The 142251-nt window shown below is 48.1% G+C and overlaps 3 protein-coding genes, 1 long non-coding RNA gene and 1 other non-coding gene across 8 annotated transcripts; 2 read left to right on the top strand and 3 right to left on the bottom strand.

Annotated features, from left to right (window-relative positions):
* Nucleotides 1–18387: 18387 nt before the first annotated feature.
* LOC128109168 (uncharacterized) lies at nucleotides 18388–24967 on the bottom strand. The gene is made up of 2 exons (XR_008217709.1): nucleotides 23673–24967; nucleotides 18388–22541 (listed from the first exon to the last, which is right to left on the bottom strand). It is a non-coding gene; the product is annotated as an uncharacterized LOC128109168 (long non-coding RNA).
* A 24023-nt stretch (nucleotides 24968–48990) lies between these two features.
* Nucleotides 48991–59439, top strand: Nefh (neurofilament heavy chain). Of its 2 annotated transcripts, XM_052736386.1 has the most exons (5): nucleotides 48991–49949; nucleotides 51724–51923; nucleotides 52934–53058; nucleotides 56995–57658; nucleotides 57731–59439. In XM_052736386.1, the coding sequence occupies exons 1-5, from the start codon at nucleotides 49067–49069 to the stop codon at nucleotides 58847–58849; spliced, it is 2991 nt and encodes a 996-aa protein (XP_052592346.1). In that variant the 5' UTR covers nucleotides 48991–49066; the 3' UTR covers nucleotides 58850–59439. The 2 variants fall into 2 exon arrangements, with proteins under 2 accessions (XP_052592346.1, XP_052592345.1); XM_052736385.1 differs by having other exon boundaries at nucleotides 48992–49949; nucleotides 56995–59439.
* An 11939-nt stretch (nucleotides 59440–71378) lies between these two features.
* Thoc5 (THO complex subunit 5) lies at nucleotides 71379–108575 on the bottom strand. Of its 3 annotated transcripts, none has more exons than XM_052736381.1 (21): nucleotides 108109–108575; nucleotides 104999–105120; nucleotides 102374–102517; nucleotides 101319–101432; nucleotides 101100–101197; nucleotides 99338–99484; nucleotides 92022–92136; nucleotides 89941–90073; nucleotides 89250–89285; nucleotides 87828–87905; nucleotides 86163–86203; nucleotides 85910–86009; nucleotides 85054–85162; nucleotides 81458–81559; nucleotides 80736–80832; nucleotides 79985–80099; nucleotides 78658–78761; nucleotides 78456–78543; nucleotides 75559–75674; nucleotides 74080–74270; nucleotides 71379–71568 (listed from the first exon to the last, which is right to left on the bottom strand). In XM_052736381.1, the coding sequence occupies exons 2-21, from the start codon at nucleotides 105095–105097 to the stop codon at nucleotides 71505–71507; spliced, it is 2091 nt and encodes a 696-aa protein (XP_052592341.1). In that variant the 5' UTR covers nucleotides 105098–105120; nucleotides 108109–108575; the 3' UTR covers nucleotides 71379–71504. The 3 variants fall into 3 exon arrangements, with proteins under 3 accessions (XP_052592341.1, XP_052592342.1, XP_052592343.1); XM_052736382.1 differs by lacking the exon at nucleotides 108109–108575 and adding an exon at nucleotides 106816–107874; XM_052736383.1 differs by lacking the exon at nucleotides 89250–89285.
* Nucleotides 108576–110279: 1704 nt separating this feature from the next.
* Nipsnap1 (nipsnap homolog 1) lies at nucleotides 110280–138504 on the bottom strand. Its single transcript, XM_052736384.1, has 10 exons — nucleotides 138371–138504; nucleotides 122246–122373; nucleotides 121952–121997; nucleotides 121242–121336; nucleotides 114562–114632; nucleotides 114278–114418; nucleotides 113952–113983; nucleotides 113548–113642; nucleotides 112201–112284; nucleotides 110280–110499 (listed from the first exon to the last, which is right to left on the bottom strand). The coding sequence occupies exons 1-10, from the start codon at nucleotides 138466–138468 to the stop codon at nucleotides 110435–110437; spliced, it is 855 nt and encodes a 284-aa protein (XP_052592344.1). The 5' UTR covers nucleotides 138469–138504; the 3' UTR covers nucleotides 110280–110434.
* Nucleotides 138505–141518: 3014 nt separating this feature from the next.
* Trnaa-agc (transfer RNA alanine (anticodon AGC)) lies at nucleotides 141519–141591 on the top strand. Its single transcript has one exon. It is a non-coding gene; the product is annotated as a tRNA-Ala (tRNA).
* The last annotated feature ends 660 nt before the right edge of the window (nucleotides 141592–142251 follow it).

Here is a 142251-nt window from a genome sequence, read left to right as displayed (position 1 = left end):
ACCGGTTTGGCAAACATCAGCCAACACTACTGAAAGTTTACCATCTCTCTGCTCCTCATAACCCTGGAGGCCCTCAGGCACTCTGATAAGTGGGAACAGCAATGGAGGCCTCAGAGTAGTCAAGTCCCTCTACCAGTCACATTTTTCCCTTTCCCACTGGCATAACATGAAGATGCACATAACATCACCTGGAACCCTAACAATGCAATGGAATATTCATTCATTTGTTCTTTCCCCAAACCCTTATTACACATTGACTGTGTGTGCCATTCACCTCATTAGATGCTGGAGACACAGTTCAGACAAGTTCTTGTAAAGACAGAGATCTCTACTAAGAAGGTAGCTAAGTAAACAGGCAATGACACTCATTGTCATCACTGCCACGGGACACTAAAAGGGCGTCTGCTCAGGCCTCTGCAAGGTGGGGTGATGAGCAAAGGACAAGCATCAAGCAGTAATCTCACAAAGGAGTTCAGGCAAGGGCAGCAGGAGTGGGGTCTAAGCAGAGAGAAGAGCACAAGGCCAAGACAAAGCACTGGGTGCAGCTTGCAGAAGTGGCAGCAGCTGAACACGCTGAGAGGAAGTGGAAGAGTAGAAGGGGAAAAAGCAGCCGGTGAACCAAGTGAAGTCAGAGACTAACGGGCCTGGATGCTATGCTAAGAAGTGAGGTCCAGCCTGAGGGAAAGGAGGACCCATTGATGGATTTTCAAGTAGGATTTTTATTTTTGGTTTTGTTTTTCAAGACAGGGTTTCTCTGTGTATTTCTGGCTGGCTTTGAACACGCTCTGTAGACTAAGCTGACTTCAAACACACAGATCTGCTGGCCTCTGTCTCCCAAGGGCTGGGATTATTAGGTCCTGTGCCACCATGGCTGACCAAGTAGTATTTTTTTTTAAGGTTCCCCAGCTGCTTGGGTTATATTTTCTCCCTAGGGTATTTTTTCCTCTCTATGTAAAGAGATAAAAATGGGGGGCGGGGGTAGGGGACACACGACTCTCTCTGGCTTGTGATAAACTCAGCAGTGTTAGGAAAAAAGACCTGTTGAGAAACAAAAATGCCTTCAATGCCCTCACCCATCTGAAACACAACAAAGTAAAACACCTAGCCCAAACCATGACTGTTAGTACTTCAGGTTCTGGTGTCAGACTGAGGGTTTTTTGGGAAGTGAGCAGTGAAGACATGCAAGTCTCGGGTAAGACTAGCAAAAGATGAACGTCCAAACCCAGTCCCAGTGGCACCCACAACTAAACTGTCCTCAAATACTTTTAGGAAGTGAAGTGAGAAGAATGGGAGTGGTCCCTAGTAATTAATGTCTCATTGGAGAGGGAAGCACTACCCTCACAGGGCAGACAGCCTTCCTCAGACATAGGCCCCAGCAGGTATCATGGCTAGGGTCAATAGCAACATGCTCTGCAAGATATCCTCATGTGCTGGGCGGCAGTGGTGCATGCCTTTAATCCCAGCACTCGGGAGGCAGAGCCAGGCGGATCTCTGTGAGTTCAAGGCCAGCCTGGTCTACAGAGAAAGATCCAGGATAGGAAAGAAAACTACACAGAGAAATCCTGTTTTGAAAAAAAAAAAAGAAAGAAAGAAAAAAAAGATATCCTCATCTAATACCTACAGACACTGAAGGCGGATCAATAGTGTCTTATGATTATTTTGAGACAAGGTCTTTTTATGTAGCCATGGCTGGAACTTACTACGTAAATCATGTGGGCCTCGTCCTGCCTCAGCCTAATGAATGCTGGCTGGGATTACAGGCATGTACCACCATATTTCCCCAAAATTCTTATTTTTCTCAGTGCTAGGAATGAAAACCAGGGCTTTGCAAATGCTGGAGAAGTGCTCTACCACTTGAATATATCTACATATTTTATTAGGATAGAAACCCAATCGAAGTGAATTATCCAGGTCACGCTACTAGGAAGCTGCCAGCCTGGGGCTGGAGCCAGGAGCTGACTGGGAGTCAGAGGGCTCTGCCCATTGGATCTCTGAGCCCTTCAAACTACCCAGTGTGAGGCTTCCGGTCAACCCACATTCACCAGATGATCTCTCCACAGACTCTGAATGTCTGATTCTCTAGGACTAGCAAAGCCCTCTGGACAGTTCCTAAGAGGCAGAGGGACTGGTGGGCTCAATTCAAGACAGAGTACCAGAGCTCCGAACTCTGTTTATGTTCTTACAACCTGTGACAAGTTGCTCTATCTCCAATTATCCCATGGAAGGATAGGGATAAGGTGACACTATTAAGTTTCTGAGTTCAATGGAACTAGAAAAACAGATCACAAATCTTATAATAAACAAACAGAAGAGCTGGGTGTGGTGGCTCAGGTCTGTAATCAGTCCCAGAACTTGGGAGGCTGAGGCAGAAGGATTGCTCTGAATTCAAGATATAATGAGATCCTGGCCAGCCTGGGGCTAGAGACAGGCAGAAAAAAAAAAAAAAGAGGCAACCAATATAACATTTTTACTTACTCCTTTTTTCAAAAGCACAAGAAAACCCTCCCATGTTCACTACAGTTCACTGCACTCAAGAGGAAGTGAGAAGGGAGTAAGTCTTTGTGTTGCTGCCAGGGAAACTAAGGCCTAAGAGGAGCAACAAAATGTCTACAAAGGAAGAGAACCTCACTCTCCAGCCACCAAATCACCGCCCCATCTCCCAGGCACCACCACAGGTCAAAGCCCCTTCCTTTGGGTGTGTCCTTCTAGAACCTAGGGCCAAAAGATCCCCTAAGGGGTCCTGCTGTTCCCCTCTCCTTACTCCAAAAGTTCAACTGCAATGAAGGGAGTGTCTGGATATTAGTTCTATGAACTACTTTGCCATTTGGTGTCTCACAGTTCTCAAAAGTCAGAAAAACCTTCGGAGTCTTGCCCTGAAAGGCAGAACACTGACAGCAACAGCCTGCGACAGAACAGCCTCCTAATGAAAGTGAATCAAATGCTCCTTATGAAGATCAGACCAGACAAGAGACAAGAAGGCTGCATCCTGACACCAATCCAAACAATATAACCGCAACTAAATATATCAAATCACTCCTAGACCCCAAACCGGCTCCAGGTTCCTTGGTCCCTACACTCTGATGGTCCCTGGAAGCCTGCAGAGGAAGCCTGGCTTTGCCTCGACTACTCGAATGACCTTCCGTGTGTGATTTAACCTCCTGTGCCTTCGTGTCCTCGTGGGTAAAATGAGGAAAGCAACGGTAGCTACCTTACAGGAGTTGCTGTGAGCTCAGGGCACAAAGTGCTTAGCACGGAGCTTCCAAGTCAAAGAGGTCTGGATAACCAGTGACAGAAGACATTCCTGTGGTGTTAGCACTAGTACAAGTGTCCCCATTCCGTCAACTTGTCCCTGAGGACCCAAGGGACGAGGGGCGGGCGGCATAAGGCCATGTCTAGATTTTTGCCCCATTTTGGGGGCGGTGACCAAGAGATAAGGCCCTGAACAGGGAGGCCTCGGGCTGGCCACGGAGTGGGGACGGGGAAGCAGAGCGGAGGAGGGGCCTAAGTCCAGGAGTCTCTCCAGCCGGCCTCTCCAGAGGGGACTGCGGACTTCGGATGACGGGACGACGCCGGGCCACCAAGCCGGAGTGAATGAATGAGCACGCAGCCCTTTCCCCTTCGCCCACACACGGCTCGAGCCCCTCCAGCGGAGCGTCCTCTCCGTGACCTCTGACCCCGCAGACCCCCTCACCTCGGACCCCCTCAGTTCTTCTATCTCGCCGGGCTGCCTTTTTCCTCACCCGCAAGTCCAAACGGCTCCGGGCACCACGGCTCGGCTCGCTTCAGCAGCAAAATGTCCGCAGCCTCCGCCTCCCTCTCCGCCGGTGCGTCGCTGCAGCCGGCCGCTCCGAGCCCCGCGGCTGTCACCTGCCGAGCGGAAGTGAGCGGCCCGTGCGCGGAACTTCCGGTGGACGTACACCCCGGGGGCGGGGTCAAGGGTGCAACCCAGGAGGGAGGGGCAGGGGGACCGGGTGGGGCGGGGCCTGGAGCGGGAGGGGCGGGGCCTGTGTGAGAAGGGCGGGGCCTGGGCAGGTCAGGCGGCTTTGGCGATCTGTGCAGTCCTTGCCTAGATGCCCTCCCTGGCCAGGTTCCCTCTCAAGAACTGTGGAGTCGGAAAGGGTCTTACAAGACTTTAAAGTCCATCTCTTTCTGAGTTACAGATGGGGAGACTGAGGCCAAGATCATTGGCCTGGTAAATGGGAAAGTCAACACGGAGCTGTAAATCTGATCAGCCATCAGACTGTGCCTATCTGCTAGGCTGAATCTAGACTTTTTCTGCAGTCCTTGGAGAATTCATTGCTCTAGGAGGAAAATATAAGCTACTCCCAAGACTTTTCACCCAAGGGGAACTTCAGAGTAAGCTAAGGCGTACAACCTGTCCCTTTGGCCAGGACCCCAATTCGTACAGCCATTTCATTCCTGACTTTGGTCCTCTTAATTTTCTCTTTCTTCTAGTTAATTTGCAATCATCCCCTTTAAAACATTATAAAACCTCTATTCCAACATTTTTATTGAACCAATAATATTTGCATTTCAGAGAAAAGAAAATATATTAGTAAGAAAAAAGAAGACCAAAAAACCATGTAGACTTCTGAGGCAATCACTTTTTAATACTTGGTTATTAAACCTAGATGGAACGTATCTTCTGAATTTTTTATTTTATTTTTGTGTGTGTGTGTGTGTTTTATTGTTTTTGAGACAGGAACTTGGTATGTAATGTAAGCTGGATCCAGTGTTGAGGTTACAGTGATGTACTACCAGGCCTTGTTTGTGTAGTGCTATGGATCTAACTCAGTGTTGAGGTTACAGTGATGTACTACCAGACCTTGTTTGTGTAGTGCTATGGATCTAACTCAGTGTTGAGGTTACAGTGATGTACTACCAGGCCTTGTTTGTGTAGTGCTATGGATCCAACTCAGTGTTTGGGGCATCCTCAGCAATCACTCTAACTGAATTACTGTCGCCTTGGCTAACCTGGAACTCTGTGAAAACCAAGCAGAGATCTATCTGCTTGCTTCTGTCTCCCAATACTGGGATTAAAAGTGTGCACACCCATATCCAGCCATTTTTACATTCTTTAAAGCTTTGTAAAAAAAAAAAACAAAAAACAAAAAACAAAAACTGTAGCATTACAGCAAATTGAAAAAAAAAAAAGACAAAATAAAATCCCATTTGCTGGGCTGGAGAGAAGGCTCATCACTTAAGAACACTGACTGCTCTTCCAGACAACCTGGGTTTGATTCCCGGAACCCATATGGCAGCTCACAGCCATCTTGTAACTCCTAGGGGACTTAAAACCCTCTTCTGACCTCCACAGGCACATGCATGCACATGGTACACATACATATGAACATAAAATAAAAATAAATAAATCTTGCTGGACAGTGGTAGTATGCCTTTAATCCCAGCACTTGGGAAACAGAGGCAGGTGGATTTCTGTGAGTTCAAAGCCAGCCTGGTCTACATAGAAAGTTCCAGGCCAGTCAACAGTTACAGAGTGATACCCTGTCTCAAATGCAACAACAAAAAGCATATCATGTACCCTTCACCCAGCTTCCCTCAATGGTGACATTTTTTTTATATGTAGGATAACACTAATACCAGGAAATTGTCATTGGTAAAATATCTTTAATAGAGTGCCTTGGTTTGAAAAACAGGATTTGTATGAGATAACAGCTGACCTTGCTCAGCCCAGAGAAGAATGCTTGAAGAGACAGTCTGTCTCCCAAGATTATCTGTCTTGCTTGATGTAGACAATTCCAGGAAAGAGAGACCACAGGCTTGCACACAGCCTGCACAACTGCATCAACTTCCTCAGTTCAAAGCCTCTTCCCTGCTCTAAAGGGTCTCAGCCAGTTCACCCTCCATCCCCTCCGGAGAGAGGCTGCCCTCACTGTGTGGGTGCTAATACAGTCTCATCTGCTAAGGTCAGACTCTTGTCTCTTTCTGTCCTTTGCCTCCAAACTCTAACAATCTTTATCTCAGTCACAGACTTTATTCCATTTTTAAAGCCTTTTTTAAAAACACAAAGTGGGGGACCTTTTTGGTATAGCAACAGAAATTTATTTTCTCACAGTTCTGCTGGCTGGAAATCTAAAGTCAAGACCAGGCTGGTTTCTTCTTCTACTCATCTAGAATAATTGTACATGAACATGTGCTGCCTGGTGATGTGTCGATATCAGGTGTCTGGAGGAAACTTCTCTGGTGAGAAATGTTGGCAGTTGTCCATCATACAGAAGACAAAATTTCACTGGGAATGTGAAATGAAAGGAGGAGAGCTACTCAACAACAATAAAATAAAACAATTTTTAAAAACGCCCTAGCAGCACCCTGCTGGAGAGAGTTCATGTTTAACAAAGAGGCAGAACCTAAACAATCCAAGGAATGCCGGTGTGGTGGGCACACCCATAACCCCAGCACTTGGGAGGCAGAGGCAGGAGGACCATCCCCTACCATGTGAGCCTGGACTACACAAGAAGACTTTGTCTCCAAACAAAAATTTCCAAGGAGACAGAGGTCACTGACCTGGCTCCCAAGGAAGGCCTCCAGGGGCAGGTGGCTTTTTTGTTACATCTTCTGACTGAGAATGTGGTTTCTTCATAGGCTGAGATGGTGGGAAAGGGAATTCCAAGGAGATAAAATATTTCAGAGGTAGGGAGGCTTGCAAGGGAAGTCCTGCAAACAGGAGCTGGCTAGACATCTGAGGAGTCTTCGGGATTCATCTGGGTGAGTGAGCGCTACATAGACTGAGCTGTCTCCAGCCCCCAATATAACAGCTATTATATAGTATCTATGCTATGTGACATATTATATAAGCCATTGAGCAATGTCTTAGTATACAAGAGGATATATGTAGGTACTATGCAAATATCATATTTCAATATCAGGGCCTTGGGTCTCTAGAGATTTTTGGTTCTGGTATCAATTCCTGGTAGACAGCAAGCTAGACTTAATTTGGACAAATTAAATAAGTGTTCTTCACGTCTATGTCCACTAGGGGGTCGACAAATGCCATTAACTGCCATCCTTTCCTCTTGGCACAGGCCTTTTCCTTTTGACACAGGCCCTGCAATATGCCCGTCTAGTCCCCAAGTTTCCAGACTCTTCTTCCTATGTGATTATGGTTCGGAGAGCCCAGTCTTCACTTACTGCTCCTTGTTGTTTTTAATCCTTTAAACCCCTAAACGTTGCTACAGATCCTTTTGGGAATGAGGCAGGAAATGACTATGTTCACAGCCTCACTGACAACACCAGCCCTTCACTGCAGAAGGTGGGCAGCGTCATATCCTTCTCACACTTACCGTGAGGGGCACAGCTGGCAGAACAGAGGGGTCTGGAGGGATCCAGGGCTTCCCCCTCCCCCACTCTCTCCCCGCTGCTAATACTGTCACTATACCATTGCTGCTATGTACAGAAGCAAAATTCTGACCAGCCCTCCAGGCTCTAATGCCACCGGCTGCCTCTCAGAGTTCTCCGCTTGCTCCAGTCCCTGGGTTGGACCAGTCTCTACTCCACAATTGAAAAGCCCTGGGCTAGAGTTGTGGATAATGAGCTCAGAGGAAGAGCACTTGCCTAGCATACCCAAAGCCCTAGTTTCAACACCTAACACAAGGAAGGGAGGGAGGGAAGGAGGGAGGGAGGGGGCAGGGAGGAAGGGGGGAGGGGGCAGGGAGGAAGGGGGAAGGGGGGAGGGGGAAAAGGGGGAGGAACCCACCAGGCTGTAAACATCATCTGGATTCAAATCCCCAGGTGTGGGAAATCTGTCCTCAACCTAGAAAATAGGACAACTGTGTCTCCTTGCAAGATTGCTAATAGAGACACAGAGATTAAGTCACAGCATTTATGGCCAAGGCCTGTCATCTTAATGCCCCTGTTAAACAGGATCTACTGTTGGCATTGATACTGGTTCAGCTCGGCCACTTGTTCACTGTATCCATGAGCACATAACTCAATCTCTTTGAGCTTCAATGTCCCATCTGGAAAATGGGACTGAGACCCTATTTTATACAGATATCAAGAAAATCTAGTACTAGGCCAGCCTGTACTGCATATTGAGTCAAGTCTAGCCTGGGTTATTTAAGATCCAATCTCGAACAATGCAAAGATCCAGTCTATCATGTGTAAGACCTCAGATTCAATCTGCAGAAAAAACAAAACCTAAAGCAGGCGCAAAGAACAGAGCACTAAGCCCCAGTCCTGCAGGAATCGTTCCTGCTCCATGGTTGAGCACTTCCACATTATCGTGCAGCCCTTACCTGTATCCATCTACCCGCAGAACCAGACTTTCTCATCTCAAACTGAAGCAATGTGCTCAGTGACCACCGGCTCCCACTGCCTTCTCGCCTCAGTCCCTGGTAGCGGTTAGTTTAGTTTCCCTTCCCTGTGCATTTGACCATTCTAGGCACCTCATGTAAAGTTAATCCAATGTTCTGGATGGCCTATGTCAACTTGACACAAGCTGGAGTCATCTGAGAGGAGGGGACCTCAGCTGAGAAAATGCCTTCCTAAGATGGGGCTGTAGGCAAGCGTGTAGGACATTTCCTTAGTTGGTGACTGGTGTGGGAGCTTCCAGCCCATTGTGAGCAGTGCCATCCCTGGGCGGGTGGTCCTGCTATAAGAAAGCAAGCTGAGAAAGCCACAGAGAGCAAGTCGGTAGCAGTGTTTCTCCATGGCCTCTGCTCCTGCCTCTAGGTTCCTGCCTTGTTTGAGTTCCTGCCTGGGCTTCCCTCAACGGACTGTGATTCAGGATCTATAAGCCAAATAGACCCTCTCCTCCCCAAGCTGCTTTTGGTCTCAGTGTTTCATCACAGCAACAGTAATCTTTACTAAGACATCCAATAATAGCTGTCCTTTCATATCTAGCTGATTTTTCTTATCACAACTAACATCTTCAAGGTTCACACCTGGTGTAGCCTCTGTCAGAATCCCTTTTGTTTTATGGTGCTGCGATGGAACCCAGGGCCTCGTGTAACCTGGTTAAACACTTACCACTAAGCTACACTCCCAGACCTCCTTTTTATTTATTTGGTGTTTTTGTAGGCAAGGTCTCTCTATTATGTAGCTCTAGCTAGCCTGGAACTCACTCAAGCTTCACCTCCGCCTCTGACTCTCAGGTGCTAAGATTAAAGGTGTGTGCCACACCACCTGAGGCCCAGACATCCTCCTAAATTTATATACGTACGTGTGTGTGTGTGTGTGTGTGTGTGTGTGTGTGTGTGTGTGTGTGTGCGTGTATGTAGATGGAGGACAAACTGCAGGAGTCAGTTCTCTCCTCTGCCATGTGCATCCCAAGGGATCAAATTCAGGTCATCAGGCTTGACAGCAAGCTACTTCTATCTGCTGAGCCCTCTCACCGGCCCAAACTTGCTTTCTACAGCTGAGCAGTACTCCTATATCTATATCTATATCTATATCTATATTTATATCTATATCTATATCTATATGTGTGTGTGTGTGTGTAGCCCATCATTATTTATTATTTCATTTGTCTCAACTGTATGGACTTCTTAGGTTGGCTCCTTCCAATAAACTCAATATTATTTATTTATCTATCTATTTATTTATTGAGACAGGGCTTCTCTGTATAGCCCTGGTTGTCCTGGAACTCACTATGTAGACCAGGCTGGCCTCGAACTCAGAGATCTGACTGCCTCTGCCTCCCAGAGATTAATAAAGATGTACACACCACCCCACAACACCCCTACCCTGGAAAACATTATTTGTTTTTAAGACTAAGTCTGGCTGTGTATCCAGACAGCCTTCATCGGGAGTCTCCTGAGTGCTGGGACTATAGGCATGCGCTGCCAGGTCCAGCAACTTTCTATTTTTATTTTTTTGTAGACTTCCTTACTTTCTGGTAACTCAAGATGTCCCAGGCTGGCCTTGTACTTCCCCTGCTCCCTGTTATCATTTTTCCAAGTGTTCTTGTGGTCTTTTATTGACAATGGTGGTAGAAATCCAGCACTGAGTGCTTGATGTGCTCAGTGCTATGCGGGGTTCCAGAACTTCTCAGCGGTCAGAGGTAAACCTGTAAAGTGTCAGATCATCTGGCCGTATCATCTATTACGACATAACCTGAGGCAAACCGTGCTCTCTCCGAACTGCTTAAAAACTGAAGCTTGTTGACTTCCGTGTCAAGTCTCTCCAAGGCAGTGACCCTAGCCTTGCAATGGCATTCCCAGGGTCTGAGACGGAAGCAACGGTTTGGACTGGGTCCTCTCACTCACTGGGGAATGAACAGGACACAGCCCACTTGGTTTGCATGACGGGTGCCCATTGTTACCTTTCAATCTTCAGAAAAAGCCTCATAGGACTGTGAGCTGAGGAGCTCAACCGGAGCACCGCGCGCCCCCCCCCCCCCAAGATCTGCTTCTGGATCTCACTCATGTTTGATCTTTTGAAGGTGGTTAAAACTTCCGGGAGCCACTTCATCAGTAAGTGTAAAGCCTAATGCCTTTCTCATGGGGTTTAAAGAGTTAGCGACCTCATAGCAAATCTATATTTGTTTTCTATTGCTGGGTAACAAATTACCACCTCTTTAGCGACTTCAGACAACAGCCATTTATTAGTTCACAGTTCTGGAGGCACACAGTCAGCATAGCTTGCCTGGGTTCTCTGCTGAAAATCTGGCTTGGGCTGAAGGCAAGGTGTTGGCTGCCCTGGGTTGCTGTCGGTTCCCAGCTCCTTTCCAGGCTCATCAGTTGTGGTACAATTCATTTCCTTATGGCCGAAAGCCTGAGGTTCCCACTTTCTCCCCAGTTGTCAGACAGAGACTAGTCTGAGGCTGTGCTCAGGGCTTGCCCCATGGCCCTGCTGCTCAGCAATGGAGAGCAATGGAGATCCTCCCTCAACATCAAATCTCAGGCTCCAATTCTCCCGCTTCTGCTATCAACTGGACAAAAATCTCTGCTTTTAAAAGGCTCCTATCAAGTGACCTTGGTCTCACCCTAACAACAATATCTCTCTCTCTCTCTCTCTCTCTGTGTGTGTGTGTGTGTGTGTGTGTGTGTGTGTGTGTGTGTGTGTGTACACATGTTCTCGTGGGTATGTGCACATGTATGTGTGGGTGTCCACATACATATGTTCTTTTGTTGCTGTTTTCTTTGAGACAGTCTTACTATATAGCATTGCTGGTTCTGTAGACCAGGCTGGCCTTGAACTCAGAGATCTACCTGCTTCTACCTCCTGAATGCTGGGATTAAAGGTATGCACCACCAAGCCTGGTGCGTGTCTGTTCTTGTGCATGTGACAATCAAAAGTCAGTATCAGTTGTCTTATTAGCTACTCTCCATCCTTCCTTCCTTCCTTTCTTTGGTTTTTTGAGACAACTTGCTTTGTACATCAGGCTGGCCTTTAACCCACAGAGATCCACCTGCCTCTGTCTCTGGAGTGCTGGGATTAAAAGCATGCCCCACCATGGCCCAGCTTCCATCTTTTTTTTTGAAAAAGGGTCTCTCACTTAACCTGGAGCTAATACATTGACTAGGCTGGCTAGCCAATAATTTCGAGAGATCTACCTGTCTCTGCCCTACAATAAAGCAGGGGATGGACTACAGAAGTAGGCTTTCAATTCTGGCTTTTTAAAAAAGATTTATTTTATGCATATGAGCCCTCTATCTGCATGTACAACTTTATGTCAGAAGAGGGCATCAGATCCCACTATAGATGGTTGTGAGCCACCATGTGGTTGCTGGGAATAGAATCATGACTTCTGGAAGAGCAGCTAGTGCTCTTACTCACTGAGCTATCTCTCCAGGTGATCCAAACTCAGGTCCTAATTCTTGGGCAGCAGGCACTCTGCCAACTGTCCCACCCCCAAAACCCTGTAATCTATCTTTTTAAAGTCCATCAAGCTGGGGGTGGTGCCTGTCTTTAATCCCCAAACTCAAAAGGCAGAGGCAGGCAGATCTCTATGATTTCAAGTAAAGCCTGGTCTACACAGAGACTTCTAGAATAGCCATGGCTATACAAAGAGACTTTGTCTCAAAACAAAACAAAACAAAAAACAAAAAAAAAACAAAAAAAACCAGATAAACAAAAAAATAATAAATAAATAATAAAGCTGGGTGATGATGGTGCATGCCTTTAACCCCAGCCCTTGGAAGATAGAGGCATGAGGATCTCAGTGAGTTCGAGGCCAGGTTGGTCTACAAAGCAAGTTCCAGGACAGCCAGGACTGTTGCACAGAGAAACTCTGTCTCAAAAAAACAAAAAATAAAAATAAAAAAACCCAGACAAACAAAAAAGTCCATTGAGCCGTATACTAGCACATTTAAGAGAATTCTATACCATCCTAGGCCAGGGCTCCAGTCACATTCAAAAGGTAGAGAATTAGATGGGGGGTGAGGGAGCTATCTTTAGGAATCTCTGTTTTATGCAAAGTGAAAAATTTGCAAAATGAGGGGCTTACAATAGACCACACTGCAGCCTCTTGGAGGTTCCAGGTGTGTGTGTGTGTGTGTGTGTGTGTGTGTGTGTGTGTGTGTGTGTGTGTGTGTGTGTGTGATAAAGGGTGAGCAGGTAGCTCAGGGGGTAAAACTGCCTTCTTGAGCCTGACTCTTGAGTTTGATCACCAGAGCCCACATAGAAAAGCAGGTGTGTTGGTGCATATCTGTGATCTCAGCACTCCTACAGCAAAACGGGAGGCAAGGGCAGGAGAAACGGCCAAAAGCTTGGGGGCCACAATGCTCAGCCCACAAACTAGAGAGACCCTTTCTCAACAGGGTGGAAAGCAAGAATGACTTGACTCTCAAAAGTTGCCCTCTGATTTCCACATGGACACTGTGGTTCTCCCCAAACGCCACACACTTACTAAATAAAAAAAAAAAAAAAGCCGGGCAGTGGTGGCGCATGCCTTTAATCCCAGCACTCGGGAGGCAGAGCCAGGTGGATCTCTGTGAGTTCAAGGCCAGCCTGGGCTACCAAGTGAGTTCCAGGAAAAGGCGCAAAGCTACACAGAGAAACCCTGTCTCGAAAAACCAAAAAAAAAAAAAAAAGGTCAGTGCTGAAGAGCATTTACTGCTGGGGGCTGGAGAATGGCTCAGTGATTAAAAGTAATAGCTGTTCTTCCAGAGGACACAGGTTCAATTTCCAGCACCCACATGGCAGTACACAACTGTATGTAACTCCAGTTCCAGGGGATCAGACACCCTCAGACAGACATGCATGCAGGCAAAACACCAATGCACATGAAATAAAAATAAATAAATCATTTTTAAAAAAAAGATCATTCACTGCTTGCTCTTCCAGAGGACCAGAGTTCAATTCCTAGCGCCCACATCAGGTGCCTCACAACCTCCTGTAACTCCAGCTGCACAGAATCCTATACTCCTGGCCTCTGCAAGCACATGCATTCATGTGTATACACACACACACACACACACACACACACACACACACACACACACACACAACTAAAAATAAAACAAACCTTTAAAAAACCTTTAAAGTACTTTAATTAAAAGAAATTAACAAAAGTTGTGGTCTTTCCATAAAAACAAACAAGCAAAAAGCACCACAATATGGAGCTGGACAGATAGCTCAGTGGTTAAGAGCACTGACTTCTCTTCCAGTGGACCTGGGTTCAATTCCCAGCACTCACATGGCAGCTCACACCTGTCTGTAACTCCGGTTCCAGGGTACCCAACACCATGGCAAACCACCAATGCACATAAAACAAACAAACAAACAAACAAAACCCCCACAACTCTGGCATTTACAGACCTCTGAAGACCAGGTCAGGAACCAGCATGGCAGGATATCTCAGTAGATCCCTCCAGAGCTTGAAGAAATGGGAACCTTCATTGACACTTTTTTTTTTCCCGAGACAGGGTTTCTGTGTGTAGCCCTGACTATCCTGGAACTCACTCTGTAGACCAGGCTGGCCTCAAACTCACTGAGATCCTCCTGCCTCTATCTCCCAAGTGCTGGGGTTAAAGGCATGCACCCAGCTTTAAAGGTGCGCACCACTAGCCCCTGGCTTCATTGACACTATTAACCAGCATATGCCTATAACCAGTTTACATCTAGCAGGCTGGGTTTCATATATATGTGTGTGTGTGTGTGTGTGTGTGTGTGTGTGTGTGTGTGTGTGTGTGATTTTCATATTTTCAAATACGTATTTATGTTACATGTATGAGTATTTTGCCTGCACATGTGTCCATGTACCACTTGCAGGCATGCATTGCCTGAGGAATCGCCAGGAACCGGAGTTACTACAGTTATTAGCCTCCAGCATGGGTCTTGGGAATCAACCCAGGTTCTCTGGAAGGGCAGCCAGTGTTCTTAATGTCTGAGCCATCTCTCCAGGTCCCATTCATGTATTATTTCTTCTACAGGAATCTACTTGTATAGTTCTACTTACATTTATTCATTTGTTTTTACAGTGCTGGGGATTAAACCAAGGACCTTGCACATACTAGTCAAGTACTAAACCACTGAGCCATACCTCCAGCTCCTGGAATAGAAATTATTATGGGATTTTACTAAGTGTAGGTTAAATTTATTATTATTATTATTTCCCCTGAGACAGGGTTTCTCTGTGTAGTCTTAGCTGTCCTAGAACTAGCTCTGTAGACCAGGCTGGCCTCAAACTCAGAGATCTACCTGACTCTACCTCTGACCCCCAAGTGCCGGGGCTAAAGGGTTGTGCCACCACCACCTGACTTAGATTAAATTTATTAATTGAACTTTTTTCAGATACTATTAATTGGGTCACCAGGTATCTTAGGTTTCTATTGCTGTGATAAAGATCATGACCAAAAGCAACTTGGAGAAGAACGGGTTTATTTCACTTTACAGCTTCCAGTCCGTCTTGAAGGAAGTCAGCAGTAGCTCGAGGCAGGAACGGAAGCCAAGCCCCGAAGAACTGCTGCTTACTGGCTTGCTCAGCCTGCTTCCTTATACACCCCAGAACCATTTACCCACAGGTAGCACTGCCCACAGTTGGCTGTGTTGTGCCCAGATCGCGTCCCCAAAGAGGCCACCGGAGACTTTAGGTACAGAATGCAAAAGCAAGGTTTGTTCTAAGTTTACAAGCCTTGGTAGGGAGGCTGGTTCCAAATCTCTCACATGCAGCAGTGAGGCTGGAAGGAGCCTCCCCTTTCTTTGTGAGGCTAGTTCTTTTTTTTTTTTTTTTTGGTTTTTCGAGACAGGGTTTCTCTGTGTAGCTTTGCGCCTTTCCTGGAACTTGCTTTGGAGACCAGGCTGGCCTCGAACTCACAGAGATCCGCCTGGCTCTGCCTCCCGAGTGCTGGGATTAAAGGCGTGCGCCACCACCGCCCAGCTGAAATATTTTTTTTTTTTAATAATCTATTTTTTTTTTTTTTTTTTTTGGTTTTTTTTTTGAGACAGGGTTTCTCTGTGTAGCTTTGCGCCTTTCCTGGAACTCACTTGGTAGCCCAGGCTGGCCTCGAACCCACAGAGATCCACCTGGCTCTGCCTCCCAAGTGCTGGGATTAAAGGCGTGCGCCACCACCGCCCGGCCGTGAGGCTAGTTCTTAAAGGCACAGACCACATAATTCATTTCCCACAACCTGTCTCTCTTCCTTTGGTTCTTATCAGTTTCCCTTTTTTCAGTCTTTCATGTAATCTTTATCTCTCGTTTGTTCAGCAACCATGTTTAGGAGTTTTACAAGCTGTCTCTGGGTTCGGGAAGTTTGGGATGTTTTTATGACCAATTAGCTCCTGCCAGATAGTCGAATGAATACCCTGATTCTTGTGGTTTTTGTTTTTTTTTTTAAGTCCCTGTAGCTGATATCACCACCTGGGAACTTGAAAGGGGTTAAGTTCTTATCTACACTTAGGAATCCTGGTTTGTTTCTCTTTGTCTGTAGGGGATGGAGTGGGGGTTTTTTGGTTTTTTACTGAGGTTTCACAGGCTGGGCCCTTGCACACCCATTGTCAGTCAAGAAAACGCCACACAGACTTGCCTACAGGCGGTCTATGGAGGCTTTTTCTCAGCTGAAGTTCCGTCTTCCCAGACGACTCCAGCTTGTGTCAAGTTTCACCATCCTGCAAACCTTCTGGACAGTCCTGGATTATACATCCATGGGCTCAGCCACCCACACATGACAAATATATATGAGGAAAAAATGTGTACAACACACACACAAGCCGGTGGTGGCACACGCCTTTAATCCTAGCATGAAGGGAACAGAGGCAGGTGGATCTCTGTGAGTTTGAGGCCAGCCTGGTCTACAAAGTGAGTTCCAGGACAGCCAGGGCTACACAGAGAAACCCTGCCTTGAAAAACAAAGAAAAAGAAAAAGAAGGGGGCTGGAGAGATGGCTCAGAGGTTAAGAACACTGGCTGTTCTTCCAGAGGTCCTGAGTTCAATTCCCAGCACCCATATGGTGGCTCACAGCCATCTGTAATGAGATCTGGCTCCCTCTTCTGGCCTGCAGGGATGCATGCAAACAGAACACTGTATACATAATAAATAAATAAATAAATAAATAAATAAATAAATAAATAAATAAAAAGAAAAATGAAAGAAAAAAAAAGAAAGAAACCCTGTTTCAAAAAAACAAAACAAAACACACAGGAACTCTTCTTCATCCCTTGCCTCCTTAACAATGTAGCCTAACCCAGTGCTTCTCAATCTTCCTAGTGCTGTGACCCTTTAAGACAGGTCCTCATGTTGTGGTGACCCCAACCATGAAATTTTTTTCATTGCTACTTCATAACTGTAATTTTGCTATTGTTATGAACCCTAATGTAAATATTTGTGGAGATAGAGGTTTGTCAAAGGGGTCATGACCCACAGATTGAGAACCACTGGTCTAACCACTATTTACATTGAGTTCCTTATCCTAAATCATGTAGAGATCAAAGTATAGAAGGGCTGGGTAAGCATAGCCCAGTGGCAGAGCACTTGCCTGGCATGTCTGAAGCTCAAAACTTTTTGTTTGTTTGTTTTTTGTTTTTTTCAACAAAGAGTTTCTCTGTGTAGCTTTGTGCCTGTCCTGGATCTCGTTCTGTAGACCAGGCTGGCCTCGAACTCACAAAGATCCGCCTGCCTCCCCTCCGCCTCCTGAGTGCTGGGACTAAAGGCGTGCGCCACCACCGCCTGGCTAAAGCAGTATGCATTCTTTTTTTGGGGGGGGGGGGCGGGGGCGGGGAGGGGCAGGGTTTATTTGACTTACACATCCACCATAGAAAGAAGTCAGGGCAGGAACTCCTGAGGCATGGAACCAAAGCAGAGGCCAATGAGGAACACTTTGATTGCCTCACTCAGCTCCTACATCAGTCACAACTTAAGAAAATGTCCTACAGACTTACTGCAGGCCAGTCTTACACAGGCAGTTTCCCAGCTGTGGGTCCCTCTTCTCATATTAGTCTAGCTTATGTCAGATTGGCAAATAACAATAACAATCAAATAAACAAACAGCTAGCACAACATTTGATTCCACAGAACTCAACCTAAGACAGGTATCTTACGAAAGCGCTGAAACTAAATCATCTGTTCTTGGTACTTTCATCGGACTCCTTGTAGCATCCTTTGAAAATTCTTGCTTGAAAAAACAATGGTTACCAAATGGTGATTTTTCTTTTTCTTTCTTTCTTTCTTCCTTTCTTTCTTTTTTTATTTTTTTATTTTTTTTTTTTTTTTTTGGTTTTTCGAGACAGGGTTTCTCTGTGTAGCTTTGCGCCTTTCCTGGAACTCGCTTTGGAGACCAGGCTGGCCTCGAACTCACAGAGATCCGCCTGCCTCTGCCTCCCGAGTGCTGGGGTTAAGGCGTGAGCCACCACCGCCTGGCTAAAGGTTGACTTAGTTTTCTTTCTTTTTCCTTTTTCTTTTCTTTTCTTTCTTTCTTTCTTTTTTTTTTTTTTTAGATTTATCTATTATGTATACAGCGTGTATGACCAGAAGAGGGCACCAGATCTCACTACAGATGGTAGAGCAGTGCTCTTAACCTCTGAGCCATCTCTCCAGCCCCTGAAGCCCAAAACTTAATCCTCAGAACTGCAAATATGAAAAACCAATAGGGCCAGCAAGATGGTTCGGTGGGTAAGGGCTTGTTGCCTGGCCTGACAGCGTGAGTTCATGCCTGGAATTCCACGTGACGGGTTACCTGCAGCTAACCAATTAGGCCACACTAGAATCCTGCTTCCTCCGAAGTACTGAGGTTACAGGCGCTTGTCACCATGGCGTTTTTTCATGTGGGTTCTGGGGATCAGACTCCAGGCCTCCCACTTGAGCAGAGGCACTTTGCGAGCTGAGCCGTCTCCACAGCCTCCCTTCTCTGCCTCCAGTGGACTTCCGTTTGTACTGCTGCCTGTGGGACCAACCTCCAGCAGCACCGGGTTCAAAGGGAAGCCACTGGGTCGGAGCTTATTATGACTTTTTGATCTGAGGGGGTTAGGGGAAAAGACACTCACACTCTCTCTTGATGATTTCCTTCTTTATTCTCTATTCTTCTGTGATCTTTCTACTGTATATTTTTTTTTCTACAGCTTATATACCCCAACAAAGTTTTTCAGGCAATATAGGAATTACAATGTGGTTACATTCTATTTTTCAAGCGAATGATTATAATGAATACAGGTAAAAACATGTTTTTCATCTCCTTTACATGATTAAACATTTTATGTATTACAGGTGAAAAACAAATTGTCCTAAAAACCCACATACATTCATACCCAGGCAACTTGTTAGAGATTAACTGTGTAGGCAAGCAAAGTATTTTTCTCAATCAGGACTTTCACCAGCAGGCTACATTTTGCAGTTAGAAAGAAAGGGTCTTATCTTGAAAGGTAGTCTTATAAGGACTCTTAAAGGAATCACAAACCTAAACTTTTATATATGAAAAAGAATCAGTCAGCTCTATTTTAAATCTTTGGGGTGCACACCCACTCATCAACAGTTTCTTGCATTAAGAGACTGAGGCAAAAGTGGGCACAAGGAATTAATCATCACCTTTGATCACCAACCAAACCTAGTAGCAACAATTGGGCTGCTTTGTATTTTTGACCCTAACCTAATGAATCTACGACTCAGTGATGTATCCTTGTGAACTTTAGATTGTTTTCTGGGGTTTTTCATCTCAAAGCTATTATCCAAACATCTGGTCTAACCTGAGGTTATTTTAAGGCTTTGTTTCAGCTAATGATGAACATCAAAACCTGTGACTGCATTGTTGTTCAGCATTGAGAAAATCAGAGCCAGCCTGGCTCTGGGGACTCAATTGTTTTCCTTAATCATTAACCTGAACTGTGTGACATTTCCTTGTATTTATTTTTATTCATCAAAACTCTGTGTAAACTAGCATGGTTATTATCAATTAAACAATACAGCTTAGGAAGGAAACATCTTCATAATAATCCACAGGTAAAAATGCCCAGTAGAATGGGATGTTTCCACGGGATAATCACACTACATTACAGGCAGTGGGGATCTCCCCACACCCATTCACACCATGCCAGACACCAGAGGAAAATGGCAGGGGCAAATACGTAAAGGCACAGCAGAAGCAAAAGACACTCTGTGGTCTGTGGTCTCAGGGCCTTGCCTATCCGAGATTCACCATCAGGGATTTTCCTCCTGGTGGGCTGACAGACACCCTGCAGTCAGTTGCCACCTGCTGCTCCTCTGACATGGTCAGGCCACCGGCATGCTTGTTTGCTTTTAGTTTTTTGAGACAAGGGTTTCACAATATAACCCTGGCTTGCCTGGAACTTGCTACCTAGACCAGATTGTTTTTGACTTCATTGAGATTAGCCTGTCTTTGCCCCACCTAGGGCTAAGGTTACAGGTGTGACCACCACACGTGGCTTTCCCGGTAGATTTTTAACATACCGTTTTGGCTGGACTGACATTCCTTACGTCCCCTTTCTTGGGTGGGACATAGGAAAGATGCATGTGCAGGATTGGAGAGCAGAGGTGAAACCAGCACTCGGTGTGTGACTCTGGCACCTCTGACTAGCTCCTTTTGTTGGTGAGAAGCTGCATGGCCTGGGCTCCACAACTCCCAGGCCATGAGCGTGCGTGTAGCTTTCTGGGAAGGAATCCTGCTCCTTTAAGACACCTCCACGTCCCACCCAGGTCTGCAAGGACCAGCCTGGGGTTCTGCCACTCACCTAGGCTCTTGCTGCTTTCTGTGGGTTCCAGCATATTCTTGCTATTTCCCATTTTGAATTCCTCTTCTCTTGTCTTTCCTGTGGACTTAAAGCTCTCACATCAGACTAAAGGGTGACAGCCTTCCAGAAAGTATGTATGCAGCTCCTCACAATCTTTGAGTTCAGACACCAGGGGGCAAGCCTTTATTCTGTGACCTCAGGATTCTGCCTCCTGATTCGGAACCCTGATCCAATCAGTGTGGCTGCACTGGGTCAGAAGAAGCAGGCACCTAGAGTTCTGGGCCCCAAGTCGTAAGCAGTAAGGCTTTTTGTTTTGTTTTGTTTTGTTTTTCAAGACAGGGTTTCTCTGTGTAGTTTTGGTGCCTGTCCTGGATCTTGCTTTGTAGACCAGTATGGCCTTGAACTCACAGAGACCCGCCTGGCTCTACAGGGACTAAAGGTGTGTGCCACCACTGCCCAGCCTCTTAAAGGGTCTGCTGAGTCCCAGGCGCCCCAGCTCCCTGTTGCTAAGTGTCTGGAGGAGGGATGCTGCCCAAGCAGATGCCAACTACAAAAAAAAAAAAAGTTATAGTTACCTGCTGAACCCTGGTCCAAACAAAATGAAATGGAGATGATATGGTAGCACACACCTATTATCCTGGCATTTAGGAGATAGGAGGGTGTGGATGTCAAGGTCATCTTTGGCTACACAGTGTGCTCAAGGCCAGCCTGGACTACAGAGGACCTTCTCTTTTAAATAAACTTTAAAAGCGTATAATCCTAGATTATAAGAAAGTTTTTATTATTATTATTATTATTTTCTCTTTTGAGACAGGGTTTCTCTGTGCAGTCCTGGCTGTCCTGGATCTTGCTCTTTAGACTAGGCTGGCCTCAGACTCACAGAAATCCACCTGCCTCTGCCTCCCGAGAGGCATGTTAAAGGCATGCGCCACCACCACCCAGTTTAAAATAAACTTTGATAAAAGTCTATTAGATAAACGTTTATTAGATTAAGAAGCTTTATTTTAATCTAATACTAGAGTAAATGAATTTTAAAAGCCTATAATCCTAGTTGGGTGTGGTACATACATATGCAGCTCCAGTTAATGGGGAGGCTGAGTCAGGAGGGAGGATGTTGAGGCCAACCTGACCTAAACAGGGAGACCCCATTTTCTCTCACTAAAATGTCAGATGTTCCCCCATTATAGAGGCTTTGATAAGTGGGGCACCTGGAATGGGTGTGTCCTGGGAACAAAAGGAGAGAGGACTTTGCGGGTGTGTGCTAGCCAGTTCACCCCACCAGTTTGGGTCCATAGCTCCTAGAGTGGGTCTGGTTCTGGGAGTCCTGCTTGAGCAGCTGCTTCCAGGGGCCCAGAGGCACATGGAGCTCCCGGCAGAGCTGAGCGGGAGCCCCAGGGTAGGCACGCTCTAGCTCTACCCCGTGCTGGCCACTAGGGGGCTCTAAAGTCATGACTGGGAAGGCAGTCTGTCCTGTAGGGCGCAAAACAAAATAAAAAAACAACCACCGTGAGGACGCTTAATCCCCCGGAAGAGTGGGGGTGGGAGCTGAATTGCCTGGGGTCTCCGAGACTGTCAGCTGTGCCGGTGAGAACTCTGGACGCTGTGGCTACCTGTGGTCCACCTTCTACAACTGGGAGAACACAGCAGGGTTGGTAACGTCAGGGCTTCTTCCCAGCTACCCTCCTGGGAAGGAATGGGTCATCAGCAGCCAGGCCAGGAGGCTGGAGATGACAGGCTTCATACCCAGGAGGATTTCGGGAGTTTCTTTTCTGATTACCAGCCATGATCTACATACCCCGTCATGCCTCAGTTTCTTCCTCTGTGCAGTAACGGGGCTGAATCATCCTTCCACCTTCCTAGTAAAGGTACAAACAGTAGTGATGACAGTGTCTACGACTCACCATGCTCTAGAGCACTGTTCTCAACCTTCCTCATGCTGCGACCCTTTAAACAGCCCCTCATGTTGTGGTGACCCCAACCATAAAATTATTTTGTTGCTACTTTATAGCTGCAATTTTGCTACTGTTATGAATCATAATGGAAATATCTAATATGTGGCCCTGTGGGGGTCGTGACCCACATGTTGAGAACCAATGTTATATAGTCTAGCCTATGCAAATACATCCCTTTGTTTACACAATACTGCTGGGAAGGGCAAAGCCATATCGTCATTTCATGAAGACATACAAGGCTGGGGTCTGTGCTGGGAGGAAGCTAGTACTTCTAGAAAGCGTCTGTCTAGCTATGACTACATGGGCCTGGGCATCTTGGACACAGGATCTGCTGTTTCAGGCTGTGTGAGCCTGAGCAAGACACTTACCCTTTCTGTGCACACAGGGAGACGTCCATCATTGTAGTATGTTCAGTGACTTGGGTTTGAACCACACTCTCCATTTCACTCCATCGCCTGCCCCCCTTCCCTGTGGGTGAGGCCTTGAGGCAACAGGAGATCTAGTCTGGAACTAGGATTTCATGACAAGCTCAGGCTTCTCCCAGAAGGCTGCTCCCCTCATACCTCCACCCCCACCCTCACCCTCACCCTCACCACCCCCCCACGGGCCTGCCCACAAAGCTCTCTGCTCCAGGCATTCTCCCCTGGCGCGCGTGCACGCGCGCAAACACACACACACAAACACGCACACACACACACACACACACACACACACCCATGAACACACACACACACACACACACACACACACACACACACACACACACACACACCTGCCCACAAAGCTCTCTGTTCCAGGTATTCCCCTGGCCTGGCCAGCAGCCTCTGACACCCACCATGGCACACGCGCGCGCACACACACACACACACACACACACACACACACACGCACCAGGCATCCTCCCCTGGCCTGGCCAGCAGCCTCTGACACCCACCATCACACACACACACACACACACACACACACACACACACCAGGCATCCTCCCATCCTGGCCAGCAGCCTCTGACACCCACCATCACACACACACACACACACACACACACACACACACACACACCAGCAGCCTCTGACAGCCACCATGGCACACACACACACACACACACACACACACCAGCAGCCTCTGACAGCCACCATGGCACACACACACACACACACACACACACACACACACACACACACACCAGCAGCCTCTGACACCCACCATGGCACACACACACACACACACACACACACACACACACACACACACCAGCAGCCTCTGACACCCACCATGGCACACACACACACACACCAGCAGCCTCTGACACCCACCATGGCACACACACACACACACACACACACACACACACACCAGCAGCCTCTGACACCCACCATGGCACACACACACACACACACACACACACACACACACACACACACACACCAGCAGCCTCTGACACCCACCATGGCACACACACACACACACACACACACACACACACACCAGCAGCCTCTGACACCCACCATGGCACACACACACACACACACACACACACACACACACCAGCAGCCTCTGACACCCACCATGGCACACACACACACACACACACACACACACACACACACACACACACACACACCAGCAGCCTCTGACACCCACCATGGCCTGCTGGCAGTCAGTCTCTTCCTGTTAGCTCTCAGCCTCCTCTTCAAGGCCTGCTGGGGCCCACGTCTCTCAACCACTCAGGGGCAGACCCACCGTCAGGGCTTCAAGAACTGCTTCCACCCCGCGTGCCCCATGGGTTGAGCTATTGGTGACAACTGCTCGCCCTGTTAGTTCCTCTGGAATCTTCTGGAATCAGCTGTGGCGGCTTTGCTCTTCACCTTTCCTTCATCGGGAGATGCTAGGCGCTCCATGTCAGATGCTTTCACACACCCTCTCCCCGGAGTCACAGCCAGGATTTGTCGTGTCTGTCCCCCAGGGCTTCTCTGTGTAGTGCTGGCTGTCCCGGAACTCACTCTGTAGACCAGACTAACCTCAAGCTCAGAGATTTGCCTGCCCCTGCCTCCTGAATGCTGGGATTAATGGCATGCTAGAGATATGATCAGAATACAGAATTCTGCTCCCAAATCCACATTGTTAACCAGCCTTCTGTCTCTCCTCCTGTCTCCATCAGGCAACACCTCCCACTTCTTTGAGGAAGGGTCTCATCCATACCAGGATGGACTGTTCTGCTTTCTGGACCAGGAACCCCACCAACATTATGCAGTTCTCTCACGTCACCTGTTAGTTGACAGCGCTATTTGCCTTTGTCCGGAGAAAAGGGTGGTCACAGGACCCAGGGAGAGAATGGAATGCCTCAGTCCTCTGAAACGAAACTGAGACATTTCCTGCATTTTTATCATTTTGTTCTTTTCTCTGCAGTGCTGGGGATGGAACACAGAGCCTCACGCAGGCTCAGCAGGTGCTCTATAACTGAGCTCCACGCCGCCCATCCTGTTCACAGTTGATGATGAATGTGTGTGGTTTCGTTGTCAGGTCCTGGGTCCCACTTGCCTCCTGGGACCACACCAGACAATAAAGTCAAAAGTGCAATGGAGGGGCTGGAGAGATGGCTCAGAGGTTAAGAGCAATGACTGTTCTTCCAGAGGTCCTGAGTTCAATTCCCAGCAACCACATGGTGGCTCACAACCATCTGTAATGAGATCTGGTGCCCTCTTCCGGCCTGCAGTCATACATGCAGACAGAACACTGTATACATAATAAATAAATAAATCTTTAAAAAAAAAAAAGTCTAAAAAAAAATGCTGGGCGGTGGTGGCGCACACCTTTAATCCCAGCATTTGGGAGGCAGAGGCAGGAGGATCTCTGTGAGTTCGAGGCCAGCCTGGTCTACAGAGTGAGTTCCAGGACAGGCACCAAAGATACGCAGAGAAACCCTGTCTCGAAAAACCAAAAAAAAAAAAAAAAAAAAAAAGTGCGATGGAGGGGTGAGGGCTCTCTCAAAAAGACATCCCTGTGTAAGGCCTTGCCCTTAGGTGCAGAGCATCACACAGACCTTTGATTAATAGCTGTGTGACTTGCTAAGTCTCTTCAGCTCTCTGGACCTCAGTTTACTAATGCAGCTACCCAGAGGTCGCTGTTATGAATGTCAACAGTGAAGTGACTCCTAGGCAAGCCCAATCCCCAGTGGAGGTTAGGTGCATAGTGGGTACATAAGAGATGAGCCAGCTAGCCAGGTACGTGGCTGGCTGTTTTGAGCTTTCACAATTGACATTATTACTACTTTCTTGTTTTTATGAGACACTCTCAAACTTCACATGTAGCTGAGGATGACCCTACTGTCTCTACCTCCTGGGTGGAAGGAATACAGGCATGGCTCACCATGTCTTCCATATTATGTGATGCTGGTGATTTGAGTACAGGGCCTTAGGCATGTTAGGCAGGCACTCTACCCAGTGAGCCACATGCCCAGCAAGTTATTACTTTTAAACAATTATCACTACCAACATTAAGGAGTGGTTCTGAGCCCACCTCTCAGCAAACTTCACCTTGAGTCTAAGTGTAACCCCTAAGGTGCAAGACAGGGGTCCTAGCATCCCCACTTCAGGGGTCAACCTGTCACCATCAGTACCTTCTTCTCCTCTCCTTTACTTCTTCCAGGTGGTGATTGTGAACTTAGGACCTCACCTGCTAGGCAGGCACTCTGTTACTGAGATTGTTCCAGCCTTCAACCTGCCCTTTGAGCCTTCTTCTGGTTTGGTGGCCCTTCAGACCCCCAGCTGTGTAGTCATTAACCTGCATAACATCGTCATAAGTAAGATGAGAGACACTAGCAATATCATAGTTCCTAACATCCTAAGGCCACGTGGCTGGTACTGAAGCCACCTAAAAAAACATTTGGCTTGGGGGCTACAATGACCTGGGTTATGAGTGAATGGAGAAAATGTCTGAATCCATACACTGGATAAATGCTTGTATTTACACAAAGCGATGAAGTAGCAACTCATGCTACAATGTGAATGAACTTTGAAAACTTGCTAAGTGAAAGAAGCCATACATAAGAGGCAAGTATTGTATAGATCTCATTTATTGACATGCTCAGAATAGGCAAATCCATAAAGAATAATTTAGCAGTTACCTGGGACTAGAGAGAATTGAGAGAAATGGTGTGTGTTAGTCAGATTTGTGTGACTGTGGTTCTGAGGCAGTCAAGTGATAAAGAGAAAAGGTTAGTTTATAGTCTGGAGGTTCAAGTTCAAGATCAGGGGTTGAATTGCTTATGGTCTCGTTGGTGGTTTGAACGAGAATGACCCCCATAAGCACACATATTTGAACACTTGGTCCCAAGTTGATAGAGCTGTTTGGGAAGGATTAGGAGGTGTGGTGTTGGAGAAGGGGTGCCACTGGGGGGCAGGCTTTGAGGTTTCAAGAGACTTGTGAGTTTCCCAGTCTCTCTTTGCCTGGTGGCTGTGGATCAAGAAGCGATCTCTCAGCTACTCCTTTGCTCTGTCACTAAGGACTCTAACCCTCTCAAACCAAAACCCAAACCAAACGCTTTCTTTTCTAAGTTGCCTCAGTCATGGTGTTTAGTCACAGCAACAGAAAAGTAACTCAGACAGTCTCTGATGAGACAGGACAGTGAGGAACAATGGGGAAGAAACACGTTGGGCCGAGTTGTAATGTCATAAGCCAGCAGAGAGGAGAGGGGGATGGAGACAGACAGGCAGACAGACTTCCCAATCCCCAAATGACCTCTCACCTACTAAAGTCCACAGCACTGTCTAGAACCACCACTCCTGAGACCAAACCTTCACATATGGACTTTTAGGGGATATTGTTTATCTGAACCATTGCAGGGAAGGATAGCCAGTGGGTAGGGGGCTTCTTTTTGAGGAGATAAAGTGCTCTGGGATTAGGTGATACTATGTGGTAGTTTGAAAGAAAATGGCCCCCAAAGGGAGTGGCACTATTAGGAGGTGAGGCCTTCATGGAGTCAGTGTGGTCTTGCTGGAGGAAGTGTGTCACTGTGGGGGTGGGCTTTAAGGTTTCATATATGGTTAAGCCACATCCATTGAAACAGTTCCCTTCCTGTTGCCTTTGGGTCAAGATGTAGAATTCTCCAGTACCATGTCTGCCTGTATGCCGCCATACTCAGAGCGGCCATGCTCCCTGCCATGATAACAGACTACACCTCTGAAACTGTAAGCTGCCACCTCAATTAAATGTTTCCTTTTAAGAGTTGCCGTGGTCATGGTGTCTTCACAGCAATAGAGACCCCAACGGAGACAGACTGTGATACAGCCACCGAACTCCGTACTTTAACACGGAGCATATACTATGTTGAGTGGGTTGTGTGTCCATTAACAAAAAGAAAGGGGTGTAAATGGTAGTGCTGCTTCTAGCTGGGCGACACTGGGCAAGTTTCCTTCACTTCTCATGAAAATGTATTATTTTAGGAGTTTTTAGACAAGGTCTCACTGTGTTGCCCAGGCTGATCTCAAACTTCTGGGCTCAAGGATCCCCCTGCCTCAGCTTCCAGAGTAATTGGGATTATAGGTGTGTACCATCATGCCCAGCACTCAGGTAAGTTTTAAACCTTCTGGTGCCTCCTGCCCTCTGTAGGATGGGGGTAAAAGTCACTGACAGGCTGCAAGAAGTGGACAAAAACCCAAGTGTGAAAATGCCAAGGACACGCAGATGCCTCAGACGAAAGCAGGACACCAGTTCCTGGTCACCCTTATGCCCCTCCCTGCTTCCTATCTGTTCACATGCTCCTCCAGCTGTGAAGGTTCAGCCTCTTGGTCTTCATACTACGGATATGAAGGTTCCTCGGTGCACTGAGGTCCTGGGCATCCTGGGCTGTGGCCCAGGAGACTGACTGAAGGGACCAGCACACAGCTGCCTTACAGAGGATATGCTACAAATCCTCCAGAGACCACAAGAACAAGACAAGGGCTAACCCCAAGGTCTTATGAGGGTGGCAGAGGGACCACACTCAAGCCAGGGTGAAAACAAAACCTTTGTGGGGGTGATACGTCAGTCAGCTTTCCATCCCTGAGAGAAGCACCACAGACACTCAATGTATAGAAAAAAGGGTTATTTTGGCTCATAGTTCAAAAGCTCCCGGCTCTGGGCTCACTGTAAGATAGAGCATAGCACAGCGAGAGTTACAACAAAACTGCTCCCCTTACAATCAGCACATGAGAGAGAAAGAGGAGGAGACCGGGCTCCCAGGATCCCCAGTGACCTCTTAAAGGTTCCACCACTTCCCCAAAGCAATAGGCTGGGGACCAGGGCTCTGACACACAGGCATCAGGAGAATACTCCAGATCTAAACCATACCAGTGACTAAGTGAGCGGGCACCGACCTGCTCAAAACTCAATGTCCAGTCTCCAAATCTGCCAGACGAGGAAATCCCACCCCACGGGCCTCTCACCTGCCACTTGGAAGGGTCACCTGAGAAGAGGGAACCTCAGTTGAGGAAGTGCCAGCATCACATTGGCCTACCGAAGTCTGTGGAACATCTTCTCCCAGCCCAGTGTGGGGTCCCATTCCTAGGTGGGCGGTCCTGGGCTGTGTAAGAAAGCTAGCTGAGCAAGCCATGAAAAGTGAGCCAGTGAACAGTGCTGCTCCACGGTCTCTGCTAGTGCCTCCCTCCAGGTGGACTTCCTGCCCTGAGTTGCCTCAGTGATGGAGCATGGCCTGGGAGGTGTAAGATGAAGGGAATTCTTTCTTTCTCCAAGTTGTTTGTGGTCAGTGTTTTATCACAGCAACAGAAAAGCAGACCAGGATGTCCCAAACTGGCTGACCCCCTCGGCCCCACCTGTTTACCTCCTGGGGTACCAAGCAGATGCTGTTCTCCGAAGACACCGTTGCCACCTATGGAGGAGTGAAATGCCACCGAGGAGTGAGGCTCTTGTTCTCTTCTGGAATTGTGTCACGTGCATTTTGCTTGTTCGTATTTCAAGACAGGGTCTCACAGCCCTGGCTGTCCTGGAACTTACTTTGTTGACTAGGCTGGCCTTGAACTCAGAGATTCACCTGCTTCTCCCTCCCGGGTGCTGGGATTAAAGGCGTGTGCCACCACTGGCCAGCTATTGAATATGATTTTTGCCATGGATTTCCATCCATATGCTCTCTCATTTTCCAGTCGCATTTTTGAGAGTATGCAATTTTATCTGTATGCAAGTGCACAAATATTCACACCCCCCCACACTCTCACACCCCAAAAATAACAACAAAAAGAATTATAGGGGTTATGGATGTAGCCCATTTGGTAGAGGCCTTACCTAGTATCTGGGTTCCATATTCAGCACTGCATAAAACCAGGTGTGATGGTGCATGCCTGTCATCCCAATACTTGAGTAGAGGCAGGAGGATCAATTCAAGGTCATCATCATCATCATCTTCATATTGAGTTTGAGGACAACCTGCCAGTAAAGCGGGGACTGGCCTACCAGGCTCTAATCCACATCTGATGACCCCGGTGGCCTTGTTCAGGCTTCTGTTTTTGTTAACACTCACTGAGATATACCTCCAACCCCTGTGCAAGCATTTGGGCCTCTCTGAGCCATATGAGTGGGGAGAGTAACAGGGCCTGCCCGCTGGGTTTGGGGCCACTTGGCTGGGGCTAGCTGAAAGATGAAGTGTGTGGGCGGGGTGGGGGTTCCATGCTTAGCATAGGAGGCACACTCAATGATGGTGGCTGCTAGTTTGGGTGATATGAGACTATCCTGCTGCATCTAGGAAAGACCTAAGTATCCAAGCTCCGCAAGGCCTGCCTGGCTGTAGTAATCAATCACTCTCAGATGAGCTGGGGCTGTAGTTAATGAGTGGACAAGCCCTTGTCTAGTATGCACACGGCCGTATAAAACTAATGACAACAAAAACAACCAAAATAAAGGAAGGGGCGGGTCCAGCGCTCATGTTCTGCCCATGATAGGGGACCCTGCTTGCCCCTTACCCACTCCTGTTTATGCTAGCTTAGGCTAGCTCTGGGAGGGCTGCCCGGAGCCTGGAGAAGCCAGGCCTCCCACAGGCACTGCAGAGTCCCCAGTACTGCACCAGGACTTATCTTTGTAACCTCGGTGAGTAGCTGGCAGCTGTAAATCTCTCGGCAGGGACTGCAGAGACTCATCCTGGCAGCCTGAGCAGGCTGACTCCCTCACTCTCCTGGCTCTGCAGGACACAGCTCCTTGATGAGGCCAGGGCAGGGTGCCCAGGTCCAGACGACTGCAGTGTTCTGGTACTGATCTCAAGGCCATCTGAGGGGCCCACTTCCCATCTGCCTCACCTGAGTCCCTTTCCATCGTGGCCTCTTTCTCCATCTAAAAATCAAGAATCTTACATCTGGATCATTCTTAAAATTTAGAAGAGGGTCATAGCCACTGCCTTTAAAAATTGCTCACAGATGCACACAACACAGTATTTTATACAATTTATTGGTCACTTTGCCACGCACCTACCAGGTTAAGAGCTTCTGCATTTCAGCCGAGTGGTGGTGGCAGTGCCTTTAGTTCCAGCACTCAGGAGGAAGAGGTAGGTAGATCTCTTGAGTTTGAAGCCAGCCTGGTCTACAGAGTGAGTTCCAGGATAGCCAGAGCTGTAACACAGAGAAATCCTGTCTTGGAAACTCAACCCCCACCCACCCACCCACCCCACTCTGCAAAAAACAAAAAACAAAAAACAAAAAAACTGCATTTCAAGAGCTACTCTTTTGATTGGTTTGGGTTTTTGATTTCTGGGCCCCTAGGGCTTCAGCACGTTAAGCAAATGGTCTATCATCTCCATACTTGAAGAGCTACTACTTTCTGCAAAAACATATCGCAATAATAGGATAAATAGAGCATAATTGACTAAAAATTTAAGTGTTTTTTTTTTGTTGTTTTATTTTGTTTTACCTTTTCTCAAGACAGGGTTTCTTTGCACAGCCTTGGCTGTCCTGAAACTCGCTCTGTAGACCAGGTTGGCTTCAAACTCAAGAGTTCTACCTGCCTCTTCCTCCTGAGTAGGCTAGCCTCTAAATCAGAGATCCACCTGCTTCTGCTTCCCATGTGCTGGGATTAAAGGAGTGCACCACCACTGCCCGGCTTAAAAACCTAAGTTTTACCATACACTTGAACATGCAGAGGGAGGTCTGGAGCAGTCATGTGATGGGTGCTCCACGGCTTATCTCTGGAGAACAGAGCCCCATGAATTCTCATTGCATCTGGCAGATACTGCTGTCATGGGATTTTTCTTTTAATAGGTACATGTTTCTTTGGGGGATTCTTTTCCATTTAAAATACACTCCTAAATTGGGCCTGATAGCAAACACCAGTGCTCCCAGCACCCAGGAGACTGAAGCAGGAGGATTTTGAGGGTGAGGTCAGCTAGGGATACATGGCAAGTTCCAGACTACACTGGGAAATCCCATTTTCAAAGAAAGTAACATAAAAAGAAAAAATTTTAAAGCAAAATAAAATGAAATGTCTGTATAATATTATTAGCACTTTCAAATTCTCTAGGCCATTGATCCTTTTGTGGAGCATACCGGAGTCGGTCAGCAAGGGACCAAGAATAACCATGAAGACTCAGGCCTTGGAAGTCTGACTCACAATTCATCAATAGCATGAAACCATGATTTGACACTTAGCCCTGGCCTCCTAAAGGCAAGGTAATAAACCCAGGTAGGCCTCAGTTTATCCTCCAAAGGGGGTAAGTGGTAGTTCCCATACCTCAAAGAGTTGGTAAAATGAAATAAAAATGAAAATAAAAATATTAAGGAAAAGACTCAAATTTGGAGGTGAGGGAGAAAGATCAGGAGCTCAAGGTCATGCTTGGCTACATACTGAGTCTGGGGCTAACCTGGGCCATGTGAGACCCTACGTCAAAAAACCAAAGAAAGAGGGAAAAAAGGGATGGGAGAGAGAGAGAGACTGACTTAAGGGCTCAACCCAGAAGAGGTTGTAGGTTTCATTTGCTATAGGCAACTTTTCCCCAAACCTAGATCTCAGAGTAGACCCCTAGAAGGTCTCCCCAAGGCCAGGAGCACAGAGGACAAATGTGGCTCATGGGATTTGGCCTGGACTGGCATCTGGCACCAGATCAGCCATGGGGCTATAAAAACCCAGACATCACCTCATTGCTGTCTCATCAAAAAAAAAAAAAAGCATTTTCCTGCATCCCTTTCCAGAGGACGAACTCCTGCCAGTGTGCTGCCTGGGAGGAGTGGGGGGCAGGATGGAGGGCCTGCAGATTTCTCCTCCTCTTGGGGGTCAGAGGGCAGGACCAGGCATCACAGCAGCCCTGGACTTCCTCTTGATAACTGTGACAGCCCTACTCCCAGGCACTGTGTGGGTACCATCCACTCTTACCCCTGCCCTGCAATCCTGTAGCCCTGTGACGGAATTGTTGGTATCCCTGTCTCCTAAGAACCTGCTTCTTGATGCAGAGGGGCTTGCCTGGGTTCTGGCTACAGCCTGGATTTGCTGTGCCACTGACTCCAGAACTGGAGATCTCAGCTTCCCAGGAGCCAAGAGGCCTCTGATGAGAGCTCAGCTCTCCTCTCTCCATATGTAGTCCAGGTGGGCCTTGAACTTGCTATCCTCCTGCCTCAGCCTTCTAAGTAGCCAATATTATACAGGACTGTCGCATGCACCCTGCTAGTCAAATTCTCCTTCAAATTCCACGGGGAATTCTGGTCTGAATTCAGATCTGAACCCCACTCCTGAATACTTTGGTATTCCTTTCAGAGGTGTTTGGTTGCTCAATTGGTTAACTGTTCTACCATTTGGTCAACTCAGACCCACTGCCTGGCCTTTCTCTGCATGCTCAGCCTCCTGAGAGCTCACCTCTGCAAACCTCATTTCCCAAGCACCTTTGCCAACCAGCTCTGGTGAGGTCCAGCCAAGGGAAACACTGAGAGGTCTGCACTGACTGACTTGGATGTGTAGGGGCTAGGATTCCCTACACACACACACACACACACACACACACACACACACACACACACACACACACACACACACTCCCTATCTAACTCCCATTAGGATGGGCCTTTCCAATTCCCCTACTGAGCTCCCTAAAGGGCTGTTTTCCTCACAAAGCAATTACTTCAAATCCCTTCTCCTCACATACACACATTCTAAAAATTTGTATAAAACAGCTGGGGGTGGGGCTCATTTTGCATCACAGACCCTCTCAGGCTGGAGCTGTAGCCTAGTGGTGCTTGCAGAGTATGCATGAAGCCCTGGGTCAATCCCCAGAACCGCATAAACCAGGCATGGGAGGTGGAGACAGGAGAATCAAAAGCTCAGGGCTACCCTTGGCTACATCTTGTCTCTAAATAATAAGATATGGCATCTTCATTAGTTTTTGAGTTCACTCCGTGGCATCACACGCATTCACAGTCCTCATGCTGTACCCCAATCATCTCTGCCAAATTTCCAAATCCTGTGAGCTGCTTGGTTGTGACTTCTAATTGCAGTTGGCAAATACCTGCTCAGGCATTCCCTTCCCTGAGCACCCCAAATCCCATGGGGTTAACATGAGAGGAGAGATCAAGCCCATTTCACTGGAGTGGAAATTGAGGCTCAGGCCGGCCCAAAGCTCTTGAATAGTTAAGGAAGCAGCAGACCCAGAAACCTGGCTCCTGCCCTGCGGATGTCTGTAGCCCCACTCCGGCCTTCTGTTAGCCCTCTCTCTTCTCTGTACCTGGGCACACACCCACTGCTGCCCCTCTCCAGGTGTGAGTAAATTGCTGTCATTTGATTCCTCCAGTTGAGTGTCACCTGCTGGGAGGGTGGGGTGCTCTGGTCTCTGCTGGCCACATACCTAAGGACACCAGGTAAAAGCATAGCAATAATGACAATTACCAAAATCCACATCCTGTTGATGCATGCTCGGTTCCAGTCTGTGGGAAAGAACCTGAGTTCTCTCTCTCTTCTCTTCTCTTCCCTTCCCTTCCCTTTTTTTCCCTTCCCTTTTTCCTTCCCTTCTCTCTCTCTCTCTCTCTCTCTCTCTCTCTCTCTCTCTCTCTCTCTCTCTCTTTCTCTCTCTCTCTCATGGTTTCTCGAGACAGGGTTTCTCTATATCAAGCCCTGGCTCCCCTGGAACTCACCCTGTAGACCAAGCTGGCCTCTAACTCACAGGGATTCCTTCTGCCTCCCAAATTCAGGAATTAAAGGCGTGCACCACCACTGCCCAGCCTAGAACCTGAGTTCTAAGCACTGGCTCCAAGGCCTTGATGCCTCCAGGAATCAGACACACACTGGGCACTGGAAAAGCCCCACGTCTCTATAATTAAAGCCACTCAGTCTTCTCTTACAAAGTGCTTCTTCTAGTCCTCTGAGAGTGGAGAATCCTAGGGAGGCTCATCCACTGGGGTGGGGTGGGGGTTCAAGTACCCAGCTGAAGGGTGACCCCCTACAACCTGATGAAGCCTGCAGCACAGCAGTGACCAGGACAGTGAGCCAGAGTGTGGCACCAGCAGAGAGCTGGCCGGGAAGCTGGCCACTGCGGAGGCAAAGCAGCCAGCCGCTGGAGGAGGAGCCCGGAGCCCAGGGTGTGAGTACCAAGGACGTCAGTGGCCCACACCACTGCCAGGGCGTGGTGGGCACACAGTATAAGCCATGAACAGCCTAGGGTGGAAGGCATGTCACAGGCTCCAATAAACACACATTGGATTTGTCTGCGAGTATAAAAACCTGTTTAGAACGATTTCATCCTGGTTGCTTCTCAAGGAGGGCTTGGGTAGCTGGAAATGGGTGACTCGACATTTCCCATCAGTCCCCTTGTCCAGTCAGGCTACGTACAAGGGTACTGAGGGGAAGACCAGGGCTCCGGGCTGCTGGAAGAGCCAAACACACCGACACATGCTTTGAACAAGAGAGATGAGTGTTGAGCAGGAGAAACAGTCTTCCCCATGAGCGAGCACAGCAGTTGGTTGGCTAGACTCAAATGGTCAGCCCTGAAGACCTACATACAAGTAACCGACTGAGCAGGTTGTATTTATGTTTATAGGAACGTACAGTCATGTTCACACACACTTATGTGACAACAAAGAAAAAGGGAAATCATATCATAATCTCCCAAAAAAAAATTTTAAAAAGAGAGAACAGCGTTAGAACGATCACAGCAGAGGAGAAATAAGAGAGAAGGTCACTCATCCATCAGGGAAAATAAGAAAAGTTCCCATTTTTTTAGGACGGATAGGGGCTCACCCTGTATTCCTGGCTGTCCTGGAACTTACTATGTAGACCAGGCTGGCCTTGAACTCACATAGAACCTGTGTTCTTCTGTGAACCTTGAACCTGCCTCTGCCTCTTGAGTGCTAGGATTAAAGGCATGTCCCTCCACGCACAGGTTTTTATTTTATTTTATTTTTTGGAGACAGGTTCTCACGTAGCTCAGGTAGGTCTTGAACTCCTGATTGGCATCACAGACACGTGCCATCATGCCTGGCTTACCGTGGAGTCTGGATGAGCAGTGAGTGAATGAGAGGGGTCTGGACTGGGCAAAGGTATGGAATGGCGAGAACATGGTCAGAAACATGAGACCCAACAGATCATTTCAGAACTAGTAGGAAGGAAGCTGGCACTGAGAACACTGGGATGCTGAAGAACAGCCTCGTTTACCGCAACTATGGGCTTCAGATCCCGGTTAAACCAGAGCCAGCTGAGTAACCTCTCTGCTAAATGAGCCATAGTGTCATCATCGTTCTGAGAACAAGTGACTGCAGGAAGGTTCTGTAGGACTGCCCTCCACAGGAGCACAACAACCATCAAAGAACAGACTGTCAAGCTCTTGGCGGTCCCATGCCCTCCTCACAGACCCCCAGTGTTGGGACCCACTCTGATGTCCCTCTTCCTTCCTGCCATGGAGCTCGGGTCATCTAGAACACGTGGAAATACCACCACCTAAGTGCTGTGTCACCACCTCCTCCACCACCACGAACACCCACAATCCACCTCCCTGCTGCTGGCTGGATGTTGGGCCTGAGGCCTGTGATTGAGGCTCAAGGATGATGGGCTGGGCCTTGAGGGAGCAGGAGACCCATGTTTATGGTCACCCACTAGTGCTGAGCCCAGCTCGGGGGTCCTACTTTAATAGCTCGGGTTGACTCTTTTTCTGGATGAGAAGGCCAGGGCTCAGAGGTCGGAAGCACTAAGGAAGCCAGGAGTCCTACCTGATGCCACAGGATTTCAAGGCTGGGTAGGCATCTCCTCCTCCACTACTGTATACCTCTCTCTAGTCAGCTCCTGTTTGCCTGGTTATCATGGTCCCCATGCAGGCACATAAACAATTCCAAGGACTCATGGGTAGGAAGACATGGAGGGGAATCAGAAGTATGGATATCAGTAGATATCATATCAGCTTCCCAATTACTTACCATGGATAAATGGAGAAACTGAGGCACAGAGCCTCCCCCACCCCCCAACACTGGAAGACACCCAGTCCAACTTATGATGGGACAATCTGCCCTAACATCCTGGAATCCTGCTGGGCGACCGAGGCTGTGGTCTGGAACAACTTGACTGTCTGCACACAGAGACCTAACAGAACTCTCCAAAAGGATTAGTTTGCCAGTTTTCCTGGAGAGCGCCCAGACAGAGCCATAGATCAGGCTCTGCAGCTACTGGTGCAATGCAGGGAGCAGGCCCGGGGCCCAGCAGATCCCCCACGGTGGCCCTGGCTCTGCAGAAGGAGGGACTTGCAAGGTGATGCTGAGTGGGGCTCAGCTGGCTTCAGCTCAGTGAGATCTGGAGCCCAGAGTGGCCCCTGGGTGCTGCCTGGTGATCTGCCCTGCAGCGAGGTGGAAGAGGGGGCAGGAGGAGGGCCTCAGGCTCTGACTTCTGCAGCTGGCCCTGGAGGGGCACCAGAAGCAGGCTGGGGTGTCTGGCTAGGAAGGACCAGGTGGGAGAGGTCAAAGGGAAGGTGACAATCCAGGGCTAGACCATGACATAACTCACTGACAAGGTAGCTGGGGCGGCGTCATAAAAGGCACTCTGCAGATGCCGATCACTTTGTGACAGCAGTTGAGAATACTGTTCTGATGCAGAACAGGGGCAGAGAATATAGGCACTGAAGTACAGACACTGCCAGTCACCGCGGTCCCCAGCACAACCTGACAAGGGGCTTCTAGTCAACCCCATTTACAGAAAGATAACCAAGGCCTGAGTAAGGCAGTGATGGCCTGCAGAGCTGTGGTCAGGTGTCTCCATCTCAGTACCTGGGGAACTTGCCACACTCCTCATCCGAGTTCCAAGCACCATTGGGAGTTCCTGTTCTGCTTCATGCATGGTGCCTTGAATGACATTAGCCCCCAGAGAACAGTTACAAGAGATGAAGGAAGCCGCCCTGGGCAGAGGAGGAACACCAACCCCTAACCAACCCATGGTCTGATCTAGCCAGCACCTGGAAAGCTCCTCCATTCCCACATGAGAGAAAGCCCAGGGAGGCCAAACACCATGCTTGCCCTCCCTCCCCTTCCCCTGCAGCTGACAGCAGGCCAGGCCCCTCCCCTCCTCTCAGCCTTCTCCAGAGGAGGGAGGACTATCTATGTAACACTGGGGTAATGAACATTTAGGGTACATTCATGATGCACCAGACATGTAGCTTCTCATCTAATTCTCCAAGCAATATTTGGTATCAGTGTTTATTGTACAGTGAGGAGTGTCATACTTTTTCATTCAAGTACAGCATGTACTTGGACCATACTCAGCCTCCATACTCTCTTCTCCCAACTCTGAGTCTTCTTCCTTTCCCATTTTCCTTCTGTTTCCACATTATATATAAATGGCCTTATACATCTACATAAAGTCTAGGACCCAGAACTGGATCGATGTCTCAGGGTAAGAGTTCATACTGCTCTTCCAGAGGACCTGAGTTCATTTCCCAGAACCCACATCAGGTAGTTCAATGGCCTCTAACTCCAGCTCCAGGACAACTGCTTTCTCTGGCCTCTGGTTATCTGTACTCATGTGCACATACCAACTCTCTCTCTCTCTCTCTCTCTCTCTCTCTCTCCCTCCCTCCCTCCCTCCCTCCCTCCTGCTTGTGGATTAAGATGAGCAATCTCAGCTACTCCCTGCCCCCATCTTTGCTCTGCCATCATGGACTCTAACCCTCCTAAACCATATGCCCAATTAAATTATTTTATAAGTTGCCTTGGTCATGGTGTTTCTTCACAGCGACACAACAGTGACCAAGACAGTGTGTGGCCCATTTTCTTTTCTCATACACTTGCTGGGGACATAAACATCAAGGCTGATTCTATAACCCAGCTGTTGTGAATAGTGTAACAAAAACATGGATGTGTAAGTGTCTCTGTGATGTGTTAAGGGTCTGTCAGGTAGCAGGGCATGGTGGCGCACACCTTTAATCCCAGTACTTCAAGAGGCAGAGGCAGGGAGATCTCTCAATTTGTGGTACCCTGATCTACAAAGCAAGTTTCAGGAGAGCCAGGGCTACACAGAGAAACCCTGCCTTCAAAAACTAAAAAGGAAAAAAAAAAAAGCAAACCTGAACTAAATTTGTTTTATCAGTCCCTAGCGCTTGTGTCAGAAGCCTGGAATGATGGTGTATACCTATATTTCTAACCCTGTGGAGGGGAAGGTGGGAAGATCCCTGGGGCCTATTGGCCAGCTAGTTGAATCAGCAAACTCCAGGTTCAGTGAGACCCTGTTTCAGTAAATAATGCAACGTGTGACTAAGGAAGACACTTAACATTGACCACTGGCCTCCACAGCCATGCATGCACACACATACACACACATGCACATACACACACACACACACACACACACACACACACACACACACACACACGAGCCCTAAATCTGGATCTTCCACAGCAGGACCCCACCTCTCCTTCTTTTCTCTGACACCATCATAATGGTCCCAGAGGGAGGGGCTAGGCAGTGCAGAGCCCCAGGAACTCCTCCAGGGCCCAGACAACATGGACACCCCCACCCACCACCAGTTTTGTTTACTGAGAGTTTTCTCCCCAGATCCTAGTGACACCAATGCTTCCCACTGGAACCATAATTTCTCCACTTGACAAAGGCAGAAACTGAGATCCGGAAAGGAGAAGGTGCCTAGGGTACCTAGCCAGAAGTGGTAGTGCTGGCACCCAGCTTTGGGTTAGTCTGACTTCAGAGGGAGGCTCTAGATCACATGGGGAGCAAGCATTACAGTCACTGCAGACATTTGGATCTGCTGAGTAAGGTAGCAAGCTCATTAGAAATTCTCAGGCCTGGGGAAAGAGCTTGGATATCTGTGTGAGTTCCAGGGGTCATGCCCAGCAGTGTGGTGGGGAGAGACAGATAGAGAATAGGAGGAGGAGGAGGAGGAGGAGGAGGAGGAGGAGGAGGAGGAGGAGGAGGAGGAAGAGGAGGGAAAGGAGAGTAGAGGGAGGAGGAAAGAAAAATACTCGGGAGGATGTAGTTTGCTGAATCTCAGGTTGTTTTATCATCCACAAAGTATTCAAGATGGAAGGCTGGCTAGGGTGTAGCTTAGTGGTAAGATACTTGTCTAGTGTGTATGAGGGCTTACATCCCATCCTTAGCCCCAGGTGTACACACACACACACACACACACACACACGATGTGTGGAGAATGGTGGTACAAGTCTGTAATCCCAGCACTGACGTCTAAGGGTTTCTAAGGCTGTGACCAAACACCTTGACCATAAACAACTTGGAGTTTATTTCAGCTAAATCTCAGCAGATCCTCTATTGCTGAAGGAAGTCAGGGCCAGAACCTGGAGGCAGGAGCTGATGCAGAGGCCATGGAAGGATGCTGCTTACTGGCTTGTCCCCCACGGCTTGCTTAGCCTGCTTTCTTATAGAACCCAGGACCACCAGCCGAGGTGGCACCACCCACAATGGGCTGGGCCCTCCCACATCAATCACTAGTTAAGAAAATACACTATAACCTTGCTCACAGGCCAGTCTTGTGGGATCATTTCAGCTGGGATCCTCCACCATTTGTTCACCAATGCCCACCCATGCCCAAATCCTGGACCCCTAGACGCACGAACCACTTCCTGATCCCACAGGCTCACGGACTGGGAAGGACCAGAAGATGCAGGCACCAGTGACTCCAGTTCATGCCACTGCCTAGGTCCTAGGATACACACTTAGGAAATGAGCAAGACACACAGCACCAGGGAGGAAGGCATCCTGGGAGAAGGCAAGCTCCCGAGTGGGATGGGGTCTTCCAGAGCCAGGCTGTGAAATTTCCAATTCTAGTTCTGAAATTGGCAGGTGCTGTTCTTTCGACACTAAGGATGGGACTTAGGACCTCATGGGTGCTAGCAAGCACTCTCCCACCGAGCTACACTCCCAGCCCATGCTGGCAAGTGGCTTAACCCTCTTCCAACCCCAGTTAGCATCAAAGCTTCACTGCACTGTTGTGGCATCTAAACAAGGTAATGTGGCCTGTGAGACTTGACAGCATGGCCATTTACAGGGTCTGGATGGGTGGTTGAGAGCAGACATGAAGGAACTTCTGCTTTAGGGACACTGGCTTAGAAAGGACATCCCTAGGACTGCTTCGGAGATTCTGACCTGGATGATCTGAAGGAGCCCGGGACTCAGCATAACAAACGGTACTGAATGAAGGAGCCCAGGACTCAGCATAACAGTACTGAATGAAGGAGCCTGGGACTCAGCATAACAAACAGTACTGAATGAAGGAGCCTGGGACTCAGCATAACGAACAGTACTGAATGAAGGAGCTGGGACTCAGCATCAACAAACAGTACTTAATGAAGGAGCCTGGGACTCGGCATAACAAACAGTACTGAATGAAGGAGCCTGGGACTCAGCATAACAAACAGTACTGAATGAAGGAGCCTGGGACTCAGCATAACAAACGGTACTGAATGAAGGAGCCTGGGACTCAGCATAACAAACAGTACTGAATGAAGGAGTCTGGGACTCAGCAAACAGTACTGAATGAAGGAGCCTGGGACTCAGCATAACAAACAGTACTGAATGAAGGAGCCTGGGACTCAGCATAACGAACAGTACTGAATGAAGGAGCTGGGACTCAGCATCAACAAACAGTACTTAATGAAGGAGCCTGGGACTCGGCATAACAAACAGTACTGAATGAAGGAGCCTGGGACTCAGCATAACAAACAGTACTGAATGAAGGAGCTGGGACTCAGCATCAACAAACAGTACTGAATGAAGGAGCCTGGGACTCAGCATAACAAACAGTACTGAATGAAGGAGCCTGGGACTCAGCATAACAAACAGTACTGAATGAAGGAGCCTGGGACTCAGCATAACGAACAGTACTGAATGAAGGAGCTGGGACTCAGCATCAACAAACAGTACTTAATGAAGGAGCCTGGGACTCAGCATCAACACACAGTACTGAAGTGGGAGAGTGTGCATGTGTGTGGGTGCGTGTATGACTGTTTGGGTGTGGGTGGGCATGTGTGGTCAGGGCTGAGGCAGACACTGTAGATGCTTTCCTGGCACGTCTTCCACGCTGGCATCTCTTGCCTTTGAGCAAGTGCCACACTGCCGTCAGGCTGTCTATGCCCTCACTCAGCCTGGCTGCAGTGACAGGTCAGAGTGCTCTCCCAGAAGGACGAGCTTCATACCCACCCAGCCTGGAGCTGCAGGGTCTTTGCATTTATTTATTTGTAGGGGACAGGGCCTAATGTATCCAAGGCCATCTTCAAACTTGTGACCTGAGGATGACCTTGAACTTCTGATCCTCCTGCCTCTATCTCCCAAGAGCTGAGACTGCAGACATGCCCACCATGCCCAGTGGATGTAGTTCAGGGGACCATCTGAGTTGCATCTCTAGCCCCCACAGGCCTCATTCAAAGCCCGGTCTTACCTCGTTAACCTGTCAAACTTGACCACCAGGAATGAAATCTTGTTTGTTTGTCTGGTTTTGCTTTATTTTGTTTTCAAGACAGCGTCTCACTGTGTAGCTCTGGCTGTCCTGGAGCTCACTACGTAGACCAGGCTGGTCTCTCAGCCTCCCAAGTGCTGGGATTAAAGGTGTGAACCACTATGCCCAGTCAGGAATGAACTTTTAAACCAAACGTTAATTATTTCAAGTTCCAACAACTCCCTCTAAACTCTGGCGTTGACTGTTCTGGACTGTGGACTTACTTCCTCCTCCTCCGACACTGAAGCATCAGTGTGGTGTGGCCACCACCTCTCCAGCCCCTCTCCCTGCAACCCTGGCAGGCACGTTGTTCCTCTCCTCGGTGTCCCACTCTGCAGGAGGATGACCCTGAACACCCGGCAGAGCTGCCTCGGGTACCACATATATCAGCAACCGGAACAAGCCGGCCGCTGCTCACATGCTGAAGCTGCTCGACTGTTTCCTTGATGACTCAGATTGACACCGTGAAAATCAATCATCCCATCATCACTTCTGACTTAGGCCTCTCCAGGACTGGGCATATCAGAAAGCTGAGCTCATCATCATTCTGACTTCCTGACTATGCCGTCTGGGAAGTTGCCCTCTCCCGTGCCTCCCAAGACAACCTAGAAAAGAGAAAAACCTAAAAGCAGGAAGTCCAAAGCCATTGCTCAACTCCCCTTGCTTGCAGCAAGGTGCCAGCATGAACCACAGAGCAAAGCCTCCAGGCAGCTGTAATGAACTGGAGAGGTGCTGGGCCTTCCTGTGAGAGTGATGTGTGATGGCAGTCTCACAGTTGAGCCCGCCTGCTGCACAGCCCAGAGCCTGTGGGATTTGGGGCACGTTACTCAGCCTCTCAGAGCATAAGGAGGTATAATAACAGAATTGACTTCGTAGGGTTGGAGGTATGAAAGGACAGGCAGAAGAGACCCCGGCTGGGGGTTGTGGCACACGTCTACAATCCCAGAACTTGGTGGCAGAGACAGACAGAGAACAAGTTTGAGACCAGCCTAGGCTACATAGAGAGTTCAAGGCCAGCCTAAGCTACACAGTAAGATCTTGCTTTAAAACAAGAGAGGCCCCGAGGTTAAGAGTACTGGCTGTCCCTTTAGAGGACCCAGGTTCAATTCCTAGCACCCACATGGGCAGCTCACAACCACCTTCAAATCCAGTCCCAGGCGATCTTTCATCCTCTTCTGATCTCCACAAGCACCAAGCACACAGTGCAGACACACACACACACAGAAAACATGCAGACACATAAAATAATAAAACTAATAAAACTAAATAAAGCCAAGAGCTGGGGGTATAGCTCAGAGGCAGAGCCCTGGCTAGCTAGCATGAACAAGGCCTGTGTTTGACTCTTAGCATAAATATAGAAATAAATAAATATCATTCTCCCTTTCCATAGACCACAAGCTTCACAGGAGCCGCTCCTTAGCCTCATGCTGTAGGTAAGAAGAGTTCTAAGAGCCGCAAAGGACCTGTGATGAGCAAGCCCCACCGAGTCATTAGATAAAGGTCCCCCAGGACCGACAAACTAACTGTTTCATTCCCCATCTCAGAAGCCATCGTCGTCGGCAAGCCACTCAACCAGGAGAGTTCAGCACAGGTGTTGGGGCGGGTGGGTATGGGGTGAGCCAGACCTGTGGACCCCCAGCACTCAGCCTTTGAGGCAGAATCAGCTTCCCTCTCCACTGAGTCCCAGGACATCAGCTGTGTGGGCTGGATCAGCTGTGTGGGCTGGATCAGCTGTGTGGGCTGGATGCAGGGCTATGGAAGGCTTCATCAAGGCTAGGCAGTCCCAAGGTGGAAGGCCGTGGGTGCAGCTACGGCAGGAAGGTGCCAAGGTGGAAGGCCGTGGGTGGAGCTACGGCGGGAAGGTGCCAAGCTGCACACAACTCTGTCTCTGCAGCTTGCTTCCTGAAGGATGTCGGGATGGGAAGCCACCTCCTCTTTACTACGAATCAGACTGTAGTCAGGCAAAGAGAGGGCACATCTTAGAAAGAGAGGTTGTTGGGGGTAAGAGGGGCAGGAGGTGCGGAGGCTAAGGAGGAAAGCGGAGACAGGAGGGGGGGAGGGGAGACGGGGGGGGGGGGTGAAGGAGGGGAAGGGGATGGAGTAGAGACAGGCAGGGACAAGGGACAGAGTCGAAGGGCGCAGGGTTTATGGCCACTGGAGAGGAAGAAGCAAAACAAACAAGCAGATTTCAGACAGAATTGCTGAGCCAGAAAAGGCAAGTCCACGGGTGGCCGGCTGGGTGGGCAGGGCCTGAGCCTCAGCAAAGGTGACCACACGGCCAAGGTGAGCGCTCGCGCGCGCGCATGCGCGCGCGCGCGCGCGCGCGCGCACACACACACACACACACACACACAGCAAAGGTGAACACACACACAGCAATGGTGAACACACACACACACACACACACACACACACACACACACGGCAAAGGTGAACACACACACAGCAATGGTGAACACACACACACACACACACACACACACACACACACACACGGCAAAGGTGAACACACACACAGCAATGGTGAACACACACACAGCAAAGGTGAACACACACACACACACACACACACACACACACACGGCAAAGGTGAATACAGTAAAGGTGAACACACACACACACACACACACACACACACGGCAAAGGTGAACACACACACAGCAATGGTGAACACACACACAGCAAAGGTGAACACACACACACACACACACAGCAATGGTGAACACACACACAGCAAAGGTGAACACACACACAGCAATGGTGAACACACAGGGACTCATGTGCAAGGCTCATCTTGCTCCCGGTTTTGGAGGTTCTCGTCCAGCCAGGGTCAGTTGAGCCCACTGCTTTGGCACTCTGCGGTAAGGCGGCATGCTGGAGTGAAAAACCTCACTCCATGACCAGGAAGAAGAAGCCATAAGACGCCAGGCATGGTGGTGCACACCTGTAAGCCGAACTCTTAAGCAGGAGGTTCAAGAGTTTAAAGACAGTCTGGGTTGCAAAATTAAGACTTTATCTCAAAACTAACAAAAATGACTATAATACCAGCACTCAGGAGGCTGAGATAAGAGGATCAAGAGTTCAAGGCCAGTCTGGGCTACACAGTGATACCCTGCCTCAATGAACCAATAAAAATGCCTGTAATACCAACACTCAGAAGCCTGGGACAGGACAGACTTTAAAGCCAGCCTAGACTAAATGGCAATACCTTGTCAAAAAAGAAAAAGAGAGAGTGTCCTGGCTAGTTTTATGTCAACTTGACACAAGCTAGAGTTATCTAAAAGGAGAGAACCTCAACTGAGAGGATGCCTCCATAAGATCCTGCTATAAGGCATTTTCTTAATTAGTGATTGGTGGGGAGGGTCCAGCCCACTGTGAGCGGTGCCACCCCTGGGCTAGCAGTCCTGGGTTCTAAAAGAAAGCAGGCTGAAGCCGGGTGGTGGTGGCACATGCCTTTAATTCCAGTACTCGGGAGGCAGAGCCAGGCAGATCTCTGAGTTCAAGGCCAGTCTGGTCTATACAGCGAGATCCAGGACAGGCACCAAAGCTACACAGAGAAACCCTGTCTTGAAAAACCACACACACAAAAAAGGGCAGGTTGAGCAAGCTATGATGAAGAAGTCTCTGAAGAACAAGCCAGTAAGCAGCTCCCCTCTATGGCCTCTGCATCAGCTCCTGCCTCCAGGTTCCTGCCCTGACTTCCTTCAGTGATGGACTACAATGTGGAAGTGTAAGCCGAAATAAACCCTTTCCTCCCCAACTTGCTTTTTGGTCATGGTGTTTCATGACAGCAACAGAAACTCTCATTAACACAGAGAGACGGGGGAGAAAGGAAGAGGAGGAGGAAGAGGAAGAAGAGAGGAAGGGAGGAGGGGAGGAAGGGAGGGAGGAAGAAAGTGAAGGAGGAGGGGGAGGAAGAGGAGAGGAAGGAGAACCTGGACTCAGCCTCCTTTAGGAACATGCACATGCACACTTCAGAAACATGCATAGTTTCTGAAGACCTCTGAGCAGGACTTAATTGCTTAAAATTTTCATCATCTTCCAATGGCAACTTCCTGGGAACTAAACCTCTAACATGGAATATTCAGGATCCAAGTCATAACTGGAATCACCTTAAAGCTACCCTTGGACATTCTGAGCTGAGATCTGAGAAGGATTGAGAACTGTCTCAAGGAGACACCTGGGAAGGTGGGCTTATGGGATTCAGTGACATCATTATGTAATGTGTGCCTATCATACACAATAGAGGCTTAATAAGCAATTAATGGACGGACGGATGGATAGCTATGTTGTCTTATTCGCTGCTAAATGTTAAGAATGCAGGAAGGAAGGCAAAAGTAACTTCAACCACAAGGTCTTAGAAGAGAATCATTCTTAGTTCTTGCTGAATCACATGTTTTTCTAGAGAACTGATAGAATTCATCCATCCATCCATCCATCATCCATCCATCCATCCACTCACAATGACAGATTGGTAAGGATACTGCCAGAGATTAGTAATGTGGACCACAGAATCCCAGGACCCAGGACAGATTGGTAAGAATACTGCAGGGATCAGCACTGGAGACCACAGAACCCAGGACCCAGGACAGATTGGGAGTGCGCTGCAGGGATCGGCACTGGAGACCACAGAACCCAGGGGGGGATGATGACCTAAGCAAAGGGTGATGGAGGCCACAGACAGTCCCTGAAGGACTGATCAGGGTTCCAGCATTAATGCCCATTTTGTAGCCACAAAAGTCACACCTGGTGCCTCTTAGAATCCATATGTTACCTGCAATCCGACGGTCACCCCTTCACCTCACATTCCCTTCATTCCTTTTTGCTATCAACTGCTTATCAGACGTCCCACACCCAAGAAAAGCATGCGCATTCTGCAGCCAGCTGAAGAGACTCAAAGGAACAGGATCTAATGACAAAATTCGAGCAGGCTGAAAAATGAACGGGGAGCAATCTGGATGCCAGGGGGTCCCTACGCAGGCCCCCTCCCCACGACATTTTTTGGTGCCTCTGACAAGCCTCCGACAAGCCACTCCCCTCAGCCTTTCCGCCCCTGCCAACAGCGGTATGACTGGACCTTTAAATCGGGAAAATGCTTCATCATGTTCTGCTTCACCATGAGAAACTAGAAACTCCCTCCCCCCCTCCCCAGTGCACTCTCCTTCCAGTACAACGTGGTTAAAGGGACAGTGCCATCACTTCCCCAGCTATGAGGGTCAGGCTGCAGCCAGGGACTGGGGATAAATGAGAGCGCAGGGCAAGAGGGGCAGGCAGGGGTCTTTTTCGGTCAATCTGTCAGTTTCTGTCTCCAGGATCCCGCTAGAAAGAGAACCACAGTAAAATGGGGTGCGGTGGAGCTTGAGGTAATTTCCTGGGAGAAGTTCTGATCTGAGGGAGTCTACACCGGTTCCCAGCGCTTGTCAGTAGGCATAGTCCGTGTCTGCTCCCGGTAGAGGAGGTTGACAGGGAGAGCTTCACAGAAAGCCACGAACCGGACAGGACATTGAGGGGTGGGTCACTTTGAGACCCTGCCGTATGACTCATCCACCCCTCCCCAGTTCCCATCCGCACAGCACAGGGGTGAAGTTTGGAAGAGCTTCAAACCTGCCCACTCTGTAAGACCTAGATCTACCCTGCCCAGTAATCTCTGTCCCCGGTGCTGAAGCGACAGCGGCCGGAAGTCTCCACTAACACCGCATTTGACAGGAAAACCAAACCCACAGAACAAAGCAAGGCCGCCAAGTCTGAGCCCCCCCGCGGCCCTTTTACCTGAATCACCTGTGGGGCTCAGGAGGGTGGTGGGCTTTGGTACTGAGAAACCACCCCACCACTTCCTCGGGATCATGAAGGGATGGATGCCTATGGTACTGGCTTATCTATTGTGGGGGTAGGAGTGAGATGGCAAGATGAAACTGAGAAAAGCCAGGCAAGGAAGGAAGGAAGGAAGACAAACTTCTCAGGAGTAGGAACGGAGGTGCTAGGTATCCACTGGCAATGTGGACTCCCTTCCCAGAATTCAGCCAGAGATCCCCCAAGAAGGAAGCTCCTGGGGGCACTTGGGGGTTTGGAGTTGCATCTTGTCCGTTGTACACAAGGGGAAACCAAGCAGGAGAGAACACAGTTTGTACAAGGTCATTCAGCTAGCAAAGCACAGAGCTGACCTCCCAACCCCTCCGCCCTGTTTGCAGAACCTGGCTTGGGTGTTCTCTGGGTCCACACTCGGGGCAGGGGCTTGCTGCCTACTCAGGGACCCTCTGCTTCTTCGCCGACAGTTTCCCTTGCTGGGCAAGAGAGTCTCCACTTCCAGTCCTGGTCACTGGACTTTTTGGAGAACATCAAGTTCCCCTCCCATCCTGCGTTCTCCTTCTCCTTCTGCAGTTTCCCATGTTCCCTCAGGGTAGCTCTGCAGTCCTTCCAAACTCCATGTCCCCCTCTCCTACCCCGAAGTCAGCTGTAGAGTTCCTTAAGCCCCTCCGGGGTGGCCGCTCTACCTATCAGGGGAACACTGCACCTTCAGCTGGGGAGGGGGGGGTCCCATTTATTCTCGGTAGCGTCTACGGTGCAATGCCGTTCAGAATCCCTCCGAGGTGGTTGCGATCTCGGCACTCTTCATCTCAAGGTCCTTTCTAACTATCAGGGGACCTCGTGTCGCCTCTCATGAGGGGTCCTCCCATACTAATCATTGCAGAGTCTCCCATCGCTTCAACCCGCAGGCACCCTGCCCCGTCAGTTCTCAAGCCCCTGTCCCGATTTTGGGGGGCCCTCTCTTAATTCTGAGCACACCAATAGGGTCTTCCTACATGCACCTGGAGGTCTGCACTTGTCCGCTCCGTAAGTCCTTTACTCCTTGGTCTGACCTCGGGAGGCTTCACTGACGATGCGACGATTCCCCTTCACTCCTCGGTCCCCCCCCTTCACTCCTGGGTCCCCCCCCGCCCCGCCCCTCTCACTGCGGCGGAGCCGGTCGGCCCGGGGCCGCGGGGGAGGAGGTGGAGAGGGCGGGGCCCTCCTCCCCAGCCCCCCACTGCCGAGGGGCCGGACCCGGGCAGCGCGGATATAAAAGAGCCGGCGCCCCGGAGCTGCCGCAGTGCTGCCCGCCCCGTCCCGGCCCCGCTCTCCCGCTCTGCCGGCGGCCGCACCTGCTCCGGCCATGATGAGCTTCGGCGGCGCCGATGCGCTGCTGGGCGCCCCGTTCGCGCCGCTGCACGGAGGCGGCGGCCTGCACTACGCGCTGGGCCGCAAGGCGGGCACCGGCGGCACGCGCTCCGCGACCGGCTCCTCCAGCGGCTTCCACTCGTGGGCGCGGACGTCGGTGAGCTCCGTGTCCGCCTCGCCCAGCCGCTTCCGCGGAGCCGGCGCCGCCTCGAGCACCGACTCCCTAGACACACTGAGCAACGGGCCGGAGGGCTGCGTGGTGGCGGCGGCGGCGGCGCGCAGCGAAAAGGAGCAGCTGCAGGCTCTGAACGACCGCTTCGCGGGCTACATCGACAAGGTGAGGCAGCTCGAGGCGCACAACCGCAGCCTAGAGGGCGAGGCGGCGGCGCTGCGGCAGCAGCAAGCCGGCCGCGCCGCCATGGGCGAGCTGTACGAGCGCGAGGTGCGGGAGATGCGCGGCGCCGTGCTGCGCCTGGGGGCGGCGCGCGGCCAGCTGCGCCTGGAGCAGGAGCACCTGCTGGAGGACATCGCGCACGTGCGACAGCGACTGGACGAGGAGGCCCGGCAGCGCGAGGAGGCGGAGGCGGCGGCGCGCGCCCTGGCGCGCTTCGCGCAGGAGGCGGAAGCCGCGCGCGTGGAGCTGCAGAAGAAGGCGCAGGCGCTGCAGGAGGAGTGCGGCTACCTGCGGCGCCACCACCAGGAGGAGGTGGGCGAGCTGCTCGGGCAGATCCAGGGCTGCGGTGCCGCGCAAGCGCAGGCGCACGCCGAGGCGCGCGACGCTCTCAAGTGCGACGTGACGTCGGCGCTGCGGGAGATCCGCGCGCAGCTCGAAGGCCATGCGGTGCAGAGCACGCTGCAGTCGGAGGAGTGGTTCCGAGGTGCGCGGGCGCGTGGGGTGGGAAAGGGGTCGCCCCCTCCTGGCGGAGCAGTGAGCAGCCAATGGGTTCACCAACGAGCCGGTAGAGGAGTCCGCCCGGAAGTAGCTGGACCCTCTGCAAAGTGCATGCCACCTCATAAAGTAGCGGTTTTACTCTGGCCCTCCCTTGGGGCGCCCCAACCGTGCATTTCCCTTTTGTTGCCTCCTTCCACATTATTTATGTCCGTACTTAAACGCTGGGCTAACCCCTCTGCTCCTCACACCGTTAGGCGGACCCCAGTTTCAGACCAGTCTCTCTTTTGAACAGAACAAGCCCCGTCTAGACCCAGGGTATCAAGCACCCGCTTGCCCTGTCAACTCCGCCCACCCTTTGTCGCACCCTGCGCAGAGGGTGGGGCAGGAGTATTCTGCTGACACCTACCATTCTTCTTGCATCATGTCCCCACTTTAGTAATCCGCTGTGTAAGATGAAAGGAGCCTTCCATTTTCACACCCTTTCTAGCCAGTTTGGAACCAGCATGTGGACCTCATGACTGCAGGTGGCCGAGGAAGCTTCTGTGCTATTTAATATACCCTTCTTCCTCTCAAAAGCTGGGACCTCCCGTCTCCTTTTCTCCCCCAACTTCCAGGGGTTCTGAGTCAGCTAGACTGCAGTTGCCCTGAAGCACTGCCCAGTAGCTAGCTGCAGGGTGACCTTGACCACATTGACCCTCTCTGGTTCTTGTTTCTTTTTGGGATTGGGGCATGGAGAAACTGGGCTTCCTAGTCTCAGATGCAGAATCCTTTCTGACACCATCCTTATACCTGTGCATTGTTCTGGAGGAGAGTGCAGAGCTCAGGTGCTTTCCAAAGGTGTCTGCGATCCACAAGCTGAGAATCCTCACTTGGGTGGTTTTTAAGTTTGCTAACGTCAGGCAAAGCCAGGAATACTGGGACTTGGATGCTCGGAATTCCCTCTTTCATGCTCCACGCCTTTGCAGTGGCAGTGAACTGTCCCTTCCCCCATCTCTGCAGCAAGGCTCCTCCCAGAGGGGACCTCTTCTTTTAGGTTTGCCCTTCACCCAAGCAGAGCATCCAAGGATATATGTTCCCACCAATGTTCCCACCAGCTGGCCTCTTTCTTTCCACCAGGATCAGCTCTTGTATGTGGGATGTTCCCTTTCCAGAGATTAAGACCAATTTCTGATTTCCACTGGAAGATCTGAGGAGCCAGTTGGTGACAGAGGCCAATGTACAGCTTCGATTGGCTCAGGATGTGCTAGAGAATGAAGTCAGGTAGAGGAAGGAACAAAGGGCTGGTGCACAGGCCTTGGGCTCCCCTATGACCTTGGACTCTGCAGAGATCTGTAAGGAAGTTACCATGGCTACATGGTAACTGATCACTCCCACAGCTTTCATGCCTGGTGAGATCACAGGAATGTTAACTTCCTCCACAAGCCTGCAGACCCCAGCTGAAACCCTCAGTATGCCAGCCCTTTGGTAAGGAGCTCTGCCAGGCACTGGAACCGGGAACAGGGCCTTCCTTTTTCCTGAGTGGTTTATGGATCCAGTTGAGGGAGACACAGTCTGTTTTTTCAAAGCCAAATAGACTAGATTTGAATCCTGCCACTCACTAGCTGGGTGGCTTTGGACAAGAGCTACTTGACTGTCATAGGATGGGGTGGATTAACATCTTGGCACATATTCAACCCATGTTGTTATCACCTTCCAAATCTGAGCATTGGAGCCCAAGTTCAGGTGTGCCTAACCTGTGCCCTGGTCCCTCCCCTGTGCAGTGAGGTTGGACCGACTGTCAGAGGCGGCCAAGGTGAATACAGATGCTATGCGCACGGCACAGGAGGAGATAAGTGAGTACCGGCGGCAGCTGCAGGCCAGGACCACAGAGTTGGAGGCCCTGAAGAGCACCAAGGATTCGCTGGAGAGGCAGCGCTCTGAGCTAGAGGACCGTCATCAGGCAGACATTGCCTCCTACCAGGTGAACTGGAGGGGGTAGGGGGGGAGGGTCCGGTTGGGGGGGGCACTTTTTTTCTTAGAGCAGGACCCTGGTCTCTGAGTCAGTCATCACATTATTTTTTGTTGTGTGACCTGGAGTTATCTGCCTATCTCAATTAAAATTCCTTCTCTGAGGTGAAAAGAAGGAAAAATAGGAACAAAAAACAGTGCATTGTAGAGCTGGGAAGGTCGCCAAGTTCGGGGGTGAGCTCAATGGTAGAGTTCTTGCCTTTCTAGTATGCAAGAGGTCCTGGGCTCCATCCTAGCACCTAAGGAATAATTTACTACTTAAATATAAACGCTCAGCATAATCTTGGTTAGAGTAGGTATTCTAAGTCACCAGTGTCCGTGGGTGTGGCCTGGAGGCAGCTTTGGCAGATTTCTTCAATCAAAACCGGTCTTGGGGAGAAAAGTGTCACTTTCTTAGAACTGGGTGAACAAGTGAACGTGATGATTACAGAGCCATTGGGAACTGGAGAAAACCCAGGAGGTAAAGGACAGTTGGAAAGGTTCACTTGAAGCAGTGCTCAGGGGGAAGAAGTTTCACCTCTATTCAGTATGCTTCTGGGGACGTAATCAGAGAGCAGACACTTGCCATGCATTGACTCTTGCAGGCACCTCTGGAAAGAATAGAAATCAAAGTAGCTAAACTGCTCTCTCCCCAGGGCCCTGTGTCGGATGCTGCTCAACTGTTCTACCCCTGGGCTGCACCTCACTCAGCCCTTGCACGGAGCACTTTCTAGGACGTCTGTGAAAACTCACCCATCATTTTCCTGACTGAGCCAGTGCCTGTTGTATCTCATTCCAGATCTTTCCTCAGGCTGAGGTTTTTGATCCAGATTTTTTCATGTCTATACTTGAGCAGCTTGCAGTTTTGACAGGGTCGGAGGCTTTGTCCCCCGTCAGGTGGCTGAGCAGGGTGGCCCCAGCTTACCTGGAACTGAGGGCCAGGTACTGGCTGGCAGATGACTTTGCCTGATCTGTCATCCCCAGGATGCTATTCAGCAGCTGGACAGTGAGCTGAGAAACACCAAATGGGAGATGGCGGCTCAGCTCCGAGAGTACCAGGACCTGCTCAATGTCAAGATGGCCCTGGATATCGAGATTGCTGCTTACAGGTGAGACAGCCCAGGGGCCTTGAGTGGTATAGAGCCCTGTGTTCTCAGAGCCTTGAGGAGTATAGAGCCCTGTGTTCTCAGAACCTTGAGACAGTATAGAGCCCTGTGTTCTCAGAGCCTTGAGTGGTATAGAGCCCTGTGTTCTCAGAGCCTTGAGACAGTATAGAGCCCTGTGTTCTCAGAGCCTTGAGGAGTATAGAGCCCTGTGTTCTCAGAGCCTTGAGACAGTATAGAGCCCTGTGTTCTCAGAGCCTTGGGACAGTATAGAGTCCTGTGTTCTCAGAGCCTTGAGGAGTATAGAGCCCTGTGTTCTCAGAGCCTTGAGGAGTATAGAGCCCTATGTTCTCAGAGTCTTGAGGAGTATAGAGCCCTGTGTTCTCAGAGCCTTGAGGAGTATAGAGCCCTGTGTTCTCAGAGCCTTGAAACAGTATAGAGCCCTGTGTTCTCAGAGCCTTGAGACAGTATAGAGCCCTGTGTTCTCAGAGCCTTGAGGAGTATAGAGCCCTGTGTTCTCAGAGCCTTGAGACCGTATAGAGCCCTGTGTTCTCAGAGCCTTGAGACAGTATAGAGCCCTGTGTTCTCAGAGCCTTGAGACAGTATAGAGCCCTGTGTTCTCAGAGCCTTGAGACAGTATAGAGCCCTGTGTTCTCAGAGCCTTGAGACAGTATAGAGCCCTGTGTTCTCAGAGCCTTGAGGCTGCATAGAACTCTGTGTTCCCATTAAGTACTAAGCCTTTAGTTTCAAGTTGTGTTTAGGTAGCCTGCTACTTTTTAGAGACAGAAGTTTTTTGGTTTTTATTTTTTCTTGTTTTTTTTTTTTTTTTTTTTTTTTTTTTTTTTGGTTTTTTCGAGACAGGGTTTCTCTGTGTAGCTTTGCGCCTTTTCCTGGAACTCACTTGGTAGTCCAGGCTGGCCTCGAACTCACAGAGATCCGCCTGGCTCTGCCTCCCGAGTGCTGGGATTAAAGGCGTGCGCCACCACCGCCCGGCTTTTTCTTGTTTTTTAAACAGATGTTACTATGTGGCCCTGTCTGGCCTTGAACTCACTATGTAGACCAGGCTGCTCTCTAACTCGTGGAGACCCATCTACCTCTGCCTCCCAAGTGTTGGGATTAAAGGTGTGCACTACCACAGCCTACTAAAACCTAAGTATTTCTATTTATTTTCATTTTGTATTAGTGTGTGTGTGTGTGTGTGTGTGTGTGTGTGTGTGCGCGCGCGCGCGTGCGCGTGCGCACACTGTGGTGCATGTGTAGAGGCAGAGGACAACTTTGTGGGGTCTGTTCTCTTCCACCTTCGTGTGGTTCTGGGAATTGGAGTCAGGCCTTCAGGCTTGTGCATCAGGCATCGCTACCCCCCATGGCCATCCTGCCAGCCCAAAGTATTTCATTTGTGAGCCTGAACCTTTAATGGCTCAGCTATCCCTCCAGTCTTAATTCTAGTAAAATATATTTTAATGATATATGATAGGCAGGATGGTTCAGTGGTAAAGGCACTTGCTATACAAGTCTGAGGGCCTAAGTTTGATCACCAGACTCTACTACAGAAAGAGAACTGATTCCTGATGTCCTGTTGTCCATAACAGTGCATGCGCACATGTATCTGCACCCATGTACACACACAATAAAATAAGAAAAATGTTGTAAAATCCATATCTTGCTGTGCGGTGGTGGTGTGCACCTTTAATCCCAGCACTTGGGTGGCAGAGGCAGGTGGATCTCTGTGAGTTCGAGGACAGTCTGGTCTACAGAGTGAATTCCAGGACAGCCAGGACTGTTACAAAGAGAAACCCTGTCTCAGAAAAATCAAAATCAAAAACAAAAACAAACAAACAAACATCCATATCTTAAAATTTGCCATTTAACCTTTTTTTTTCTTAAGACAGGGTTTCTCTGTGTGGCTTTGGTGCCTGTCCTGGAACTCGCTCTGTAGACCAGGCTGGCCTCAAACTCACAGAGATCCACCTGTCTCTGCTTCTCAAGTGCTGGGATTAAAAGTGTGCCCCACCACTGCCTGGCATCCATTTAACCATTTTAAATAAACAGTTCGGTGGTGGTAAGTACATTTGCACATGTAGCACTCATCTCCATCCATTCCCAGAGCCTTTTTCACCATCCCAAACTCAAACTGCATACCCCTTACAAGACTCCTCATTGTCCCTGCCCTCAGCCCCTGAGAAGTAGTCTACTTCCCAAGAGGCAGAAATCTTGAAGCTGACTTATTTTCTTTTAATTACATTTTATTTATTTATTTGTGTGTGTGTGTGTGTCTGCATGCACACACATGGAGGTTAGCGGGTATGTGTGTGTGTGTGTGTGTGTGTGTGTTTGCATGCACACACATATGGAGGTCAGAAGACAGTCTGGGGAGTTGGTTTTTTGCCCCCACCATGTGGGTCCTGGGTATCAAACTTACCAAGTCCTCGGGCTCAGTGGTAGGCGTGCTTACCCACTGGACTATCTCATTGGCTCAAGAGTGACTTGTTTTCTTTCTGACTGTATCTACCCCAAACCCAGCTAGTCAGAGACTTGCTTTGGAGGAAGAGGTGCTCAGGTAGTCGGGGACCATTATAAGTCCATCCTTAGCTCACGAGGCCTGCAAAAACGAGTGGGGATGCAGAAACAGCATGCATGCCATCCGTGGGTTGTCGGGAGGCTCAGGCAGTCTCATTCACAGGGAAATCCATCCGACACAGATGCTTCTGGGCAGTCACAGTGCTCACGGAATGGCAGCCATGAGAAGACCAGTCCCCAAAGATGAGCGCCCCCAGTCTAGCAGGGCTGACATCATGAGGGCAGCTTCTGGTTGGTGACCCCTGGCTGTCCACCTCTTGCTCTGGTCTAACCTTCTGCTCAGTGTAGTGCACTAGCCAGGAACCAGAGTGATCCTTGAGTCAGACAGGCCGAGGCCCTGCCCCAGGCTGCTGGATTGAGATCTGTAGTTTAACGGGAGCCAGAGTAATTTGTCAGCTGTTAGATTTGGAAAACACTGCTCTAGGGGTAACTCCTTATACTTCTCTAAGCAGGAGCTCCACCAAGCCCTTAATACTCCTTATCTCACAGAAACAGCCTTCTGAGGTAAGGACTCTGGGGGTCACCTCTCTACCAATGAGAAAGTAAGGCCTTAAGGGTCTGGGTAGCTTGGATAAGGTCGCCGCCATCTAGTGAGAAGCTAAGTGACAGGAGAAATCCCAAAGGCTGGCTGTGAAAGGTGCCAGGACAGTTCTAAATGGCGATATTCCAAGACCTCTCAAACTAAATTTCTAAGTGTGGCTCACTTGTCCTCAGCTTTTCTCTTTCAGACATGGGAGGGATTTATTTTTCATTTTAGTGTGTGTGTGTGTGTGTGTGTGTGTGTGTGTGTGTGTGTGTGTGTGCATGTAGAGGTTATGCACAACTTTTGGTAGTCACGTCTCTTTTTCCAAACCCAGTACCTCATACATACTGGACCAGCAATATTGCACAGAGCCATACCCCGAACCCTCCAACTTCCTCTTGAATTAGGTGTTAGTTGAGAGACAATAAGTGTACGTTTATCAGTGTAGGGCTTTTCTACTGAGGACCATTCTTTAGGGAGATGGCTCCTCCCGTGAACAGCAGTGCAGTCCCCTGAGGGTCAGGCTCCGTGGGCGGTCACCGGAACACTTGGTTAAGTAACTTTCTCCAAAGTGCTTCCTGCTGAGGCTGTGACCCCGTGGAGGATGTGTGCTTAGCATGACTCAGTCCTCAGCACCAGAAATAAGCAGAGAGAGAGCAATAGGGAAGGAGAGAGGAAGGAAAGAAGAAAAGGAAAGAAAATGAAATTCCTCCCATTCATTCATACCCTTCATTCACCAAAGCCTGTCACTGAATGCAGTGGGGCTTCCGGAGAACCAAGGAAGATCCCAAACCTGCACATCTGCTCTGCGTTAATGGTGTGTCTCACTATCCACTCTGCAGAAAGCTCCTGGAAGGCGAAGAGTGTCGCATTGGCTTTGGTCCAAGTCCCTTCTCTCTGACTGAGGGACTCCCGAAGGTTCCCTCCACATCCACTCACATAAAAGTCAAGAGTGAAGAGAAGGTAAAAGTGGTAGAAAAGTCAGAGAAGGAAACCGTGATTGTGGAGGAGCAGACAGAAGAGATCCAGGTGACTGAAGAAGTGACGGAAGAGGAGGAAAAAGAGGCCAAAGAGGAGGAGGAAGGCGAAGAAGAGACTGAAGAGGGCGGAGAAGTCACCTCTCCCCCTGCGGAAGAGGCCGCATCTCCAGAAAAGGAAACTAAACCTCCTGTGAAGGAAGAGGCCAAGTCCCCAGCTGAGGTAAAATCTCCAGCTGAGGTAAAATCACCTGCTGAGGTAAAATCTCCAGCTGAGGTAAAATCACCTGCTGAGGTAAAATCGCCAGCTGAGGTAAAATCACCTGCTGAGGTAAAATCTCCAGCTGAGGCCAAGTCACCAGCTGAAGCCAAGTCCCCAACTGTGGCCAAGTCACCAGCTGAGGCCAAGTCACCAGCTGAGGCCAAGTCCCCAACTGTGGCCAAGTCACCAGCTGAGGCCAAGTCACCAGCTGAGGCCAAGTCCCCAACTGTGGCCAAGTCACCAGCTGAGGCCAAGTCACCAGCTGAGGTAAAATCTCCAGCTGAGGCCAAGTCACCAGCTGAGGTAAAATCTCCAGCTGAGGCCAAGTCACCAGCTGAGGTAAAATCTCCTGAGAAGGCTAAGACCCCTGTGAAGGAAGGAGCAAAATCCCCAGCCGAGGAGTCCAAGTCCCCTGTGAAGGAAGAAGTGAAGTCCCCAGCTGAAGTAAAATCTCCAGAGAAGGCCAAGTCCCCAGTCAAGGAAGAAGCAACATCTCCAGCCCAAGCCAAGTCCCCGGAGAAGGAAGAGGCAAAATCACCAGCAGAGGTTAAGTCTCCCGAGAAGGCCAAGTCCCCTGTGAAGGAAGAGGTCAAGCCTCCAGCTGAGGTGAAATCCCCTGAGAAGGCTAAGAGCCCAGTGAAGGAAGAATCAAAGTCCCCTGAGAAGGCCAAGACTCTAGATGTGAAATCTCCAGAAGCCAAGTCTCCAGTGAAGGAGGAAACAAAGTCCCCCACAGACATCAAATCTCCCGAGCAGGCCAAAAGTCCTGCCAAGGAGGAGGTCAAGTCCCCTGAGAAGGCCAAGTCCCCTGAGAAGGAAGTTCCCAAGAAGGAAGAGGTGAGGTCCCCTGTAAAGGAGGACACGAAAGCTAAAGAACCCCCAAAGAAAGCAGAGGAAGAGAAGACCCCTGCTCCACCAAAAACAGAGGAGAAGGCGAGCAAGAAAGACGAACCACCCAAGAAGGAGGCCCCACAGGCCAAGGTGGAGGAGAAGAAGGAAACCCCCGTAGAAAAGCCCAAGGACTCTACGGGGGAAGCCAAGAAGGAAGAGTCTGGAGATCAGAAGAAAGCAGTGACCCCAGAGAAGGGGACTCCTGCCAAGACCGAGGTGAAGGAAGAGGCTAAATCCAAAGAGAAGGCAGAGACGACCAAGACGGAAGCCGATGACACCAAGGCCAAAGAACCCAGCAGACCCGCAGAGAAGGAAAAGCCACAGAAAGAAGAGGTGCCAGCAGCACCAGAGAAGAAAGACAGCAAGGAGGAGAAGGTCACAGAGTCCACGAAGCCCGAGGAGAAACCCAAGACGGAGGCCAAGGCCAAGGAGGATGACAAGGCCCTTTCCAAAGAGCCCAGCAAGCCCAAGACGGAAAAGGCTGAAAAATCCTCCAGCACAGACCACAAAGATAGCCAGCCCCCACAGAAGGCTGCAGAGGACAAGGTCACCAAGGGGGAGAAGTAAGGCTGAGACAGAGGGACATCCAGAACAGCCAAAGAAACTCAGGAGGGTCCCAGTGCCCAAGGGTCAGCGTAATCAATTTTATTTCTTCCTTTCCTTTCGGTAAGAAGAAACACTGTTTAGATGATGGGTGTGCCCTCACCAAACAGGAATTTCTATTAGGATTAAGTTAGCAAGAGAAGACACCCTGAGCCCTGGCCCCTGACGCCCCAAGCCCACTCCAGGTGATGGACAATTATGATAGCTTATTGTAGCCGAACGTGATGTATGCCGAATGCTACATGAAAACCACTTGACTGAAAACTGCCCCCTCCTTTCCAGATAAGTGCATTTATTTCCTGTATGTACAACTGACAGATGACCGCAGTAATGAATGAGCAGTTAGGAATGCATTATGCTTGAAATGTAACCTATTCCCGAATGCCTTCTTGTTTTCCAAAGGAGTGGTCAGGCCCTTGCCCAGCACTCTGCCCTGGAAGAGCTGCAGCAGGTGAGGCGGGCACTGGCCACTGAACCATGCCACGGCGCACTTTCCACTGGAGTCCACTTTCAATTGCTCCCATGCAATAAAACCAAGTGCTTCTAAAGTAGAACTGTGGCTGTTCTTGTTTGTTCTCTTCCCCTGGGAAGGCTTGAGGCAGGGACAGGAGGTCTGGATGTCACACCAGATCTGTGCCGGTGGCCTAGGGGATCATTCTGTAGTATGGTCTGTGGATCACCTTCATCAGCATCGCCAGGGAGCCACAGACTCCTGACTCCACGCTGTGGACATCACAGTCTGAGAGGGAGGCACAGGGAAAGTACACGCTTTGCCAAACCCCAGTTTACCCTAATGAACACTGACGCTGGGGTGCCTGGGAACAGTGAGCCCCAGGAGGATGTTGGATGGTCCATGGACTCCGCATGTTAGATGAGAAGTACCTTGTGTATAAGAGGCCACACATGGCTAATTCATCTGTGGTGAAAACTGCAGTCATCACCTAAGTTACATCCAATGTGCTTCTCTGGGCATGGATTTGATTTTTTCAGTACCTTACTCCCACCCCTTTTATATTTTTATTTGGAGACAGTGTCTTACTTAAATGCCAGAGTTACCTTGAACTTGTATCCCTGTCTCTCCCTCCCAGATCCCTGGGGTTACAAGCATGCACCACTATGCCTGGCTCAGGAAGTAACTTTAAAAGCTCTGGTCCTCCTACAGGTTTCCATGGCATCCTCACTGTTAAATCCTTGGTGAGACTGGCATGACCTCTTATTCTACTTGCTCAACACCTCTCCCAGGAGTTGCTTCTCTGCCCCACGCCCCGCCCCCCCTGCAGCCCCCCTCCACCACCCTCTCCCCGCCCTCCCGCCCTCAGCCAGATGGCTCTCGGCTATCATGTTTCTAATTTTCCTACCTCTGGTCACTGATGACTGATCCAGAATGGCCAATGAAGCTCTTTTCTGGGATTTTAAACTTGGCGCCAGAGTGGCTGGTAGCGAGATGTGAGTCAGGAGCTGTGGGCAGCCATGTTTCCAGACCTATGGTAAGATATTCTGAGAAGGTGGAATGAATAGGGACAAGATACCTAGAGAGCCATGGTGCATTTCCTGATGATCCAATCCACAGCTTGTGGCCATCCCTTGAGGTGATAAATCCCCCTCTTTACCAAAACTCTTAGGGTTAAGACGCTGCTTTACAGACAGAAGCGTTTTGAATGATGCAGTGATTAAAGGTGTAGTTTGGTAGAAAGGGTGATACCTCAGGGAAGGAGCAAGTGCCCCCCCCACCCCAAAGTTCTGGTCAACACTTCAGGCTAGGCTCCACATACCATCTTTGGCACCCACCTCCATCTGTCACGAAGATTGAATTATTAAAAGAATGCCAGGGCAGTTTAGGGTGGTCACCTTTAAATAAAAAGGTGGGGTTTTTTGTTTTTGTTTTGTTTTGTTTTTCGAGACAGGGTTTCTCTGTCCTAGAACTCACTCTGTAGACCAGGCTGGCCTCAAACTCACAGAGATTCACCTGCCTCTGCCTCCCGAGTGCTGGGATTAAAGGCGTGCGCCACCACCGCCCGGCAAAAAAGTCTCATGTATCCTAGGGTTACCTCTAACTTGATGTGTTCCCAGATGACTTTGAATTCCTGCTCCCACCTCCTGAGGGCTAGGGTACAGGCACCATGGGCCCTGGCAAGTAATCACTTATTAACATGGCCAAGGATTCGCAAAACCGAGCATTAATTTTCCGAGCTGTCTGCCCTGGAGAAATTAGACATCCATATGTATGCCCTAGCACATAGCCACATCTGAACATTAAGTGGAGACCTGAAAGGCAAGAAATAAAATCAGGACTTCCAATCCTCTTGCCTCAGCCTCCTGAGTACCATTATTACAGGCACATGACACTTCACCTGGCTCTCCCCCATGCAGTTTGCCTAAAAATGTTACAGTCCTTTGAATACCCCCAAATTTCTTATAAAGATGACAAATTCCATGGTAAGAGGTAACCATGAGATTACATAAACTATCTGTAGTCTGTGTGGTATCACTCCTTTGAGACAGGGTCTCATGTAGTCCAGGCTAGCTTCTAATTTACTATGTGGAGAGTGACATTGAACTCCTGCTCTTTCTTCCTTAACCTCCCAAGCACTGGGGTTACAGGTGTGTACCACCACCCCTGGTGTATGTAGTCCCAGGGATCAAATCCAGGGCTTGCGCTCTCTACCAGCGAAACTATATCCTTAGTCCCATTTTCCAAGGTGAATAAATGATGAGGAAACCTGAGGTGGGAGCCCAAAGCTATTCGACTGGCTTGTGGATTAAATGAATTAGTGATGAACTTGAGTCGCCAATCATGCATTGGTGTTGTATTAAGTAAGGAAGAAAATAAAAGGTCAAATCCTTGAAGTGATGAACCCCATTCAACCAAGAACAGTCTCAAGTGACCCCAAGGTGTGTTAGCAACTGTGAGGTGCTGCAAAAGTTCCAGTCTCTTGGGATGTAAGAAAGATTTTCAGAATATTGCATCACCACTGGTAAGTGATAGAACCAGGATTTGGCTCTAGAAATTTAAAAAAATTACTAAACTTAATAAATAAAATTTACATTCAGCAAAGCTTCAGGGTACAGATCAACCCATCAAGAACACATATGTAAACTGGGTGTGTGGTGTATGGTGCACACCTGTAATCCCAACACTCAAGAGGTGGAGGTGAAAGCATTAGAGGTTCAAGGTCATCCTAGCACTACATAAGAAGTTGGAGGGGCTGGAGAGATGGCTCAGTGGTTAAGAGCACTTGTTGCTCTTGCAGAGAACTCAGGTTCCATTCCCAGCACCCACATGGTGGCTTATAGCTGTCTGTATAGAGCTCCAGTCCCAGAGGATCTGATGCCCTCTTCTGGCCTCCACAGGCACTAGGCACACATGCTGTGCACAGACATACATGCAGATAGAACACTTACACACATAAAATAAAATAAAAATATTTTTTAAAGGCCGGGTGGTGGTGGTGGTGGTGGTGGCGGTGGCGGCGCACGCCTTTAATCCCAGCACTCAGGAGGCAGAGACAGGTGGACCTTTGTGAGTTCGAGGCCAGCCTGAGCTACAGAGCAAGATCCAGGAAAGGCACAAAGCTACACAGAGAAACCCTGTCTCGAAAAATAAATAAATAAAAATAAATAAATAAATAAATAAATAATTTTTTTTTTTTTAAAAGTTGGAGACAGCTAGCCTGGAAAAAGTGAGACCTTGTCTGAAAAAATTAAAAGATCAACTGAGTCTAATTTGGGTCCACTCACCACCAGTATTGACACACTGAACACTGGACACACCAGCAATAAACAATCTGAACAGAGGTTTTTGGGTTGTTTGTTTGTTTGTTTGTTTTTAGATAGGGTCTCACCTGTAACCCCAGCTGGCCTGGAACTTACTATGGAAACCAGGTTGGCCTTAAACTTAAAAAGATCTACTGTGTCTGCCTCCTGAGTGCTGAGATTAAAGGGGTGTGCTGCCACATCTGCCTGAACAGAGCATCAAAAAAATAATTTATAATAGCATTAAAAGGGCCATTTGCAAATGTAGATCACTGTGAGTGTGAGCCTAACCGAGCCTACACAATGAGTTTCAGTCTCAAAAAAGGGAATCCATTTAGGTGGAAAGACACCCTGTATTTGTGTATTTACAACACTAACACGTGATTTTGTTTTCTTAAGATAGTCTCACATAGCAATTTGGCTTCAAACACATTACGTAGACAAAGATGGCCTTTTACTCCCGTTCCTGCCTTCGTTTTCCAAGTGCTGGGGTTTCAGTGTGGACCACACACCCTGCTCTTAATATTGTTTAAAAGGTAATACTACCAAAGGCAGTTTACAGATTCCCTGCAGTCCCTATAAAAATTCTTATGCCTGGGTTGGTGAGGGGGCTTAGTGGGTGAAGAGCACTCACAGCCAAGTCTGATGGCCGGAGTTTGATCCTCGGGACCCACCAAGTTGGAGGGAAAGAACAAACTCTCAAAGGTTGTTCTCCCACTTACACACATACAAACACATGTGTATATGTGTGCTTGCACACCTGCACATGCATGTACACCTGTATGTGCATGCACACACACACATTCAACAATAGTAATTAAAATTTTATTGATAAACATTTTTACTTTTTCATAAGTGGAAAACTGATTCACAAACTTATACGGGACTGCACAGGCTCCCAAATTACCAAATAATGAAAAAAAGAGCAGAGCTGGAGCGCTCACGCTTCCTGACCTTCTGAAAACAGGCCACAGTCACAGTAACGAAACATAAAGACAGATACATCAATGGAACCCAGAGGCCAGACAGACTCTTACATCTACACTCAATTCACTTCTTCGTTTTGACTTGAAAGCCTGGCTATCTGAGTACTTCCCATGTAGTCCAGGCCGGCCTTGAACTCACAGCAATCCTCCTGCTTCAGCCTGTGGGGTGCTAGAATTACAGGTATGCACCACCATACCTAGGAGATCAATTGATTTTTGATAAGATTGCCAAGATAATTCAATATGGGAAAGAATAGTGTATTTCATCTGGTTTCTGGGACAATTAGATATTCATACGTAGAAAATGAAGTTGTATCCTTACCCCACATCATATAAAAACTCTCATTGGATCAGTGACACAAATATATGAACTGAACTTTTTTTTTTTCCAGAGCTGAGGACCGAACCCAGGGCCTTGTGTTTGCCTAGTCTACCACTGAGCTAAATCCCCAACCCCAAAGAAATAACCCATGTTAACCCATATTAGGAAATCATGGATCTTTTTTTTTTTTTTTTTTTTGGTTTTTCGAGACAGGGTTTCTCTGTGTAGCTTTGCGCCTTTTCCTGGAACTCACTTGGTAGTCCAGGCTGGCCTTGAACTCATAGAGATCCGCCTGGCTCTGCCTCCCGAGTGCTGGGTGCTGGGATTAAAGGCGTGCGCCACCACCGCCCGGCGGATCTTTTTTTTTTTTTTTTTGGTTTTTCAAGACAGGGTTTCTCTGTGTAGCTTTGTGCCTTTCCTGGGACTCACTTGGTAGCCCAGGCTGGCCTCGAACTCACAGAGATCTGCCTGGCTCTGCCTCCCGAGTGCTGGGATTAAAGGCGTGTGCCACCACCGCCCGGCTGAACTAAACTCTTAGGAGTGGCCATCAATATGGCCCTGCAGGTAAAGGCACATGTTGCCAAGCTGGACAACCTGAGTTCAATCCCTGGGACCCACATGGAGGAGAGAACAAGCATCCTGAAAGTCATCCCCTGACCTCCACACAGGTGATGCATGTGGGGACCCCTGAGCACAATGGCAAACAGCACACAATTGCCACATGATCATTACAGCAGCTGTTCCAGGAGCCTCTGCTGATTCTTTTGTCTGTAGCTTCCAGTCCTTGCTGAGAATTACATCATCCCTATTTGAGAATAACACCTCCCCACTCCCAGAAAGGGGCTTTGCAAGGATGATGAGGGTAAGGGTCTCAAGATATGGAGATTATCCTGGATTATCTGGGCAGGCCGATGCCATCAGAAGGGCGGTAAGACAGAGGCCAAAGAACTAGAGCAGAGAAGAAGGTGCTATGATGAGGGACACTATTGGAAAGACACTCTTGGATGATGGAGGGCTGGGCCACAGGCAAGGTCAACAGGGTAATTCTAGATTTGGAACAATACACCAGAACAGATTCTCCCTTAGAGCCTCTAGAAGGGACTGGTCCTGCCAAGATCTTTTTTTTTTTTTTTTTTTAACTTTAGCCCAATAATCCTAACTTTAGATTTATTATCTACAAATTGTAAAGGAATACACATGTGCTAAGTTGTCACGTTTGTGATGATTGGTTACCATAGACAAAGAAACCTATAAAGATCATATACCAGGGACTGGAGATGGCTCATCAGTTAAGAGCACTGGCTGCTCTTCCAGAGGACCTGGGTTCAATTCCCAGCACCCACATGGCAGCTCACAACTGTCTGTAACTCCAGCTCCAGGAGATCTAATACCCTCACAGAGACATACATGCAGGTAAAACACCAATGTACATAAAATAAATATAAATAAATCATTAAAAAAAAAAAAGATCGTATACCAGGCCAGAGAACGGGGCTTCCTGCCAGAGGGACAGGGCATTATCCAGCAAGCTGTCTTCACCTACAGGCCTCTTTCCAAGACAGAACCCACAGAACAGAGGACAGGCAAGAGCCTCTCCCCCTTTACAGTCTAGATGCTGAGTAAGGTACTACAAGTAGATTTTGGGGGGTGGGGCAGCATGGTGGCACATACCTTTAATCCTAGGGGAGGCAGAGGCAGGAGGATCTCTGTGAGTTCAAGGCCAGTCTAGTTTACATATCAAGTTCCAAGCAACCCAGGACTACAGGGTGAGACCCTGTCTCACACAAACACAAAGCAACAAATAATTATTTACTATGGTTTGTGTGTGTGTGTGTGTGTATGTGTGTGTATGCATGTACATGTATAGGTCCATGTGTGCTACAGTGTGGAGGTCTAGGAACAACTGGTAGGAGTCAGTTCCCGCCTTCCACTATGTGGGTCCTAGAGATCAAATTTAGGACACTAGACTGGTACAGTAAGTGCCTTTGGCCACTGAGTCATCTAATCATCGTGTGTATGCACGGTGAGTGGGCATACATGCATGAGGAGGTTACAGGACATTTTTGTGGAGTTGATTCTGTCCTTCCACCTTTTCACAGGTTCCTGGGATTAAACTTGGGTCACTAGAGTTGTACAGCAAATGCTTTTACCCTATTGAGCTATTTGGGTGGCCCCTAAAAGTAGGTTCTTAATCCCCCCAACCACTGCACAGCTATCTCCTTAGAAATGAGGATTCGCTGGGCGGTGGTGGCGCACGCCTTTAATCCCAGCACTCGGGAGGCAGAGCCAGGCGGATCTCTGTGAGTTTGAGGCCAGCCTGGTCTCCAAAGCGAGTTCCAGGAAAGGCGCAAAGCTACACAGAGAAACCCTGTCTCGAAAAACCAAAAAAAAAAAAAAAAAAAAAGAAATGAGGATTCAACGAATCCAACAGCCTGTCCAGGATCAAGCAGCTACTCACAGGTGAAAAGCACCCAGTGGGCCATTATGACACCAAAATGTACCTCCTGACCACCCAGCTCCTCTGAGTATAATGACATGAACAACAGTATTGCTGAAATGGCTCACAGCCCAGAAAAAGTGCCAGCCTGGATAGGCTTTAGCCTACAGCTACTGTGTAAGCCTTTGAGATGTAGACAGACCTCTCTATTTCCAGCTTGGGGCAGCTCCAGAGACAGAGGAGCATGGACAGTCACTCCACCCTGAGCCAGTTTTCTCTGCTGGAAAAATGAAGGGAGGGTAGCTGGATGTAGTGGTAGAGTATTATAGTTCAGCCAACCAAGGCAGGAGGATCTCCAGTTCAAGGCCAGTAGGAGCTGCATATTGAGACTGTCTCAACCTACCCTATCCATGCCAAAAAAAAAAAAAAAAAAAAAAAAAAAAAAAAAAAAAAAAAAAAGTAAGGAATACATGCACACTGTGAGAGCCAACAGAGGTTTCCTAGTGAGGTCTGAGCTTGCTTTACACAGCAGGGCTGCATTAGGAGATGGCTTGACATGCGTTGTTATCAGGTGTTTGGGATGCACTTGGCTATGCTAGGGGGCAGTCTTTTGCTCCATCCCTTGGCATTCCTTTAAAAGCCCTTTAGAAGAGACAGAAGGGGCTGGTGGGTTTGATCCAGGCCTGAGGTTATCCTGTGAGGTTTTTGTTTGTTTGTTTGTTTGTTTTTCGAGACATGGTTTATCTGTGTAGCTTTGGAACCTGTCCCGGAACTTGCTTTGTAGACCAGGCTGGCCTTGAACTCACAGAGATCCACTTGCCTCTGCCTCCCCAGTGCTGGGTCTAAAGGCATGCGCCACCCCTGCCCAGCTTATCCCGTGTTTCTGTCTGTCTCTATCCCTCTATATTTCTATCTAAGTATTTCTCACTTCTCCCTCCTCAAGAATACTGGGGGGGTGGGGGGTGGGAGCGGGTCTCCCTCAGTACACTGGCAGCCTGTTGCTATTAACTAGACTGGAAGTGTGAAATTGTGATTAGTTCAGGGCCTTACCTAAAATAACAACTTAATGTCTGCTTTGGTCGGAGGCTGCTGAACCCATGAGGAGGGCAGAATTGGGCACAGACAGAGTTCCTCTGTAGCATGGCAACTGCACCTTCTCTGGAGAGGGCTTTTCTCAGCTTTGCTCACCAGCGTGCTCAGTAAGAACGCCCTTAAAATAACAAGGGTCATTTGGGTTTATAGGGAAAACAGTCAAGTGCAGGCTGTGAAGAAAGCAAGGGAGAAGCTAGGCATGGCAGTGAATGCCTAAAACCGCAATGTTTAGGAGGTGGCGGTGGGGATCAGGAGCGCAAGGACATCCTTAGATATTGCAAGTTCAAGAAGAGACCAGGAATATGAAGGCCAGTTTTTAGAAGGACAAGGATGGTGCCCTGGCCAGTTTTTATATCAACTTGACACAAGCTACAGCCATCCAAGAGGAGGGAGCCTCAATTGAGAAAATGCCTCTGTAAGACTGGGCTGTAGACAGGAAAGCCTGTAGGGGATTTTCTTAATTAGTGATTTATGTGGGTAGGTCCAGTGGGGGTCAACGCTGGGCTGGTGGTCCTGGGTTCTCTAAGAAAGCAGCCTGAGCAAGCCATGTGGAGCAAGCCTGTAAGCAACACTCCTGGCTTCTCTAAGAAAGCAGCCTGAGCAAGCCATGAGGAGCAAGCCTGTAAGCAACTCTCCTGGGTTCTATAAGGAAGCAGCCTGAGCAAGCCATGAGGAGCAAGCCAGTAAGCAGCTCCCCTCCATGGCCTCGGCATCAGCTCCTGCCTCCAGGATCCTGTCCTGTTTGAGTTCCTGCCCTGACTTCCTTCAATGATGAGCAGCGATGTGGAAATGTAAGCCAAATAAACCCTTTTCTCCCCAGCTTGCTTTTGGTCATGGTGGTTCATCACAACAGGAACCCTGACTAAGACAGATGGGCTGAGCGGTGCCCTCAGTGGCACTTGCCTAGTAAACATGACGCTCTGTATTGTTGGATCCCTGGCATTGCAATAAATAAAAGGCAAGGAACACGTATGGGGTTTCCTGGTGCAGGGCAAGTGCTGGCAGGGGCTGCAGTTTGGGGTGTGCTCCAGCTCAGAAACTGCAGACTAGGGACAATTGCAGCAGAAGCAGCTTCTGGGGGTCCTTCCCCTATCTGCACACTCTAGGCCTGGACGGCTCCACTAAGCATTCTGAAGGGGCTGATTGTATTGAGTTTGTTTTTCCACCTTTCTCCATAAGGCCAGGAGATCCCTTTGCTCTACCTGCTCTTCTGATGGGGACGAGCTGGAACCTAGCAAGCAGAGCCCCTCCCAGCACTCACCAGCAGTCTTTGCAATCCAGTCCCTGCCTCTTTCTGGAGGTGAGCTTTTGTGCTGAGTCAGTTTGGCCGTCTTCCAGACAAGACCAAAGTGGCGGCTGCAATGCAGGGGCCATTAGAGGAACTATTTTTAGACCCTGTTTCAATCTTATTCAGCACAGGCAGTGAGATGCAGGCCTGGAAGTAGCCAGACCAAGAAGATGTCAGCAGGGACAAAGTCCCAGGCAACTAGGTCAGGATAAAAAGCACCCAGATGCTCAGGCTGCTTAAGACAGCAGAGAAGGACCTGCTTAGAAAAACTGGCTCTCCTGTGTTCCGTCATCAAGAAAATTGAGAGAAGGGAAAGGACAAAAGTACAATGCCTTCAAAGAAAGGCTAGGGCAAAGTGGCCTTGGGGAGCTTGTTAAAAATATACTTCCTTGGCCCATCTTAGGTCAGCCGTGTCAGAGGATTAGGAGTAGGGCTTGGAAAAGTGCTTTTTGGATCAGCTGGTAGACAGGTAAGTCCTGTGTAGTTTGAGGGCCTCTGGCTGGAGTGCCTTCCTCTGGTAGTCAGAGGAAGAAGGCAGTGTGGGGCAGGGAGGTGTTGAGTGGTACTAGATATTGAAGGCTACCCTAAGTACCATTTTTCTCTTGCTAGAATGAAGAACCTTGGCAGGTTTTGGAGTCTCCCAGCTTGCCTTACATTTTTTTAAAATTCGTCTTTAAGTGTAAAGTGGTGGTGCTGGTATGTACATGAGTACATGAATGCCAGGACCTGTAGAGACCACACACACTGGATCCCTGAAGCTAGAGTTACAGGTGGTTGTAAGCCTGATATGGATGCTGGGAACCAAACTTGGGGGCATCTACAAGAGCAGTACATGCTTTTACTCTTAACTGCTGGGCCATCTTTCAGCCCCAAAGCTCCCCAAAATATTTTTTTTTCTTCTTCCTTTCCTCCTCCTCCTCTTCTTTTTCCCAAGACAGGGTTTCTCTGTGTAGCCCTGGCTGTCCTGGAACTCACTCTGGGACCAGGCTGACCTCAAACTTACAGAGATCCACCTGCCGCTGCCTCCTGAGTGCTGGGATTAGAGGCATGCACTCCCCAAAATCTTTGTCTTTAGAATCTCAGCTGCAAGGGCGGAAAGAGCAGTGTCTACACAGGAAATCCATGCTGTCAAGGATCTACATAGAGTAGATATGTTTGCAAAGTGCTGGACTGCAGTGTTCTAAAGGTACGAAAAGCTTGAAAAATCTTGACTGGAACCATAATAAAAGGTACAATTAGTTTGTCTTTGAGCTAGCAAACTAGGTTATACTTCCAACAATAGTTATTATTGTTGAAATAATGTGTTAGGTAGTCCAGCAGGTCTCAAACGTCCTATGCAGCACAGTGATCTTGAACTTGTGACCCTCCTGACTCCACTTCATGCTGGGATTATAGGCATACACCACTACAGCTGGTTTATGTGTTGTTGGGGACCAAATTCAGGACTTCATGAATTCTAGCAAACAATCTGTCAACTGAGCTATATCCTTAGCCTACAACCACAGAATAATTCTTAATTTGGGGGCTTTTTTTTGTTTTTGAGACAGGGTCTCTCTATATAACCCTGGATGACCTGGAACTCATGATGTAGTCTATGCTGGCCTTGAACTCAGAGATACACCTGCCTTTGCTTCCTGAGTACTTGGATTAAAGGTGTGACCCTCAATAATTATTAAGTATTTTTCTATCTTTGTAGCCTGGTTCTTTCTTTCCCTTTTGGTGCTGAGGAATGACACAGAACTTTGCATGTGATCTACCACTGAACTACATTCTCAGCCCTGTGTTCTTCTTCTTTTTTTTTTTTTAAAGATTTACTTATTATTTTATGTATATGAGTGCTCTATCCACTTTACATCAGAAGAGGGCATCAGATCCACTATAGATGGCTGTGAGCCACCATGTGGTTGCTGGGAATTGAACTCAGAACCTCTGGGAGAGCAGCCAGTGTTCTTAACCTCTGAGCCATCTCTCCAGCCCCTATTTGTTTTCTCTTTAAGGTTGTTGCAAGTTAGGCATTTAAAACATCCAACTGCCAAGTATTAGGCCATTAAGGGACAAAGGCAGGTCCAGTAGAGAGAATGAAGGCTGAGAAAGGAACATTTGGATCTACTGACTTTGGTTTCTCCTGCAACTTCCTAATAAGTAGAGAGCTAGGATAATAAACACCAAGATACTTTGTCCCTGCAAACTAACAAGGCAGGTGTGGACAAACAGGCGCCACTTCTCTAGAACTGACATTTCTCAGTCACCTTTAAAAAGCTCATCCAAGCTAGAGGGGGTGGTGGTGACGGTGGAGGCGGCGCACACCTTTAATCCCTGCACATGGGAGGCAGATGCAGGCGGATCTCTGAGTTCGAAGCCCAGCTTGGTCTATGGACTGAGTTTCAGGACACCCAGTGCTGCACAGAGAAACCCCATCTTGGGAAAAAAAAAAAAAAAGAAGAAAGAAAGAAAGAAAGAAAGAAAGAAAGAAAGAAAGAAAGAAAGAAAGAAAGAAAGAAAGAAAGAAAGAAAGAAAGAAAGAAAGAAAGAAAAGAAAGCACATCCAGAAATAGTCCTCATGCCGCCAAGGTTCCACCTGCCCTTCCAGACTGCCCCAGTAGCTACAAACAAAGTCCATTTGGTCAGGTGACATTTAATCAGCTGGTGTCTTTGGAAAATATCAAGAACTACATGTAGCCAGAGCAGAAGCAGAGATGCAGGACCCAAGGCTGGGCTTGGAGGGTGACAGGTAAAGGGAATCACCGGTGGCTAAAGAATCCTTGCGGGTGGTTATATTTAAATGGCTTCATCCTGCTTGGACCCCTAGAGAGACAAGAAAAGGAACAACAGTTAATAATGTGCCTTCTGGACTGATAAAATAAATCACAGCTCACTCACAAGAGAATGCCATGTAGCTGTCATGGGGGAAATGTCAGAATTGCATGGTTCAGGCACAGGGCACAGTGAGAAAATCAGCTCACACTGGTTAAGGTGTGACACCATTTTTGTAAAAAGTGTCCTACATGCTTGCAAATGTGTGAACCTGGAAGATCCCTTAATGCAGCAGACATTTTGGGGGCAGGACACGAACATTCTCGTTTTTTGGATCACTGTCTATAACTTTATCAACAAACGCTACATTTCTATAATTGAAAAAGCAAAGAGAACATTAAAGCTAGAGACACAGGAGGCCAAAGTTTGCACAACAGTGTATGGCCGGGAAGCAACAGATGCAAACCCCGGGGGTCTGACACCAAAGCCTGTTCGCTCCGGGAAGGCTGAGTCGCGGCCAAGCAGAGTAAGGTCTATGTTCAACTTCTTCTACCCCGTGAAGATGTTAGCAGGAAAATGGGTCCTCAAAGGAAACCACACAAAGACAAACATCTACAGAAGGATCGACATCCAACAACAGCTACAGAAGGTGGCACCCTGGAACTTGGTCTAAGGGAGTAAGGATGTGTGCAGGATAGTTTTTTGTCAACTTTCACACGTCAGAGTCAAGTAGGAAGAAGCAAGTGGAGTGAGCAGGCCGGTAAGCAGCATCCCTCTATGGTCTCTGCTTCAGCCCCTGACCTGCCTCCTCTTCAGAAGGACAACTGAAGTAAACCCCTTCCTCCCCAGGTTGCTTTTGGTCACGTGTTATCACAATAGGAAGTAACTAGGGCAATGTTTGAGTAGGGAGCAGGAGTTTTTATTCTTCCCTGGGGACTGACGGGTACTCAGCCTTCTTTTCCTCGGTGGCTGAGGGCTTATCCAGCCTGCGTTGTGCTGGCACATAACGTTCTCCATCTCAGTTTGATCTTTCCATTAACACATGCAGTATGTGCTGCTCAGAGGGTGAGTACAGAGACCCTTATCTCATGGGTGGGAGCTGGACCTGAGATCTCAGCCTGGGATCATCCAGGCATTAGAAGCCTCCAACCAGAGGGGTACACCTAGGCAGAGTGGCGAAGTCTCAGTCCAAGCCGAACCTCAGGTCTACCACTGCTCACACCAGCACCCTGCACTCGTAGTCGGCTGGACTTCGGGTCAAGAACCTTGCAGCCCCATCCATCAATTATGATGTTGTCACCTCCCAGAGCACCGATCGAGCTCAACACCTCAGGAAATGAGTCTTCCGGGCACCATTTCAGAGAAAATAGGCACAGGTTGTGTGGAGGCTCCCATCCTGCAAACGTGCTAGAGCAGGTGGAGGGGGAGAGCTGAGACCGCACACAGAGCCACTGGAGGGAACAAGCCTCAGACTGGCTTTTGGCGGTCAGCTGCTTCCTGCAGCCACTCAGGGCTGGAGCTGGTTATTATCAAACACCATAGCCAGGACAGCGGAGGTGCCAGATGGGAAGGAAGAGGCTGGACACCTTCCCAGATGTCAGAACTGACTATTCAAGAATAAGACTGAGAGCAAGGTGAGAACTCTTTTGTTTTATCTGTTCTGTAGCCAAGGCTGAACTCATGGCAATCCTCCTGCCTCCAGCTTCCAAGTGCTGAGATTTTGGGCATGAGCCATGACACCAAGCCTGACAGATTATAACAAATTATAATCCAAACACCCTCACCTTCCTCACTCCCTTGTCCAAAAGAGAAGGGAGACCTGGAAGTAATCTCTAGAGTTTTGAAAGAATAAAAACACACATTAGGGGACAAACAGGAAAGAAAACCCCAACACCTAAGAAAATGGAGAACTAGCCTGAGGTACTGCAAGCCCAGGCACTCTACACAGCAAGCTGCCAGGATCTGCTAACACACTCTGCGCCCCTAACTTGGAGCAGGAATCATCTGAGTCACCCTGAGCTCTACAGAAGGCCTTACGCCCCCTCTTCAGCCCTAGGTCCAGGGCTCAGTGCTAGAACGGACTGCTCTGTTGGTGTGCTCACCTGCCTGCCTTCTGGAAGAGCTGTTCTGTTTTGTTTTCTCTGCTGCCTGGTTGCCCACTGTCTTGAGTCTCACTGAGGGAGACACTCAAAGATGCCAGCAAGCTCACTAGAGACTGTGAGGTACACCACCTTAAGGGCTCCCTGGGATGTCAAAAGTAAACAGGCCCTGCTGTTTCCCACAGAAAACACTCAAAGTTCAGCCAAAGCTTTTAAGCGAAGCAATTTCCTTGGTTGGGTGGCCTTCTCCAGGGCGTGACTAAGAACAGGGGAGCCAGCTGCAGGGAAGTCTCAGGAAGGAGAAAACAACTTCTTCCTGGAAATAAGGCGGGGGATTTCTACTATGAACGGAGACAGATGCCCTCTGTGCCAGGTCCTGTCCAATGAGACCTAGTCTTCGGGAGGGCTCTGATCCCTGTCCCTGTCCTCATGAGGAGTCTCGAGAGCCCAGCCCTCCACTCACCTAAAAAGCCGCAGGCACATCTTCTCCTGGGGAAACTCCTTGGGGCCCTCCACACTGTCGTCATGGCTCTCGGTCTCCAGGTAGACGTCCAGCAGCACACACAGCCTCTGCAGCTGGTTGGTCAAGAGCTGGTGGCTGGGTCGAGGGCCACAGAGCTCCTTATAGCACACGTTGACCTCACTCTCCATAGCCTGTGGGGGTGGGAAGCCGGCACCTCAGCATTCCTTCCTCAGTGCGGCTGGGCACACTGGCCACGTATTAACCTCACAGCTGAGCCTGAGGGCACCACAAGAGCTACAGTTGCCACCTGAGCACATGTGCGTGCAGGGGCAGGTGCGAGCACACGCACAGGAGCTGTACACACAGAGCCGTGCCACAGCTTTGTCCAGAGACCCCTGATTATCATGATTTCCCCTAAATGCCTACAGCAAGGAACACAGGTCTGTAGAGGAAGAATCTTTAGTCCCAAGTCAGAAGGCATCAGGCTTACAAACATGCTCTATGGTCATAAGGCTACCAAATCCCAGCAAGAGGCATGGCCTTAAGCGCACCCTCCCTGTCATCGGATCTGAGTGTTTCTGAGTTTATTTACCATCTCACAGAAGCCCAAGGTGACAAGATTTTAAGAAAACTTTTTCGTTTTTTTGGAGGCAGGGTCTCACTATGTAGCCTTGGCTGGCCTGGAACTTACTATGTAGACCAGGCTGGCCTTGAACTCACAGAGATTTGTCTGCTTCTGCCTCCCTAGTGCTGGGATTAAAGGTGTGTACCACCATGCCTTGTTATAGGGAACAGAGGAAACCCTGAGTGCATGAAATCCAGAATGAGTGTGTATACCGTCCTGAGTGAAGGTATGTTGTCAACATGAGCTGGCCAAGGCAAGGACCCTAACCTCACATCCATGCAGATCTGGCAAAGCCTTCCCCCTCCCCCACACGAGGCTAAGAGGAATGTCAAAGCCTTCTCTTCTGCTCCAAGTGGGAATGCTGACGGTGTACTCAGAAAATGTCAACCATAACTTTCTATCCCCTGGGTATTTATGGCCTGGAGACTGCTCCCTAGAGAGCCTGCTCCTACCGGGATTAGCTAAACCTGCCTCCTTGGTGCATCTGTGCACTGTGACTCTGCCTTCATGTTCAACTCTATGTAACAAACATGCTGGGCTTGCTGAGAGTCCAGACCACCTGATTCCAGCTTTCTGTCTGTCTGTCTGTCTGTTCTTCATTCCCTCACCACCCTCAGTTAGGTCCAAGTCCCTAGAGTGGTGCGAGGACGCTGCACCCAGTTAACAATGCTACTTGATGAGTGGGAAAAGCTGTGGGCCTCAGGGAAACTAAGGGGTGAGCACATTCTATAAATCCTGTCATTTCTTGTCCTGGGACTTAAGCAGTGCCCATGGCCTCCACTGCTGCAGGCCTGGCCACCACCCACCTCTCTAGGGGCTCTCTCTGCTCCTCCTGACACACTTGTGGGTCTTACCCGGATATTGTCATCATTGCTGCTGGTTTTCTCCCCTTTCCAGTTTAGACAGAGTCGGAAAATGGGTGGGATGGAGGAGTAGCCAGGGTTCAATACGACAGCAGCCTGGAGTTTCGCTGGCAACAGGGGAAAGGGAGAAAATCAGTGTTCACCCAGCTTCCCATGGTGGTCTCCACTGTACCCAAAGCCAACACAATGTCTCCTGTTACCTTAAGCGCTGCCAAGTATACTGGTACTGACTGTTTTAGAACCTAAGTAGAGCCGCCAGGTTGCTGAGTGTGAGGCAGAGTAATTCTGTTCTCCTAAGATCCGCTCTACTTACTTATTTGTCAATGGATTAAATATGCTACCTTGAGAGACGTCATTACAATTTTTAAAACTCCGTGTGTGTGGTTCATTGTTTGCCTCCATGTATCTTTGCACCAACATGTATACAGTGCCTTTGGAAGCCTGAAGAAGGCAATGCATCCTGGGACTGGAGTTATAGATGGTTGTGAGCTGCCATGTAGGTGCTGGAGACTGAACTCGGGTCTTCGGGATGAGCAGGCAATGCTCTTAACCACTGATCCATCTCTCCAGCCCCTTTCTTTTCTTTTCTTTTTTTTTTTTTCTTCAAAGAATTTGTTGTTGTTGAGAGTCTCACATAGCCCAGACTAGCCTCAAATTCAATATATAACAAAGAATGACTTTGAACTCCTGATCCTCCTGTTTCTGATTCCCAACTAGGACTAGAGGCAAATGTTCCCAGCTTCTCAAATCCAATTTATATATGAGGAAAGTGAGGCTCTGGCAGAAACATCTCTGCTTAAACAGCTACAAAAGCACAAGACTGAGTATAACCAGAACTTCCTGGTATCAAATCTGCATTCATAGTCACTCAGCAAAATACCTCCATGTATTAATTTCCCCCTGATGATACCTTTTACTCTTTTTTTTTCACTCCCCCCACCCCACACACACACACAGGGTTTCTCTGTGTAGTTTTGGTTCCTGTCCTGGATCTCACCCTGTAGACCAGGCTGGCCTTGAACTCACAGAGATCCACCTGCCTCTGCCTCCCCAGCACTGGGATTAAAGGTGTGCGCCACCACCACCCAGCTGATACCTTTGACTCTTGTTAAGATTAATTTAGGTACTGGGTGTAGTGTTTGAGTGCAGGAGCACACCACAGTGTGCATGTGGGCAGAGGACTGTTTCTCAGGAACCACTTCTCTCGTTCCACTTTGTTTTGAGGCAAGGGCTCTCCTTTCCACAGCTATGCTACTTATTGGAGCTTCCAGAAGATTCTCCTATCTCTGGGATTACAGATGCACACTCTATTCAGCTTTTTTATGTAGGTTCCAGGAATCGAGTTCAGGTCATTAGCTTTAACCCACTGAGCCCTTTTCCTGGCTCACAGATGTCTTTTGATTGGTACTTCTGATTTGGCTTATACATATTACCCAAAGGTATTTATACTGGAAGTTGGTTCCCACATGCTGCTGCAAAGTCAAACCTGTAAGAAGTGGGCTCTAGCAAGAGGTAGTTTTAGATGAGGAGGAGTTGCCTTCTGAAAGTATTAAGGTGCTTCTCCTGAGACTCTGGTGAGTGCCAAGAAGTTGTTACAGAACAATCATGGCTCCCAAATCTCTCTGGCTTCCTCTCACCATGTGATTTCTTCCACACCTTTGTATTTTTCACCTGCCATGAAGCTCTTTACCAGAGTCATTAGGTCATCTGGATTTCCAGCCTTCAAATATGTGAGCTACCCTAGGCATGGTGGCCCATTTGTGCAGTCCCAGTACTCTGCAGGCTAAGAAAGAAGATCAGGAGTTCAAGCCAACCTGAGCTGATCTCAAGAACAAAAATAAAACAGCGTGGTGGTGCAAACTTTTAATCCCAGCCCTCCAGAGGTAGACGGATCTCTGTGAGTTCTAGATCAGCCACGTCTACATTTTGAGTTCCAGACCAGCTAGAGCTATGGAGTGAGGTTCTTCCTCAAGAAGACAAAACATACAAAGAGGCCAGTGAGACAGATCAGTAGGTAGGGGTAGCTGCTCCTAAGCCTCATGACCCCAGTTTGATCCCCGGAACCCATAGGTTGAAGGAAAGAACTGACTCCTTCAAGTTATCCTCTGATAACTCTGTGGGTGTGTGTTGCTTAGACCTGAGTACACACACACATACGCTAAATAAATGTAATAAAAACTGTAACAAACTCACAAGAGTATGAGTAAACAAGCTCTTCTTTATAGTTTCCAGCTTTTGGAATTTAATTTTCCTTTACTTGTCTTATTTCTCTCTTGTGGTACCGGGAAGAAATCCAAGGCCTCAGGTTTGCTAGGCAAGTGTTCTACCCCTGAACTATATCCCCAGCCCAGGAATTTTACATCACTCAAAATATTGACTAGTGCAGGACCACAGGCAGCTTGCTTGGCTCAGTGGTCCCAGTTGTGAGGCTGGGGGTTGGGATGAGTGGGCAGTGCCAGGCTGCTGAGGCTGGGTAGGATAACAGCCTAACGGCCCAAGCATGCATCTGTGGCCCCAGTAGCAGGCCCTGGCAAGGTCAGATGTCAGAAGAGGGGGGGAGGTTGTTTTCCAATCTTTACAATCAGAGTGACAGCCCTGTTCTTCTGTGGGGGGCAGAAACGAGGTCTGCTGCTACAGGGAACTAAAACAGAAAACAAAACCAAGCTGAGGTGAGACCAAGCTTGAGGTTCAGCCACCACCCCAGTGGTGAGAATTCAATGGCATGACACGTGTGTGGCTGTGCTGCAGAAAAAGTCCTCACTGAAAGGGCAGTTCCCTGGTCACCAGTGTTTGTAAATCTCTAGGGAGGATTCTAGGACCCCAGGCACGTGTGCTATTTCAGGGCTCCCCTTGACTAGAGCCCTGTGGTCAGCAGAGCAATCACCTACCTGTTCCCCTTTCAATAAGTGCCAGGTAGTAGAGATTGGTGTCCCCGGCCAGTCCTGCCTCTACTATGTCCTTGGTGAAATGCAGCTCCTAGAACGAGGACCAGAGTGAGCTGTGGCTCCTCTAAAGCCTCTGCCCTGATGGCAGAGGGTGGGGACAGGAGCTGAGGGGTGACATGGTCATAGGGGCTGTAGTTCTACATACCATGTAATCTTCGTGTGCAATTATCACCCACTTTACCAGGCGAGAAACCACCTTGGCAGGGAAGAGGGACTGGCAATCACTGGTAACCGGCACAATGCCATGTTCTAAAAGAGAGCAAGGCAGGAGGCATTACAGGCAGAAATCAAGTACCACAGCTGTGGCTTGCTCGAGGGTTACGGTGGCCTTGACACTTGTCCAGTACACCTGGTTACTCAAGAAGTACCAGTTCATCCCATGCCAGGAATAGAGGCATTTCCACCTGACATCCACTTCATGCAGGGCTACGTGCCTGTGGGCAGACCCTGCACCTGCATTCACGGGTGCTTTATCCTTAATGCAGACAATGTCTAGCAAAACAAATCCCTGCAGCCATAAGTAGCGTCAGTGCCCCTGCGGCAGGGACTGTTAATTAGATCAAATGGCTGAGAGGGCTGTGTTTTCTCAGCTGACCTTGACAGAAAAACCGACTGCAGTGTTCTGTGTCGGCTCCCTGCTGGTGTTCCCAGAAACAATACACCGCTGACACAGGGAACACTGTCCAGGTGACAACCACCCAACCTTGGTCATGTTGGCAATGCTGAGTGGGGAGCAAGGCCTGAGGGACAGGTGGTGTTGCCCTGGAGATCACGTCCACATGGAACCAGAGAACCGGCCTGGAGGTGGGCAAGAGGGGTCTTGTCTCCAGTTGGGTTCTGGAAACCCAATGCCTAGCTTGACAGTGACTCTAATACCCCAAAGTCTGACTCCCTCCAAAACCTTACCCCCACCCTACAAGTGCCTTGTAAATACCCATCGAGTTTTCACTGAATGAACTAAAAGTAGCCATATGGCTACTACCTAGGTCAGTGGCTCATCATAACCACCTTCGAGCTCAGGAGAAAATCCGAGCAGCTCAGCTGTGCCCTTGGAAGCACTAGCGGAACAGGTCTTAGAAAGGATAATAGGGCGACCCCTGTATAGCTACAATCAGTGTCCCTCCCCTCGGGCTACATGGGGTACCAGCATGAATTAGACTCTCACCAGATACCTGCCAAGTGCACAAACGAGGACCTAGGACAAGCTGCCGTGATGAATCTGTGAACTTGTGCCAATGGCTATGGTGTCCTCTGGGAGGGCTGGCACAGAACTAAGGACTCTGCAGGCAGCTCAGACCTCTGCCTGAACGGACCTGAGCTCCCCATGGAACCTACCATCCAGTGCTCAGGAAGGCCAGGACCATGGGTCTCTGACCTGTAATCAGGGTTTACAAGTGTGAGGGAAAGGAGTGGCTCTCACTCCTCCTGTGCTGACTAGTGGCTGCCAGGCCCCAGCTCCGGCCCCAGCTTACCCAAGGATGCGAACTGTTTGTGCAGAGCCAGGCGGGACTGCACCCTGGTCTTCAGCAGTTTCATGGTGGTCTCCATGTGGCTGGCGCTCTGTGAGTGGTCAGCCACCACTGTGTGCTAATAGTGAATGACAATGAAGGATACACGTGAGAGTTCCATTTCCTTCCTGCGCAGACCTCTCCTGGGACCAGCCAGACTGCACAGCCATGTCCCGAGGTGGGTGCTGTTTGGGAATGGCAGTGTTTACCCACTATGACAGGTCACATACTAAGCCCTGGCAGTGTTTACCCACTATAACAGGTCACATACTAAGCCCTGGCAGTGTTTACCCACTATAACAGGTCACATACTAAGCCCTGGCAGTGTTAGCACAAGATACTGGGTTCCCTTGAGGCTGTGACCGGCTCCTGAGAAAAGGCAGGCTTCTGGGGTGTCTGGCCCCCGGGATTTTGCCCATTCTCATCTGCAGCAGCCTTGTACACAAGTCCAAGGACAGCAAAAGCTGTAGCTGGGCTATATCTGGGGCAAGACCAAGTTATCTTTGGTTTATAAGGCGACCAAGCTCATAGGGAAAGCCAAGTTGTTTCAATGCTTGAAGACCAGGTAGGGTATTTTAGTGCCCGGAGTGGCTGGAGGTCAGATTACAACCTCAAAGGAAGATGTTCTGCTGAATCAAAACCCTACAAGGCTATCAGAGGCCTTTCTGGAATCTGTCCAGCCCCTCAGCCAAGGAGGCAGGGTCAGAGTACACACCTGGGGCTGCTCTTTGGGGAAGTGGAGGCCACCCAGCTTCTGTACCCACAAGTAGGGGTGACCTAACTCAAGTACATAGTCTCTCAAAGTCAGGATTCTGTAGAAAAGAAGACAGAATAAAATAATTTTGTGAGTTGGGAACACAGCTTAGGAGCAGAGTCCTTACACAGGCCCTAGGCTCAATCCGTAGTACTGCCTGGCCCCAGGACACAGTCCTCCTGTATACACTGTGGCATTCCCCAGTACCCCAAAAACAGGCCAATCCCAGTCCCACAAGCTGAAGCTCCTTAACTGCATAAAACCTCTACCTGGAACTTCATCTCCAATATTCACTTCTTTTTGCCTCATAAAGCAAATCTCAAAAGTGCAGTCACTGACCTCTTCACTGCTCTACTCACTCAGAAAATAGCTTTTAAAATCTTGACTATTCAAGAGAATTAACATGCCATTCATTTTATTGCCGACGCTGGTTTTTTGTTTGTCTGTTTTTATGATACTGGGGATCTAACCCACCATACCACTATTGAACCACATCCCTAACTCTTGGGTCCCTATACTCCCCAAGTTTTCATCTTTCCATGGCATCCCTTTGCCTTCTATGCAAAAATAGGAAGATGTCCCCTCCAGCCCCAAGGTGCTCTGGCCTTAAAAGGTCTCCAGCTTGGCCTGAACTAACAGATGCAGACACAGAATCAGGGAAGGCTGAAGCCCTGCTTACTCACCCAACTTTATCAAACTGATACTGATTGGCTGGGTTTGGAGTTTTCTTTCCATGATCTCCAGGATACAAACAGCTCAGGACTGAGTCGGGAGACAGCAAGTCTCTACAGAAGAAAAGACCGCAGTGAGAATGTCAGCCAACATGGTGTCTCAAAGTGGACCTGGGCATTTGGGAGTGGCAATGTACCACTCGGCTCTTATGATGGCAACCACCTCCTTTTTTGTTTTGTTTTTGGAAACAAGCTTTCTCTGTGCAGCCCTGGCTCTCCTGGAACTCATTCTGTAGACCTGGCTGTCCTGAAACTCACTCTGTAGACCACGCTGTCCTGGAACTGAGAGATCCGCCTGCTTCTGTTCCCCCACCGCCTGCTGGGATTAAAGGCGTGTGTCATCACAGCTGGTTCTACTACGATCTTTCACTGACTGTTTCCTGTGCATCAAATCCTTTATGTGCTTCAAGCCAGTGGACTCTCACAATATTGTGAAGCACAGAGGATTATCATTCCATTTCTCAAGGTAGAAATTCAAGGCTTTGAAACGTAGGACATTGAAGCTCATGATGCTAGTATGTAGAGAGGCCAAAGTTCACACTATCTGATCAGAAAGAACAGTATTTTTATTTTGTGTTCATGTGTACTGTGGCACACAGAAGACAATTTTCAGTAGTCAGTGTTTTGAGATATCTGATTACACTGTGTAAAGATATGTCACTGTGGCTGGGTGGCAGTGGCGCATGCCTTTAATCCCAGCACTCGGGAGGCAGAACCAGGCAGATCTCTGTGAGTTCGAGGCCAGCCTGGTCTACAGAGCTAGATTCAGGAAAGGCACCGAAACAGAGACACCCTGTCTTGAAAAAAAACCAAAAAAAAAAAAAAAAGATATGTCACTGTGATTGGCTTAATAAAAAGCTGAATGGCCAACAGCGAGGCAGGAAGAGGTTAGGCGGGACTTCTGGGGACAGAGAGGTCTAGGGGAAGAAGAAAGACAGAGTCACCAGCCAGGTGCACAGGAAGCAGGATGGGTAGTACAAAGTAAAAGTAACCGAGCCACAAAAAAGAACGTAAATTAAAAGATATGGATTAATTTAAGTTATAAGATATTTGATTACACTGTGTAAAAATATGACATTGTGATTGGTTTAATAAAAAGCTAAATGACTGGGCGGTGGTGGCGCACACATTTAATCCCAGCACTCGGGAGGCAGAGCCAGGCGGATCTCTGTGAGTTCGAGGCCAGCCTGGGCTACCAAGTGAGTTCCAGGAAAGGCGCAAAGCTACACAGGGAAACCCTGTCTCGAAAAACCAAAAAAAAAAAAAAAAAAAAGCTAAATGGCCAATAGCTAGGCAGGAGGTATAGCAGGGACTTCTGGACAGAGCGCGCGCTGTGAAGAAGAAAGGCGGAGTCACCAGCCGGACACAGAGGGAACAGACAGGCAGGAGGAGAGGTAATAGCCTCGAGCCATGTGGTAGCACGTAGATGAATAGAAATGGGTTAATTTATGAGCTGGTGAGACAAGCCTAAGGTATAGGCTGAGCTTTTATAATTAATAATAAGTCTCTGTGTCATTTTTTTCCAGCTGGCAGCCCAAAGAAAAATCCATGTACAAGTCAGTTCTTGTCTTCTGTCTTATTGAGACAGGGTCTCTCCTGCTTCTGCCATGGTACAGAGTACACCAAGCAAGCTGGGCCGAGAGCTTCCAGCTGATTTTCCTGCCCCAAACTCCCATCTCACTAGGATAACAGTCATACCTGGCTTTTTATAGGAGTTCTACGAATTGAACTCAGGTCTTCAGGCTTGCGTACCAAGTGCTTTACCAATAAGCCATCTTCCTGGCCCCTGAGAACAGGAGTCTTTAGTATTTTGTTTTGCTGTTTTTAAGTTATCTCTTCCAGAATATTTCAGTGGGGCTGAGAAGGTGACTCAGTTGGTAAAGAGCTCCCTACACAAGCATGGTAGCCTGAGTTCAATCCACATACTCCAAGTTCAGGGAGACCTTGTTTTAAAAAGTAAGGTGGAAAGTGACTGAGGAAGATAGCTGATGTCAACCCTCTGCTCTCCACACATATGTGTCCTTGCACATATACAAACAGACACACACGGACACACGTTATCCGGTGGCCAGGGCACCACTTTGGAGGAGGAAAGCCACATGAAATTAGAAATAGAAATAGTGCCAGAAATGATTACAGCAATAAGTTTACACGCACAATTCAGTTTATGTTTTGGGCTGGACACTGAGCCCAAGTCCTTGAGTATACTAGAGAGGCACCAACTTGTGAGCAATTTCTCTATATTGTACATATGGAAAAATAATATACATTTGTAGGGCATGGTGTAGTCATTTGACAGATTAATTCAATGAGTAATGATCAGATCGCTTAGCATTTCTACCTCCCTAATCTCATTCTTTTGAAGATAGGATCTTACTATGTATCCTAGCCTGGAACTCACAACATAGCCCAGGATCTCACTACTTTGAATTCAAGAATCAGCAGGATCTCTATGAGTCGGACGCCAGCCTGGTCTATATAGCCAGTTCCAGGCCTGCCAGGACAACACAGTGACACCCCTCTCAAAAGGAGTATCCTAGAACTGTTCAGTGAATGAAAGACCCAGCTGCGATGTGGAACTCAGAACCAAGCTCTGGACTCCCTCTGCTGGGAACACGGTCAACTGCAGCCGGTATGTCCCCAGGTAGCCCAGCACTACCCAGCAAAGGTTGCAAAAGCCTGGAGAGAGTATAGACCTAAGTGCGGGGGTGGGGGGGGGTGGGGGTGGGTGGGGGGTGGGGATGGTGGTGGTGGTGGTGTGGGGAGGGGGGTGTCTAGAGTCAGGAGACTCCTCCCATCTGGCACAATGGGGAGGCACCAGCCCTGTGCCTTAATGGGCCTCAGTGTTCTTTCTCCAGGTGACAGAAGGGCCAGGCCAGGCAGGGCCAGGCCAGGCAGGGCAGTGATCCTCTAAGTGTAGGCTAGTTTACTCCCAGGTTCTTTCTGTCCTCTGCTCTTGCTACTCTGGACTAGAGAACAAGACTGCCGTGGTCAGGGGCTTCCTGGGGATGCTGCTGCTGCCTGTTTATAATCCTCCACTTACCACCAAGTTAAGGACAAACCTGGGGACTGAACCGAGCTGGGAAACAAAAATCCCGGCACCTTGGGACAGAAATGGGAAAAGAAGGAAGGGCCCAAATCTGTCAATTTGGTCCTGTCTCCCATAGCTCACTCATGCATTTACATGCATTTGACTGGCTACAACAGCCTGTGGCTCTGCCCTACACAGCAGATACGCTGTTATCACCTGTTTCATCTGCTGTGCAGTAAGAGGGCTTCACGAACGTAAAGCACTTCTAAATCTCAGTGATGTGCCAGGACTCCCATGCTGTGGGGACACGATAACACAAGTCAGCATGGCACAGGAGCCTCTCACAGTCAGAGGGAGCACTGGAGAACAGGGGCTCTCCCCACACCCTCATCCGCAGTGCCTTCTCTACCCTGCACTGATGGGGGTGATCAGCATGGCACAGGAGCCTCTCACAGTCTGAGGGAGCACTGGAGAACAGCGGCTCTCCCCGCACCCCCATCCGCAGTGCCTTCCCTACCCTGCACTGATGGGGGTGATCAGCTCCACGGCAGTTGTCACTTTGGCCTTCACTGTCATGATGTTGAGGTTCATGAGATAGTAGAAAGTCAGATGAAGCACACTGTTGTCTGGGAGAGCAGGGAGAGAAGAGATCATTTATGAATCAGCACATCAGAGATCAGGTGTGGTGGTACAAACACTTAATCCCAGCTTTTGCAAGACAGAGGCAAGAGGATCTCTAAGTTCAAGGCCACCTGTTCTATAGAGCAAGGTCTAGGACAGCCAGGACTACATAGTAAGGACCCTCCCCAACCCCCATCTCAAAAGGATAAAATAAAAACAAAAACACGCTGGGCGGTGGTGGCGCACACATTTAATCCCAGCACTTGGGAGGCAGAGCCAGGCGGATCTCTATGAGTTCGAGGCCAGCCTGGTCTAGAGTGAGATCCAGGACAGGCACCAAAACTGCACAGAGAAACCCTGTCTCAAAAAACAACAACCACCACCAAACAAACAAACAAAAACCACGACTCCATGTAAAGTGAAAAATGGTCAGGGAGGCAGTTCAGAGGGTTAAGGCACTTGCCACCTGATGGTCTCAGCTCAATTCCTGAGACCCTCATGGTGGAAAGAATCAATTCCCCATGTTGTTCTCTGACTTCTATGTGCCTGTTGCAGTGGTATGTGCGTACACACACACACACACACACACACACACACACACACACACACACACTACATGGTAAAAAAGGAGGCAAAGTAAAACTGGGAGATTGAAATACTATAAGCCAAGAGTCTCTAGTTTACTAGACCCTTTGCACCAACAACTGGCCAAGCTCTTAGGAACTATGGGAACTAAGGGCGTACAGTCAGACCTTTGCACTTCAGATCAATCAAGACGGACAGTGGGTGCCTTTTCAGCATCTCCTTGCGCTTGTCATCCAACTGAACCCCAAGTGTGGGTCGACGCCGTTTCTGGACAAAAGAAATACCCAAGCATGAGTTATATGCCTCCCAGAGCCTCAGCTACCCAGCTGCCGGGCTCCTGTCCCAGCAGACACTTATTCAGTCTTCTTTGGGTTTCAGGACTGTGCTCCGTGAAAACATCAGCATGGAAACGGGGCTCACCGTGGTCTGCTCCTCTTCAGCGTCCGAGTCGCTCTCATCATCTGAAGCCACACAGAGAAGGAAGTGAGAAGTGGGATAGCCGCACAGGCTCCCTGACGACAAACCTCAACCACGGGGACTCAGGGGCCCATCCAGACCGTCCTTTGTATGAGTGTCTTCAAATGAGAACTGAGTTAACTGGCTGCTCCTTACTTGGCATAGAAAACATAGTGGGCCGAACGGTGGTGGCGCACGCCTTTAATCCCACCACTCGGGAGGCAGAGCCAGGAGAGATCTCTGTGAGTTTGAGGCCAGCCTGGTCTACAGAGCGAGATCCAGGACAGGCACCAAAACTATATAGAGAAACCCTGTCTCAAAAAACCGGAGGGAAAAAAAAAAACATAATGGAAAGGAAGAGCAATTTATAAACCTACCAGCCTGGGTTTTTGTTGTTGTTGTTTTGTGTGTTTGTGTGTGTGTGTGAACTTGCCCCCATATGGGCACACAAGGAGGCCAGATGTTGTACTCAGAATGCACTCATCAATCATCTCTCCACCTTATTTTTGTTTTCTTTTGAAACAGGGACTATATAGCCCTGACTGTCCTGTAACTCGCTTTGTAGACCAGGCTGGCCTCAAACTCACAGAGAACTGCCTGCCTCTGCCTCTGAGTGCAGGGATTAAGGGCGTGTGCTGCCATGCCCACCTGTTCATTTAGTTCTTTATTTTTGAGGCAGTCTTTTACTGCACTGGACATTCCAGCTAGACTGGCTGGCCAGCCAGCTCCTGGGATCTGCTGTTCTTCACCCCCAGTACTGGAGTATAAAGCATGCACTGCATAACCCTGCTGGTTTTGATGTGGGGCTAGGGATCAGAACGAGGTCTTCATGTTGGCAGCAAGCACTTTACCTGCTGAGCCATCTCCCCAGCCTCCAGTCCTGGTTTGTTTGGTTTATCCAGACAGGGTTTCTCTGGATAGTTTTGGTGCCTCTCCTGGATCTCTCTCTGTAGACCAGGCTGGCCTAGAACTCACAGAGATCTGCCTGGCTCTGCCTCCCAAGTGCTAGGATTAAAGGTGTGTGCCACCACTGCCCGGCCCTGTTTTTCGAGAGTCTTTTAAATGTCATTTTTATGGTGCATAAAGCCTTTCGTTGGTGTACGATTGGTTCTAAGAGCAGCATAAGTAACAGTGGCCGCTGTATAATTAGAGGGCTGCTGTGTGAGAAATTAAGACTGTTCTTTCATGTAATCCACACAATGATTATATGAGGAATTTATTTTTCTTTTCAGGGGTTGCAGGGGGTACTGAGATAGGGTCTTAATATGTCACCCTGGCTGGTCTGGAAGTTGTTTTATAGATCAATTTGGCTTCAAACCTCTGGCAGTTTTCCTACTGCAACCTCCAGAATTTGTGTATGACAGGCATTATTAACCTGTAACCAGCTGCCAGCTACCTTCTACAATGAGTCAACAGCCTCAAAATATGTTATGCGCCTTCCTCAGAGTCAAAGTGGCAGAGCTGAAATCCAAAGGCTACATTGGGTGATTCTGGGAACTGAGTTCTCTTGGGCCTGCCCTAAAACTGACTGCTGCTATACTGCATCAGTCCAGCTATTTCTCCAAGGACTCTTGGTCCTTTGGGAGTGACTTAGTATCCTTGGGTGAAGTATCCCTATCACCATGTTACCTTGAGAGTCCTCGGGGGGCTTGAAGAGAGCTTTGGCCTCGTCCACACTGCCTTCGATTGCCACCGACAACGTCTTATCTGGAGGTAAGGAGGGGCCTCTTGGGAACGCTGCTGGAGGCTGCTCAGTGCAAGCCAACCCGGCAGCTGTGTTTCTCCAACACCTGCCCCCGTTCCTTGCTGACTGAGGGGGAGGGCAAACTCACTCCACACAGAGGAAGGAGACAGAACTAAATCTTCTCTCTGTGGTTTGCTAAGAACAGACACTCCCAAGTGCTGCTTCCCAGCTAGGCGTCCCTGAGAGCGGTGCAACGCCCAGGAACTCGAGCCCTGGGTTTGCCACGCCAAAGGACTCTTCCACCAGCTGTCCTAAAAAGCTCTCTCCCAGAAGCCCACACCCAGCCACATCCCAGAGATGATGGGCGGCTCTGTAAAAAGTTCCTGTGTCCTGCAGTCACCGAGCACCTGGTCAGCGCTGTCTCGTTTCCCAGGGCAGCGGAGAAGAGTAGGTAAGAACATGGATGCTGCAGCCTGGTCCCAGACCTGATTCCTATGCCACTCATTACTGAATTTGTGACCTGGAGATAACTTACTGATCTGAGGCTCCATTTCTATATCTAAAAAATGGAGACTTGGAGAACAGCAACTGTTGGTTGAGCGGCAGTTAAATTTTAGTTACTTTAGTTTTGGTGTGAGGAATGTAACACAGAAGAGCACACAGTTAACACACATAAGGCTGTGGCTTTGGTCCCCAGCACCACAAAATAAACAAGTAAATACATTCTTAAGTCTCATGACAACCGTCTAGGGGCATACTATTATTATAGACATTTAGAGAAACCTAATGCTCAGTGAAGTCAGAAAGCACCACCAGGAACAGATACAGCAGAGTCCTCTCCAGGTTGATTCCCTTGGGCTTGGCTCTCAAGCACTCAGTTAACAATCTGTTCCACACACTTTGCCTGATATGGAACTCCAGGATCCTACTGCTATGAGCAAATAAGCCACACTCTACCTCCTCTGTCCTTTTTTTCCCCCTGATGGTAGTAGGGATGGAATATAGGGCTTAAGCTACACTCCAGCTCCTCCTCCTCTATCTTAAGGGTAAGAATGTCACTGAACCCTGATACCATTCGCCCAGCTACACTATAAAGGAAGGAAAACCTCCCCCATAGCCAACTTCTGCTTTATATCTGGAAATAATACACAAACCAGCCCAGCCCAGCCCTAACAAGCTGGTGACCCCCACGTGAGCACTGGAGACTGTCTTGGGGATCATACTCATCCTCCACATGCTAGACAATCACTCTACCACAGAATCACACTCCTTACCTACAATATTCTTTTTAATAGTTTAGTCTTGAATTCTACAGGAAAACAGAAGTGGAAACGGAAGAACTTTAAACACAAAAGAAAGTTACTCACCCTGTCTAGGGGGCTGGGAGGAGGATTTCATATGAGCTGATGATGGCAACGGAAGAGAACAAAGGGGAAGGAGAGGACGAGACGGACCAAGAAGACACAAGAAAAGACACAGTAATGTCTTGGTGCCATGGCTGGGACAGGGGCGTGCACAGGGACATGCACAGGTCTTTCTGATGCCATGGGGTAAAGTGTGAACAAGGAAGAGAAGTTTAGTGCTAAGTGGAAGCTGCATTGGAGCACATCAAAAACCTTTCTAAGACCTTCGCAGAGTTCGCGGGCTGTCCTGAGCACACTGGGGGTTCATCCTGTCACCTGGCAATTCACCAGGAAGTCATGCAGGCTGAGCCTGGGCATGGGAAAGCCTGGGAGTGCTGCCTAGGACCTGAATTCACCAAGCACCCCACCCCCAAACCACAAAGGAGACACTGAGCACCTGAGAGCCTACATAGGCTGCCTGGGCGCTGTACCGAAGAGCTACACAGCCAGGTTCAGAAAGATTCAAAGCCATCCACTCTGAAATGCCCATCACATGAGTCAAGCCTCAGGCTAGCTGGTTCAAGGAGCAAAGGGGAGGCAGCATCTGCCACCTGAGGGCTCCTGGGCAAAGCTGGGGAACTCTCCTGGCAGGCAGCTCTTCCTCCCTATGGCTCCTTCTCCCTCAGCGCCCCCCCCCCCCCTGCCCCTCACTCACCGCAGGCCTGCCCGTATGCAGTGGCCTGCACGAAGAGCACGTAGAGGGGAGGCGGCAGGTGCCTGGCCGTCTCATACTGCTTGTGCGCCTGGTCAAAGGGCATGAACAGGTATTCCTGCACAGGGAGGGACGCCTGCAAGCAACAGGGGCACATTTCAGTCTACCACACGGGTGCTTATGATCGCTTCAGTCTACCACACGGGTGCTTACGATCGCTTCGTTTGCTGTTTGTCTGTTTGTTTGCTTTGTTTTGTTTTGTTTTGCTTTTGAGACAGGGTTTCTCTGTGTAACAGCCCTGGCTGTCCTGGAACTCACTCTGCAGACCAGGCTGGCCTTGAACTCACGGAGATCCTCCTGCCTCTGGTCGTCCCCCGCCCCCCCCCCCCCCCCCCCCCAGTGCTGGGATTAAGGACTCAGGATGCAGAGATGAGCAGATCTGAGTTTGAGGCCAGCATGCTCTACATCGGGAGTTCCAGAACAGCCAGGGCAATGTAGAGAGGTAGAGAGAGACCCTCTCTTTCTTTCTTTTTTTTTTTTTTTTTTTTTTTGGAGCTGAGACCCGAACCCAGGGCCTTGTACTTGTTAGGCAAGTACTCTACCACTGAGCTAAATGCCCAACCCCCTCGAGACCCTCTCTCAAAAGACAAAAAAAAAAAAAAAAAAAGAAAGAGAGAGAGAGAGAGAGAAACAAAGAAAGGGGAAAAAGATAAAAGGAATATTCAAGTTTATTTTATGAAACAAAACCACGCAGTTGGCAAGGTAACTGTTAATGGTTTGGTATGACTCCAAGTTTTTCACAAAGTACACACAAAACTCATGCATATATATAATCTCCACATAGACACACCACAAACCAAAGCACACAAGTGAAATTATACTGTTTGTTTAGTAATAGATCTTTTATCTAGTTGCCCTACGAGTGGTATGCTCTACATGGCCTATCAGGCAGTAGGGTGGCACCACACCTAACACAGAGCAGTGCAGAGGGCCTGGGGTGTTGAATACAACCGGAACTGCTAATTCCCATTCTCACCTTCGCTCTCCTGCTCCCCTTCATCTCCATCTCTCCCCTTCTCTCTTTGTGTTGTTTGTTTGAGACAGAGTCTCACTATGTAGACCAGGCTAGTCTGGAACTTCTACGTACACCAGGCTGGCCTCAAGGCATGCACCACCACACCCAGCTTGTTGGTTCTTTGAGAAATAGTCCTGCAAAATTGTCTAAGTAGCCTGAGTCCGCTCTTTATTCATTCCCACCTGGCCTTAAATTCAGTCTTCCTGCCTCAACTTCCCAGGTCCACTGGCAGCCCAGCTTCATGTTCTTTTTCTCCTATTATCAAGTTTTACCAGAAAAATACATTTTTGTTAACAACTCTAATTCCATGTCTAGGAAGGGAAGATGGGCAGACCTGGCCAAGTCCTAGAAAAATGGATTTATAATTTCTCTAGTTCCTCTATATTAGCCATTTATCTTTCTTCATAAAAATAAAGGATTTAGACCAAACCTGGCATCACAAGCAAACAAAAATCAGGTCATATACACAAACTCACGTGTGTGTGTGTGTGTGTGTGTGTGTGTGTGTGTGTGTGTGTGTGTGTATACACATACACATTTTATAGATAGACAGAGGGGGAGAGAGAGAGAGGAAGAGAGAAGGAAGAGAGAGAGAGACAGAGAGACAGAGAGAGAGAGAAAGAGAGAGATTGATTGATTGATTGATTCTATATGGGTAAAGTGGAAGCTTTTCAAAGTGAGACAAGTTCTTTTCAGAGAGTGATCTACTTTTCACCATCAGCCCCTGAGGTGTCTAGGGAACCTTCCAGCTGTTCTCAGGAAAGGAAGCAAGTTTAAATGCCTAGGGACAGCAGGCTGGTGAGGAGCATGCAGGGAAGGGGTGGACCGAACTTAACAAATCTGAGTCATGTTACCTGAAAGCTATGGATAAACAACAGTCCAGAGCCAGGAGCCCGGTATTCCTTTACTCCAGAACAGAACTCGTCCTTCCCAGAAAAGCATTCCCAGTGTAACCTGGCTAGGATGAGGAGGCTCTGTGGCTCTGTGGTGAAGGCAGAGCCACGCTCACCTGCATGATGCTGTTGAGACGAGGCTGCAGGCTGCTCAGATACTCCTTCTTCACCTCAATCTCCTTCAGGATCTTCTCCTTGTTGGAGAGACATTCTCGGTACTTCTCTGCCAGCCTACAGGGGCACACAGGGCACTGTCACGAAAGCCTTGCAGGGATACCAACATACCTGCTCACTCCCGCACTCTACCTGGAACAGCTGTGACAATTCTAATGATACCCAGCACTCACTATGTGCCAAGTCCTTCGGTGCATTCCATACAAGCACTACCATACTCAGTGACCGCATAAATCCTCGAAGACGTGGACTTAAAACATTTTTATTACATGTATTTATTGTGTATGTGGGCAGGGAGAGGGCACGTGTATTATGGCACACATGTGAAGGTCAGAGAACAATTGACCTACCATGGGTTTCTGGGGATCAAAGCCAAGCTGTCAGGCTTGGCAGCAGTTATCACCTGAGCTACGTCATTTGCCCTTTATTTGAAACTGGGTCAAGCTAGCCTGTGAACTCTGGACAAGCTTCCTGCATCAGTCTTCCAAGTGACGAGATCACAAATGGGCCACCATCCGCAGACGACAGACACTTTTCTTTTCCTTCTCTTTCCTTATTTCTCATTGAGACAGGGTTTCCCCAAGTTAGACATGTTAACCTCTGTCTTAGTTAGGGCTTCTAGTGCTGTAATACAGCAACAAGACCCCGAGCAACTCAAGGAGGAAAGGGTTGCTTCATCTTACAGTTCTGGGAAGTCAGGGCAGGAACTCACGGCAAGAGCCTGGAGGCCCGAACTGAAAAGGCCGTGGAGGAACGCTGCTTACTGGCTGGGTCCTCATGCTTTGCTCAGTTTGTTTTCGTTCTTTCTTTCTTTGTTGTTGTTGTTTTTCAAGACAGGGCTTCTCAGTGTAACAGCTCTGGTTGTCCTGGAACTTACTATGTAGACCAGGCTGGCCTTGAACTCGAGATCCACCTGGTTCTGCCTCCTGAGTGCTGAGATTAAAGGCTTGTGCCACCACCGCCAGGCTCAATTTGTTTTCTTATATACCCAAGGACCACCTAAGTAGGGTTAGCACCCACCACAGAGGGCTAGGCCCTTCCACATAAACATTAATCAAGAAAATGCTCCCCAAGCTTGCCTATAGGCCAATCTTATGGAGGTATTTTCTCAGTTGAGGTTCTTTCCTCTCAGATAACTCTGGTTTGTGTCAAGTTGACAAAAAATTAGCCAGCATGTGGCTAGAGAGATGGCTCAGTGTTTAAGAGTACTAGCTGCTCTTCCAGAGGACCCAGGTTCAATTCTCAGAACCCACATGACAGGTCACAACCGTCTGTAACTCCAGTTCTAGGGAATCTGGTACCCTCACATTGGCACCAATGCACATAAAAAATAAATAAATATTTTTTGTTTTGTTTTTTCTAGACAGGGTTTCTCTGTATAGTTTTGGTGCCTGTCCTGGATCTCGTTCTATAGACCAGGCTGGCCTTGCTCTGCCTCCTGAGTGCTGGGATTAAAGGAATGTGCCACTGCCACCCGGCATAAATAAATATTTTTAAAAAGAAGATGTAAAGTCATAAAGAAACAATATTAAAAAAAATTATCTAGCACAACTTAGAACTCACTTTGTAGCTCAGGCTAGCCCAGCCTCCCAAGAAGCTAGGACTACAGACCTATACTATCAGGCCTAGCAAGAAGATATTTTTAAAAAAGCAAGTTTGAGGATTTTTTTTTTTTTGAATTCTTAAAAGCATTTACTGAGTGTGTCTGGATGCGTGAGTACACATGTATATGGATGCCCATGGAAATCAGAAGGCAACTTATGGAAGTCAATTCTCTCCTTCCACAATGTGGCTCCCAGGGACTAAACTGAGGTCCTCAGGCATGGTGGCAAGTACTTCCAGCCCAAGAAGAGCCTGTTCTTTTTAAAACAGTCTCATGTAGTCTAGGCTAACCTTCAACTTCTGATCCTCCTGCCTCCACGTTCCCCAATGCTGGGATTACAGGGGTACACTGCCACACCTGATATTATGCAGGACCAGTGTGCAAACCCAGGGCTTTGTGCACAGTAGGCAAGCACGTCATCAACTGTGCAGGAAAGACTTTAATGTAGATTTAAGCAAGGGCATTTACTTCAGGACGGGTGAGAGACTCAAGGATGTTATTACACCTAATGCGGGTACAGGTTTCTCAGGGGAGCAGCCGGGACTCTTCTTATCCCACGACTTGCCCAAAGTGATTCATTCAGCTCAGTTACTCGTCCATGAATCCATGCCTACACCTCTTGAGAGGTTTTGCCCATGAGTACTGGGGGGTACTTCCCTGTGGTCTCTGCACCACATGCTACCTGAGAGGCTAGACCCCAATTTTCCACATATCAGATGAGGCAACTACATGACTTAACAAGACCCACACTTCGGGAGTGGGGTAGGCAGGAATGGATTCTGAGTCAGACTGTATACAGCAGACAGTTAGGAGAGTGACAGGCCAGCCTACCTGAGCAAAATATTGATACAGACTCCTAAGAAGCATACACTGTGTTTACTAAATTCATAACTTGTACCAAAGGCAAGTACAGAAACAGATGTTTCTGCAATAAAAACAGCAGATAGGCCAATAAAAAGCCCTAGAAATCTCCTACAAATTAGGAGTCAAGTCACCATAATAGAAGGGCTGTATCTATAGAGTATGCAATGAAAAAAGCACATATGTTATAGTCTCAAAAAAACATGGATCACTGGGCGGCGGTGGCGCACACCTTTGATCCCAGCACTCGGGAGGCAGAGCCAGGAGGATCTCTGTGAGTTCGAGGCCAGCCTGGTCTACAGAGTGAGATCCAGGACAGGCACCAAAACTACACAGAGAAACCTTGTCTCGAAAAACCAAAAAAAAAAAAAAAAAAAGAAAAAGAAAAACATGGATCACTCTATTTATGATTAGTAAAACATCAGTAGCGAACTTCTGCCCTCCGGGGTTCTCCCATTGTGCTGTAAGTCTGTATTTAAGACCTCCTCCCTCCTTCAATAAATGGCATTTGGCATTAAAAAAAAAAAAAAAAAAAAGAAGCCGGGCGGTGGTGGTGCACGCCTTTAATCCCAGCACTCGGGAGGCAGAGCCAGGCAGATCTCTGTGAGTTCGAGGCCAGCCTGGGCTACCAAGTGAGTTCCAGGAAAGGCGCAAAGCTACACAGAGAAACCCTGTCTCGAAAAACCAAAAAAAAAAAAAAAAAAAAAAAAAAAAAAAAAGAATATCAGTATTCATTAAAAAAAAAGAAAAAAGAAAAACATGGATGACTCTATTTATGATTAGTTAAAAAAAAAAAGTCCTAAAACAAGACAAAAAAAAAGTTAAAAAGTCAGGCATAGTTTCGTACCCCTTAATCCTAGCACTCAGGAGGCAAAAGCAGGTAGATCTGTGAGACCAGCCTGGTCTTTGTATAGCGAGTTCCAGGCCAGCCAAGGCTATATAGTGAGACCCTGTCTCAAAAAAAAAACAAAACAAAACAAAATAAAAACAACCAAACAAACAAAAATATTAAGAAAGAAAAGTTGGTCGAATCTCTGTGAGTTTGAGGCCAGCCTGGTCTACAGAGCTAGTTCTAGGGCAGCCAGGACTGTTAAACAGAGAAACCCTGTCTCTAAAAACAAACAAATAAAAAAAAAAAAAACAAGAAAAAGAAAAAGAAAAATAGAAAAAGAAAAGTTGAGGGTGCAAGTTAGTAACATCAGCCTCCCAAGAGGTTAAGGCAGGAGGATTCCAAATTCAAGGCTTACCTGAGTGACAAAGTAAAGGCGTTGTGAGTGTAAGGCCAGCTTGGTCACACAGCAAGGCCCTGTCTCACATGAAAAACAAAAAACAAACTGTAAACAGTCTGGGGCTGTATGCAGCCCAGTGACAGAATACTTGCTCACATGTGTGAGGTTCTGAATTCCAAGTCCAGTACCAAAAACAAAACAAAGTAATTGCAGCCCCAAAAAACACCTTGTAAGGAGCATTATTTATGAGAGTACAAGAAGGAAACAACCTAAAAAGTCCGACAGAGGAATGCTTTTGTGATTTTTCCATACCTAGGATTGTGGTATAACCTCCTGAAACAATGTTTACAGAGCACTGTAAGACTAGCACAGGCATATGCTTACAGATGTGGAAAATAAAAATTCCAAGCTCGATCCACATGGCTGGGGATGTAGCTCAGTGGTAAAGCACTTGCTTAATACTGATGAGGCCTTGGGTTGGATCCCCAGAGTTACAGACAGAGGGTGGGGGGATTGATTCCTGATTTTGTTTTGTCAACTTGACATAAACCAGAGTTATCTAGGAAGAGGAACCTCAGTTGAGAAAATGCCTTCATCAGATTGGCCTGGGGGAGGGCCCGCCTACTATGGGCTGGGGGTCCTCAGTTGTATAAAAAAGCAGGCTGAGCACGCCAAGGGGAACAAGCCAGTACCAGCATTCCTCCATCGTCTCTGCTCCAGTTAAGGACTCCAGCTTCCTGCCTGGCTTCCCTCAGTGATAGATGTGACCTGAGAGTTGTACACTGAAATAAGCCCTTTCCTCCCCAAGTTGCTTTTGGTCAGGGTGTTTTATCACAACAATAGAAATGCTAACTAAGACAAGCAACAAAAGTGTTGATTTAGGAGTTCAAGCTACAACCTAGTGGTACAGTGCTTGCCTAGCACCACATAAATCTAGACGTGAGAGTGCCTGCCTATAATCCTAGCACTTGGGAGGTGGAGGCAGGAAGAGCAGGAGTTCAAAGTCACCCTTGGTTACACAGTAAGTCTGGATAAAGGCACTTGCTCTGCAAGCCTGATGGCCTGAGATCAATCCCAGAACTCACGTAAGGTGGAAGGAGAGAACCAACTCAAGTCGTCCTCTGGCCTCCACACACTCATTATGGTACATACACCCACATACATCATGCACACACACAGTAAGAATAGGTAAAATTAATCCCAGCACTTGGAAGGCAGAGGCAGGTGGATCTCTGTGAGTTGAGGCCAACCTGGTCTACATCAAGTGTTCCAGGACAGCCAGGACTACATAGAGAAACCCTATCTCAAAAACCCAAAATAAAAATTGTAATCATGCTGGGTGGTGGTGGCGCACGCCTTTAATCCCAGCACTCAGGAGGCAGAGCCACGCAGATCTCTGTGAGTTCAAGGCCAGCCTGGTCTACAGAGTGAGATCCAGGACAGGCACCAAAACTACACAGAGAAATCCTGTCTTGGAAAAAAAAAAAAAAGAAATTTTGTAATCACTTAAAAGGAAAAAAATGGATTTAGTTGTCAGTTATTAGCATATTTTTAAATCATATGGATTTGTGTGTGTTTGTAGGGGGTATATGTGCATGAGTGAGGGTGTCCAAGGAGGACAGACATTGGCTCCCCTCAGCTGGAGTTACAGGTGGTAGTGAGGCAGCTGAAACAGGACAGGAACCAACCGGGATCCTCTGGAAGAGTGAGTGTACACTCCTAACCACTGAGTCACTTCTCCAGTCCCTCAGGGGTTAAAATTTTAAAGGACAAAAACTATTTTCACGCCTAGACATGGTAGTAGCATGCCTGTAGTTCCAACCACTGGGAAGCTGGGGCAAGAAGAGGGCTGGAGCAGTAGTTTGTGGCCAGTCTAGGCAGTATAGAAAAACCCTGCCTTTGGACTTGGGATTTTGAACAGTGTTGAGAATGTTAAAAACTATGGGGACTTTTAGAGGTGGACTGGATATATTTTGCATTACAGAATGGCCATGAACCTATGATAACAAGAGGTAGGAGACTGTGGTCTAAAAGAGACATAGAGATATGCCTGGTGTCATCTTAACAAAGGATAGGGTTGTGACAGTTAATACTGATCCAACTTGGTAAGATCCAGAATCACCTACGAGGGCCAGCAAGACGACTCAGCATTGAAAGCGCTTGCTCAAGCCTGATGATCAGAGTTCAAGTCCCAAAACCCACAGTGGAAGGAACGAAATAACACAGCTGTCTTCTGACCTCCACATGTGAGCACCGCCCCCCTCATCCCACCCCCACACACAATTAGAATCACTTAGGGATGAGCCCCCTGGAATACCGTAGAGGGAGTTTCTTGACTAAGTTAACCGAGGTGGGAAAACTTACTCTAAAAGAGAGTAGCGGGGCTGGGCAGTGGTGGCGCACGCCTTTAATCCCAGCACTCGGGAGGCAGAGCCAGGCGGATCTCTGTGAGTTCGAGGCCAGCCTGGACTACAAAGTGAGTTCCAGGAAAGGCGCAAAGCTACACAGAGAAACCCTGCCTCGAAAAACCAAAAAAAAAAAAAAAAAAAAAAAAAAGAGAGAGAGAGAGTAGCGGGGCTGGACACCTGCTGTTCTGCTCTTGTAGAAGACCGGAGTTCAGTTTCCAGTACCCACCCTCTTTAGCAGCTCACAGCCATTACATGTAACTCCAGTTCTGGGGGAGGGGGGGTCTGATGCTTTCTTTTGGCCCCTGCTGGTCACACACACACACACACAGTTAAAATACAGGAAAGCTTTAAAGCGGGCGGCACCACTCCCCGGTCTTGAGTCTTACACTACATGAGAAGACAAAGCCCGCAGTCAGGAATGCGTTCTTCTCTTCCTGACCAGGAACAAAGGTGAGCCGAGATGAGCCCTTCCCCTCCCGTTGCTTCTGCTAGGGGACTTTGTCACAGAAACAAGGAAAACAACTAATACAGTCACTAACCAAACAGGATTCACTGTGACTTTCATACGTATACATCATATCTTGTTATGTTACCCTGCTTTCCTCCATGACCCTCCCTATAATTTCTTACTTCTCACTATAATCTGTGTATGTGTGTGTGCACATGCACACGTGTGATGTACTCATCCGTGCATGCACATGTAGAGACCAGACGTCAGTCCAACTGTCTTTGTAATCCTCTCACTGAACCTGGAGCTCTCTGATTAGGATAGGCTGACTGCCTAGACACTTCGTGGGATCTGCCCATCTCTACACCCCAGACTCACGCCACTTTATCCAGCTTTTTCACACGCGCTTGGGATCCAAATTCAGGTCCAAACTCTTGCACAAGTTCTTACCTACTGAGCTATCTGACCCATCTTACAGTGCAGTTGTTTTTTTATTTCCTTATGGTGTTGAAAATTGAGCCAAGAGCCTTGGGCATGGTGGGCAAACATCCTACCACTGAGCCCAGAAAGAGGCCAGTCAAGTTGGAATAATCCAGTGTGAGTTAATAAGGACGTGGATTTGGTCCTGGAGACCATTCTGTCTAACCCTGGGTCATGACCCAGCACTGCCACCGTGTGGTTAACGAGGTCAGGAAGGAGGAAGCACTACCTCTTCCGCTGCTCCAGCTCCCAGTCCAGACGTGCCAAGGTCTGTTGGTGAGGGTCTCCCATGGTGATTTCGGCCTTGCTGATGTTTGGTGGAGCCTCTGTATAAAATTCCTCTAAACTGACCAGATCGATTTCTTCATGCTTTGACCTATAAGCAAAAACTAAGTTATCAGGCATCCATTTTCAGGACCCCAAATTGTGGCTTCGCGGGGGCAGTTGTTCAATTTACCCCTATGCAGCCCTGCCTATAGCTACTTGAGATCATGGAATTCCTTCAGCAAATGCTCAATGACAGACATTTCAGTATGACGAGAGGCTATTAGTGTCATACCACAAGGTCATTTGCCCATGCTGCCCAACCTATTTACCCATGAGTTAGCTGAAGGCTTCAGAAGGATGCTTAATGAATTTACAGATGTCTCCTGGCTGAACAGGAGATGTACCGGCTAAGAGACTCAGGATCACCATAGCCTAGGCTTATGCTGTCACGGTGAAACAGAGACATGACATGTCACCCTGGAGGAACAAACCTAAGAGTCTACACCTAACTTTAAGACATTTCATGAATAAGTATAAGAAAAGAAAAGGCCAGACTGGCCGGACTGGATGTGGAAAAAAATCTAGAGGCTTTAATTTCTGCTTGTTTATAGATATCCTTACAAGAGAAAAGCCTGGTTCTCTGCTAGGTTAATGCAGCTGAGTGCTCAGGTCCTGGAGAAATAAGCATCAGCACCACCACACACTAATGAGAACCATGCCAGGCGGTGATGGCATACACTTGTAATCCCAGCGCTCAGGAGGTAGAGGCAGGTAAATCTCTGTGAGTTTGAGGCCAGCCTGGGCTACAGAAGTAAGTTCTAGGACTGTCAGGGCTACACAGAGAAACTGTCTAGAAAAACCAAAAAATAAATAAATAAGAACCTACTACATGCTATCCTCACCTCATCTAGTTCTTAAGAGATGAAGATTTTTATCTCCATTTAAAAATTACTACTTATTATTATATAATTTAGCTATACTTTATTTTTTAAAATTTTTCTTGTTTGTTTTTGTTTTTTTGAGACAGAGTTTCTCTGTGTAGCCCTGCTGTCCTGGAACTCACCCTGTAGACCAGGCTTGCCTCAAACTCAGGTAGCCCTCTGCCACCCAAGTGCTGGGATTAAAGGCATGTGCCACCACTGTCTGGCTCTTTTTCCATTTTTCAAATGTGTCCAAGATCACACAGTTAGTGAGAGGCAGAGGCTGGATGCTAAATCCAGAGCCCATGATCCTTTTCTGTGGCCACCTGCCCGAGTTCCACTATATTATGAGTTTGCCAATTTCTATCTAAGCAATGATTATAGAGGAGGGCATCACATTCTTTCATGCTGTTTTTATACATTTTCAACTGTCACACTATCAAAAATAGCACCGGAGAGGGAGATGCTGACCAACAGGTACATTATTTTTTCAATAGGGCAAGTAGGTACTGGTATTCTATAGCACAGTAGGCCAATATAATAATAATACATGTTGAGGAGAAAGAATTGCTTTTAACAAGTGCTGAGCCCAAAACGCAAAAGGGTCAGAGAGGCTTTCACAGTTCTTTGTGTAGTTTGGAAGGACTGCTTGAGCTTCTCCCGCTCAAAGTAATCTACTGACCCTTTCCCCAACCCTGCAGTCTTCTAAACTGCTGATGCTCCTATAAAGGGATGGCTCACACTGGCCTATGCAAGAACAAGCAGTACCACATGTGTGTCAAAGCCCTGTCCTCCCAAACTCACTTGAACTCCAGACATTTGGTGATCTCCTTCTGCAGGTGCATCACTTCGTAGAGCAGGTTCTGTAGCTGCAGGTGGTAGGCATCAACTTTCTGCTTGGCCTGAAGGAAGACAAGGTCAGCAGGGCAATTTGGGGCGGGACTGAGCATCAGCAAAGTCAGAGAAGGGGTGAAGGGTCGGTTAAAGAGAGGACAGAGAGGAGGGATGAGAAGTCCACTCTACCTCATGGGTCTGATCTCTTCCTTTCTTTAACCGGATATGGGCTAATCGGTTAAGCTTCTTTAGAGTCATGAAATGCACACAGCTCTGGATCCTTCGCTCTTCAATTTCGATGGCCTGTGCACAAAGAAAATGGTAAAGATCACCAACAGATGACAGCTTGGTTCCCTTCAGACCTTAGGCGCTGCCAAACCAACTCCATCATCCAGGGCCATAAGCAGACTCCACAGACTCCACAGGGAGCCTGGAACAGTAAGAAATGTCATGAAAGAAACAGAAGACTAAGACCATGCATGATGACACATGCCTTTAACCTCAGCACTCAGAAGGCAGAGGCAAGAGTTCAGTGCCAGCCTGATCTACAAAGGGAGTTTCAAAGACAAAGGAATGTAGGAAGGAAGGAAGGAAGGGAGGAAGGGAGGGAGGGAGGGAGGAAGGAAAAAGCAAATGCAACCAGTTCGCATAGTAATACCTACACCTACTGATCTTATGGAGACCCTCACCACAGCAATGCCATACCATAAAATTTGGCCTCTATAAATAATTTAAATGACAGTAATAAAAATAATAGCTATAAAGCTTGGTTATAATAATAGAACTATAGAATGTAATAATCTTAAATAATGGTCAACATACATGAAAATAAGTAAGACTGATGGGAAAAAGTGAATTCTTTAACTCACCCGTCTAGTCTTTAGATACACTTTTTAGTTTTATATCTGCCTGACTAATTCATTTAACATCCATGATAATTTCATTTTGGGCCCTGTAATTTACTTGCACATACTTCTCAATACTTAGCAAAATGCCTGACATGTAAAAAATATTAAGTGGATAATACCAAAGTCATAGAAAAAAGTTATCTTGTACTTTTAATACTATAATGGGAGATTGAGTTGCTATGACAAATTATAACAAGTGAATAGGCAGATCTCTGGATCCTCCAGACCCCAACCCTAATCACGTGACAGAGAACAAGATCAGGAAGAGACTCATGACCACAAGAGGAGCTCCAGTTGTACAACACACCAGGTGTGGCACGCAGCCTTTCTCCTTACCACATCCTTGCTGCCCTTGCTCTTCAGGTCCTGGATCTCGGCCATCAACCTCTGCAGCTCCTGGCAAGTGTACTTGTACAGCTCATAGTCTCTGCCAGGGTCCCGCAGGTCAACCTCAGCCTCCTCACTGTAGTATTTGCCTTCCTGTGGAGGAAAGAAGAGAGGTCCTGGGTAGATGGTGAGTCTCCCTGCCAGGATCACAAACAATAAGAACGAGAACCTTCGTTATGTAAGAACATTACAATTGCCGGTGTGAGACCAGTCTGGTCTCCATCATGATTCCAGGCCAACTGGAACTACACAATGAGATACTGTTTCACACAACAGAACATTATAAGAAAATCCCAAATCAGGCCATTTATGGAATTTGTCCTTTTTTTTTTTTTTTTGGTTGTTTTTTTTTTTTTTTTTTTTTTTTGGTTTTTCGAGACAGGGTTTCTCTGTGTAGCTTTGCGCCTTTCCTGGGACTCACTTGGTAGCCCAGGCTGGCCTCGAACTCACAGAGATCTGCCTGGCTCTGCCTCCCGAGTGCTGGGATTAAAGGCGTGCGCCGCCGCCGCCGCCGCCACCACCGCCCGGCTTTTTTTTTGGTTTTTTAAGACAGGGTTTCTCTGTGTAACAGCCCTGGCCATCCTGGAATTCACTCTGTAGACCAGGTTGGTCAATAATTTCTTTTTAATATTTTAAAATTATGTATATGTGTGTATCTGAGAGTGGTTATGTGCATGTGGAAGCCAAAGGCATTAGCCACTCTGGGAGCTGGAGCTATAGTGATTTAAGCCACCAAACACAGGTACTAGGAGCTTAATTTAGGTCCTTTATAAGAGGACTTAATTGAGTTCTTCATTGCTGAAGTATTTCTCCAGCCTCTAAAATGTTTCTCTTGTTTTCAAAATAGAAACCTCTGTCTCTTTTTGATTACAGAGTAATGCATGCCTGATGTCAAGAATTCAGAAAAAAGAAATATCAAAAACAAAGTAAAACACGACCTGTGGGTCACCATGATGACCTGAGTTCTGGACTGACATCACTGAAGAGATAACTCCTACAGCTGTCCTCTGACAGTTATTACATGTTCGCCATGGCACACAAGTGCCACATATCCTAAATACATACCACACATTTTCTTAATTGCCTATCACTTCACATCTCAGCCCAAAACAACTTCACTGTAAATACTGTGGATTTTTATTTTATTTTCAAACAAGATAGGACCACATTGTCCATGCTGATCAAGGAAATTTCTCATCCAAATAAACATAGATGTTTGCCTCAATAACTAAGGTAAAGATTGGCCAAGGAAGATATCAACTGTGAGCCTGCAGACACTAACACACAATGTGTGCATACACACACATACATGTGCACCACACACATACAAAAAGTTAAACAGCACTATTAGCCAGGGATTATGGCATATTCCTATAATCACAGCACTTGGAAGACTGAGGCTGGACAATGCTGACTTCAAGCCAGCTTGGACTATAGCACAAGACCTAAAAATAAACAAATCAGCAATGCTTGATCAGTGGGGGGAAAAAAAATCTCTACATTAATTTTGATTTCCTAAAACGAAGGGAAAAAACTGTTGTTTCATTTTCCTTTACTTTACTATTTCCATAAATTCCATTTATATAGATTAGAATTAATTCAGAGGGTCTGGAGTAATAGCTCAGTGGTGAAGAGCATCTACTGCTCCTGCAGAAGCTTCAGTTCCCAGCAATTACACGGTTACCCACAACTGTCTGTTAACTCCAGTTCCAAAGGAACCAGCACCCTCTTCTGGTCTCTGCAGGGACTGTACACATGATGCAGGCAAAAAACTTAAACACATAAAAATCTTTTTTTTAATGAGTTCTGGATGGTAAAAGAGGACTTGTTTTCTGCACTTGTTTATAAGTCTTTGCCTGGGCTGGAGGGACGGCTCAGGAGTTGAGAGCACTGGCTTTTCTTCCTGAGGCCCTCAGCTACATAGCAAATTTGAGGCTAAGCTGGGCTATCTGAGACCTGTCTCAACAAACAAACAAAACAAAGCAAAAAAATCCGACATTCTGCCAGGCAGTGGTGGCGCACGCCTTTAATCCCAGCACTCGGGAGGCAGAGGCAGGTGGATCTCTGTGAGTTCGAGGCCAGCCTGGGCTACAGAGTGAGTCCCAGGAAAGGCGCAAAGCTACACAGAGAAACCCTGTCTCAACGCACCCCCTCCCCCCAAAAAAATCCTACATTCTAAGTCATGAATCATCTTGATAGATTCCAGGACAGAGAAATAGATAAAAGGAATAGAAAACCCCACTGATGACAAGCGTTCCTTGGCCACAGAAGTCCTGTGGGCACATGATTCTGGTACCAAGAATGAAATCTCTCGGGAGCTCTAGAGCTGTGCAATTAGTGCCAACCTTAGGACGATAGGGAAGCTGGGAACAGCATGCTGGAACATGCTCTCTGTGCAGACACTAATCATATCCAGTGGGCTTGCACCTGCTGTGAACATTTATCTTTTGTCCACTCACAGGAATTCTAGTCACCTGGTCTGGACATGTGACCCCGAGCTCCTGCACACTCACGGGCAGTTATTTGGCCACAGTCCGCAGTTTCCCAGCAGCACGGAACCCTGGCTAATCTCACCTGCTCAGCATCAGTTCGGTTCCGTTTCCCCTCAGTCGGGGTTCCGTCACTTCGGATCACCTTGGGTTTCCTTTTTTTGCTGGATTCTGATGATGACATTGTTGTTCTTCCAGGTCAGAGAGCTATTAAGAAGAGAAAGCTTTTAAAGATTTCCCAGAGGGACTGGAGAGATAGCTCTGCGTTTAGGAGCACTGTGGCTTTTCCAAAGGACCCAGGTTCGACTCCCAGAACCCATCTGACAGTTCATAACCATCTAGAACTATGGTTCCAGGGCACCCGGTGCCCTCTGACCTCGGCAAATACCAAGGGCATACATGGTGCACAGATATACATGTTGGCAAAACATATACACTTAAAAATAATAATTTAAAAATACATTGTATGATGACAGCATGAAATCTGCAGGCAAATGGATGGAACTAGAAAATACCATCCTGAGTGAGGTAACCCAGACCCAGAAGGACAAACATGGCATGTACTCACTTATAAGTGGATATAAAGCAAAGAACAATCAGACTGCAACCCACAGAACCAGGGAGGCTACATAGCAGGGGGATCCCTAGGATGACTGTGGCTTATAATAAGTTTTGGTTTTACTCAATCACTGGGCAAGCATCAGTGAAACATTTCACTATTAGGATAAGAATTTGTACTAGCCGGGCGGTAGTGGCACACGCCTGTAATCCCAGCACTCGGGAGGCAGAGGCAGAGGGATCTCTGTGAGTTCGAGGCCAGCCTGGTCTACAGAACTAGTCCAGGACAGGCTCCAAAGATACAGAGAAACCTTGTCTCAAAATACAAAAAAAAAAAAAAAAAAAAAAAAGAATTTGTATTGTATCAAGCTGATAGAAAAAAAAATTAAAAAAAATACATTGTATGAAATTTTCAAAGATGGCTCAGCAGTTAGGAGCACTGGCTGCTCTTCCAGAGGACTCAGGTTCAATTCCCAGTACCCGCATGGTACTCTGTCTGTAACTCACAACTGTCTCTAACTCCAGTTCCAATGGATCTGACACCCTCATACAGATGTGCATGCAGGAAAAGCACCAATGCATATAATATTAAAAGAAATAAATAATTTTAAAAAAGAGGAGAAAAAGAAGTGTCAGTGAAAGAGCTGACTTTTTTAAAAAAGATTTATTTATTATGTGTACAGTGTTCTGTCTGCATGCATGCCTGTACACCAGAAGAGGGCACCAGATCTCATTACAGATGGTTGTGAGCCACCATGCAGTTGCTGAGAATTGAACTCAGGACCTCTGGAAGAGCAGCCAGTGCTCCTAACCAGTGAGCCACCTCTCCAGCCCAAGAGCTGATTCTTAACAAAGACAAACCAGATAGCCAAACTCTTAGCCAAACTAAAATCAAGAGAGAGAGAAGACCTAAATTAATTGACATTAGAACTAAAAACAGGATTCTAATGAAATTCAGAGGCTCATTAGGGAACACTTCAAAAGTCAGAAAGGATTTCCCAGAGTCAGGGGTTGGAAAGATGGCTCAACAGTTAAGAGCAGGTATTGTTTTGCAGAGGACCTCAGTTCAGTTCCTACGTTGGGTAGCTCACAACCATCATAATAAAAATAAATAAAGTTTTAAGATTTTCCAGAATTGCCAAGAAGTGGTGGCACACACCTTTAATCCTAGCAGGGATTTAATTGGGAGGGAATGGCAAGCAGATCTCTGTGAATTCGAGGCCAGCCTGGTCTACAGAACAGATGCCAAGATAGCCAAGACTATTACACACAGAAACCCTCTCTTGAAAACACACACACACACACCAGATTTTCCAGAATTAAGCTGGGCATGATGGTGCATACCTTTAATCTCAGCACTCAAGAGGCAGAAACAGGAAGATCTCTGTGAGTTTGAGGCCAGGGCAGCCAACTACATGGAGACTGTCTCAAACAGACAAACCAACAAGATTTTCCGGAATTCGACTTGGAGACCTTCCTGCCTCAGCCTCACCAGTGCTGAGATTATACGTGTGAGTGACCATGCTGTGCTATCCCTTTTCAATTAAAAAAAAAAAAAAATTCTGGCCAGGTGTAATGGTGAACACCTTTAATCCCAGCACTCCGGGGGTGGGGAGCAGAGGCAGGTGGATCTTTGTGAGGACAGCCTAGTCTACATACTGAGACACGGTCTCAAAAAATGAAAATCACAAAGAAAAATTTTGATTGCTTGCTCACAATATACTTTGGAGGTATCGTCTGGAAGATGAGAAGTTCAAGATCATTCTTTGCTACATAAGGGGTTAAAGGTCAGCATGGACTACATAATAAAATCCTGTCTCCAAGGAAAAAACGGAGGGAGGATGGGCTGAGACTGGCATAGTGGTACACATCAGTAATCACAACACTTGAGAGACTGAGGCAGAAGGATCTTCGCGAACGTGAAGCCAACAGGGGGAGCTCCCGGCCAGAATGGACTAGAGTGACTGCATTTAAAAGCTTCATTAAAACAGGGCAGGTGGTACCTCACTGCCCAAGCCTTTGCAGTGTAACTTCAAAAAAATTTTTTTTTCTTTTTCTTAAAAATAAGTAAGATATTTAATGAAACAAACGAAGTCAGGCCAGCTAGCTAGGAAACAGAGGGGACATCAGAAAAGCCAAGTCTCCCTCCACTCCAAACGTCCACACTTCACGCTCTCAGCCTTTATGCTCCCGCAATATAACGCACTACTTTTTCTTCACTACGACCCCTTGGAGTCTTATGCGGCGCGTTAAGTGGAGGGAGCGCGCGTGTCTCAGAGGGCTTCGGGCGGCTGCGAGTGACAGTTAATCAAGTGGCGGGCTCATCTGACAAAAGCCACAAAGGTGGCACCGGAAACCTGGGGAATCCCAAACGTCAACGGGAGCGTTTCCCCCCCACCCCCCACGAAAGGACCACACGCAGGGTGGTATCACTACCCCTGCCATCAGCACCGTCCGGAGACTACAAGGATGCTGCTCCGGCTAGTTCCCAGGAGAGGAAAACAGCCACGAGCCCTGGGGGAAGGCGGCAGGTGAGGACCCCAGCCCGGGGAATGCGCGTGGTGCGGACCGCACCTCAGCCCCCGCGCGCCCGGCGCCACCAGCAAGCCCACCCCGCATCACCCTATCCCCGCTCACCACAATGGATCTCACGCCTTCCAGCCCGGCAGCCACTTCCGGCTCGCGACCATAGAGAAGCGGAAAAAAAGAGCTACTGGCCGGAAGTGAGACACCAAGGCCAGATGCAGCTTGGGAAGCAAGGAAGGGGCGTGTACGCGGCTGGGCAACCTTTCTGATCGAAAACTGGGAATCGGCTGCGATGAGGACCAAGAGCTTGTGCTCCGTTCCCCTTCACCAACGCGAAAGCAGTGGGCCCTCTGCCGAGTCACTTGAATTTGTGGTATGCTCAAGAAAGCAAAAGAGGGTCGCTGTGCCTTAGTTTGGACCCTAGTGGATTTGCCTCCTGACTTTATGTTGCACTGGCTGGCCGTGAACACTGTGTAGATCAGGCTGATCTCTAACTCACCGACATCCACCCTCCGCACTGGAATGTGTCACCATGCCCGTCCGGCTCTAACTGGACTTTTGGGATTTTTTTTCTTGTTGTTTTCCTTTTTCTTTCTTTTTTGAGACAGGGTTTCTCTGTGTAATTTTGGTGCCTGTCCTGGATCTCGCTCTGTAGACCAGGCTGGCCTCGAACGCACCAAGATCCACCTGGCTCTGCCTCCTGAGTGCTGGGATTAAAGGCGTGCGCCCCTATCGCCTGGCTAACTTAACACTATCAGAGTCAATACATCAAAGGCAGGAATAAATTAGTAGGGACATAATCCCCTATCACATGTGTGCCCCCTTCACATAAGTGCATCACTGTTTCCCCAAGACAAAAATCGCTATTCTAATGCAGTATTTGAAAACGTCAGGTGAGCCAGGCAGTGGTGGTGCACGCCTTTTAAGCCCAGCACTCGGGAGGCAGATCCAGGTGGATCTTTGTGAGTTCGAGGCCAGCCTGGTCTACAAAGCAAGTTCCAGGACAGGCACCAAAACTACACAGAGAAACCCTGTCTCAAAAATCCAAAGGAAAAAAAAAAAAAAAAAGAAAGAAAAAGAAAACGTCAGGTACTTCTGGAGTAAATCCTGCTTGTTTGGGGCTTGAAACGTGTATGAATACCTGGTCCCGCAGAAACAGCTCCTTCTCTTGCCCAGGGGTGAGGATGAAGATGTCTTCCCTAAGAGATCAAGGGCGCCCTGAAAACTGCCCTGCCTTAGAAGACGGCTGAGTCCTTGCAGATGAAGACACCACCACAACTTACAGTAAATATTTAATTTGGTCCCATCAACTATCCCAGTACATTTTCCTGCTATGGTAGCAAAACCATGCTAAGCAGGGGTTCATGAGGTATGGGGGTCATTGAGGAGACCCCAGAATCACTGAACCCACTCCACAGGCCTGGTGGTTCTGCAATATGAGGGTCTGGCTGGCAGAATGTCAAGGTGGGGAAGAAGGAATTCAAGACGGGAATACAGGTCTCAGCCTGTATTTTTTTTTTTTTTTTTTTTTTTTTTTGGTTTTTCGAGACAGGGTTTCTCTGTGTAGCTTTGCGCCTTTCCTGGAACTCACTTGGTAGCCCAGACTGGCCCCGAACTCACAGAGATCCGCCTGGCTCTGCCTCCCGAGTGCTGGGATTAAAGGCATGCGCCACCACCGCCCGGCTCAGCCTGTATTTTTGCTTGTAGGAAGGAGGAAGTGCAGAAGAGCTGGAACACATATTCAAGTTTCAACCGCATTATGCAGGAAAAAGTGGCTAAGCCTCTCTTCGGGTCCTCTCCCTAAGATCTCCTGTCATCTCTGTTCTATCTTCCAATTCTGTGTTTCAAACCCAAAAGCTGAGTCCTGTGTTCCAGCTTCTTCTGGGTTCCTGCTTCAAGTCTGTCTCATGTATCCAAATCCTTCTCCCTCCCATCCTTTCTCAGCCCTTCTGAGTAGAATTCTGGGCCTCCTCCTGACTTGGATGACTTCAGTGATTATGGCAGTTCCAGGTTTTTAAGGCTCAGACTTGCTTTTTTAATAGAGACCAGGGATTTCCTGGAGGCCATACCTGGTTTGATACCTCTTCACACCCCACCTCTTAACTACTTATCATGCCACCTGGGAGGAAACTAAGCCATGTCCACAGTGTTAGCTGGGGACGTGTGGCCTGGAGATGAGGAGTCTCAGGGAAATGTGTGAATGCATAAAAGGCTGCTAGTCTTCATTTGGGAAATTAAAAACTTCTGGCCTGGGAGAGTGGAGGGACAGGTATAGACAGAACTCTAAGTTCTCAGAAAACACCATCCTTTCCAAGCTGAACACAACCCATCAGAATTCTTCCAGAGCTGAGAAACAACTATGCCAGCAGGCCTAGGAGCTCCTCTGTTCCAGGTTACTCCAAAGGAGAAAGGGAAGGCGGTGGAGACAGTGCCAGCCTCACTGGAGAGGAGAGATCTTCAGAGGGATCATGATTCGTGACTCCATGTGTCGCACCAAGGGGACTATGGAGAGAGAAGCAGAGGTTACAGGGTGCCTGAGACAGACCAAGCACACTTGGTTCCTGACCAAAAACTCACAAAACCTGTGATGGGAAGGAGTCCCTGCTGTCAGCGGAGAACGGCTTATAAGACAGGATTTCGGTGGTAATAAGCTGACTATTTTACCATTTTTATTCATTTTCTATGTATGTGAAAAGAAACTAGCAGAGGGCTAGAGAGGCAGCTCGGTGGCAGTGCACCTGCCTAGCATATGGAACCCTTGGATTCTGTCCTCGCTTCCAAAGCAACCAAAACACACTAAGCCTAATAATATAAAAGCAAGGACAGATTAAGGACAACATAGGAAGATATGAAGAAAAATAATTCTAAGGCCAGAGGTGTGGTTCTGTGATGAGGTGAATGTTTATTAGTATGTGTGAAGTCTTGGATTCAATCCCCAGCATCAAAAACAGCAAACAAAAATAAAAGAACTACAATGGTCTACACTGGCAAGGTAAGAGCTTAAGGGTTGAGGTTTGATTCAGTGTGGCTGCCCCTCATTCAGCTAGGGAGGCCATGCCCATGGGGCTAGGGGTGTCAAGAGAAAGTCCCCAGGAGGTAAGTTCTTTTTAAGGATTTTATCTATTTTTCTAACAATATTTATAAGTCTACATGTGGGTGTGTGCACATGAGTACAGTGCCCATGGAGGTCAGAAGAAAGTGTCACAGCTGCTAGGGTGGCAATTACAGGCAGCTGTGAGCCTCCCAAGCTGGGTACAGGGAACTGAACTTGGATCCTCTCTAATGAACTTGGATCTTCTCTAAGAACAGTATGTAAGCTTAGCCACTGAGCCATCTCTCCAGCCCAGAGTTTAGATTCTTGCTTTCTGTGCTTAACTTGTATAGACAAATCCCCACAAGCCTAGTTCCCACAAGGTTGGGAGAAGCTAACTAGGCATTTCTATTGTGTCCAGTGGATTCCAGTACTGTCAGCTGGGACCACAGTTGGCATAGCAAGGCTCATGCACCTACTTCAGCAGACATACTGTTGCCCACACCAAGTAGCCATGTGGAAGATTAACTGTAAACTCCTCAAGGTCGGGGACAGAATCTTATTTATTTATAGGCCTGCGCTACCCCACCCACCACAGTTTCACAGAGTGAAGACTCAGTCATTATCTGCTGACTCTGGGTTTCTAGCAGTGGCCACACTTTGAGAAAAAGTTGCTCAAAAAATTTGCTGCGTGTTTTGATGGTAGATAGGGCAAAACATTCCATGCATAAACTCTCAATGCCCTCCCTGCAGCAGAGACAGGAAGCAGCAGCTTCTGTAAGGTGCAGAGCTGACCCAGGGGCACATCTCACATAGGGATCACCTGCCTGTGGGAGTCTTAAAGCCTCAGGACGGATTGTATCATATGGAATGTGCATCACAAGATAAAACCCCACTAACGCATGTCAAATTAAGTTCCCACTTGGACACAGCGGTACATGCCTGCAATCCCAGCAACTTGGAAGACTGAGGGGAAAGGTCCACCAGGATGAGCTTGGGCAGTACAGCAAGACACTAGTTCAAATGGGGGTGGGGACCAAACAAACAAGACAGTGCGTTCCCACACTAGAGGCAATCAAGTGATGCTAGCTGGCCTTACAGAGACCTGCGTCCTCAGGTCTCCCAGCAGACCACTTGCAAAGGCACCAGTGACCTGCAGAGGAGACACCCACCTGTATAGTAGACATTTTCATCCCAGCCCCTCTTCCTCCAGGCTGCATTTCGAGTCTCCTCCCGAGACTGCAGATCTTTGTAGGCTATGAGAAAGGCACAGGCTCATTCCTCAGAGAATCGGATCCCTTCCTCGGCATAAAGACCCTTCCATTGCCCAAACCCTGCTCTACTATCTCTTCGTCCCCAGATGCCTCCTTAGACTGTCAGCAAACACTGCTGTCAATAACATTCAGTCACACATATTAAAATGAATAATTTCCACTGGGCAGCGGTGGCGCACACGTGTACAAAGGCCCTGTGGTAGGGATTAAGGGTTTTGAAGCATATATATTTCCAGTCTCAAACTCTCCTGTGGACTCCTTATGTGGTACCCATGTGACATTTCTAGTGGGGAGCATCTGTATCTTACAATGTTTATTGCATTTATTTATTCAGGGTGAAGAGAATGTGGAGGTCAGAAGGTAATGTGCAGGACTCAGATCACTCTGGCCATGGGGTCCTGGGGTCAAACTCAGGTTGTCAGGCTTGGTGGCCAGTGCTGACTGGCCCAACGCTGGCATGCTAACCCTCCCTCCTTGAGGCCACAATCACACTCCAACCCCATGACTTAGCTCCTCCCCTAGACCTCCTTCTCTAAGGACAGGACACACAGCCGCTTAGGGAAGAGTCCGAATGCTCTCCTTACCCTCTCTTTTCTCCTGCAGCAATTCATTCTCAGTCCCATCAATTCGATGTTTAGACCAATGAATCTGTCTGAGCACACCACTGCCACTACCTGAAGCCAGCCCATGCCCACTTGCCTGCCCTAATGTAAGCATCTTCCCAAGCCCAGTTTCCAACCTTGCTTCCCTACCAGGCACAGACTGATATGCTGCTGCTGCCTCCTCCTACCACATCCATGATAAACCCCAGCTCATTCCCACGGCCTTCGAGGCCCAGCCTGATCTGATGGCTGGCCTCCTCCATCCATCCATCCTGTCTACCACACTCTTCCCATTCCCTCCATGCCCACCTCCTTTCCACTCATCGAAGGCCTCCTCACATGCTGTTCTGTCTGCTCGTGACTGCCTCCAGCAATCCCTAGCTGGCTTCCTCATCCTTCAGCTCAGGACTTGTATTTTACCCTTCAGAGGGACCTTGTCTATCCAAGCCACTAAGGTCCCTTGCTTCTTTCTGCTGTCTTCCCCTGCCTGGTCTCCCACAGCATCTGTCATGTGAAATTGAGTCCTTTTTGCTAGTGTGTCTGAGGGTGCATCTCCCTCTGCTAGGATGTGAGAGCAATAGGAACACAGATGCATCCACGTTTTGTGAGGTGATGGGACAAACAGGGAGTGTCTCCAACCTACCCCATAGGTGGTGTACCACGTAGAGCTCTCCTATTTGTGAAAAGAAGCCTCCCACTGCCTCCTGGTTCTCTTGACGGTACTTGATGGCTCGAGCCCTGGAGAGAGCAGAGAACATGAGACAGAGGCCCAGGCAATGGTCCCCCAGGGTGTCCCAGGCTGATTCTCTGGCCGCATTTGATGGGTGGGGTCGAAGTGGGGCCGGGGGAACGGATTCTGGAGGTGTAGCTAGCTGCTGGCTGGTTGGCAGCACTTTCCTCTACAGAACTGGCACTGTTCAGATGGATCCTTGTCTGAGATCTGTGAGGAGCAGAGCATGCTGGGTTCCCCATAACACACCCTGAGGAAGCCCACAGGGAACCTGATGGGGCAGGACAGCAGGGACCCAACCGAGTGCCACCACTTACCAGTTGTTTCCCCACTCAATCATGGTTCCTGGCTGGAAGAGATCCAGAGGGAGGAGGAAGTGAGCACCACCTTGGACGCCCAACATCATAAGGGCAGGGATAACTATACATCATAAGGGATGGGAAACTAGCCTTCCCCAGAGTCAGGGGCCGCACTCATGGGCCCTGACTCACACCTGGTGTGCAGCGGTGTGCAGGAGTGCACACCCCTCTGCTCTGAGCATACAAGGAGGGAGGAGCATCAGATGCTCCTAACCGGAGCTCTTGCAAAGCAACACAACAGCAGGCAGACTGAAGGCAAGAGGGCTCTGCTGGGGGCCAAGTACCTTGAGCTTGTATGTCCTCAGCTCATAGATGTGGGGGCCAGCTCTGGGCTGTGGCTCGTTCCAGAAGCTGAACTCCAGAAGCAACTGGTTTCTCCTGGACAGCAGCATCTTGCTCCGTTCCTTCCGGAACTCCAGGTACTCCTGAAGGCAGAGCATTGTTGGCACAATGCCAGGAGCTTTATGCTACCCTGTCAGTGTGCTCTGTCGGGGGCAGAGGAATCTCCCACACTCCCCTCCACACAGGGCTGGGCTGGAAGCAACATGCACACAGGATGCTGGGATACCTTGTTGTTTTTTAGCTTGTTCATGCAGTCCATGAGGGCTGGATAGCCACCTGAGAACCTCCATAGGTGCACTGTTGGGGATAGGGATACAGGTCAAGGAGCTACCGGGAGTCTGCCTGACCAACCACCACCAAGGCTGGACTGTGTATGTGGCAATAGAGTGGGGGCTCTCCTAGTCCCCTTGTCTCGGTAAGGAGTAGCACGAGGTAGAGGGATGACGTTAGATGCAAGCCCAGTACAAGCCCAGGAGACCACTAGCTCTGCTCTGCTTGGTAGCCTTTGACCGCCCAAGGACTCAATGTCCTCATCCACAAAACTCCAAATTCCTAAAATCGCAGCAACAAGAGGATCAGATGAGGATGGGAGTAGCTACTGATAAAACATGTGCTTGGCATGCAGAAGGACCTGGGTTTCATCTGTAGCATCACAAACAAAACCAAACAAAAGATGATCTGAGTGTCTTCCACCCTAGGGACACCCGCAGACACAGGGATTAAGGGAACACTCCAAGAGGGCCGATGCTGTAGCTCACTGGTAGAGCATTTGTCTAACAGCAGGAGACCCCAAGTTCCACATCTAGCACTGCAAAAACCAACCAACCAAACAACGATTACAAAAGTGTCCAAGGTGGTGACTGTAAGAAAAATAAATAAGTAAAACCTGCAGCTATGTATGGAGACAGGGACATGTAGTTCCAGCCACTTGGGAAGCTGATTCAGGATGATGCCTTGAGCTAATGTCTGGGTAACAGAGGGAGACCCTACCTTATGAAGGAAGGAAGCAGACTGGGAATGTAGCTCAGCTGGTAGCCTGCACAAAGCCCTGAGTTCAAATACCCAACAATACATAAAACTGGGCTGGTGACACACATTTGTGTGGAGACAGGAGGATCAGAAGGTTTAAGGCCAGTCTGAGCTGTGGAAGACCCTGTCTTAAAAAAAAAAAAAAAAAAAAAGAGGAGAGGAAAGAAGGAAAAACAAACTAAGGGCTGGGATACTGGGGTACTCCAGCATGTGGTTAGGGGCAGGAGGATACATACAGGGATGCCAATGTACACATGATCTCCTAGTGGATACTCAAGACTATGATTATAGAGACCCCTTGGTCCTCCAATGAGAGGCCAGCCTCATTCTCACTGAGAACTCTTTGTACCATTAGATTTTCCCCCAACCATATTCTCTGCTGGCTTCAATAGTAGCCCCTCCAAAATCCATGCCCTGCCAGAACCACGCTATATGACCTTGTATGGAAACAGGGTCTCTGTAGATAACTGAGTTAAGCCTATATACTGGATAGACCTTCAGTCCAGTCTGGTGCCCTTATCAGAGGAGAGATGCACACAAAGGGAATCAGAGTTCAGACTGATGTGCCCACATGCCAAAGAATGCCAGGGGTTCCTAACAGCCAGAAGTTGCAAGAGGCAGGAAGGACCCTCCCTGAGCCTCAGAGGAAGCCCAGACCAAGCTAGTACCTTAATTTCTGCCTCTGGCTTCCAAAGTTGAAGGATGCACTTCCGTTTTTGGAGTCCATAGTAGTTTACGGCAGCCCTAGGTAGCTAACCTGAGTCCCAGTAAGCAAAGCATGAGCTAACGTGAGAGAACATGTACTTAGCATATGCGAGGCCTAGGTCAATCAGCAGCGAAGAAGCGAGAGGAAAAGAGGGAGGGGAAGAGAGAGACAGGCAGGCCCCCAGGAGGTGAGGGGGCCACGCTAGAGCTGAGGGTAACCGACTGACCTGTGACTTGAAAGCACACGTTCGGTTACTTCCCACGGTAGCCTATCCCTCATCAGACTTTCTTGGCACCTTGATTTTCCCATTTGCAAACGGTCTGACCCTATAGTTCAAAGGGCCTGTTCCAGAGGGAAGTACCATAACTTTTGTATGGATGGCAGTCTGTCCTATCATGGCAAACCAAGAATGCTGACCTATGGGAAAGGGGTCAACTTAAAGGGAGGCGTGAAGAGGCCAAGAAAGAAGTCTCTAGTCATCAGTGGCCCCTAGAGAAGACAGAGCAGTGGTTTTGACGAGTTTATTCGCAGGCACATCCCTGTGCCCTGCCCTGGAGCCTGACGCTAATGGTCTACTCCTCAGATGTCTCCACAGAGGCGATAAATCTCAACATGTGCATCATGTAGGATGTGCTTTATAAGGTCAAAATTCATTTCACAGTTTGCAAGCATGATTTGGTTTTATTTTAGATAAGGTATTGCTAAACAGCCCAGACTGGCCTCAAACTCTCGATCCCCCTGCCTCAGCCTCCCAGGAACTGGAATTACAGGCATGTGCCACTAAGCCTGGCTCAACCAGTATTTTATTTTTCTTTTTTGAGACAGGGTTTCTCTGTGTAATAGCCCTAGCTTTCCTCTGTAGACCAGGCTGGCCTCGAACTCATAGAGATCCGCCTGCCTCTGTCTCCTGAGTGCTGGGATTAAAGGCAGTACACCACCATGCCTGGCTTCAATCAGTAAACTCTTTTTTCTCTTTTTTTTTTTTTTTTTTTTTTTTTTTTTTGGTTTTTCGAGACAGGATTTCTCTGTGTAGCTTTGCGCCTTTCCTGGGACTCACTTGGTAGCCCAGGCTGGCCTCGAACTCACAGAGATCCACCTGGCTCTGCCTCCCGAGTGCTGGGATTAAAGGCGTGCGCCACCACCGCCCGGCTTCTCTTTTTTTTAAAATGTTGACCCACCTGCTGCTGCTTCTTTCTTTCTTTCTTCCTTTCTTCCTTCCTTTCTTTCTTTTTGTTCTATGTACATTGGTGTTTTGCCTGCATGTGGGTGTGAGGTCCCCTGGAACTGGAGTTACAGACAGTTGTGAGTTACCATATGGGTGCTGGGAACTGAACCCAGGTCCTCTGGAAGAGCAGACCGTGGTCTTAACCTCTGAACCACCTCTCCAGCCCCTCAATCAGTAAACTCTTAGTAGAATCCAAGGAGTTCTGCTACTGCCAGTCAAGTTGATCAAAGATTAAGGAAACCATAGTGCTAAGCGGACAGCAGATGGCTTGTCTCTTGATTATCAGTTATTGTCTGTCACCAACACAGACCAGGTAATTACGGATATCTGTCTTTCTCTTTGTACAGGTTTCCTAATTCTATTTCTTGAGTCGGGGTCTCTATGAAGGCCTCACTGGCCTGAATTTGATATGTAGACCAAGCTGGCCCTGAACTCAAGTACTGGCATTACAAATGTGTACCACCATGCTAGGCTTACAGATTGTTTTCTTTTATTAAACACACACATCAGGTTTGAGACAGGTTGGCTTATGGGGTGATGAGCTCCCACTGTTGGGAGTTTATGCAAGGGAAGCTGAGAGGGTTGTCTGTAATGGCTGTGCCATATTCTATACCTGCACCATGCAAAATGATACTCTGCCATACTGGAAGTGTTTTCTACCAATGGCAGCCGCGAGCCAGGCAGATGTATCAGTGGACACTCAAGGTGTGTCAAAGATGACTGAGGAACTGAATTTTCTGGTGGTTTTGGTTAAGTTTGGTTTTAATTTTTCAAGACACAGTCTCATTCTGTAGACCTGGCTGGTCTGGTGCTCACTCTGTAGAGCAGTGTGTCCTCAAATTCACAATAATCCTTCTGCTTCAGTCTCCTGAATTCTAGGATTACAGGAGTCAGCCAGCATGAGCTTTTAAAACAATTTTTTTTTCAGGATTAAGTTTATGTGTATGAGTGCTTTGCCCGAATGCATGTATGTGCACCATGTGTGTGCCTGGTGCCCATGGAGGTCAGAAGAAGATATGGACTCTCTGGAGCTGGAATTGTGGATGCTTGTGTGATGGTTGGATGCCAGAAATTAAATTCAGGTCCTCTGCAAGTGCGGAAAGTACTCTTAACTGCTGAGCTACCTCTCCAGGCCCCAGCATAAACTTTTTGAAAATAATTTTTTGAGGAACTATTTACTTTTTAATTTTATGGGTGTAGGTGTTTGGCTTACATGTGGCTTATGTCTGTGCACCATATGTATGCAGTGCCTGTGGAAGCCAGCAGAAGGGTGGGGTTCCCCTGGAACTGAAGTTACAGATAGTTGCCAGCCACCAGGTGTACGCTGGAAATGGAACCTGTGAGACCTCTGGAAGAACAGCCAGTGCTCTTAACCACTGACCCATCTCTCTAGCACCACCCCACTCCCCAGCATGAATTTTTTAAAGAGAGGAAATATTTATATTGAGTATTAAGTATTGCAAAGAGATAAAGCCCTGACCCCCAAAACTTACTACCTATAGGAGACGGTACACAAGTATGTTGGCAGCTACAGGGATGCATCGTCAGGAAATGAAGAGGCAAGTAGTGGAGGTGAGAGCCAGGGACAATGCCTGACCCACCAAGGACAGTGCCTGACCCAGCAAAAATGCAAAGAATCGCCGGGCGGTGGTGGCGCACGCCTTTAATCCCAGCACTCGGGAGGCAGAGCCAGGGGGATCTCTGTGAGTTCGAGGCCAGCCTGGGCTACCAAGTGAGTTCCAGGAAAGGCGCAAAGCTACACAGAGAAACCCTGTCTTGAAAAAACCAAAAAAAAAAAAAAAAAAAAAAAAAAAAAAAATGCAAAGAATCATTTTTCAGAAGGATGCCATGTCTACACCAAAATATAAAACCGTAAGACAGGCAAGAGCTGGTAAGATGGCTTGGCAAGTAAAAGCTCTTGCTACACAAGCCAGACAACTGGAGCTTGATCCCTGGAGCCCAAGTGAAAAAGCCAGGAACGGAAGCCCACATCTGTAATCTAGCCTGGAGTGCACAGTGCAGCACCAGAAACAAAGGGGACCCCACCTCAACACGGTGAAGACAAGAACCACTGTCCACTAACCTCCACAGACACGCCACAGCACATGCACACCTGTATGTACAGACAGAAAGACAGACACACACACACAAAGTAAATTAATTTGAAAATAACTTTAAAAGACAAGCAAACAGGGGCTGGAGAGATGGTTCAGTGGTTAAGAGCACTGACTGGTCTTCCAGAGGTCCTTAGTTCAATCCCCAGCAACCACATGGTGGCTCACAACCATCCATAATGAGTTCTGGTGCCCTCTTCTGGCCTGCAGGAGTACCTGCAGGCAAAATACATATATACATAATAAATCTTAAAAAAAAAAAAAAGACAAGCAAACAAGCCAAGAGTGGTGGCGCACACCTTTAATCCCAGCACTCGGGAGGCAGAGGCAGGTGGATCTCTGTGAGTTCAAGGTCAGCCTGGTCTACATAGTGAGTTCCAGGACACCAGGACCCTGTCTTGAAGAAGGAAAAAAAAAGGAAAAGACAATCAAAGCATTTCAGCACTCAGGAGGCTGAAGCAGGGAGATCTTGAGGGCCACAAGAATATATTATAGAGATTCAGCTGTGTATTAAAGCTATACCTAGAAATTTCAAGGCATTTTTCTAGTGGGAAGCCATTTATCATGGAATATTTGGTGTTATTCAGTTTTAATATTCAGCTGCTCCTCGTTATGAATTTCTTGTGCTCATAATTCCCATAGAACATGTATGTGTGAGCATCCTACTACAGCCAGTACTTGGATAAGGTCATGTAGGCAGGGCTTTCTGCCTCCCTGCTCCCTTTTTACCATTTGAATTGGCTTTGAATTGCCTATTTTGCAAATATCCCCTTTTAGCTACATCCAAAGATAGGGCCAGCTCCAAACAAAGCATTGAAGGACAAGCAAGGAACAGACTAGCTACCAGACCACCTGCTAGGTGCCTGAAGCCCCTGAACTAAGGTAAAAGTCCTTTTGGAGGCAACCTGGCTCCTAGATGCATAGCTTTGTTTCTTGTGCAGATAAAGCTCAGACTATCCCATGCCTTCAGCCTAGTGGCTTTCCAGAGCAATGGACTGAGGACAGAAGAGGTTTTTGCATATCCAGGTGGAGTAAAGAGTGAGGCAGAATTCCTGGTGGACAGAATTGCGTGGCAGGGAGAGAAAGAACAAGGCAGTCTCTCTGTAGATGGTAGACAGAGTGGCCTGGACAGAGAGAAGACGGCAGAGCTTCTGTAGAGGGTAAGGCAGTTTCTTATAGAGTTTATTAGGGCCAGGAGTAAGGAGCCAGGAAGGATAGATGGAGGATGAAGGAACAGAGGATGAAGATGAGGCCAAAAGCATAAGGGCTTAGTTATTACCAGGGCTATGAGGGGACAGAAAACATAGGTACAAAGAGGAACTAAGATTCAGGATGGAGTTGAAACTATATAGATAGAATTTTGTCATAGAGGAACAAAGTAAACGGACAAGGGAAGAAGAGGGAAAGTACGTCTTAGAGGCCAGCCTGGTCTACACAGTAAGTCCCCTATCTCAAACAAGATAAAAGACAGGTAAACCAAACCAAGTAAACTAGGCAAGGGAGAACAAACACCTCAGGATGGCCACCTATAACCAGAGAGTAGAGCAGTTCTACCTGGGGAACCGATGACTCATAGGCAGAGCAGCACAGTGAACAGAGGTAGCAAAGGAAGGCTGTGGGCTGGGCAAGTAAGGACTCACAGGCCTCATGGGCTGCCTGAGGGCACTGAGGAGCCACAACAGGTGTTTGGGTGGGACGATGAGGTATGAAAGAAACAGACTTCCTTATACCCTGAGAGATGCTGCGGAGAGAGAGGAGGGCAGTCGGATAGGAGAGCTGATGGAGACCTGGGCTGGGTGATAACTGTGGCACCGGGGACAAGGGAAGCTCACCTGCCTGGTCCTGCTCCCCATACCACGTGTTCCAGTTGCCCACAAGCGAGCAGGGGTAGTCCTCATCCAGGTGCAGCTTGGGCAGCACAGCCTCCCTGTGGGAAGGGCACAGGAAGGAGCAGGGCTTGCACTGACCACCAAGGGCCCTGAGATAAAGGTTCCAACTCGGGGCCCCAGGGCTAAGCTTGTCTCCTCTCTAAGAAGCATAGGTGGGGCTCTAGAATCCACACCCTTTGATTTGGACAGAATGAGGCAGAGCGTTTTTATTTTTATTTTTTTATTTATTTTTCTATTATCAGCTTGATAGAGTATAAATCCCCCCCCCAATATCGTTTATTGAAGGAGGGAGGAGGTCTTAAATACAGGCTTACAGCACAATGGGAGAACCCCGGAGGGCAGAAGTTCGCTACAGATGTTTTACAATCTTGCATCTAAGCTGTTAACACCCATTATGCAGGATACACATACAAGGAACTTCCCTTAAACATTCAGGAGGGTGGAACCCGGCAGGGAATTAGCATAGGGAGGATATCACGGTCAAGGTCAGCAAGCAAGGCAACAGTTACCCAAAACGGGGGCCAGGGCCCTACAGGTCCCCCTTTTACTAAAACATGAGCTTCGAGGCAGAGGGTTTTAAGAGTTTCTTGAGAAGGAGGGCCCTACTCCCTACCTCCCACAGTGGATGGGAACAGTAGATGGAGAACACTCACGTCAGACTGTTGTAGGCATCCAGATATTCGGGCTTCACATTGTGAACTGCAACATATGACAGAGAGCAGGAAATGAAGTGCATGCAATACTCACACATGCTTGTATGTGTGTGTGTGGGGGAGGAGGTTGGGGGATCAGAATGAGCAGGCCCCAAATAGGGCCATGGCTCCCAGGACAGCATGGGGCCTTGCTGAGAATGAGGATTCTATCATCTCCAATATCATAGCTCTTTACCCCAAATCCACCCACAAAGAAAGCCTGAGGTGCAGCTAGCCAGTTTAGCAGCTACTCACATTGGATCTTGTAGAGATTACTAGTCTCCTTCTTAGACAGCAGCGTGGAGTGGGCATCCTTCCGAGGATCCACCTTGTGAACAAAGAGGGAGCGGAACCAGCTGCCTTCACTGTCCTTGGAATAGAAGCTGCAGGACAGAGGGATTGAGAGGGCCACGTGGAGGCACAGGAGCCATAGCGATTCCCCTGCTCAGGTATGCTGTTCCCTTGGCCTGATGACCTACATTTCTAAAAAAAGGGCCATGGAGTCCCATGGCAGCTACAGAGAGTGAAATGCCATCATCTGGGCAGACACAGTGCCTTCTAGAGAGATCCCAGCTGCCCAGTCTGCATCTGTATCCTTGAAGAGCTTAGGAGGCCAGGAGAGAAGCTGTGCTCCAGCATCTCTCCCTTCTCTCCCCTCCACTTCATTCCCTGCTCAGGGGTTCTCCAGCCACACAACAAAGTCTATCGGTAAGAGGATCAACCCCCCAACTCACCTTGCCTGAAGCCCACTAGATGGGACCTTGTGACAATGACAAAGACCCTGGCCCCCCTAAGGCAGGCAATCACTCCCATGAGCAGCCAAGATTCTTCCTTTTGCCTTTCTGGGTTCTATGATACAATTTTACAAGCTCCTTCTTCCTATTCCTTAACATCCTACAGAACTTCTGTAGCAGGATTAACTTTTTCTGCCTCATCGAGCCCTTTTCTCTGTATATACATGAATAAGAAAGAACAGAATTCCCAGGAATTCTGAACTCAAATCCTGGGGCCCTCTGAGAGTCCAGCCGTTTACTCTTTCAAGTCATTAGACCCAGAGGCATGGGACCGCTGTTATCCTTCTGGCTGGAAAGGCCTCCAAATTAACCCTGGAACAGAGTATGACAGCTTATATGCTCCATCAGGTCCTTGACAATGTCAATTCAAGAGCCTTCTACTGGATCTCAGGAGAGTCAACAAATCTCACACTCTTGCACACACTCCAGAACTTACTACAAAACTTCCCTCCAGATTTACCTTAAACCCCTTTACAACACTCCCACCCTAGACTACCTGGCTCATAGACGTTGGCAGTTTTCCAGTGGCAGGACATAACTTCACAGAGGTCATAGAATCTGGGCCTTTTCTGGGTGATAAGCTCAAAGATAGAACTACTTGTCTTCACCAAGGGCAGAAATGTGATTTTTTTCATGTAATGCATGTCTGTGCAGCCATCTGGAAAGAACGGGGTCTCTGCACCGCCATGATGCCCTGATCAGACATGTCTGGAGATCTTGGCCCTACCAGAAGCCACCGGGCTTCTAACTGAGGTGGCCATTATTCATTGCCAGGCCCACTCTGACAGTTCTTAGGATAACAAGCAAGCCGATCAACAGCCTTTCACTCCAATCTTAATCCCCAATCCCACTCTCCCACATTCTCAGGAAATCCAAATAAACCTCACCCACCTTCCCCCTAGCATGATGGTCACAGATATAATAGTTCTAGTAGACAGGGACCTTCACCCAATGGAAGAAGCAAACTCCTGTAAAGCAGAGCAAGGGAGAGCCTCACAGGCCACCATCCTTCTCTTGAACACATCCTTGCTTTGCCCCACCCCCCCACCTCTGCCTAGAGTATGATAATGTTCAGCTTCCATTTTCAAAATTAAGGAGTAAATGAAAGTCTCAAAAATAGGTATGATCTCCATGCTGTTTGGCAGCCCTCTATCACCTGAAAAGGCTGAAATGGTTAACCTAAGTCTTTTTATTTTATTTATTTATTTATTTTATTTTTTTAATTTTTTCGAGACAGGGTTTCTCTATGTAGCTTTGCGCCTTTCCTGGAACTCACTCTGTAGTCCAGGCTGGCCTCGAACCCACAGAGATCCACCTGCCTCTGCCTCCCGAGTGCTGGGATTAAAGGCGTGTGCCACCACCACCCGGCTTATTTTTTTATATTATATATATAGCTATTTAATTTTATGTGCATGTGTTCCCTAGTGTATGTTTGTGCACCATATGCTTACAGGAGCCCACAGGGGTCAGCAGAGGCATCAGATCCCCTGGAACTAGAGTCATAGATGTTTGTAAGCTGCCGTGTGGGTGCTGGGATCCAAACCTGGGTCCTCCACAAGAGCAGCCATTGCTCTTAACCACAGAGCCATCTCCAGTCCCCTTCATTTAACTCTTAGAAGCTCTCTAAGGTCACACTTCAGACCCTCCTCAGCCCACTTTTCCTCCCAACTGTACTTTTAAGATCTCACACCCAGGTGTGAAGCTAGGTGTGGTGGTGCACCCCTTTAAGCCTGGTACTCAGGAGATAGAGGCAGGCAGATCTCTGTAAATTCAAGACCACCCTGTTTATAGAGCGAGTTCCAGGACAGCCACGGCTATTTAGAGACCCTGTCTCAAAACAAACACAATAACAAAAAAAAAAAAAAAAAAAAAATTCACCGCTCAAGTTGGAGATGGCTCAGCAGTTAGAGCACTGGCTGCTCTTCCAGAGGACCTGGATTCGAGTCCCAGCACCCACATGGTGGCTCGTAACTATTTATTACTCCTGTCTCAGGGGATCTGGTGCCCTCTTCTGGACACTCAGGGCACCAAGCATGCACATGATGCACAGACATACATGCCGGCAAAACACCCATACACATAAAATTTAAATAATAATTAAACAGAGATCTCACATCCCTCACTCCAACAGCACGGGGCCCCTATACTTGGCCTAGGATTTGGTCTCATCTTCCTGATGGCCACTGTCACACTCTACCTGTCTTCCTGAAATCACCTAACAGGGTCATTTTAACCTTCTGACTTGGGTTATTCTGCTACTCCTGGTCTCAGCCCCTCCTGCTTTCTCATCTTCCCCAAAAGGCCATAACCTCAAGTGACACAACCAGGCCCTGATGGACGACCTCTGCCTCTGCTTACCCTTAACTCCTACCTGGCGTGCACTTCCTACCCAGTCACTATTTAAATGGACCCAATTAATAATTTCCCTCCATACACATTTCCAATAGAACTCTGTGGGCTTAGCACACCTCTTCAACACTCTCATAGTCAAATGTACACATAAATCTATTTCTTTGCATCTCCTCACTCACCAATTTAGTGTATAGTCTTGTCAAATGCTGGCCTATTAAACCAGGCTCATTTGAATTGAAGCCACAAGGGGTTCCACCCGAGGACATTCTTTTGTTTTTTGTTTTGTTTTGTTTTTTGAGACAGGGTTTCTCTGTGTAGCCCTGGCTATCCTTGAACTTAGAGATCTGCCTGCCTCTGACTCCTCCCTGCCTCTGCTGGGATTAAAGGCATGTGCCACCACTGCCCGCACATAGGCATTCTTTAATCACACAACTTTACCCTTCTATTAGAGACATAAAAAGTGTACCTATCACACCCCCAACTCCAAGACAATGTATAGGTCTCAGAGGTGTTTACTCTTTGGTCTGCCTGATAAAAACTCTAGAAAAGCTCACAACTCAGTCAAGCCTGACTAACTGCTTGTCCTAACATACCTGTGACAAAACCAAACCTCCTCTTAAAAGAGTCCTCCAAATTCTCCTCTCTCCGATCACCAACACAAGATCCTAACAGACCCCTGACAGATCTACCTGTACTAGGAAAATGGCTTCAGCCCCCAACACCTCAGCTTCAACTGCCCCTTAAACAGTCAGCCTCCTTCTATTTCTTCCATCCCTCAGCCTCCCCCTTTTCTGGAACATCCAACCATTTACTTTCTATCCAACACCACCTTGCTCTTAAACTCCCCAAGATAATTCTTCTATGTGGAACTAAAGTCTATCTTCAGGCTTAATGGACCTGTCCCTGCCTTCATTGCCCCTAACAGTTATTCAGCCTCCCTGTGTCTTGACCTAGGAGACTGTCCATCTGAAACCCCTCCTACCAGGACTGGGCATTACAGCAGGAGTAGATACCAGGAGATGTAGACTTAGACTCACTGCTTAAGCTTAAGCTACATCTCATCAGTTTTTGAGGACTGGGGTGCTTCAGTAATGCTCCGTAACTGTCATGTCTTTGACCTACGTATGGTGGCCCAAAGGGGTACTGACCTGACTCTGGGAGAATACTGCAGCTACACCTATCAATCAGCATAGTACATGCTGTAGGTTAAAGGATACTATAGACATCAAATTTAAGAGTCTCCGAAGGGGGACTGGAGAGATGGCTCAGAGGTTAAGAGCACTGGCTGCTGGTTACTCTTCCAGATGGTCCTGAGTTCAATTCCCAGCAACCACATGGTGGCTCACAACCATCTATAATGAGATCTGGTGCCCTCTTCTGGCCTGCAGGCATACATGCAGGCAGAACACTGTATACATAATAAATAAATAAATCTTAAAAAAAAAAAAAAAGAGTCTCCAAAGGATGGCTCTTAACTGAGAGGCATGGGGGTTGGCCCTGCTCACTAGCCTAACCTCACCTTTCTTTTTTGACCCTCACTTACTTAACCTTCTGGTACAATTACTGTTTTACAGAGTACAGGCCATCAAGCTCCAGACTGTAGTCTTCAAGGATATCAACCACCACCATAGGTGTCTCTCACCTCTGAAGACCTCTTAATTTCCAAATGATACCACAATCTGGACTTCTACCTCTTGAGATAGCCTTCCCTTTTCAAAAAAAAAGGGGGGAGGGGGCTCCAGAGCCTTCTGTGTGTTACCATCCTACAATCCTGCTGTGACTGAACCAGTAGCTCCAACCAGGGCCCTGTGATACCCCCACTTAGCTTTATGGAGCTCAGAAGAAGGGGGATCTTCATCTCTTGTCAATGACTTGACCTTGCTCGGCTATCTTGGGAATGTAAAGAAAAGAGGCCAAAAATAAAAGCAAAATTCCTACTCAACAATCTGTCCTGATCTTTATCTTTGTTTTGTTTTTTGAGATAGGGTTTCTCTGTGTAGCCCTGGCTGTCCTGGAACTCACTCTGTAGACCAGGCTGGCCTCAAACTCAGAGATCTTCCTGCCTCAGACACCCCAATGCTGGGATTAATGGTGTGTGATACCACGCCAATCATTTTTTAAATATGTATGAGTGTTTTGCCAGCATGTAACTGCACCACATGCATGCTGCACCCATGGAGACCAGAAGGAAAGCATCTGATTCGCTGGAATTGACGTTACAGATGGTTGTGAGCTAAACTGTGGGTGCTGGGAACTGACCCTGGGCCCTCTGCAAGGGCAGTGAGTGCTCTTACCCACTGAGTGCTCTTACCCAATGAGCCCTCTCACCAACCCAGATCCACATCTTACACAGACATCTAAAACTAACCCTTAATGACTCATGGAACCTTACACAAATGGCCGATTCAAGAAAAACAACTTACTTCATAAAATTTACTATTAAGCAAGATAATGAGAGGTCCACCTATTCCCTCAAATATGAACCTGAACAAGAGTCTATGATGGTAAAACAAAGTAATATCCTCTTAACTATTATAAAACGGTTCCCATCCCTTTTCAGGGGTGTGACTTCCCTCTCTGGGAACTCATACTTTCTTGCCGTGTATTTCAGCAAGTTCTCTGTTCATGTCTTGGTAAATTCTTTTATGGCTGAGTCATCATCCTTCCCAAAAGTGTTTTACATGGCATACACTATTTTCTTTCCTATATTCACATACTTATAATAAAGTTGAATCTATAAGTAAGGCATCTTTTTCATATACATGTACTTATAATTATGATAAAATTTAATTTATAAGCTAAGTATAGTAAGAAATTATAATGATGAACTAAAACAATTATTCTGTAATAAAGTGTTTGTGGATGTGGTCTATTTCTGGAATTTTCCATTTCATATTTTCTGACAAGCGTTGCTAGCAGATAACTAAACCTACAGGAAGTGAAACCAGAAGTAAAGGGTGTAATATCTAATCTCCATTGTCCACTTGACTGGGTTTGGGATAACCTAGGAGACACACCTCTGGCCGTGTCTATGAGGTGTTTCCAAAGAGGCTTAACTGAGAAGACTCACCCAGCATAGTGGCTAGAGACCTAGACTGAATAAAAGAGGCAAGGGGGGAGAAGGAAAGCCTGAGGAGCACCTGAATCCGTCTCTGCTTCCCGACTGCAGACACAGTCCGAGCAGCCACATCATGACACATCATGTCATGGACTGTACATCAAACAGAGTAGGCCCTTTCCCCTTAAGCTGCTCCTTGTCAGGTATCTGGTCACAACAAGTAACCAACAGCAAATGAGGAATCTATGCTGCTTACCTGGGAGAGGGAAGGCGTAGATGGTTTGCTGCAAACCACAGGAAAACGTAATGGAATTCAGCTACTATCACAAAAGCTACTACTTGGAAAGGTCAAGCCATGGCTTAAGAAGTCTTGGTGAGCCGGGCGGTGGTGGCGCACGCCTTTAATCCCAGCACTCGGGAGGCAGAGCCAGGCGGATCTCTGTGAGTTCGAGGCCAGCCTGGTCTCCAAAGCGAGTTCCAGGAAAGGCGCAAAGCTACACAGAGAAACCCTGTCTCGAAAAAGAAGTCTTGGTGATATTTTAGCTTTTGTGTGTATATATATTAGCCAATTCCTGCAATGATTTTCTTGCATGCTATGTATGCTTCCAAGAACTCAAAACAGTGTATTTTATCTGAAATACCTATCAAGCATCCAAGGCCAAACGATCTCCTGAAATAAGGTAAATTAAGCTCAGACCCTCCTTTCTTACACAGCCTTAGTGGTATTTATACTAACATTATAGACTCCTAACATTTACCTAACCACTTCTAGGAATGCAGTTTGAGCACATAAATTCCCTCTTTCTGATATATTAATAACTGATTTTAGCTTAATTGACCTTCTCCTTTACCATTCCCCTTTTAGGTTGTAAAAGAAAGCCTGATGGTCAGTGCCTGAGGAAAAACTCTTGTCTGCCTTTATGACCCTATAAGAATTCAAGCCTGATGACCTTGCTTTAGCTAGAGCACTGCTATTGCATTGATATATAACTGTACACCTCAGAGACTTAGGGAGGATTTTGACTGGAGAACTAGATGGAGAACTAGAAGAACAAAATGGATGATGGGGAAGAACGAGATGAGAAAGACCAAGATGGGGCAGAACTAAGATGAGAGAATTAAGATAAACTTAGAGGGGACAGCAGATAAATGTAGAGAAATCAGGCAAGAAAGGAGCTAGGCATGAAAACAAAACTGAAGCTGTGTAGATAGGATTCTATCCCAGAGGAATAAGTAGACGGACAAAGTGCTTGGTGTACTTAGATTCTTTTCCTGAAAATAATTCTCGCCATTTGTAGTTTCTCTTCTGGGCCTCTGGGAAGATTATTAAAGCTGGACCATAATAATTTTCAAGAATGGTTATATTTAAATTTTCATAAAGTGAAAAGAACGCTGGCTTAGGCACTTCTAAAGTCACTGTCTCTTTCAGTTATTGTGCATGTATTTTGCAAGAAGCAAAAGGACAAGTGTCCTGAGGTGGGTGGACACATGGTGCACTTAGGGTGCCTCTGAGCCAGGCTCTGGGAGCTTCTTCACTGCAGGAGCTGCATGAAGCAATACAACCCTCTTAGTGTGGGTTCTAGTACGGCCACTTCAGGATGAAGCACAAGCTTGTGGTTTAGGGAACTTGCCAAGGTCATACGGGAACTCAGAGACCAGCGCTTTTGAAAAGCAGTCCCTCAGCTGGGGCTCAGAAGGGCACGGCCTTTGCTCTGAATGGTGGGGCTGCTTCCCCAGGAGTGACAGGTGACAGGGAGGACAGTGGCTCGATTTGCCCACCAAGACCTTTGCTCCAGAGCTAGGCTCTCAGTAACTCATTAACCTCAGCAGTAGCCAAGGTAAATATCCCGTGGCCAATCCTAAAGAGCAAGCCAGGGGCTTCAAGGCTGGGGAGGGGAGGGGAGGGGAGGGGAGGGGAGGGGAGGTCCCTGGGGCTTTGATGCCTTCCATCTCCTCCTGCCATTCTGCTTCCCCTTGTGTTAAGAAAGCAAGACAGGGCAGCCCACCCAGCTAGGTCTTTCCTTTTTCACTAATTTTTATTTCATCTTACGTATATAGATATTTTGCCTGCATGTATGTCTATGCACCACTTCCATGCTTGGCTCCCTGGAGGCCAGAAGATGGTGTCAGATTCCCCCGGAACTAGAGTTATTACAGACAGTTATGAGCCACCATGTGGATGCTAGGAATTAAACCCCAGGTCTCCGGAAGAGTAGCCAGTGCTCTTACCTGCTAAGTCATCTCTCACCCCCAGGAAGATGTTTTATATAGATAAAAATCTAATAAGGGACTTGTTCAGACCCCGGAGGTATCTCAATTTCAAGCCAACATCTTTAAGTGAGTTTTTTTTTTTTAAGATTAATTTATTTAACGTGTGTGAGTATTTACCTGAATGTATGTAGGTACACCACATGGGCGCCAGAAGAGAACATTAGATCCCTGGAGATGCAGATGGTTGGGAGCCACTGTGTGGGTGCTGGGAATTGAATCCAGGTCCTCTGCAAGAGCAGCCAGTGCTCTCTCTTAACCACTGAGCATCTCTCCAGCCCTCAAGTGCACATTTTTAAGAGTCCAGATTTTCCTTTTCCAGTGAATTCCTGATGTTCTCCCACCCTTGACCCACCCAGTCTTTCTCACTCTGTCCCCTTGTTTTGTTCCACAGCAGTGGTTCTCATCCTTCCTGATGCTGCGACCCTTATTACAGTTCCTCATGTGACCCCCAACCATAAGATTGTTCTTGTTGCTACTTCATAACTGTCATTTTGCTATTATTATGAATCTTAATGCAAATATCTGATATGTAGGATATCTGATACGTAACCCCTGTGAAAGGGTCAATTGGCCCCAAAGGGGTCATGACCCACAGATTGAGAACTGCTGCTCTACAGGACCATCTAAAGTGCTATGCCTGAGCTACCTAGCATGCAAGACATCCTGGGTTCCATCTCCAGCACTGAAAAAAAAAAAATTACACAAAACCCAAACCAAAAAAAAAAAAACCTGTTTTGTTCAATTATTACACTTTATTTATTGTTTGTCTTCCCACCAGATACAGCCTCACAAGGGTAGATCTGGTATGTTCTGCTGTGTTTCCAGTAACCGAAGCAAGGCTAACATACAGCATATGCTCAATCTATGTTTGGGAGATAAATGAATGGGAATGGGGCATAGATGCAAATAGATACAGATAAAAGCAGATAGATGATATATAGATGGACAATGGATGGACAAATGGACAGACAGACAGGCAGGCAGCGAGATTAAAGCCTGAAAGTTAAAGAGACCTTGACCTAGAATGCGAACTCAGACTCAGGGGCCTTTGCATTCTAACCACCACAGCAGAATTAGTGCTCAAGAGACTAAAGAACTTGTCAGTGTCACTGGGACAAACCCAGGTTCCAACGCTAGCTTAGCTTCCCCAGTCTCATCTATAAAAAGGGGCTGGAGGAATGGGCCGATTAGAGAAAAGGCCCAGCACGACAGTACAGCTAACAACGCTGCTTCTAACTTCCTAATGGATCTCTCGTTCCCATTTCCCCCTTCTTTGCTTTCTTTTTCTTAAAGTTTCACGAGACAGGGTCTCTCTGTGTCACTGTCATCCCTTTTCTTAATCTGCCCCTTCATCTTTGTAAAGCATTTTGGTTCCTGTGGTGCTAGAACAAAACACAGGGCCTGGCATATGCCAAGCAAGAACTCCACCTCTGACCTACACCCTATTCTTCAAAGCATCATTTGTGGCCAGGAGGCCAGCCTGGTCTATAGTTTGAGGCTAGCCTGGTCTACAGAGTGAGTTCCAGGGATACCATGTCTCAGGAGGAAAAAAAAAAGCATCATTTGTGTGTATGTGCAGGTATATATGCTGGAGATTGGTGTCAGGTATCATTTCTACTGCTCTCCATCCTAAGTTTTTTTTTTTTTTTTTGGTTTTTCGAGACAGGGTTTCTCTGTGTAGCTTTGCGCCTTTCCTGGAACTCACTTGGTAGTCCAGGCTGGCCTCGAACTCACAGAGATCCGCCTGGCTCTGCCTCCCGAGTGCTGGGATTAAAGGCGTGCGCCACCACCGCCCGGCTTATCCTAAGTTTTTGTAAGAGTCTCTTACTATACCTGGAGCTCATTGATGTGGCAAGACAACCTGGTCAGCGAGCTGAGGGAGTCTTCTGTCCCTTCCTCCCAGCACTAAGGGTTACAGGGAAACGTCACACCTATGTTTGTTTGGAGAAAGGGTTTCTCTGTGTAGCCCTGACTGTCCTAGAACTCGCTCTGCAGACCATGCTGGCCTTGAACTCAGAGATCCACCTGCCTATGCTTCCCTAGTGCTGGGATCAAAGGCGTGCATCATCACCGCCTAGCACACCTAGCTTTTTACATGGATGCTGGAGATCTGAATTCGAGTTCTCACGTTTCCATGGCAAGCATTTTACTTAGCCATCTCCCCAACCATAAAGCACTTTTTGTTGTTTTTGTTTTTCAAGACAGGGTTTCTCTGTGTAGCTTTGGGGCCTGTCCTGGAACTCACTCTGTAGACCAGGCTGGCCTCGAACTCAGAGATCCGCCTGTCTCTGCCTCCTGAGTGCTGGGATTAAAGGCGTGCGCCACCACCACCTGGCCCATAAAATCTTATTTTCATGTCATTCCTCTACTTGATGCCCACAAAGATAAGTCCAAATATCTCCACATCTCTATTTGAGATTCTAGCTCCCTTTAAATTTGGTAATTTTGGAGCTCTGTCAGCGTGGCCTAAGAACTTATTCAAAACTCTCAGGCTCCATCCCAGAATACTGCATAAAAGCTCGAGGATGTGATTATGAGGCAGGCCTAGCAATTTAACTTTTTATGGGGGCGGGGCAGGGTCTCACTACTCACCCTAGGCTAGCCTGGAACCGCCTGTACAACACAGGCTGGCTTCAAACTGGTGATCCTCCTGCCTGGAAGTGCTAGAGTTATATACATGCACCATGCATGGTTACAATCTGTATTTTAGAGTGTGAGTGTCCTGGTATATTCACATCTGTGCACATAAGCAAAGGGCATCTGGTTCTTCCTCTAGTCCTTTGGGACAGGGTCTCTCTTTTTACCCCCTTAGGCTGACAGCCAGCAAGACTCACTGATCTTCCTGTCTCTGTCCACTATAGTACTATGGCTACAGGCACATGAGACCACACCCAGCTTGTCACATGGATGCTGAAATCCACACTCCGGTCTTATGGTTATACAGCCAGCACTGTTAACTATTACACCATCTCTCCAACCCCAATCTGAGTTTTTAAAAGTCTACACAGGGCAGATTTAGTGAAGTATGCCTATAATATTTCAAGGTCATCTTCAGGCAAATAGTAAAATTTAAGCTATATGAGACCCTATCTCAAAACACACACACACACACACACACACACACACACACACACACACACACACACACACCCCAAAACCTAAAGTTGCTGGCATAGTGGCAAACATCTTTAAGCCTGGTCTACATAGCAAGTTCCAGGACAGCCAGGACTACATACCCTGTCCCCAAAACAAATCAAACAAACACTAATGGGACTAGAGAGATGGCTCAGTGGTTAAGAGCACTTACTGCTCTTACAGAAGATCTGAGTTCTGTTCCCAGCACCCATGCCTGGTGGCTTACAACCACCTCCAGCTCCAGAGAACCCGATGCGACCCACTGTCCTACCTGACCTATACTTAGATGTACAAACCCATACTCAGATACACACACAATAATAAATGATAAAATAGGCTGGGTTTGGTAGCATATACCTTTAATCCCAATAATCAGGAGGCAGAGGCTGGTAGATCCTTGTGAGGTCTACAGAGAGAGTTCCAGGCCAGCTATAGCTACAGAGCTATAGCTACGCTATATATAAAACACAAAACAAGGGCTGGAGAGATGGCTCAGCAGCTAATAGCAATTACTGCTATTACAGTGGACCTGACAGGGTTTCTCTATGTAGCTTTGCACCTTTCCTGAAACTGGCTTTGGAGACCAGGCTGGCCTCGAACTCACAGAGATCCTCCTGGCTCTGCCTCCTGAGTGTTTTTGTTTTTCAAGACAGGGTTTCTCTGTGTAGCTTTGGAGCCTGTCCTGGAACTGGTTGCCAGCCCCACCTGGCACCTCACAACAGTCTGCAACTCCAGTTTCAGGAGAGCTGGCCTCTGCAGGCTCCTGCATAAACATGGTCCACATAAACTCATGCCAACACACACATAAATAAAGCAAATAACTTTTTAAATCTTAAAACAAAAACCCTAACCAAATGAATAACAAGGGCCTACAGAGCTAGGAATGGCAGCTGCTACCTGAGACTCCCCAGGACTCAGAGGGCTGAGACAGGGTGATTCCAAGTTTACCTTAGGCCTGGGCTACAAATGGAGGTCAAGGCCAGCTCAAGCAACTTAGTAAGACTAGGTCTCAAAATCAATGTCAAAAAGGCGAGGGATATGGCATTGTGATAGAACACTTGCCCAGCATTCACAAGGCCCTAAATTCAACCCCAGTCGAGAAGAATGAAAGATATCTGCCCCAGCTAGACCAGTCCAGCCCTTTCCCATGAGACACTCTCATAGTTTTACCTTAGCTTCATACAGCCTTGTCTTTTCCCACAGCTATACAGCAAGTCACAGACATCATCCTTCCATTCCCCACGTGACCTCGCACAATGCTTCCGACAAAATAGGTCAGAAATTACTTGATCTAGACAAGAACATTTCCATCTCCTTAGGAAAAGTTATTGTAGACGTCACATTCATACTGCCAATGGAAGTCAACAGTCCGAGTGCAGTGGCCCGAGAACCTCAGAACCTTCTAGACTAGAAAGTTCAGCTCTCTGTAGGTCCTGAAACATCTTCTCAATTTGAGCTGGCTGACTTTAGAAAGGAACCACAGTTCTGCTTATCATGAGAGAGGTGTTTTTGGCTATAAGAACTAAAGTTTGTAGCTGCAGATACAGCTTGGCTAGCATGTGTGACGTCCTGTGTTCAAGCCCCAGTGACATAAGGGGAAACACATACACAAACAAGCCAAACCACCCTTTATAACTCACTAAAGGCTTCTGGGCAACAAGATTAGTGTAAGAGTAACAAGAATTTCTTTCTTTCTTTCTTTCTTTCTTTCTTTCTTTCTTTCTTTCTTTCTTTCTTTCTTTCTTTCTTTCTTTCAAAAGAGTCTTGCTATATATCCCAGGCTAGCTTCTAACTCATGATCCCCCTACCTCAGTCTATCAGTGATAGGAATACAAGCATGAACCATTATCCCTAAATAGCACTGGTTATTGAGCAGCTACTATATACAAGTTAATCCTCCCAGTACATTTATTTTTAACTTATTAATTCTTTGAGGATTTTGTACAATGTGTTGTAATCATATTCACCTCTCCTCTTACAATAAAATTTCAAAACAATGAAGGGGCCAGCAAGATGGTTCATCAAGTAAAGTGCTGGCCATGCAGTCTCTTTACCCCAAATCTTTGGTATTACAGCCAGCCCCAAGAGTGACTCCAGAAAGATAGGGCGCAGGCTGAAGGTCAACAAGAACGGGTGGTGTCAGGTCTCAACACGGGGCCGGGGGGGGGAAAAAATGCAAATCATTGAGGGTAAGTATTGTAGATAAGTGCTGAGAGTCTTCACAGTGCATGGCAGGGATCACCCTACCCATTTTACACAGAAAGAAACCAGAGTCACCAAGAATCATCCAGGATTCCCAAACTTAGAAGCAGCAGGCTGCCTCTAACCCCTCCCCCCCCTCTGTGACCCCCGGGTGTCCGCCACACAAAAAAATCCTACCACCAACTGACTCTGCTCCTTTCTCAGTCTCAGTGTCTCCCTCCCTCAGGGAAACACGGTCTCCTAAAAGACGATCTTGTGCAGGGCAGATGGTGGCGCACGCCTTTCATCCCAGCCCTCGGAGGCAGAGGCAGGCGGATCTCTGTGAGTTCGAGACCAGCCTGGTCTACAGAGCGAGATCCAGGGCAGCCAGGGCTACCCAGAGAAACCCTGTCCCGAAGGAGTGAAAAAAAAAAAAAAAGGTGATCCGTGGGCTGGACACGGCTTGGTGGTTAAGAGAACACAGTGTTCTTGCAGAAGACCCAAGCTTGGTTCCCAGCACCCACATCAGTAGCTCACAACAGCCTGGAACTCCAGTTCTAAGAGACTGAACTCCTTTTTCTGGTCTCAGTGGGCACCTGCATTCATGTGTACATTCTCACTCTCTCTCTCCTCTCTATACACACATAAATAAAAGTAAAATTTCTTTAAAGAAAAAAAAATAGATGATCTTGGGCCAGTGAAATGTAAAGGCACCAGCTGCCAAGACTGACAACCTGGGTTAGATGCCTGGGAGCCACATGATGAGCTCCACACATGTGCCACAGTACGGACATGCACACACACACAAGTGTTCAGTTGCACGTGCACACAAAATAAATTTTAAATTATGTTATACGTGGGTGTTTTGCCTGCGTGTGTCTACGCACCACTTGCACACCTGGCACCTGTGAAGACCCCTTGGAGGTGGAGTTACAGACAGCTGTAAGTGGTCACGTGTGTGAACTGTGAATCAACCCGGGTACTCAGAAAGGGCAATCAGTACTAAGCCATCATCTCTCTAGGCCCTAAAATAATTTTGTTTGTTTGTTTTGTTTTGTTTTATGAGACATGGTCTCTCTATGTAGTCCTAACTGTCCTGGGTCCTGGAGCTGGATATGCAGACCAGGCTGGCCTCCAACTCAGTGATCCGCCTGCCTCTGCCACCCAAGTGCTGGGATTAAAAGTGTGCGCCATCACCATCCGGCTCAAAGTAGTATTTTAATGAATTAAAAGATTGTCTTCCTGATAGCCTTTCAGCTCTCACCATGACAGAAACTGCTTGAGGCATAGGCTTGGGCAATGGGAAACACAAGCATGGCTTCTTAATCCTCAACAATCCAATGAAGTCTAGAAATATTCTGGTTTAATTGGTAGAAAGAGCACTAGCCTAGCATACCTAAGCTCCTGAATTCTTTTTCTAGCAACACATTGCAATCCTATCGGATACATCCTGTTTCCTCCTTCTGCCCAAGGTCATCCCTCCACAAAAGGCTGTTTACAAGGTACACTCCAGGCTCATTTCCCAATGTCAACTTCTCCCTCTTTATCCAGCATGGAGGTGAAGGGCACACGTCCAACTCAGATATCTCAGCTTTCCAAAAGTCCCAGCGCACAGTGATCTAATGGGACTATATGGCTTCACTCCTGGGCTGGGGCAGGAGGAGCGCGGATTCCTTTCCACAGGTGTGAGGACAGGTGTTCTCACTTCTTTAGCAAATACTCTTTGCACATACCCTGTCCTCAAACCTGTACGGCTGCGCAAACAGGAGAAGGACTAGGGAACGACAGGTTAGCACGGGGTCAGAAGTGCTCAGGGTGGTAAGTGCAGAGACGGGGATAGTACAGGACCCTGCACGGTGGAGGGAGGAGCAGCCGAGAGCCAGTCAGGGGAAGCCAAGCCCTGCGCAGCCAGAGCCCAGCCTCTCTGTTAGGCCACCAGCGGTGGTGCAAAGTGCAGGGTGCATCATGAGACCTGGGTCCTACATCCAGAGCAGCCTCCGCACGGCTGAGAGACTGACCTTGAACAACTCTAACCCACTTCTGCTGACCCACTGTACAGTGCAGGGTGAGGAATCACTTTGGGAATCCCCACTGTACCTCAGTCCTCCTCTCCTTCCTCCTAGAACTTTCTGAGGGAGGAGCTGCCAGGCCCAGAAGCCCCCAGCGCGTGCTAAACCACAAAGGCCAGACTAGAGGGCTGCTGCCACTGTCCTCTGCCTTCGTCCCCGCTCCAGTACTCAAGACCTGTCCCTCCCACTCACCTCATTTTTTATTCTCAGCCCAGACTCAGGTCCCAAACAGGACAAAGAACCTGCCCAGCAAGGCATGGTAATGCACGCCAGTAATATCTAGGAGGCCGAGGCAAGAGGATTCCGAGTTCGAATCACATGTAGTGTGAACCTGTTTAAAAAACAAAACCCTACCCATATCTTTTCACCTCCCTCATTCTTTCTCAGACTCTCCTAAGGCCTACATCCTGGCATCTCCGCCTCTAACCCCCGAAATTCTAAACCCAAGAGTCTGCTCTTCATTCCAGCCCCCACCCCTGCCCCTGTTCCGGGCACGCGGTCGGCCCCGTCGGCCTCTCACCGCACAGCAGCCGCAGCGGCGAGGTCCCCAGCGCGGGGTCCCGGCTTCCCCAGCAGCCGCCGTGCCGCTGCAGAGATGATGCACAACCGCGGAGCCATGTTGGACCAGAGCAGGTCGGAGGAAGGCCACGCCCCAGCCCGGTGGAGGGGGCGGGGCTAGACAAAGCCACACCTTCGCCTCGCCAGCCTCCCTTTCAAGCACAGTCCTCCAAATCCACAGACACACAATTCCAATCCGTATCCGCACCTCTGAGCTCCTGGAGCTCTGCAACTAACTGCATCTGTTCCCTTGAACAGTCCTTTCCCCACTCTGTACCTCAGAATTCACCTCGGTAAATGCTGCGTCGAATTCGGAGGACAAAGTAAAGAGGGTCTGCATACCCCCAAAATTGTATACAAATTATGTGTGCCTGCAGTTCTCTTGCTACTAGGGTGCTGGGGTGGAACCCAAGAGTTTGCACGTGGCTGGGCAAGTGCTCTGCCTACACTGTGTTCTTCTGGGTCAAGGCATCAGCAGACAGTGTTTATCTCATCAAAAGAACAAACACTCTCCAACACTTTTTTTTAACTTTTAAAAAGATTTATTTCATTTTTAATCGTGTGTGTGTGTGTGTGTGTGTGTGTGTGTGTGTGTGTTTGTGTTGGTGTCTGTGGAGACCAGAGGCCTCTGATATCCTGCAGCTGGAGTTTTAAAGGAGCTTTGGAGGCATCCTAATGGGTGTTGGGATCCAAACTCAGGTTTTCTCTAAGAGCAGTGTGGGCTTTTAACAGCTAAACCATCTCTTCAGCAATTTAAGACTGGTGGGCAAGGCTTTGAGCAAGCAGAGTGCTCTGTCTCCAGAGCCTGGGTGTGATGGTTTACACATGTAATCCCAGCATTTAAGAGGCTGGGACAAGAGAGTCAATGCTACATAATAAAAAAATAAAAAAGAAAAAAAGAAAAGAAAAAAAAGCTTACTCTCCACCATCTCGCCACCTGGGGCCCCTCTATTTGATTTCTCAGCCCACAGGGAGATGGAAGGTATGAGGGACCCAGAGACAAAGACATTCCAACCAAAAGAATGCCAACCCACTGACTGGTAATTCCTACTCTGTGTGCCTGGGGTCAGGGACTTGCAGAGGACATAACTAACTTCCTGACTCCTTCAGACTGTGAGTCTGGCTAGGTAGGTCCCATCTAAGCTCTTGAAACACCAAAGGTTCCAGCACTCGGGAGGCAGAGGCAGGCTGATCTCTGAGCTCAAGGCCAGCCTGGGCTACAGAGTGAATTCCAGAACAGCCAGGACTGTTACACTGAGAAACCCTATCACGAGAGAAAAAAAAAAAAAAAAAAAAAGAAAAGAAAAGAAACATCAAAGGTCGGCTGAACAAGCCCTATCTGTATCAATGGTAGCCAAGGCCTGGTGTAGCAGACAAACAGCCAATCACTGCTAACTGAAACCTCCAGAGCAGAGGTGTTGGCCATCCCCCACCCCTCTCTCAGCTAGGCTAGCTGGTAAGTGAGCCCTAAGGATCCTCTTGTCTACGTTTCCCCATCACTAGGATTACAAACCACCTCCCCACCTCTGATGTGCAGGGAATCGAACTAAGGTCTTTGGGTTTATACTACCTGAGCTATCCCCAACCCAAGAATTTAGATTTAAACTATGTGGTGGTTTGAATGAAAATCACCATCATAAGCTCATATGTTTGAATACTTGGTCTCCAGTTGGTGGAACTATGTGGGAAGGACGAGGAGGTGTGGCCTTGTTGGAGGAGGTGTGTTACTGGGGACAGGTTTTGAGGTTTCAAAAGCTCATAGCCATTCCCACGTTACTTCTGTCTACCTCTGCTTGTGGGTCAATATGTGAGCTCTCAGCTACTGCTCTAGCTCCATGCCTGGCTTGACTGCTGCCATGCTCCGCACCATGATGGTAACGGACTCTAATCCTCTGGAACCTATGTAAGCCCACAATAAACTCAAAGTTGCCTTAATCATGAGTCTTATTGCAGCAATAGAAAAGTAACCAAGACAAACTGTGATTCTTTTTCCCCCTTGGGTTTTTTTTTTAAAAAAACTTAAAAGAATTCGAGGCCAGCCTGGTCTACAAATCAAGTTCCAGGACAGCCAGGGCTCTTACACAGAGAAACCCTGTCTCAAAAACAAAACCAAAACAACAAAAAAATCTATTATTAAAGTTTATGTGTGTGTGTGCCTGAATATGTACACCAAATGTGTGCAGTGCCTAAGGAAGTGAGAAGAGGCATCAGGTCCTCTGGAACTGGAGTTACAGGTTATGAGCCACAGTGAGGGTGCTGGGAGTCAACTCAGGTCTTCTGCAAGGGCAACCAGTGCATGTAATGCTGAAGGATCTCTCGAGGCCTCCCCTCGAGTTATCTTAAGATGCTACAATGAACACAACGTATCTTGTGTGATTTGTTTACAAAGGAAACTATCAATATGATAAACAGAAGTTAGCTGTCATAGCAGGTGGAACCCTCAAAAGAAATGCTGTGAAAATCAGTATTGAGGACTATAACTAAGATATCAGGTTGCTGGGCTGGAGAGATGGCTCAGGGGTTAAAAGCACTGGCTGCTCTTCCAGAGGTCCTGAGTTCAATTCCCAGCAACCACATGGTGGCTCACAACCATCTACAATGAGATCTGGCGCCCTCTTCTGGCCTGCAGGCATACATGCAGGCAGAACACTGTATACATAATAAATAAATAAATTTAAAAAAAAAATAGCAGGCAGGCAGCCTGCAGCTCCTGCTCTGTGTGAGCAACGTAAAGCACACAAAGGACGTCAGCTGGAGAGGGAGTGTCTTCTCATTTTAGAAGTCAGTGTGATTGCCACAGTGTCCCTGGTCCACTGCCACTAAGGAAAAACCCAGGTGGTTAGATGAAGGATCACCAGAAGGAGACAATGCTGTTGTCATGTAGTGGGATGTACTTTTCCTTTAAGAATCAAAAGGCTGAGCCGGGCGGTGGTGGCGCACGCCTTTAATCCCAGCACTCGGGAGGCAGAGCCAAGCGGATCTCTGTGAGTTCGAGGCCAGCCTGGGCTACCAAGTGAGTTCCAGGAAAGGCGCAAAGCTACACAGAGAAACCCTGTCTCCAAAAACCAAAAAAAAAAAAAAAAAAAAAAAAAAAGAATCAAGAGGCTGGGTTGGGGATTTAGCTCAGTGGTAGAGCGCTTGCCTAGCAAGCACAAGGCCCTGGGTTCGATCCTCAGCTCCAAAAAAAAAAAAGAATCAAGAGGCTGGAGAGATGGCTCAGCTCTTTCAGAGAGCCTAGGATCCAGTTTCCAGCACCTACATCTGGCGCCTCACAATGCTGTCACTCCAATTCCAGAGAATCTGACCTCTTCTGACCTCCATGAACACTTGCACAGATGTGATGAACTAAACTCATGCAGGTACAACCACACACATAAATAAATAAAATAAATCTCTCTCTCTCTCTCTCTCTCTCTCTCTCTCTCTCTCTCTCTCTCTCTCTCTCTCTCAGAGAGTCTCACTGTGTAGCCCTATCTATAGAGACCAGGTTGGCTTTGAACTTATAAATTTACTTACCACGGCCTTCCAGGTGCTGGGATTAAAGACATGTGCCACCATGCCCAGCTTTGCCCTCTTTTAAAAAAAAAAATCGCCGGGCGGTGGTGGCACACGCCTTTAATCCCAGCACTCGGGAGGCAGAGCCAGGCGGATCTCTGCGAGTTCGAGGCCAGCCTGGGCTACAGAATGAGTTCCAGGAAAGGCGCAAAGCTACACAGAGAAACCCTGTCTCGAAAAACCTAAAAAAAAAAAAAAAAAAATCCTTTCTTTCTTTGAGACAAGATCTCACTATGTTGCCCTGGCTGGCTTTGAATTTGCCATTCTTTTGCTTACATCTCAAAATAC

This window comes from Peromyscus californicus, unplaced genomic scaffold, assembly GCF_007827085.1.
Source record: "Peromyscus californicus insignis strain IS unplaced genomic scaffold, ASM782708v3 Scaffold_13__1_contigs__length_99412109, whole genome shotgun sequence".
Taxonomy (NCBI): domain Eukaryota; kingdom Metazoa; phylum Chordata; class Mammalia; order Rodentia; family Cricetidae; genus Peromyscus; species Peromyscus californicus.
This window is presented reverse-complemented; position numbering and strand designations above follow the sequence as displayed.

Bases quoted from the DNA above. Each gene is read 5' to 3' on its own strand.
- Nefh (XM_052736385.1), top strand. From the start codon at position 49,067: ATGATGAGCTTCGGCGGCGCCGATGCGCTGCTGGGCGCCCCGTTCGCG. The intron at 51,924-52,933 runs GTGAACTGGAGG...TGTCATCCCCAG, and splicing joins CAGACATTGCCTCCTACCAG to GATGCTATTCAGCAGCTGGA. The intron at 53,059-56,994 runs GTGAGACAGCCC...TCCACTCTGCAG, and splicing joins ATCGAGATTGCTGCTTACAG to AAAGCTCCTGGAAGGCGAAG.
- Thoc5 (XM_052736381.1), bottom strand. From the start codon at position 105,097: ATGTCATCATCAGAATCCAGCAAAAAAAGGAAACCCAAGGTGATCCGA. The intron at 80,833-81,457 runs GTGAGTAAGCAG...TCTTTTCTACAG, and splicing joins TATCAGTTTGATAAAGTTGG to AATCCTGACTTTGAGAGACT. The intron at 75,675-78,455 runs GTAGGTGATTGC...CCCTGTTGCCAG, and splicing joins ACTTATTGAAAGGGGAACAG to CGAAACTCCAGGCTGCTGTC.
- Nipsnap1 (XM_052736384.1), bottom strand. From the start codon at position 138,468: ATGGCTCCGCGGTTGTGCATCATCTCTGCAGCGGCACGGCGGCTGCTG. The intron at 122,374-138,370 runs GTGAGAGGCCGA...TCTGTCCTGCAG, and splicing joins GCCGCTGCGGCTGCTGTGCG to CTTCTATTCCAAGGACAGTG. The intron at 112,285-113,547 runs GTAGGTTGGAGA...CCTTTCTCATAG, and splicing joins CGTGGTACACCACCTATGGG to CCTACAAAGATCTGCAGTCT.